Source organism: Lissotriton vulgaris, chromosome 5, assembly GCF_964263255.1.
Source record: "Lissotriton vulgaris chromosome 5, aLisVul1.2, whole genome shotgun sequence".
NCBI lineage: Eukaryota > Metazoa > Chordata > Amphibia > Caudata > Salamandridae > Lissotriton > Lissotriton vulgaris.
Genome location: NC_141693.1, coordinates 63,632,969 through 63,777,147, shown reverse-complemented (window position 1 = coordinate 63,777,147; position 144,179 = coordinate 63,632,969). Strand labels below are relative to the sequence as shown.

General features: G+C 47.9%; 1 protein-coding gene across 1 annotated transcript; it reads left to right on the top strand.

Annotated features, from left to right (window-relative positions):
• The first annotated feature begins 36,557 nt into the window (after positions 1 to 36,557).
• Positions 36,558 to 134,684, top strand: LOC147710174 (E3 ubiquitin-protein ligase TRIM39-like). The gene is made up of 6 exons (XM_086920864.1): positions 36,558 to 37,079; positions 69,495 to 69,590; positions 96,787 to 97,017; positions 102,412 to 102,434; positions 122,097 to 122,149; positions 132,866 to 134,684. The coding sequence occupies exons 1-6, from the start codon at positions 36,663 to 36,665 to the stop codon at positions 133,375 to 133,377; spliced, it is 1,332 nt and encodes a 443-aa protein (XP_086776990.1). The 5' UTR covers positions 36,558 to 36,662; the 3' UTR covers positions 133,378 to 134,684.
• The last annotated feature ends 9,495 nt before the right edge of the window (positions 134,685 to 144,179 follow it).

Sequence of the window (144,179 nt, the reverse complement as noted above, 5' to 3'; positions counted from 1 at the left end):
CCTTTAATGAATAAAAGCATTCCAAAAATTCAGCTAATTCAGAGACAATTATTGCTTGCTGATGTGAAGGAAGCACAATGGTCTGCAACACCAGAAGAGCAGAGAGCGTGGATTGATGCTGGATGTGAGCAAAATGATGAGGGATTGTGGGTATACTGGGATGAGAGGCCTTTTGCCCCAGGCAGTATGTTCCCTTCCTTTACAAGACTTGAGCATAGACCCACTGATTATTGCACAAGGGGGAGTGGGGTGAAGGTGCAGATACATTTTGCTTCCCATTGAATGACTTTGAGTTTTGCTGTTGTGTGTGGATGTGTTTCCAAAATACGTGGGGGAGTTCCCACAAGGAAGAGAACCAGCCACGATCATGGTACACTTCATGATAGCCATCACTCCCAGGTTTGGGGTCCACTAGGGTATTAATAGCGATAGAGGGGATGACTTTCTGGCTGCAGTTATGCAAAAGATGTGTGACTGTTTGGGAACAGAGTGGAAACTGTATGCCCCATACCACCCCCAAGGTTCAGGCCTGGGGGAGAGGATAAACTGCAAAAGAAACTCTGGAATCATGGTCATGGTGAGAAAAAGTAAAAGATGTTTCTCTTACTTCTAAGTGGACTGGACCACACACTGTGACCAGATGCCCTGAATGTATCAATGAAACTGAGGTAATTGGAATTTTTATGGTCAGGTATGTCCCCTAACGAGTACCCCAACGTCTCCATGTACGAGTTAAAAGTGCATGTAACTTCCCTCCGCAACCGAATCTGAAGACGCAAATACATTTGCGTCCAACGTTAACATGTCCTCTATCAGATCCACCATGAATGGATCGATAATTCAGTTCCTAAGTATGCCGTGCCACCGTCTTTACATGGTGCACTTTCACGTTTTCCTGGCCCTGCCGAGTTAGGCCCTGATTCCTGCCATTGAACCACTTTCTGTCTCTGTCTCCGAAAGCTGCAACGTGGAGATGAGATGCATCCCTGACCTCTGCCTTACTTCCTGCCAAGCGAAGCGGTGCCTGGCTCGGCCTGGCCTGCCTGCCAAACAGTATTTTGCCTTCAAGTTATCAGTGTAGCCGGCTCAGCCTCCTCGAAAACACATTCCTGTTTAGTGAAATAAGTAAACAGCTACCCGGCTGCAGAGCAAAGGGCTAAGCCTCCCTGTCTCCTTCGTGAAATTCATAGCTCCCGTTACCCTGGTAGGCCTATGGCCCCGCGCATTGCACTTAGACACGTATGCATCCAGTATAGAATAGCCTCTGCCTGAGAGACCTTTTACTTCAGATTACGCCTACCCCAAATACAAGATATCAGACATGTTATAGGAACAGGTCGGTCTGACATGCCAGACGTCTGTCTCTTCTACTAGTGCTAAAAGTCAGACCCTTAGCTATCTCCAGATACACGTCAATCACACGTCATACCAGCTGCGCGCGCACCCAAGTTATAGTTTTCAGATGACTCTGCAGAATCTTCTAAGTATCCACCCACTTATGACACTTTTCTGTGACGTTTCCAGTGCACGCCTCTGTACACGCCTTTTTGCTACGCACATTCACTTGTCACGCCTACTGTATGCATTGCTATTGCCTCGTTATACTATATATGTCATGTACTGTTAATAAATCGTTGACATCTTTTTGCCATCATTGCATATACCCCCGAACCCTTGTATTGATGGAATTGATTTCCATGGCTCGAGTCATTCTGAATTAAAGCCCTTAAAGACTCAGACACCCCGGACTCTGTCTCTCATTTTTATTGAGCTATTCTTTTACTTGTCATTATGCGGAAAATAAGTATACGGTAAATTATATTTACCACATAATTTGGCGCCCGAATAGGGACCCCTCCCCCACCCCACGCGCCGGAGATGCGTCGCAGGCCTTGCCCCCTGCCACAGCCGTGACGGACATCTATGCGCATCTGCAGGATTTCCTGTATCTCCCTCAGGCCTACGGAGGTGACGGAGACTGCGATCGACATCCAGACGAGGCGGTGAGGAGTGCGGAGGATCCCGACCAGAGCCCAGCCGAGAGAACAGTGTCCGAGGTGTCCAGAGGCCCACCTGTCCGAAGCGTCGAGGCGCATGCGTAGTGCGCAGCAGCAGTGACGTCGTAGCGGTCCAGTCCAGTCGAGTTTCCGAGGCCTTCCGTTCCGTGCTTCCCGGTGAGTACCGTTGCTGGGGACGCATCAAGACGGGTGCATTACTTTGTATCCGGTCAAGACGGGTTTGGGTACACAGATCCGGTCTGCACTGTTTTAGCAGTGTATCTGTGCTGTTTAGCAGTACATCGAGTAATTCTAGTATTCAACGGTTCAGTTTTGTTTTCGTTATAGAATTTGTGGGTAGTCAATATCTGTTCGAAATGTTTCAATGTGTTTAATGTCGTGGTATGAGTGATTGTTTGCATATTTTACTGTGTTCATTGTGTTTAAGTCCACTGTAGAGGTAGCAATGCCTTTGTTCTCGAAGTTACGACAGATAGGAACTAGGAAAGGGATACTTGAAGAAGCAGTACCCATCCCACCTAGGGACACTCCTGGACATTTTATGTACCACAAGCATGGCTTAGATGCCATACTGTACTTAGACTTATGGGTGGATTACACCAAAGACCTGGCAGAGAATCAGAGATGGCCCGTTACAGGGACATGGGATGCCGAGTGCATCATGAGAGTAGAAGAAGCGTTATGGAAAAAGAAAGCTAGACAATCACAGAAAGATGCCATTGAATTGTGGCGCAAAGAATCACATAGACGGACAGAGAAAGCACTCAGAAAAGCAGAAAAGAGTAGAGAAGATTCCGAAAAAGCTAAAGAAAAAGATCTACTAGAAGAGGGACAGCGAGTCAAAACCGAACAACAAGAAAGACAGAGTAATGCTCCTATAACAGGACTGTATCCAGTTCTGGCCGAGGGCCGAGGGCCCAAAGCAACTTCGGAAATACCGAACGATCTGCCCCCTCCATTGGTTCCGACCAAAGTACGTCCTAAACAGACCGCAGCAGATAGTTTCCTTTCTTCCTATTTAGATGGTGAAGCTCCCGCATACGCCAATATGCCCCGACAACTGCCACTGCTGGTCCCTGCTGATCAGTCCACGACCCCTCCACGTCATCCACTTCCCGCACCTGGTGTCACTTCCCCTGCTGGTCCCATAACTCTTGGTCCTAATAACCCTTTTGGTACAGATGCGACTCGGAGTCAGTCGTCCCCGATAAATATTCCACACCCGCACCCTTTGACATCAAGTCATGCTCATGGTTCCGCCTCAGGGGGTGCCTCAGGAGACGCTTCAGGAGGTCCCTATCATACTCCGCCACCCTTACGTCGAATGACAATGAGAGAAATAGCCATGTCGCGTACACCCAAAGCAAGCCCAGCCGAATACCTTAAAGAGATGGCAGATTGCAGATACGACCCGGTACCTGGCAAGACAAGACCCATGGCGTTAGCCTCACTACGACTACGTCGTGTTACAGATTATCTGATGTTATTACCAGACATGCCAGAACATCTAGACAACATATATCATTTTGTTAGAACAGGTGAAGGGCAGAAATGTGTTCGCGAAGCTATGGCACACGAGAAAGTTGAGACAAAGGGTTTGATAATGCGATTTCTGATTAATAGTCTGATAAGGGTCCTGGACCAACCAGGTTTCTCTCAGGAAGAGATGGAGGGTTTGTCGAGGTGGAGTCAGAATATTGCCGAAGGCAAACATGACAAAGAGAAATGCATAGCGGCCATGACTAGAAAGATCCGTAAAGAGATTGTAGCAATACATGCCAGACGAGAGACTGACAAGCCTCTCGAGTCAGACGATAAAGCCACCTCAGAGGAGGAAGAACCAGAAGATTCCGCAACGACCCAAGTACCCCCAGGCACGATAGCTTACGTAGGTAGGGCGAAACTCCCTAAACAGTATGCTCTTGATAGGCCCTTTGACAGACCCATTCGTCACCTTTCCCCGATTCCAGAGCAATGTTCCCTTGAACATGTTTTCCAAGTTACTGATAGAAGCCTGAAAGAAAGAGTAGGTTATCATGAACTCACTACCTTGCGTGATCAGGAACTAGCCCGGTCCGCAGTCCAATGGGCCGGGGATGACAGTATGTATAAAGATGACTTAGTGGTGCAAATGTTTTTAAGTCTTACTCCAGAAGAACAGCGACTAGCAGGTAGTTACATGACCCAACATCTTATTGTACAGTACGAAAGTCAGCAATATGATCCAGGTCCGTTGTATAATCTATTACAAGACTTACTCCTGCATAGATGGAGAGGCCTAGGTACTGATTTGATTAATGTAATCCTCGAACAACGCCATAAATACAGGACATTCTTGACCCCATGTTTTGTGCCTGTTCCACCCCCAGTAAACAATCCTTTTCACCTAGACAGACAAAACCCTTTACGAGAAGTACACCCCATCCGGAAACAAGACAATACATTTGAACGCGTGTATGTATATACGCCCATAACTAAAATGGAATTATTGGAAATGAAGAAAATAGTGCCTAGTCATGATAAAGATCCAGCTGGGTTTCACCGTGAAATAAAAGACATGTTACTCATGGGAGATTACACATATCCCGATATTATGAAAATTCTAAAAGTGTTATTGCCTGCCGGTACTTACGAGAAACTTAAAGAAAAAGAATGGGAGGTGGGAGATAAAAAGATCAATGGACTGAATTAGAAAACGAAGAAACTGGTCGAACCCCAGGTTTAGGGCTTGGAGCGAAGACTAAAGCGTTACCAGGATTATTAGTACAGGTCCTGCCAAGATTGTTGACAACTAAAAAGGAGGATTGGGATGCAATCTCAGCCTGTAAACAGAAACCTGGCGAAGACACTAGTGATTTTTATTCCAGATTCGAGAAATGTTTTATCATTAATAGTGGCCTGAAAACAAGTAGCGAGTCATATCCACATCTATTCGTAACCAAATTGGTTGAGAATTAATTGCCCCAGGTTAAGAACCGTGTATTGAAAGTCGAGAGAACATGGCAAGCAAATACGCCATCCCAAATGTTGCAAATGTTGCAATACCACCAGAACAGAATTAGGGAGGAACATGATCACGAACAGAGACGTATGAAAGACACGAAAATGAAAATGTTAGTTGCTCAGTCAGTTCCAGCTGGTGGTCAGAAAAAGGGCGCAACACAGTCAAATAATTCGGCGGCTCCCGTTAAAGGGACATGCAACTATTGTAAACAGCCAGGTCACTATGTAAACGAATGTACAGTTCTGAAACACAATATCGCCACAGGTAAAACTAAAGAGAGTCCACGTCCGCCCAGACAGGATCAGGTCCAACACCAGGCCCAACAACATGTTCCACAGAATGTACAACCTATGCATGTACCACAGCAGGCCGTAGCGGTACCACAGCCCCAACCCATTGCCGAGACTCAGCATGTTACACAGCAGATGTACCAGTATGCCCAATCTGATTACCCCGATTATCAGCAGTACACATGAAACAGCCTAGAGAGGGAGGTTGGCTTGCCTCTTATTGAAGTTCCTGTAGATCAAGAGGGTCCTTATGTACATAGTCAGGTATTAGGGAAGGATAGAAAGTTTTTGATTGACACAGGGGCAAGCAGAACTACCATCAGTCATGACGAGGTCCCAGGGGCACCCCTCTCAGGCTCACAGAATGTTTCCCTTGGATTTTCAGGAAAGCCTATTGTTAACGAAGTATCGAAACCTGTTCCCCTTGCAGTTGGTCCGTTATCTCGTACTACTGATTTGTTACTTACGAAATCATGTCCAGAAAACTTGCTTGGCATAAAAACTCTGAAAGCTCTAGGAGCTGTAATTTGTTGTTCTCCGGAAGGAGTAAGGCTGTTTCTTCGTGATTTCAAGGGCCATTATGTGTTGAGAGATTTTGATCCCAGGTTACAGAATGTTCCTGCACATTTATGGGCGAAAGGCCCCACTGATGTAGGTTGTATGCACATTACACCATACCGTGTTACACTCAAGCCAGGAGTTGTACTGCCCCGAATCCGACAATACAAGTTACCACCTGATGCTGTAGTGGCTTTACTGAAAATCATTGACAAGCTCATTGCACAAGGAGTGGTTGTAGAAACCGACTCCAATGTTTGTAATTCCCCTATTATTCCGATTCTTAAACGCACTGATCCAAATGCACCTCCAGTTTATCGACTGGTGATTGATTTACGTGAATTGAATAAATGCATTGTACCACAGTATCCTGTGGTCCCAGACATCTCTTCATTGTTGACAGCTATTGATTCAGAGGCGACGTTCTTTACTGTAATCGATCTTAAGAACGCCTTCTTTAGTGTCCCCATTGATCCGGAAAGCCAGTATCTTTTCGGATTCTGTTTAAATGGCCGAAGCTTCAAATTTGCACGCGCCCCTCAAGGATTCACAGAAAGCCCCAGCATCTACAGCCAAGCATTGAAACGACAACTTGACAATATTCACATGCCTCCTAATACTGCCCTGCTCCAGTACGTCGATGATCTGTTGATCACCGCCCGGAGTGAACCAGAATGTGAACAAGCATCACTGACAGTTTTGTTTTTCCTGGCGGACAAGGGACACAAGGTGTCTCCTTCGAAGCTGCAATTCTGCGCCCAGCAAGTGGTGTACCTTGGGCACTTGCTGTCCAAAGAGGGGAGACAGCTGACACCAGATCGTATACAGTAAATTGCACATCTTCCACAACCCAAGACACAGAAAGAAGTACGAGCCTTTATTGGACTCACTTCTTATTGCAGACAATGGATTCCCCAATACGCGTTTCTAGCTAAACCACTTGTACAGTTGACAACACAAGAGGCAGCATCTTCGGCTGTCCTCCCATGCACTCAGGAACATACACAAGCTTTTGACGAATTAAAGAAAGCCTTATGTCAAGCACCAGTTTTAGCAACACCATGTTACAGTAAACCTTTTACACTTTTTGTCACAGAACGCGATGGCACAGCGTTGTCGGTTCTCACCCAGCTTCAAGCTGACAAACACAGACCATGTGCTTATTTTTCGAGCACATTAGATCCAGTAGCCCAGGCCTTGCCTGCATGCTTAAAATCAGTTGCAGCAACAGCTCTAGCAATCAGACAAAGTGATTCCATTGTATTGGGACATCAATTGACAGTACAGGTTCCACACTCTGTGGAAGTTCTCCTAAACAGAACACAGACACAACACTTGACTATAGCACGACTGACAGGTTATGAACTGACATTATTCCAACCACACATAGAAATCAGACGTTGCAATACACTGAATCCTGCTACACTATTACCATCGAGCACAACAGATCCTACTCCACATGACTGCGTGGAGGTTATTGATACAATCACGAAACCCAGACAAGACTTGACAGATGTGGCTCTACCCGATCCAGACCTGACACTTTATGTGGATGGTTCATGTATGAGAACAAATACAGGAGAGCTAGTGGCCGCATATGCAGTGACCACTGAAACTGAAGTCTTAGAAACACATCGCATTGATACCCTGTCAGCCCAAGCAGCAGAGCTCATTGCTCTGACCCAAGCCTGCATACGAGCCAAGAACCTTAAAGTAAACATATACACAGATTCACGTTATGCATTTGGAGTCGTACACGACTTCGGTGTCCTCTGGCAAGAAAGAGGTTTTCTGACCTCTCACGGAGCCAAAATCCAGCACGGTCCCCTCATTCAAGCACTGTTGGAGGCAATACATTTGCCTACAGCCATAGCCATCATGAAGTGTAAAGCACATACAAAGGTGACAGACAAGATTTCTCAGGGTAACGACTTTGCAGATCGGACAGCGAAACATACAGCACAGACCCATACTCATACGACTGATATGACAAAGACTGACGTATCATCACTGACACACAGCATGACAGTCAGGGACCCCGCACTAGATGTCATTGACATACAGACACATGCTACTCCAGACGAACTCAAGAAATGGGCTGAACAAGGAGGGGTCCAGACTGAACAGAGTTGGATGACGAGGGGGAAGACCACATGGTTTCTCCCAGACTCTATGGTTCAAGTTATCATCAACACTGCACATAGTCCAGCACATTTAGGTGAAAAAGCCATGTTAGACAGTTTACAGAACCTCTGGTTTAACAAACATTTACGAGCAGCAGCAAAACAGAAAGTGCGTACCTGCATGATCTGTTGTCAGTTCAATCCAGGAAAAGGTGTTCCCGTGGGACAAGGTGGATTTTATCCTCCCGACCATCCTTTTGAAGTCCTCCAGATGGATTATATCCAGATGGACAGATGCAGAGGTTTTAAATATGTCCTTGTAGTTGTATGTGCCCTATCCCGATGGACAGAAGCATATCCCGTCCCAGATTACACTGCTCCGACCACTGCCAAGCAGTTGGTTCGTGAATTCTTCCTGCGGTACGGTTTGCCCCGTGTCGTGTACTCGGACAATGGTCAGCCATTCTCGTCCGAACTCATGAAGCAGGTCTCCCTTCTTTTGGGATATCAGTGGAAATTCCACTGTGTCCGACATCCCGAGGCAGCAGGTCTCGTGGAGCGTCATAATCAGACTCTGAAATCACGTCTTGCTAAAGTGTGTAAAGAGAAGGGCGTAGATTGGATAGTAGCTTTACCTGTTGCTCTTTTTTATATGTGAATGGTAGCCCATTCTAGGACAGGGCTATCCCCATATGAGGTGGTCTTCGGTAGACCTCCTAATATGTGGGGGACGCCTCTGCCGAGAAAAATTACTGATGTTGAAAGTACTATGCTGACAGATTACCTTGCTTCCTTGATGTCTGCACTACAATCATGTCGTTCACAGGTTGCAGCAGCCTTTCCAGACAACACCGAGGTGAAACCGCACAAGCTGGTCCCCGGTGATGTGGTTTTAGTCCGGAATTTCGACAGGTCAAGTCCTTTGGAGCCCCGCTGGAAGGAGCCGAAGATCGTTTTGTTAACAACCAGGACTGCCGTTAAACTGGAGGGGAGGAAAAACTGGCTCCACCCGAGTCACGTGAAACGCTTCTATGGACTTCCGCCAAAGACTGATTCCCAGCCCTGCCACATTCCAAAGACTGATACTAAACTCCCCCTGGTAGAGAAAACTCCTCAGCAGGAGTTCCGCATGAAGTTGAGGTCTAGTAAGTCAGACAGTTTAATTGTTTAAGTCCCCTCCTGGGTGAAGCGGTTAGGCAGTTTCTGACAATGTACAAGTTAGACCCAAATAGAGAGAGAGATAGACAGGAGATCCTGAAAAGAAATCATTATTGTAAAAATCTCCGTAGTAGGTGCATCTGCACCCTGATTATTATGTTTCTTCTGAGTCTTACGTTAATTTGCATCAGTTTGATGTTACATATGTATTTTCCGATTGCACATTCTTTTTCTAATGATACTGCAGAGCACACGTTTAGTGAACTACCTCCACACGAATTGTCTTATCGACTTGCGCTGTGCAACAATACATTCATTCGTATGTTACACCATTCACACCAGATCAACAATGCTACTAACTGTTGGATATGTGGCCGACTCCCTCCCTATCAGAACTACAAGGGAGCTCTGCCCCTCTTTCCTTACCCGTTTACACATAATGGTTCCTGTGGTGCATGGTTTAGTTTAATATCTTCTTTAGACACTGAATCAAGGGCTTCCCAGGGCAAATGGATATGGGGGAACCTGAACACAGTCATGAACCAAGCATGTTTCCCAGATGAAGAAGGTCTTCCACAAATGACAGGGACCGACCTAGAAAATGAAGTGTATGGATTAGGCAATTTTACACTCAACCTCATGATTCTAAATGTTCAGTCAGAAACTAGTCCAGACTTGCCATCTATATCAGTTTTACCAGCTAAAGGTGTATTATGCGTCAGAAAGAATGGTTCAGTACATCTAGGCCATAGTGATTGTACTACTGTGGTCGAATTTAGTGATGAAGGCAAGTCTACATTCAAAGCTTCCCGACATTCCTATTTCATTTGTGGTCATACAGCTTATGTACGTTTACCTCTAGACTGGGATGGTACTTGTTTCATTGCATTCCTATTGCCACCAGTTTTTCTAGCCCCATCTGACTATCACAGGAATTCCCGCCTCAATCTTGTTAGGCACAAGAGAGATCTTCCATTAGTTGATCTAACTGAAACCGCATGGGAACAATATACAGATTTCAATAAAGGATTCTTTCCTTATTTAGGCACTGTCTCCAATAGTAAACTGATACGCAAATTAACCAGAATTCTCGAAGCAGTAGTGAATGAGACTACTTCAGCTTTGGGCAACTTAACAGAGGAGCAGTCTGCTATGAGACTTGTTGTTCTTCAGAACCGCCTTGTCCTTGACGTCATCCTGGCCGATAGGGGCGGAGCTTGTAGAGTCATCGGATCCAGTTGTTGCGTGTTTATTCCTAATAACGCGCCATCAGTCTATAAAGCCATCACCAGACTTCACGAAATTGCCCATCAGATACACCAGAATCCAGGCTCCTGGACTTGGTCCGGTTGACTCTGGAGTGTAATAACAGCCTGGGGATGGAAGCTATTGTCATTCCTAGGGATTATATTGGCCATAGTATTCAGTTGTTGTTTATGTCTTCAATGTGGGCCAGCGATTTGCGGCTTGTGCGCCACAGCTTGTATTCCCCGCTCAAGTTCACGTTCCCATTCCCGATTAAAGAAAGAAGAACAGATGATGTTGCATGAACAGATAGATGGTCTCATGAAAATAGATATATCCTAATGGGTCCGTAGGGGACAAGGAGGGAATGAGGTAATTGGAATTTTTATGGTCAGGTATGTCCCCTAACGAGTACCCCAACGTCTCCATGTACGAGTTAAAAGTGCATGTAACTTCCCTCCGCAACCGAATCTGAAGACGCAAGTACATTTGCGTCCAACGTTAACATGTCCTCTATCAGATCCACCATGAATGGATCGATAATTCAGTTCCTAAGTATGCCATGCCACCGTCTTTACATGGTGCACTTTCACGTTTTCCTGGCCCTGCCGAGTTAGGCCCTGATTCCTGCCATTGAACCACTTTCTGTCTCTGTCTCCGAAAGCTGCAACGTGGAGATGAGATGCATCCCTGACCTCTGCCTTACTTCCTGCCAAGCGAAGCGGTGCCTGGCTCGGCCTGGTCTGCCTGCCAAACAGTATTTTGACTTCAAGTTATCAGTGTAGCCGGCTCAGCCTCCTCGAAAACACATTCCTGTTTAGTGAAATAAGTAAACAGCTCCCCGGCTGCAGAGCAAAGGGCTAAGCCTCCCTGTCTCCTTCGTGAAATTCATAGCTCCCGTTACCCTGGTAGGCCTATGGCCCCGTGCATTGCACTTAGACACGTATGCATCCAGTATAGAATAGCCTCTGCCTGAGAGACCTTTTACTTCAGATTACGCCTACCCCAAATACAAGATATCAGACATGTTATAGGAACAGGTCGGTCTGACATGCCAGACGTCTGTCTCTTCTACTAGTGCTAAAAGTCAGACCCTTAGCTATCTCCAGATACACGTCAATCACACGTCATACCAGCTGCGCGCGCACCCAAGTTATAGTTTTCAGCTGACTCTGCAGAATCTTCTAAGTATCCACCCACTTATGACACTTTCCTGTGACGTTTCCAGTGCACGCCTCTGTACACGCCTTTTTGCTACGCACATTCACTTGTCACGCCTACTGTATGCATTGCTATTGCCTCGTTATACTATATATGTCATGTACTGTTAATAAATCGTTGACATCTTTTTGCCATCATTGCATATACCCCCGAACCCTTGTATTGATGGAATTGATTTCCATGGCTCGAGTCATTCTGAATTAAAGCCCTTAAAGACTCAGACACCCCGGACTCTGTCTCTCATTTTTATTGAGCTATTCTTTTACTTGTCATTATGCGGAAAATAAGTATACGGTAAATTATATTTACCACAAAACAACATGCAGAGCTGCACCAACAACGCCTGAGACGAAGGTACCAGAAATTGATGATCATATGTCACCAGAGGAGCTGCACAACACACCAGACAAGGAGCGGACAGACCAGACAATTCCTAAGATCCATGCTCAGGGCCCATCATAAAGTGTCACAGGAATGGTGACACAAACTGACGCTCTTTTTTTTATATATTCTTTACATATGGTTTTTATTACATACATGTGATAGGACAACATCGTTACCAATTGAAATTTACATAGAAGCTTGTACATGCATTTGGATACATCATGTCAGCTGTGGACATTGTTCTAGTCTTCCATATTGCTCCAAATAGTTGATCTTGTTTTGGTCTATGATAAAGGATGTCGCTTCACCGTAAATATTACAGCAGTATTTGACATTGATGAGTGTAAGACTCAATTCTGCAGTGGGGAGTATAACAAAACTGGGGAGTGGAACAAAACTGGGGTTACACTGTGTATGAAGAAATGTACGGTTCTTGATGTAGACGAGCATTGTTGAAAGTTTTAGTTTATTGTTGCCATGAAACAGGCCTCAAGAGTGTGTGCATTGGTAAGGTTTTAGCCCTGATGCTCATATATGCCCTGTATCCGTGACCTGTGTGCCATGCGTGATGAGATGGCCATCCTGCTCGCACCCTGCATGAGATTCCTCCCAAGGGGTTTGCGTGGAGTTTGGTATTAACTGAGGGGACTCAGAGTGTGGTGCGGTATGCTTGAAGGTGTGTAACAGTGTTGTCCACTACATGGAGATGTGGCGTTTCCGAATGCCTCGGACTTCCTCACATCGTAACGCATCTTCCTTCGATGCTCCCCACTTTATAACTGCTCCCCTCCTGGCAGCCAGAGGAGGTCCCGCTCCAGTTCTCCAGTGCATAGCGACGCTCTGTTAGGGCTAGCAGGATAGCCAGAGCCGCAAATCGCTTTTCTACTTTGTGTAGTTTACGGTGATTGAATATGCCTAATGCACTTGCTTCCTATGTTACAGCATCTACGAGCCCTGTCACTGAGCACAGTGTGGTGTGTATTGTGTTCCGATAAGATTAGTGTCAGATAGCTCCAGAACATGTGGAGAAAGGTTGCGCTAGGTTCTTGGCATCTCGGGCATAAGTATAGTGTGTTCGGGTAATATAGCTGTAGATTTTCTGCCGTCAGATACGCCCGATGTAAAATAAAGTTTTGTATATTTATTTTTGAATCTGTAATTTCGGGATACTCTTTTGGGATGCTCTGAAACCTGTTCCCATTCCTTGTCATGGAGTGGCCTCTGAAGCTCAGTCTCCCATTTTTCCCAGAGGGGGGGTGAGTGTTATTGCATTACATTTTCAGATTGCCTTATATATCTAGGCTTTCCTGTTTTCAGTTTCTATTTTTGGTAAATTCTGGTGGGGGTTTTTCAGTGTTTCCAGTGATTTTAATACCATAAAAACAGTGGTTATCTGTGGTTACCAATTGTCGCACCATTAAAAATAACCGAAACAGTGTTTTTCCAGTGTTTATGGAATGTTTTGTTTTTATTATTCCTGGCTTTCTGCACTGATAGTGCATGGTATATAGACAATGTACGTACTCTGTATATGAGGTCAAAATGCAGTTTTACAAATCACACTTAATGTAGTACACCATACAATACTTCTTCAGTGAGTCTTTGGTCATGCTTACTCGCTCTTTCCTTTCCACGTAAACTTTTATGTGTGAAAAGGCCCTCTGAACATTGGCACTTGAGAAGGGCAATGCTTTAACAGCCAGTACACAAATGAAAGTAATAGCCAGCTCTTGTTTTTATTCTTTGCTCTTCTCCTTCCATTAAGTTCAGATCATGAACCCTTTTATCTCTTCGCAGCTGGGCCATTGCAGGGGCTCAGTATCTCTGTCTTAAAGATTGTTGCCTTCATTCTGTGCAGCTGGTCCAAACCTCTGGGGCCAGAATGGTGTTGGGTTTGGCCAGACAGGAATATGCGACTCCTGCCTTATCTTCACTCCACTAGCTCCCTGTTAAGCAATGAGTGATTCTCAAACCCCTTATTCTTGGTACATAAAACCTTCAATGTTTATTTTCATGCTCCCCTCAGATTGCGGGTAACCAGGTACCAGCACCCTCAAGCTCTCAAGTCATAAAATCCCTGTATCCTTCAATTCTCAAAGGTGAGGCTAGCCGTGCTAGGTGGCTGGGCCTTCTCGGTGATGGCAACTACCCACTGGCGTGAGACCAAGTTTCTGAACTTTCCTGAAGCACAAAAGGCCTTGCTTTACCTTTTTAAGAGAAGCACATTTTTTTACCTCTTAGGACAATGATGCCTTCCGGTAATACAGCGCTTGGCAAAAACCTAACGAAAAATACCTATTTTAGCATACTATAGAAAACTGTAAATTGAATTATTTCACTATAGGTTTCTGTTAATACATTTGACACCAATAGTATTACGAAAGCAAAGGTAAATCTCTGGGCCTCTGAGAAGTACGGGGAGACAATGAGCGGCCACGATGGGAGTAGGAGCCCTTTATCTACCGCCATGTTTCATGTTTCTAAAAGTAATACATCATCATAGAGGGCTGGGCTGACAGGGGTTGATGCATAACTTGCTCAAGGAAGATTCAGGCTTCACGTTCTCTTGGTATTTAATGGCTGATGGGAAAATATTCGAAGTGGAAGGAATAGTGCAGAAGCAAGACTGATACATTCCTTGGTCTCTCAATAGAGAAATCACTTCCACTGCATGAATAATAATTAATTGTTCCTTGCCTATCCAGCCCTTGCTCACGTTTGAATGATTACCCCAGGTAACAATGCAAAGTGCCCTGCATGCCCATTCAATTATTGGCCTCTTTCAGTAGCGTGTATTCTGAATGCCCATGCCATCTTTGACATCTTTGCTGTAATAATAGACATGTAGCAGTACCATTCAGAAACTGCATCACTGCCACAAACATATTTCACATTGAAGGTTTCCAGATCACTCCTCATTCCCTAAACATGGATCCATTCCTGGGATTTCCTTTTTTGTAAACCACGTTTATCAAGCGTATTATTCCGGTGCCGTCACAAAGTGAACCCAGTCTGCAGCTCTGATCCCAGTTTGGAGGTACTGATGGCTGTAATACCGTCTGCACACCATAGCAGGTCACTTTTCGCCCCTCAGTAATGTTGAGAGGTTCAGGGACATTACTGATACAGTTCACAGTCCTGTGGAGAGGCAGAACTGATAGGGGAATTTTGGTTTCTGCTTCTGTATTTACCAGGTAAAACGGTCTGGGTGACGGGAGATTCGGGAATCCTGAGGGTATCTCAGTGGGCTGATGCGGAAAATGGAAGTATGGGTTCACAGCAACAGGATAATTTGGTTGTGAACAACCGACATGCATTGGAATAGCTTGAAGAAAAAGATCCTTCAGAGACTGGGCGGGGGGGGGGTTTCACCTTCCGATTCTTTAGTAATACACTTAGGTGGTGAAGATTTGGCTCACCTAGGGCGCAGGGACCTGTTGCACATGATGATTCGCAAATTGTGCGAATTGAGCAGCATGCTGGGGGCCTGTGAGATATGTTGGTCTGAAATTACGCCAAGGCTGTTTTGACGGGGCACACGTTCAGGGGATGCCATGGAGACCTCGTGCAGGCGTGTGACCAGCGCAATGCGCAGATTCACGGGGCAAAGAGGATTTGGTTTTGTCAGGCACGGGTTGCTACATGCAAAATGCACAGGGTGCTTTGAAGAAGATGGCATACACCTATCCTAAGTGGGGTTGGACCTCTTCCTGCTGGATTTAGCGTCAGTGTTGGTAGCGGCAGGGGGTAAATAAAAGAACTATAGAAAGTGGGGGGGCTCTGGGGCTGCGGGGGCCACATCCAGAGCCATGGAGGAGTTACAGGGCGATCCAACGATGGAAGGTACAGAAGGATACCCTCTACAGGAGCACAGTAAGGGTGCGAGAGCCAATTATCCCCAGGGAAATCCTCGTGGGATCCTGGAGGAGCGACGGCGCCCCATTAGTCCTTCGGGCGGTTGTGGGCCTGAGCAACCGGGGGTTGCCTGCAATGCTCCGCCCCCCCATAGTGGGGAGGGGCGTGAGTAAGGGGTGGACTGGAGGTCCGCCGGGGGGAGGGGATAGCCCTTCCCCCAATATTGACAACACCCCTGCGGTTAACACCACAGGGGGTTTATGGCTCATCAGGTGGGCATATTGCAAGGGGCGGCCTGACCCTTGATCACCCGTAAGATAACCCAATATGTTGGCAAAATATTTATGCAAATAAAGCTGCAACAACTTTCTCCAACAAAACATTATGTGGTGTCGGTTATTGGGGAAATTGTTGTGAGCGGGCTGGAGTATGGGCAGATGTTGGCACTATTCCCAGTAACCCCTCACCCTCTGCCGCAGCTGACCGGTGATTAGGACGCGCTGCCGCATTTTTATCAGCAAGGGCAGCATGTTTCCTTCCGCCAAGGGGGCGATTGGAGCAAGGGCCGCCCGTGTGCACTTCTTAAATGAGGCCCTTAGTGCCTTTCAGATGATGCAAATAAAAGCCCCCGGTCAGAAATCGGACTTGAGTGTGGGGGACCCTGTAAATATGTGACCCTGCTGCTGCGCCGGTTTTCACCTAATTAACAAACGGCATTTGTCAGATAAATTCGCATCTGCTGCATTATAATTTGCAGTTTTTAACACATTTTCCATCTTTTTATTTTCATTTTACTTTTTTTAAACTCTTCAAAAGTGGTGCCCGGTAGTGGTAGATCCTTTGCACAGGTCACTTGGTTGTGCACTTTTCAGTCACTGCTTGCTGTTTTACAGAGTTAAGCAATTACTAAAACGGTAAAATCTTTGCTGATATCATACTAATATGTGTTAAAATACGAAAATAAAGAAAAAATGATTGCTACTGAAAGTCCGAACATCATCCACACTGTTTGATCAAATTGTGAGCCTTTGTGGCCAGTGGCCATGTTAAAACAAACCCTGCTGGTGCGCAGCAGTGGTGGCCTTAAAGACAACAGTGACCGCCGGGAAGACTTCTAATGAAGATTTAGGAATCTGATGTAAATGTGTTATTGGATGAAAGCACCTGCTGAAGTCCTGCGATGAGGAAGAAACATGTAGGTGGATTTTCCAGCATTATCCCTGGATGAAATATCAGTGAACTGGTCAAAAGGACAAGGTAGGAGATTGTGTTGCCTCCACATTTTAGATGCCCGCTTTGGACTCCTGTCTGCTGGGAGGTGGGGCTACTGCTACAGCGCCGACTGGGTGCCATAAAACACATCGCATCAACCCGGGAAGGCAGGGCCGGACTCGGAACCAAAACTGGCCCTGGCAAAGTGCTTGGCCGGCCCCTGGGGGGTTTTGGGTGCGGCTGAGCAGTTTGCCAGGTATGGTTTCGCCCGATTTCGTTACAGCAGCCGATAATGCAGCTATGTGGCAAAAACGGCCGTGTAAGAAAATCGGCCCCCCAGGGGCCCAACACCGGCCCCGGCCCCGGCCCTGGCTGCCCACCAGGGAAATGCCCTGTGCCCGCAGCAGCCAAGTGCTACCTGCATAGTTGCGGAAGGTTACCGCCTTCACCAGGAGTGAAGCAGCACAAGTGCAGGGCTGGCAGCATACAGTGTAGTGATCAGTAGTAGTGAACAGGACCTTTTACCCTGTGTGTCTGGAGTGAGGCCTACAGGCTCAATCACCTGTTTAAGTACTGCTGCTGTGTTCTTAACTCATCCTTTTCCTAAATCAGGTAGATATGGAGTTCTGCATGGTGCAGGAGTGTGACTGCATTTGTTGTATGTGTGCCTGGTATGGGTACTTTACAGGCATAGACAGTACTGTGTAGGACATGTGAGATTAGTGCATGTCTTGAGTGTATGCATGCCTGTGAGGAATACATGACATGACAAGAAAGATGTAATGCTGCGCAGTGTGCGCGCTGTGAAAGCTTGTACTGGTTGTATGGGTGCGTGCAGGAAGTGCAATACATGAAGTGCTGTGCAGCGTGCACATGTGGTAACTGTGTGTGCTGGCAGCAAACTGGACACAGACTGTATTTGAGGTCAATCTAATTGTTCAATACAAATCTTAATATTCAAGAAATCTTGAGTAGAGAAAGCAAAAAAAAAAAAGTTTTGTTTTTTAATTTTTGAGAATTTTTTTTCATAGGCCAGCACGTATTTCACAAAAAGTCACATAAGGAGCACAGAGGAATTTCACTTCACTCATGGTACGATGGCCGTATGCAATGGTAACGAGGGTCTGGTTCACAGACCCCACTGACCATTACATACGGCCGTCGTACCGCGAGTGAAGTGAAATTCCTCTGCGCTCCGTATATGAGTTTTCGATATACATGAATATTCTGTTCAATACTCGGGAGAATCTTCATTCTGATCATCACTGCACCTAAAATATCTTTTCCACAACCAGAGAATTATATATTGCATTTTGTAATGTTAATATTTTGGCCCTGAAGAAGTGACAGGTGTCGTGAAACACATGTTGGCCTATGAAATAAATTTCTCAGAAATTAAAAAACAAAAACTTTGTTTTCTTTTCTCAAGATTTCTTGATTATTAAGGTTAGTATTGAGCTATTAGTTTGACCTCAAATACGGTCTGTGCTCAGTTTATTTCTTATACTTGCCTGCAGGGAGTTATCCTGTAAATATTTTTGGGGGTCAGTGTTAAACCCTTAGAGAGCTTCTTTTCCACTCCCCCTCCTTGCGATAAGTATGTGTGCTGCTGGTGTGTGTATGTTTGTAAATAGCACACCCTTGTTAAATATAGAAAAGCTGCAGTATTGAACAGGTGCTCGCAGACTGAATGTGTGCACTGAATGCATGTGTATGTGTAGTGGTACAATGCATGTCGGTACTAATGCTGGGCAGCAAGTGTGCTGTGAATGTACACTATGTAAGTGTGCCTGAAGTGGTACATTATATGGAGGACCTTGGGTTCCGTTTTGGAAGCGCAGGCCTGTCTGGAGAAGACACGGGGAAAGGAATCCCACCCAGACAGATGTGTGTATTGCTACATACCTCTGAGGTGGGTGAGACACACACTGGAAGGGAAAGGAAGCGACTCCTTTACACTTCAAAAGATGCTCTTTGATTCGGTGAGAGATGAGACGGAAGGGGCCCGGACACATCCCAGGAAGAGAGTTGGGGCTGAAAAGGGAGTCATAAAGAGGAGGGCTGGGGTCTGGACTTAACCTTTCGATGCACATATCACCGTGAGTGACATCCAGGTGTGAACTCTGGTCACTCCCACGAGTGGTGTTGTGGGACAATCCACTTCAAAGTCTTGCCTGCTGTGAGAGACATTTGTCAAGAGGAAAGAAAAAAAGAGAGGTGTGCACTTTAAAAGAAGCAGAACCCCAACATAAAACTACAAAGACTCAGACTCTAAATCATATTTGGTGTCTGAAAAAGGACTATAAGAAGGGGAGGTTCGAGTCACCAAAAACTGGTCTTCTGCCAAGCAGCGGGCTGTGCGAGAGGGGAAGCTCTGCAAGTCGTCTGACCAGGACTAGGGGTCATGGCCTGCTGGTCTCCATGCTGGGTGAGGGGAGATCACCTCCCATGGAACACCATCGTCTGCCTGCTTGCCAAGACCAGTGTGCCGTGTCAGGATGAGGAGAGCGTTGGAGGGAGCGAGGTCCAGTGGGGGGCGTGCGCATGCATTCCCTGAGCGCGATGTGAAGCTTTGCACCCCTCGGGCCATGGCCCATGTGCAGTATCGCCTCTGCAACGTCAGTATGCCAAGAGAGGGTGCATTCTTCTGAGCCGTATCAGAAGCACTATGCACCAGGTCACACCTCCGTGGTCACAACGTTTGCCCATGGGTGTCACAGGTGAACTGATTTTGGGCCAGAAGTGCCAGACTTGTGACTGCTGAAATCGGTGACTCCTTACGCTAGGAGGGGCCGCCGTAGTGAGGACGATCTCATAAGAAGAGTCAAACTGCCAGAACTCTAAGGAAACAATTAAGAAGAGCAGTTAGGTTGACACGCCAACAAAGCCCATCCTCCACTACATGGAAGTAAGTATGTCAATTAAAGAAAAAATATAAAAAACAAATTTGGGAAGACAAAAAAACACAACATAATAACTTCTGAACAAAATTATTATATAATGCAAAGCAATCAAATACCAGAAATTACCTCTAGCCTCATTTTAGCTTATCATCCAAAATGCGGTAGATATGCACTTGCTACTAGAAGATAAAGCAATGTTAAGTCGACGAGTCCACTCTTGGATGGTATTGCATTCCTATACAAAACCTGTGCCAGCGGCATATCTGGATCTTCCCTTTTCCCCTTACTTAAAAAACAAGTTTTTAGAGTTACATATGGGAAAGTTGCCTCCAACGCAGACCAGCCCAGCTGGAAGTATCAGGGCTCAAAAGCATGCATTCTCTGTGGGTCACCAACACCGGATTTTATACATCTAATATGCATTTGCCCAGCCTTACTTTCTCATCGCCGTCATCTATTGAGGAGACAGTTCAATGATGGAGGCATCCGCCCCGTAGAACCGCCATATTAAAATGCCTTGACTCAAATGATCCGCAACTCATTTGCCACTTAATAAATTTTTTTATCTGTTATAAGAAAGTAATGACACAATGAAATTGGTCACATAGTTGTTCAGAGGTCACTGTGTGCCTTTTAACAACAATAATAAGGTAAATAGAAATTACCAATTAGTTTTAATGTATTGAACAAAAAAGGTGGTGTATCACCCGTTCATTGTTTTTATTTTTTAATTTGTTTTTATTGCAGAATTATAAACAAGACCTCAGAATAGGTCAACCAGCACACTCATGACACCTCAAAGCATAAGAATGACAATAAAATCGCACACAGCCATTCAGCCCATATCCCGGAGGCCGGGCGGCGCACCAGTTCGTTCCTGCAAAGAAATGTCACAGCGGTCACCTCACAGAGGTGTCTGGTTAACAACACAATTCGGTATCTGCTTTTTTCCCCCATCAAAAAAAAAACTCCCTCCCCCTAGTCACCATCAAATGTAGCCAGTCTCCCTATGGGGGCAATGCCAGTACCCCCAATGTCCGCTTCAACATGTCCTTATCAGTACCCTGCTGCGGCTGCCTTCCCCAGGGTCTAACAATAACCCCACCATAGGAGCCCACAGTATACCGCCCGGAGATCCCTCTTCTTCGGTAATCAACTATGTGTCCTAACCGCAGGCATCCTTCAAGATATGACGATAGTACTTAATAACACCCCACCAACCTCCCCTCCCCCCCCCATCTGCTGCTGATGTGGGCATAATCATGTGGTCTTATGGAATAATATGCCACTTGTTGGGTGTTGCATTCATTTCTTCAAGCCTCATGGAACCCCCGCCTCCACCTGTATCTACTCTTCATCCTCTACCATGTAGTCACGTAACGCTTGCACTATTAGTTCCCAAGCCCTCGCCATCTCCATACTCTTATCATTATTGGTTCTGGTAGCCTGTCGCATTCTAATCACGCTTTCGCTCCTGGACCACTTCAACAACTCATTCATCCATCTCCTCACCGATGGGCCCTTCTTGGATTTCCAGTGCCAGGTAATCTCTCTCTGAGCTAGGATGAGCCCTAGGCCGATGAATTTGCTCGTTATTTTTGTCTTTGTCGTGTGAGGGAACCAAAGCAGTAGGCATGCCGCCATGTCAAATTCCACCTCCCTGTCGGTAACCGTGTTCAAAAGTTCTACTACTTCAGGCCAATATGTCCCTAACTTTTGGCATCCCCACAACAAGTGGTCCAGCTCAACCTCTGGCGCTAAGCACCTTGGGCACACTGCATCCTGCACCTTAAAGTATCGCTTGATCTTCCCCGGGGTCAGATAGGCCCTGTGTAATATGAAGAAGTGCACCTGTTGGAAGCGGGCATTTCTGGTTCCCTTCCACGTCCGTTTCACAATATGACTCCAGACTGTGTCTGGTATGGGCCTACCTATGCTGACCTCCCATTTCGTCTTCAGCGCTAGCAGTGGCTCCAGTCCCTCGTGTAACATTCTAAAGTGGAGGCAGGTCACCGCCTTAATGGTGCCCGCAGGCATCACCACATACTGGCAGGCCATGGTCGTGTCCGGTTCCACCAGCCCTCCCTTCCAGTGCTTCTGCATCGCCGCCACCACTGCTGCATGCAAGAGATAGCTCCCATCCGGGAGACCAAACTGCTCCTGCAATGCCCAAAAGGGGACCAGCTTCCCGTCCATATATAAATCTCCCACCATCTGTAGGCCCAATTCGTCCCATTCCGCCAGCGGGGACCAATCGCCCCCATGGGGCAGGGCCGTCAGCATTCCCAAAGGGATCTCCGGTGCATATGGTTGGGCTGTCTTCGCTCTCCTCAGACTTCTGTGCCAGCACGACCGAAGGGTTTTTTCCTCCATGGTGAGATCCCTCAAATCTAATTTCTGTTGCATGATTATGTATGACAAGATGTGTCTCTGGATACCGGTCCCCCATTCCCGGTCCGGGCCCCTAAATTCTCTGGCAATGTTTTGCGTTAATATCTTCAGTTGAGCCGCTAGGTAATATAATTCAAAATCGGGAACCGCCATCCCGCCCTCTAGTTTGGGTCTGAGCAAAGTATTCAGTGCCACCCTACGTCGTCCGTGTCCCCAAAGAAAGCTAATAATCATCATCTTCAAGTCTTTGAAGATCCGCTGAGTGATCCATATCAGTAGGGTATGGAAGTAATAGAGCAACCTTGGTAGAGCCACCATCTTCAACAGTGCCACTCGGCCCAACACCGATAGAGGGAGGGAGGCCCAAAAGGACATACACCCCTTCAGCGCACTCATGCATCGCCCTATATTTCCCTCCAGCAGATTCTCGGCCCCATGATAAACACGGACACCCAGTTAGGTGAAGCATGTGGACTTCCACACTACCTCCACCGGAAGCGGGGGATACGGTGTGTCTGCCCGTACAGGGAAAACATAGGTATTGTTCCAGTTTACCTTAAGGCCAGACAGCCGGCAGAAGCTGGATAACATCTCTACAGCTCCTTCCAGAGCCCGCTCGGTATCTGCCAGGTACAGCAACAGATCATCTGCATACAGTGATATGTAATGCGATTCCTCACCATGTGTAACCCCATTGTACAATGCAAATTGGAGCACTCCACTTATAATAGCTATAAATTAGCTCAGTTCATATGAAAACATCCAAGAGAATTTTTCATGAGGATTATCTTCTTTTTATTCTTTGTGTCCACATCCAATCCCAACCAACGCGTTTCGCCGAGGTTAATTAGCACCTATCGGCTTCGTCAGGGCTGGAAATAATACAAAACAATGCGCTCTTACCATTATGTACATATTCCACAAATTTAAAGATGGATAGAGCCCCACACGGCCCATGCGTAAACCTGTGTCCATATTTACTAAAGTGAGTACATGCATCATAAATCATTTACAGCTTACTTCAACTATAAATTACAATTGATGTCAACATGTTTCAGTGAAGATGCAAAGGTCTCCTACACCTCATTGGTGAATTTTGAATAGAAAACATTTCCATGCAAATTGTAAGTGAAAAAACCTCATGTGAAATTGCTCCAAATGTCCATTATAACCCTAAATCCAACATCTTTGTTGTCAGCGTTTTACCTTGTCTTCTATATAGGTGTTGCCTATAAGGAGAAACAAATCCTTACTTTTAAGCTATGGCATGAGGGAGGATTTAGAAAGCCTCAGTCATTTCTTCCACATCACTATTTTTATAAAATTTCCATACCTCAAGTCTTTAGGGAGTGTGCTTGTTTAATATTGTTTGATGTGACTTCCTTTCTCGAAGTGAATATTTTCCTTGCACTTATGGTTTCTAAAAAATAATGTACAGCTATATGTAAAGCCTTGTATTATCAACTCCAATGACCTTTTCTAAGCCTTGTTGTTTGACGCACTGTTCTCTCGAGAAAAGTGTCTCCCCAGAGCACTCAATGCAAAATGTTCAATAAAGATTCAAAAGCCTGTAAATAGGTTCAAGAAATCTTCTTTAATTGTTCATTTTAGTTTCATTTCATGATTCATCTCGAATTTTTGAGTACACCAGATCACTAAAGGAGTGCGTATCCCAACTACCGGAATTGGATTGGCAATTTATCAAACTTTTCTAAGCCTTCACATTAGTCTCCAATTATCGCTGTTAAACTTCTCACCTGCACTTATATCCACAGCATCACAAAAGAATCCCACTTGTTTTTCTAAGTACCAGTATTCACCTTTCCTGAAAGTAAAGGATTATAATTATATCTAAACCCATACATCCATGTTTCTCTATTACTAAACGACTACTAGTCTTGAAATATATTACGAGTTGTAATACCTTCAGTTTCGTTATGTTGCCGGTTTTTCACCTTTATTCAATCCGCCGCCCTCGTTATTCAGCACCTCCTCCCTAATAATTCAAAAACGTTTCATTACTAAACATGAAGCCTACTCGCTTTGGTAAACTCGTATGTAATCCTTGTCGGGCGCTTACCTTCTTCTCTATCTTGGCGTCCCGTGTACAGGCGGCACCAACAGCCTGCCTCGCGCCCATTAAGTGGCGTTCCTTGCCATTAAAAACGGACTACCTCTGCAGAACTTCGAGCGCCATCTTTGAGTAGGAAACGTTCACTTCACGTTTACACTCGTGATGTTAAGGAAGGTACTAACCCTTCTATATTAATGATCATATTTTTTACAATGATACAATTATAAACTTTAGCGTTTTCCTTCTAAATCTCAGAAAATACTGTATAACAGTGCCTTTATACAACTTTGTATAATATTCGTGTATTATTAAATGGTATCAGTACCATATTCATCTGGGTTACTAAATTCAGATTTAACTGTATATGTGTATTGATTTCCAGACTCATTATCTATCATTGCAGATTTTAAAGTCATTTCCTTTAAAAATTTCCAACTAACAATTCCTAATAACCACTATAAACATTACTGATATTTATAAAACTCCCAAGTGGGTGATGTGCAATTTCATTTTGTCTCAGCATTAATTATATATGTCCATAGAGACACTCCGTAAAATATCTTCAATACTATCTGATAATTATGGTACTATTCTCAGCTTTCATCAAATATAATAATTATTGATGAAGTACCACTTTTCAGACCAGTATTATTTTATTACTCCAGGCCCTTATAGATACTAGTCACCGAGAAGAAATTCCAACTCTCGATCAAAATTTAGGCCGTCCTCCACAGCCCGCAGTTTCATAATCCATCTTGCCTCCTGCCGCCTTAATTTCAGTTCTCTGTTTCCCCCTCTTTGGTCAATGCACACATGATCTATCCCATAAAATTTAAAGCTCTTACTTTGATCCTGCTTTCTACATGTATGTACATGTTCTGCTATTGGGTATCGCAAATCATTATTTTTTACTGCTCTCAGGTGTTCACTCACCCTATCCTTCAGCATGCGAATTGTGCTTCCCACATAAATCTTTAGACATTTACACTCAATGATATAAATCACATATTTTGTGCTACAGGTTATGTTAGTTCTTATTTCATATTTTTTGCTGGTAGAAGCTTGAAATGCCCTTGTCTTGTCCTTAGCATATCTGCACATCCCACAGTGTCCACATTTAAAGAAACCCTTTGAATGCTCATCAAGCCAAGTTACCATTTGATCTGTTTTCGGATAACTAGGACTTAATAATGTTCCTAGTGTCTTTCCTCTCCTGTAGGTTACCTCAGGTCTTCCTCCTACAAAATCGCAGAGCATCCTGTCCATTCTTAGTACATTCCAATGTTTGATCATACTCTGAATTAGTAACTTGCTTAATGGGGTGTAATTAGTGATTAACCTTACTGGTTGTTCGACCTTATTCACTCTCAATTTCGGTTTCAATGTCGTGTTTCTTTCAACATTCATCACTCTCTTTTTAGCTTCCAAAACATTTCTCTTATCATAACCTCTTTTCACAAATCTTTTCTCCATATCATTTATACATTGATTAAAGTTCTGATTTTCACTACAGTTTCGCCTTGCTCTTAGCATTTCACCAAATGGAATCCCTTTTACTTGGTGAGGCGGGTGAGCACTTTTCGCATGTAAAATTGCATTACACGATGTCGGCTTGCGATACAATCTGCTCTCTATACATTCATTTTTTATATACAATTCTACATCCAGAAATACAATACTAGTTGTACTGTCATTGGTGGTGAATCTAATGTTCATATCATTGTTGTTAAGATATTCATAAAAATCAATCAGAGACTGCTTTGATCCAGTCCACACCATTATGCAGTCGTCTATGAACCTACCCCAAAATAGGATAGATTCAGTCCATTCACTTGCTCCTGGGCCCCAAATAACTTTTTCCTCCAGCCATCCCATAAAAATATTTGCATAAGCTGGAGAAAATTTGGAGCCCATGGCCACCCCGTGTTTCTGCTTATACCACTCATTTTTAAACAAAAAGTAGTTGTTATCCAATATCAACTCTGTCATTGCTGAAATCATCTGTGTATGATGCCAATGAGTGGCTGGTTTTTTTGAGAAAAAATGGTCTAAAGCCTTAAGTCCTAGTTCATTTCTGATCCTCGTATATAACGAGATTACATCTAAGGTTACCAACGTCATCCCTGGTTCCCACTTGATGTCTCCCAGGATATTCAAAATATGCTGTGTGTCCTTGATAAAAGAGGGCAAGTTCACCATGATCGGTTGGAGGAAGACGTCTACATATTGTGACAGCCGCTCTGTTGGTCCTCCTATGCCCGATACTATTGGCCTCCCTGGTGGAAATGGCAAGCCTTTATGAATTTTGGGTAAAGTATACAAACACGGGTATCTAGGACGATTCACCCGTAAAAAGAAGTATTCGTCTTCATCTAGTAAACCCCTTTCATGCCACTGTTTGAGATGAACATTTATCTTATTACTGAGGGAAAATATAGGGTTATGGATTACCTTCTCATAGCATGTTTTGTCACTTAACTGTGAATAAATTTCACACTCGTAATCCACCTTATTCATAACCACTATATTTCCACCTTTATCAGCTTTTCTGATGATCAATTCTGTATTATTCATTAGAGTAGTCAGGGCATCTCTTTCTAATTTGATAAATTGTCATTCAATTGGCCTCCTGGGAAACACCTGTTTGTTTGTTTATCCAAATCTAAGGTCACCAACTTATGAAATACTTCTTTGTTATTACCACTCGCCAAATTTGGTGACCATTTGGATTTGTTCTTAAGGCCACTTGATATTGATAGGTCCGGCCTAATCTCCAAATCTTCTAGAACTTTAGCCATTGTTATAGGGTCTTCCTCTAATTCTGTGATTGATAGAAGAGACACTGTGTCTTGGATATTACTAATCGTACAAGATTCAGACACAACGCCAGATATTTGTGCAGTCACATTTTTATTTGTCTTTGGGTTCAAAGCAAAATGCTTTCTCAATTTAAGTCTCCTGATGTATTTGAATAAATCAATTTTTACATTACAAATATCACCTTTTTCAGCCGGGCTAAAACTCAAGCCCTTTGTAAGCAAGTCCGTCATATTTTTAGTCAAAGGAGTCTTGGATAGATTCACCACCTCTACCTCTTTACTAGTTTCTATTATTGTGCTTTCTTGTCCCAAGATCTCAATTTCATTCCTGCCCGCCCTCCTGCGTCTGCCTGCTTTCCCTCCTCTTCTTGTTTTTGGGGACCTGGTCGTCTCATCTGTTCTCGATTTCCTCTCTTCATCCTGTTTACTTCTAGAGAGAACGATGAGTTCCCTAAAGGGTGAGCTTGAGTGTGCCTAATCATTGGATTACGCAGGGAGGAATAGGGTGTTTTTCTCCCCTGAACTTTGTGAGCACCCTCATTGCATAAGAAGTAGAGTGGCAAAATACAGGTGTGTATTATTTCTTGAGCGCTTGTTAAACTCCTATAGCACCCAAGGTTTGACCCATTGTACAATGCACCCGTCCTCGCCTGCGCTGCTAATGGTTCCATGGCTAAAGCAAACAACAGGGGAGACAGAGAGCAACCCTGCCTCGTTCCTCTGCGCACCGGGTAATCGGGGGATATAACTGACCCTAATTGCACTCTTGCTGTAGCAGAGGAGTAGAGAACTCTCGTCCATCGCCAAAACCCGTCCCCTAGGCCGAACTTCGCCAATACCTCATCTAAATACTTCCACTCAAGACTATCGAAAGCTTTTTCGATGTCAACCGATAATACTGCTGGTTTTTGATCTGGTTCCACGGCACTGTCTAATATGTGGACCAATCGGCGAACGTTCATGGATGTGTTCCTAGTAGGAATAAACCCCGCCTGGTCCCTGTGTATCAGCATTGTCATGTGCGGTAATAATCTAGTGGCTAAAATACGGCTCAAGATCTTATAATCCACCGTTAGCATGGATAATGGCCTATACGATGTCACATCTGTAGCTTCCCTACCAGGTTTCAGTAGCGGCACCACTAGTGCTTCCCTCATTGATTTGGGTAGATGCCCCAGTGTCAAGGCTTCCGAGTATACCGCCAGTAGCCTGGGTGCTAGTATTTCAATATACTTCAGGTAAAATTCAATCGGTAGGCCATCTACACCCGGCGTTTTATTCCTAGCCATCTGCTTAATGGCCACCCGGATCTCTGACAGTGTTATGGGGCCGCCTAGGTCCTTTGCGGCCTCGTCATCTAGCACTGGGAGCTGAACATACTCCAGGTATTCGCCTATCATAGAGACCTCTACTCCCAGTTGACTCTCGTACAGACTAGTGTAATATGACTGGAAGCGCGCCAGGACCGCTGTTTGCGAGTAGACTACTGCCCCCGTCTCCCTTCTAATGCTCATAATCGGACAACCTCTAGGTTCTGGATTGGCAAGCTTAGCAAGTAGCGTTCCCACCTTATCCCCCTCTGCATGAACCTTGAGCTTGTAGTCATAGCATCTCAACCGCTCTGTTTCTGTCGCTACCACTTCCTTCGCTTCCAATAACTGCTCCTGTAAATCTGGGCGCTCAGGTCGGCGCTGCTCTACATCCCTCAACACACATTCCGCCTTCTCCAGATCCGCCAAAACCGACGTCCTTGCATTCGAAAACCTGCCCATACATACACCTCTCCCTACCACTTTCATCGCATCCCAATCTATTGATCTCGTGGCAGCTGAACCCTCATTCTCACCAAAGTAGTTCTCGATGCCCTGTAGGACCGTGTCACTAAACACCAGGTCCTCTAATGTATCAGGTCGCAGCCTCCATGTTGGGACTGCAGATCTCGCTTGTTGCCACTACTAGTAAGGGATTATGATCAGAAATGGTCCAGGCTAGGTACTCCGTATGTGTTACCATGGCAGCCAGGGGGTCACTACAGAGGACGGAGTCTATTCTAACATGTAGTTCATGTAAAGCTGAGAAAAAGGAGGAGTCCCTAACATCAGGATGTTGCCCCCTCCATACATCTATGAGGCCCTACCTCTCCTGCCAGTCCTTCCTGTGCGTTGCTAGCCTGCGCACTGGGGAGTCGGCCAATGGTGGATGCGACCTATCGAGCGCCACATCAATGATCGAGTTGAAGTCACCACCCAGGATGATAGGGCCCGCTAGGAAGTATGCCAACGAACCTGTTAGACTATCGAAAAAATGGGCCTGGTCAACATTAGGGGCGTATATACTACACAAGACCACATCTCGGCCATACAGCCTACCCTCCACCACCACATATCGACCTTCAGGGTCTACTAGTTGGTTTGTTGCCTGGAATGGGATCCCCGCTCTCACCCATACCAGTACCCCCCTGGCAAACACTGAATACGTGGTTCCAAACACTTGACCACGCCACCTCCTCTGCAGTGCAGCGCACTTTTGCTTGGTCAAATGAGTTTCTTGCAACAGTGCAATTTGGACGCCTCGCCGCACCAAATGGGCGTGCACCTTGTGTCGTCTCGACATTGTTCGAAGTCCACGGACATTCCATGTGAGGCATTTCAAACTAGGTAATGTCCCCATAGCAGCCATCTCCCGACCATTTCAACATCAACAATGCGGTACCCACATCTTTGCAGTGAAACCCCCCTACCAAAACACCCCAGCAAACTACCCCAACCCCACTTCCCAGGACATGACCCAAAAACACAACATCAGCCCCCATCCAAACCTGTAACACAGCACACATTACACTAATCTGTGGTCGCCATCACAGAAAGCCTTAAGGACAACGAGAGGGTGAGTCAGAGCCGACCCAGGGCAGGCAGGGCCCCACGCCCAACATCCCATGCCAACCAGCCAATCACCAGGGCGGGCTACCCCAGGAGGAGTATCGGGTGTGAACTTCACATTAAATGTCACACATTAAATAGTCCATCTGCTGTCTGTGGGGTGACCGCTGGCCCCGTCAAGCTGTCAGCTTCCGAGACGTCTCCTCCAGATTTTCCCCCGTCTGCCTCAGAGTCCAAGCTCACCGATGCCTTCTCATGTTGTGAGCCCGTGATGACCGCCGTTGCAGCCAACGCTCCCTTTCTGTCCGCCGCCATCTGGTCGTCCCGCATTGCCCTCTTGAGTTTATTTCGTTTGCGGATGCGTTGTGATTTTCGCACCTGGACCGGTTTTTGTCTCTCCCTATCGCTCTTACTCTTGCGGTCCGTACCAGCACGGTATAACTCGAGCCACGACCACACTTCATCCGGGGACTGGAAGAATTGGGTCTTTCCATCTAGGATCACTCTTAGCTTGGCTGGGAAAAGCAAGGAGTATTGTATCCCCTCTTCTCTCAGTTCTTTTTTCACGGACAGATATGATGCCCTGCTCTTTTGGACCTCCTGAGTGTAGTCCGGAAAGACCGTGACCGAGCTATTGTCCACCTGAAAGGGGCCCGCTGAACGCGCCCTCTGTATTAGTAGGTCTCGATCCTTATAGTGTAATAGTCTTACCACCATAGGTCTTGGCGGACGGCCCTGCATGGGCGGGCGGGCCGGGACCCTGTGCACCCGCTCCAGGGAGAAGAAGGGAGAGAGACCTTCCGGAGCCACGGCCGTTTTAAACCAGTTCTCCATATAGGCCACTGCATCATCCCCCTCCACTTTTTCTGGCAGGCCCACCACCCGTACGTTGTTCCTTCTATTGCGGCTTTCGGAATCCTCTGCACGTTTCTCCAGCGTTGCCAAACGACCCAGGATATCGGTCAGCTTGTGTTCCGCAGTCACTACCGCTGGTTTGAGCTCCTGAAGCAGCAGCTCGTTGTTCTTTACTCGATCAGAGAGTTTAACATGGTCCGCCTTCAGGAGGCCCAGTCCTGTCACGACCTGCGCTATATCCTGGTGTAGGGACTCCTTGGTCGCAGCTATCGCCTCCAGTATACTGTCCAGTCGCATATTCAGCCTCTGTTCCTGTGCCGATGTGTCCTGGGCAGTATGGGTTCCATTATCCGTGACCGGTGAGTCCGCCTGGCCGTGTCCCTGCTCCAAGTTCCGGCCACTGCCATTGGTGGCCATCTTGATCGCCACGTGCGTCGTCGTGAAATCTCCTCCAGAGGAGTTGCCAATTCCAATGTCCATCTGCCGAGTGAAGTCGGCCCTCCGTGCCCTGTCGCCGCTCAGTGGCCCCAACGGTCTCCCCCAGCAGCAGCCTCTGCCTCCAGGGGCCAGTTCGTGTTCAGCACGAAGGCCTCACCTCCGTACTCAAAATGGCCGGTCGCCTATCCTCCTCCCTCGCAGTACGCCAGCAGGCCCTCCACGGCTCAGGGGGTCCTATCGCGCATTCTGTCTCCGTCCCCAGCTTGGAATCACCACTTCACCCCCGCAGAGTCAAGGGAAGGCCCAGTCCAGGCACCCGGGGGAACCAACGGCGTGCACTCAGAGAATCAGGTGGCCGTCGGCCAGAGCTGGATGCGCTGTCCGCCTATGGGTGCTGCTCCGTGGTGGCCTTATGTCCTTATCTCCAGCGTCGCTCAGTCCCCGCACCACCTTCACTCATAGGGCCACTCTGTGTGGGGGTATCACTGACTGTTGCCAGCCTCCTGTATCATCCGCCTGGTCACCAAGCATGCCCGAATCCCATCCCCACACAGCTCTGCAAGGACCGCTTCTGCCGATCCGCCGCTCCGGAAGTTGCGTGCCATCAGGGCCGTGCTCGGGGTAGCGCGCGATCCCAATAACGGGGTTTGGGGCCGCTTTTGTGCACAGCCGCTCCTTCCCTCGTAGTCCGCCCCTCACCGGGAAACCGTTGCCCGACCCTGCCAAACTCCTAGCTGCCGCGGAGGCAGGGAAGCAGTCTAGGAGCGGGACCTTCCACATTCGGCTGCTATGTCGGGGAGTGGGGGATGGGCGCTGCGTCCGCCGGTCTCCACGGTGGCGGAGAGCGCTGTGCTCCGCTGCCTCTGCCGTGGAGCTTTGCGCTGCCGGGCCCCCGCTCCGCTCACCTCTTCAGGCCGCAGTCCTCACCCCACTCCAGCCGCCGACCGTCTCGTCCCGCAGGTCAGCCTCTGTCTTCCTAGGCCGCCGCCATCTTCTTTTCCGTGGCTCGGCACCCGCAGACCCTGGAATCGGGTTGTAGCACTTTGTTTGGTCCGCTGCTGGCCCGTAGCTGTGTTCCTCCGTTCCTTCGGCACTTCGTGCCGAGTTTACACGCCTCGACCGGCGCTTATGGCAGGATTCCCAGGATAAATTGCGGGATCAGTCACGGAGCTGCAGGCTCACGCCGCCATCCCAATCGGCGTCCAAGCCACGCCCCGTGTATCACCCGTTCATATCAATTTTAACCTTTCAAATAGAATGTTTAAAGAAAAGGAGGAAATTATAAGTTTTAACATGTCTATATGTCCGTTTGCTTTAACGGTACAATGCATATTTGTTTTGGAACATTTTTCTGGTTTTAATTAACTCAACAATAAAGAAAATTCACTTTCACTTTCATAAGGAGAGTATGCGCCCAGATAGTGAGTAACGCAGTGCTGTTGGTATCATTCTGGCCAAGGGTTCGAGTCATTGTCTCGACCTAATCAATACTGCTGTGACCAGTGGGTCTAGCCGACACACTGATCTAACCTGATGGATTCCCCGAGGATCATCAAGCCACTGCTGAGGACTTCATACCCTCATTGAAGCCCCGGTTAGGAGCCAGAGGACCACACCAGCCCCCTCTCCCCTGCTAGGAGGAAGTGCAGTGCCTGCCAAGCGGGAGCAGATCGGATCACTGGAAAGAATTGGCAGCGCTGCGTGACAGAGAGAGACTGCGTTGCTAGGTGCTGCTACGTACACCGCGAGCAGCGCGTTTGCGTCATACATGATGCGGACTCTTGAGCTCCCCAGGAGAGGGCACTCGCTGCACCATTGAGCATTGCCATAAGGCCAGAGCGGGTAAGACTGGAACTGGGCCCTTGTGGCCCCGGGGGACTTGCTGCTAACGGTCCTGCAGCACCATGGACACTTTTGACTAATTCCTCAAGAATCAAAGGTAAAACTGTTGAGTGCAACCTAATAGCTTGCATTACCTGGATGCAGGCATGAGTAAATGGGGAATAACCCCAAACAGTTTACAAGAATGCGGGTGGGACAGGGATCTGCCTGACAACTACTCGAGCCCGGACCTCAAGTGGGCTTTAGTCATTGCTTCCGATTGTCATATACCTTTGTATGTGTAGCGTTAGAAATAAAATACTTCATTTTTCTATAAAAGTGAGTATTGGACTGGAGATTGATTTATTGCTCATACTGTTTGCACCTTGAATTATGAGTTGTGTTCACTGACCTGTATCTACATCCCCCCCAGGGAGCCGAGAGGACTCAACCACAGCTACCCCTGGGAGTCAAGTGCAGAAGAGGTCCCTGGCCCAGTTGCTCAGGACCCATAGTAGGTCCGGCCCCGGGACACCAGAAGTAGAAGGCCTCAACCTCCACGGTTGAGCACAGTGCCCCCTACAGGCCCAATGGCCCTCTGAAAGGGGTTCTGGCAGAAGGCAAGAAAAAAGGAAAGAAAGAAGGAGAGAAGGAAAGAAAGAGAGAATGAAAGAGAGAATGAAAGAAAGAGAAGGAAGGTGAGAAGAAAGAAAGAAAGAAAGATAGAATTACTAGAAAGAGAAAGAGAAAGAGAAGGAAAGATAAAGAAAGAGAGAAGGAGAGATAAAGAAAGAGAGATGGAAGAAGGCAAAGATAAAAGGCAAGAGAAAGAAAGAACGAAGGAAAGAGAAAGAAAGAAAGAAAGAAAGAACGAAGGAAAGAGAATGAAAGAAAGAGACGGAAAGAAGGAAGGTGAGAAGAAAGAAAGAAAGATAGAATTACAAGAAAGATCAAGAGAAAGAGAAGGAAAGATAAAGAAAGAAAGAAGGAGAGATAAAACAAAGAGAGATGGAAGCAATGAAAGAAGAGATGAAAGAAGGCAAAGATAAAAGGCAAGAGAAAGAAAGAACGAAGGAAAGAGAAAGAAAGAAAGAATGAGAGTAAAAAAGACTGAAAAATGGAAAGAAAAAGGTGAAAGAAAGAAAAAGTAAAAGAAACATAACATAACATAACGTGTATTTGTAAAGCGCACTTTCACCCGGACGTATCTTGGAGCTGAATAACAGATGATTATTGTTACCCAACTCAATGGTACTCATTTTATCGACCTCAGATGGATGAAAGAGAGAGAAAGAGGGAGACGGAAAGAAAGAAATGACTAGAAGAAAAGATAAAAAGATAGAAGGAAAGAGAGAAAGACACAGAATGAAAGAAGACAGGAATAGAAGGAGAAAAAAAGAAAGAAGAAAAATAAATGAAGTAAAAAGAGGCTAAATGAATACAGAATCGTTTCAAATTGACACCATCTTGTACGCAGTGAAATAGCAGAAGCCAAAAAATCAAAAAACTCCAACAGAGGTTTACAACAGAGATGGGATCTGATAAAGATGGGATGTGCGCTAGAAGCGTCCTGCTATCACACCCAGCTCTAACCACAAAGGCAACTACAAACTAATGATAAACAAAAACTAAAACACTGGCACCGAAGGGAGCCAGCTTGTGTGGACGCGCTCCGTGAGAGTGAGCAGAATGCAGCCTCTCAAAGTGAGGTTAACCAGTGGCTTTAGTGGGCGGAGCCTCTGCCCCACACTACATGCTGCAATGGGTGGAGGCAAAATATGAGTGACACAACAACAGACCAATGGATGGAAAGGGGTGGCTGAAAGCCCCTATATGTAATATATTATGCATATTTTAGTAACATCAAAAGGTTTTGGCTAACACAAGACCTAAAAATACAAAAGAAACCTCACATCATGATATTTTTAATGAATGACTGAAATGTATGGATAAAAACCTGCATGCATATTTTTACATAAATAAATTATTCATGTAGGTGTCAGTAAATGTACACACGGGGATTGGCTCTTCTTGGTGCAGCCTGTTTGGACAAAGTTTAAAGCGGCATAAGAACAGCGGGATCTGTATGTACTCTCGGCGATATAACGTCCACGTCTGTGGTTACTGCATAGTATAGTAAATAATGACAGATTCTCAGGGTAGCCCTGTTACATGGTAGACTGTGAATTGTTCTAATCACACACAGGAGGGGTGCAAGCTGCAGACATGCTGTGGAGACATTTCATTCTCATGCCTTACACTGACCCTGAAGGACTTTCCATCCTTACACTATTCACAGGACCCTGGGGAAGGCCCTCTCTCTTCTTTCAGCATCTGCCTGAAACGTCATAACCGGCAGTAAACCACGAACAGCTGAGGAGAGACCAGGAGTAAAGAAATGAGAAAACAATGCACTTACAGCACCAGGACGTCTGCTAAATAAACACATACAAACAATTAAAGGTGCACGCCTAATATCTGCAAAGTGTATATATTTCATATGTTTACATTTGATTTAGAAATAGTTAATAGTGACCACTAACTATGCAAGATGAGGAGAGTAAAAGTGTCTTTTCTGTTTTATTCACTTTTTCAGTAGGTCTACCACGAGAAAGCAAACTCAGCTTTTTATTGTAGTCACTATTAGGTTTAGACCTCTGACCTTCAATGAACAGCTCCTGTTTGAGTACAAAAGTGACTAATATGAGCAGTGTAAATAGTGAATAGAAGGGAAATTCTATGGTGTTCAAAGTAAACGAATATGTGTAGTTATAACCAGTAAAATATTTACAAATAATTTTCCGAATGAAATATAGAATTGTTTTTGTACAAATGTTTTTTGATCAAATCCAATGGAATTAAGGGATTTTGCACAAGTTGAATTGTGCCCATAATTAAGGATATGCCACATGTACCGCATACAACTGTGCCTACCTCAAACAGATAAACAAGCATTTGCAATGCAATGGGTCTTGCATTGGTGAAAGTTAGAGATATTGGCGGTGGAAATGAGAACGCAGAATTGACAAGTTAAAAATAACTTGGAGGATTTTATACAAATCCATATTTAGGTGGCCGCTCCTGGCACTTTCAGAACCTGAGAAGAAAACCAAATTACTGGTATTTTTGCTGAGAAAGGTGGTGGGAACCCTCGAGTCAGAGCAGAGGCGTCAGTTCTCTGCTCTGTGCCTGTAACATGATCCCGGAAGTCCCGGCGCAGCCAGAGAGGGGCAGACGCACAGACACAGCCACTGCACACAGAGAGGGACAGACGCACAGACACACCCACTGCACACAGAGAAGGACAGACGCACAGACACTCCCACTGCACACAGAGAGGGGCAGACGCACAGACACACCCACTGCACAAAGAGAGAAACTGAAACTTACCTTCACTTCCTGCATTTCTGCATCATGGCGGCAGCAGCCCAGCTCGGGAGCCTCCAGGAAGAGGCCACTTGTTCCATCTGTTTGGAATATTTTACTGATCCGGTGATGATTTTTGATTGTGGACACAACTTCTGCCGCTCCTGCATCACCCAGAGTTGGGAGGGAAGAGATGGAAACTTCCCCTGTCCACAGTGCAGGGAAATATCTTCTAGGAAAAACCTCCGACCCAACAGACTAGTGGGGAACATGATGGAAATGTTAAAACAGCTTCATCTGCCCCCTGTGAAGCCCCCGGAGGAGAATCTGTGCGAGAAACATGACGAGAAACTGAGGCTGTATTGTGCAGAGGATCAGAGGATGATATGCTGGGTCTGCCGGGAGTCCAAGGAGCATAAAACTCACTCAGCAAGTCCTATAGAGGAGGCTGCAGAGGAGTACAAGGTACGTCTGTGGGCATTCAGGGATCACAAAGTCGTTTGTTGAGCCTCCAAGGGGCAGCCGGAGAGCACATGCTGTGTGTTCCAGAAGGCGCCATGCCACTGGGACAACACTTTTACATTTCTGGATTTTGCTTTTTACATATTTTGACCTGGTGTGTTCAAGCAATAGGGTCCAGTAAAGTGAATCTAAACTACAAATCCCAGAATGCACTGATATGTTAAATCAAAATCCTAGAAATGAAAAAGTTGTGTCCCGGTTGCATGGAGTCATCTGGTCTCCCTCCGTGTTTATGCCATAGAGGAGGCTGCAGAAGAGAACAGGGTATGTCTGTGAACGTTTATGGATCTTAATACACCCGCGGGGCCCAAAGAGAGGCCTGTGCAAGGAGTGTATGTGGGTGTTCACGATTCACAAGTGAAGGCAGTATGTACATTCTGCAGAGGAGCACAAGGCAGTCTGTGGACGATCACGATTCACAATTGAATAAACTTGTTAAGTCTTTAAGAGGATACAATGCATATTTTGGGAGTGTTAAGTGTTCTTCGAGAAGGCTGCTGAAAAATACAAGGTATGTTTGTTGGTGTTTAGGGACTGTAAGTGAATCCACTCCACGAGGGCTTTATAAGAACCTGCAAAAGAGCACAAAGTGTGTCTGTCAGAGCGCTGGGATCATGGGCTGTATACTGTGAGCCACAGAGGCGGCTGCAGAGGATCAGAAGGGGTGTGTGTGGGTGTTTTAGGATCTTGCATTATACTCATTCCGTGTAACACTGCAGTGTGAGTTGTCGGTGTCAGAAGACTTGACACAACAATGCAGGGTGTAGCAAACGAGCTCACAGGAGCAGAGACACAGCAGAAGAGCTGCAGCAATGCATGGTGACGCACACAGGGTCTCAAGGGCATTGGTGCAGATGACTCCCGAACATTGCAGGGTTCACCAGACACAAAGAGAGGTGCAGGGTCCAGGCGCTAGACTTGCATAGTCATTGAACACAGAGTGAAGATCTCCTGTAGCTTTGGCTGCTTGAAGCTCGCTGGCTTTGGGGACCCCTCACAGGATGAATGACCGTCGGGCTGGGCTGCGATCACAGGCTCCCGGTCTGGGGAAGCTCGGAGTGTCCGACCTCCTCACCTCAATGTGCAGAGCAGTGGAGTGGGCTGGGGGTGATGAGGACAAACCCCTCCCTTCAGCGGCAAGAGAGGTCCTTCCTCAGTCCAGGGGTCTAGCACCTCCTGTAGAAGGGAGACAGCCATCATTCCCGTCTCTGGTCTTCAGCGTTCTCTTCAGTAGAGGTCCTTCCTCGGTCCTGGGGGTCCAGCGCCTCCTGTGGAAGGGAGACGGCCATCATTCCCGTCTCTGGTCTTCAGTTTTCTCTTCAGTAGAGGTCCTTCCTCGGTCCTGGGGGGCCAGCGCCTCCTGTAGAAGGGAGGCAGCCATCATTCCCACCTCTGGTCTTCAGCGTTCTCTTCAGTAGAGGTCCTTCATCGGTCCTGGGTTCCAGCGCTCCCTATAGAATGGAGACCGCCATCATTCCCGTCTCTGGTCTTCAGTTTTCTCTTCAGTAGAGGTCCTTCCTCGGTCCTGGGGGTCCACCGCCTCCTGTAGAAGGGAGGCAGCCATCATTCCCGTCTCTGGTCTTCAGCGTTCTCTTCAGTAGAAGTCCTTCCTCGGTCCTGGGTTTCTAGCGCCTCCTGTAGAAGGGAGACGGCCATCATTCCTGTCTCTGGTCTTGAGCGTTCTCTTCAGTAGAGGTCCTTCCTCGGTCCTGGGGGTCTAGCACCTCCTGTAGAAGGGAGACCGCCATCATTCCTGTCTCTGGTCTTCAGCGTTCTCTTCAGTAGAGGTCCTTCCTCGGTCCTGGGGGTCTAGCACCTCCTGTAGAAGGGAGACCGCCATCATTCCCGTCTCTGGTCTTCAGCGTTCTCTTCAGTGGAGGTCCTTCCTCCGTCCTGGGGGTCCAGCGCCTCCTGTAGAAGGGAGACGGCCATCATTCCTGTCTCTGGTCTTCCACGTTCCCTTCAGATGAGGTCCTTCCTCAGTCCTGGGGGTCTAGCACCTCCTGTAGAAGGGAGACGGCCATCATTCCCGTCTCTGGTCTTCAGCGTTCTCTTCAGTAGAGGTCCTTCCTCTGTCCTGGGGGTCTAGCACCTCCTGTAGAAGGGAGACCGCCATCATTCCCGCCTCTGGTCTTCAGCGTTCTCTTCAGTAGAGGTCCTTCCTCGGTCCTGGGGTCCACCGCCTCCTGTAGAAGGTGGGCGGCCATCATTCCCGTCTCTGGTCTTCCGCGTTCTCTTCAGTAGAGGACCTTCCTCGGTCCTGGGGTTGAGCGCTGTTAGACGGACCGGGAGGGTCGGCCGAGGATAAGGGGAGAGGTCTCCGGGGAGAGCCGTCTCCAGCGATCGTACAGACAAGTAACTTCCCCCCCCACAGACGGACACCACACAAGGGTAAAGTTCAACGAGACTTTATAGGCAATTCTTTATGTACGATGGAATGGTACAAGGAGGTCTGGACTCAGGGGTCCCCTCGATTCTGGTCTCTGGTTTGGGAAAAGGGTAGCGGGACAGTCTTGTTACCAAAAAGGTGGAAATAGCTCTCAATCCTCGAGCTCGGCGTTCTAGATGATCGGGCCGCGGCGGAGCCAGCAGGTCCCGAGATGGACGAAGGAAACGACGGTCCGCGGCGGAGCCAGCAGGTCCCGATGAGATGATGGTTGCAAACGGTCCGCGGCCACGCCAGCAGGTCCCGACGACGATGAAGGATCGGAAGGTTACGAAGGTTGCGGCAGCGCCAGCAGGCAAGACGAAGGTGCACAAGGCAGAGCTACGGCAGCGCCAGTAGTCCGTCAAGGATGAGTTCTTCTTTGCGTCTCTCGACTCCAAGATACAACTGCCTTCCTGCTCTGGAGCTGCCCCAGTTATAGGGCTGATGTTCTTTGATGTCCGGACCCTCGCACCTGGAGGTCGGGAGGTCCGGGATGAGGGTGTCCCGACACCCAGCAGGGGGGTGGAGCCAGCGCCCGGGGAGGCGATGGCCGGGCGGCACTTGGCGGGGGAGAGCCATCGACACCTCTTTCTCCCATTGACTTGCCAAGTAGCCCGCTCACCTCCTGGGTGGATGGTGGTGCCGGGTTGTCTGAGGCCTGGCTAGGCCCAGGGTTGAGGTCGATCGGGGGCCAGGCGGCCTCGTGGTGGAGTGTCCAAGATGGCGTCCCGGATGGGCGTGCGGGCCAGTAGTGGATCGGGCCCACGAGGTCGATATGTTCGAAGGCAGGGGTCCCTGAGGGGACGGAGGACGTGCAATGGTGGTGTGTGGTACTTGCGTGACCGGGCTCGGGCCTGGTCGGGCCGGGGGAGAGCGGCCCTTCATGTGGCCTGTCCAACATGCGTCCCCCCCAGCTGAAGGCGGGGAGAGTTACCCATCCTCTTGGGGACTCTCCTCGTCGAGGCGGAAAAACCGGGACAGGCCATCCGCGTTGGCGTGATCTGGCCCAGGCCGGTGTTCAACAGTGAAGTCCATCCCTTGTAGGGAGATGGACCAACGTAGTAACTTCGGGTTTTCCCCCCGCATCTGCATCAGCCACTGCAGGGGTCGGTGGTCGGTCTGCACCCGAAAGTGTGTGCCAAAGAGGTAGGGCCGGAGCTTCTTGAGGGCCCATACCACAGCGAAGGCCTCCCTCTCTATGGTGCTCCATCGTTGTTCTCGTGGTAGGAGTCGTCTGCTGATGAAGGCCACTGGCTGATCCAGGCCTTCGGTGTTCACTTGAGACAGGACTGCCCCAATGCCATGGTCGGAGGCATCCGTCTGGACGACGAACTCCTTGCTGTAGTCGGGGGCCTGGAGCACAGGGGCGGAACACATGGCGGCTTTCAATTGTTCGAATGCTGTTTGACAATCTGCGGTCCAGTTGACTTTCTTGGGTTGATTTTTGGACGTGAGTTCTGTGAGGGGCCCCACTATAGTACCATAGTCTTTCACAAACCTTCGGTAATAGCCCGTGAGGCCCAGGAAGGCTCGTACCTCGGTCTGGGTGATGGGGGGCTGCCAGGACTGGATGGCGGCAATTTTGAGCTGCAGAGGGGCCACCAGGCCGCTTCCCACCTGGTGTCCGAGGTAGGTTGCAGACCCTTGACCAATTTGACATTTGCTGGCCTTGATCGTGAGGCCAGCTCGCTGAAGGGCTTGTAGCACTGCTCGGAGGTGGTGGAGGTGCTCGGGCCAATGGTGGCTGTATACAGCGATGTCGTCTAGGTAGGCGGCGCTGAACCCTTCGAGCCCCGCCAGGACCTGATTGACGAGCCGCTGAAATGTTGCGGGAGCATTCTTCATGCCGAAGGGCATGACCTTGAAATGGTAATGGCCATCGGGGGTGGAAAAGGCAGAACGTTCTTGGGCCCGGGGTGTGAGGCCAATTTGCCAGTAGCCCGCCGTCAGGTCGAAAATACTGAGGTAGCGGGCAGCTCCCATGCGGTCAATTAGTTCATCTGCCCGGGGGATGGGATGTGCGTCTGTTCGGGTGACCGCATTCAAGCCCCGGTAGTCAACGCAGAACCGGAGTTCCGGTGTGGTGCCTGGGGCGGCCGCTTTGGGGACCAGTACTACAGGGCTGGCCCAGGGGCTGTCTGAGGGCTCGATGACCCCGAGCGTGAGCATTTTTGCTACCTCTTCCTGGACGCAGGCCCGTACCCGATCTGGCACGCGGTAGGCCCGGTGGCGGATAGGGGGGCTGTCCCCCGTGTCCACATCGTGCACACACCAGGAAGTGACACCTGGGGTGAGGGAGAACAGGCTGGCGAACTGTGATAGGAGGACTCGACACTCCTGGCGTTGCTCTCGGGTGAGGGCCTCTGAGAGTCGGACCCCATCCACGGAGCCGTCTTTCTCCCGAGTCCGTAGGAGGTCAGGGAGGGGCTCGGAGTCTTCTTCAGCCCCATTGTCTGTGGCCATCAGGAGGCTGAGTTCTGAACGCACAAAGTGGGGCTTCAGTCTGTTAGCGTGGAGGACCCGGAGGGGGTTCCGGGAAGATTCCAGGTCGATGAGATAGGTGGCAGGACCCTTGCGCTCGACTACTTTGAAGGGCCCCGTCCACTTGTCTTGCAGGGCGCAGGGTTCGGTGGGGGACATCACCCATACCTGTTGCCCAGGTTCAAATTCGATGGAGGAGGCATTCCGGTCATACCACTTTTTCATGTCCTCTTGACTGGCCTCTAGGTTGGCTTTTGCCAGCTCTCTGAACCGCCGGGTCTGGTTGCGGAGGGTTAGGAGGTACCGGAAGACATCTGGTGGGTTCTTGAGAGGGGGCATCTCCCAGCCTTCCTTGACTAGGCTGAGCGGCCCCCGTACTGGGTGTCCATACAGCAGTTCAAACGGGCTGAAGCCCAGGGACTTCTGGGGGACCTCTCGATATGCGAAGAGGAGGCACGGCAGCAGCACATCCCACTGGCGACGGAGGGGTTCTTCCAACCCCCCGATCATCCCTTTGAGCGTGCGGTTGAACCGCTCAACGAGTCCGTTTCCTTGAGGGTGATAGGGGGTCGTGAATCGGTAGGTAACCCCGCACTGTTGCCAGAGGGACTTCATATATTTAGAAATAAAGTTTGTGCCTCTGTCGCTGACGACTTCTCGGGGGAAGCCCACACGGGAGAAGATCCCCATTAGAGCCCGGCCGACTACCGGGGCTGTCACAGTTCGCAGGGGAACAGCCTCGGGGTAGCGGGTGGGGTGGTCCACTAGCACCAGGATGAATCGATGGCCTTGTTTTGTACGCGGGTCCAGGGGCCCCACGATGTCGATCCCGACCCTCTCGAACGGGGTGGTGACCACGGGAAAAGGTTGCAGGGGGGCTTTTAGTTTGCGGCCGCTCTTTCCACTGGCTTGGCACGTGGGGCAAGATCGGCAATGCTGGTGTACATCGTTCCTCATTTTGGGCCAGAAGAAGTGGGTCACCAGACGACTGTAGGTTTTATCTTGACCCAGGTGTCCCGCCAGGGGGACGTCGTGGGCCAGGTTTAGCAGAAAGTCTCTAAAACGGAGGGGCACCACTAGTACTCGGCTGGCCCCCAGCTCCGCGATCCTTTGCTCACTGTACAGCAGATCATTGTCCCAGTAGATCCAGTGTGTTCCGGAGGTATCCCCTGCGCTTTGGGCGAGCGCTTGCTGGCGGAGTCCCTCGAGGGAGGGACAGGTCTTCTGTTCTTGGCGAAATTGTTCTTGCGTGGGCCCCCCCTCTTGAGGCCACTGGTCGAGGTTAGCGAGGTTTGGAGGTTGAGCTGGTTCTGGGGGGACGTCACGGTCGGTGGTTTCGGCCGGGGCAACCGGAGGCGGTGGCGCCGGCCATTCGGGTTCCTCTGGGCGGGGGTTGGAATGGGCGGCCATGGACCGGGTGGTGACACACGCCCAGTCCGGGACGCCTAACATCCCCAGGTGTTCTCTTCGTTCTACGGCTGCCCACAGAGAGCTTTCAAGGTCATTCCCCAGGAGGCAGTCTACGGGGGCATCGTCTCGGACCGTTACCTTCAACATGCCGGTGACCCCTCCCCATTCGAAGGGGACGCAGGCCATCCGGCACAGACTTTCCGAGTTATCGGCGGAACGTACAGGGCAGAGAATGTTTGGTAGATACTGTTCTGGGGTCACCAGGTGACAGCGGACGGCTGTTACACTGGCCCCGGTGTCACGAAGGGCTTCGGCCCGGCGTCCATTGATGCTCACCCATTGGCTGTACTTCTGGGTGTTAGCGGGTAGGGGGACCCGCGGGACCATGTCTTTCCCCCCTAAGCAGGCTAGAGCCATGGCGGCTGGCTCCCATTCTTGATGTTCCTGTTCATATTCCTCTTGTTCCTCTGAGATCTGTTCCTCCCCCAGAGCAGCAGCGGCTACTTGGCGGGGCCTTGGGCTCTGGTACTGGGGGCAGTTTGGGTCGTTTGCATAGTGGCCGACTCGTTGGCATCGATGGCACGTAACATTGGCTCGGTATCCCGGTCGCGCCGGGGTGCTGCCCCGGTTGGCCGGGGGGGTGGTGCTGGTAGCGGGGGTGACCGGGGCGTTGTCTCTTCCTCGCCCTTGGCCCCCTCCTCCTCCTCGGGGACGGTGCTGACCATTGTTGTTCCGGTTCTGTTCGTAGGACCCATTCCGGCCCACTCTGGTGATTTCCCACCGGTCAGCTTCGGCTGCGAGCTGCCGGGGATCCGTTAACTTGCTGTCGAGGAGGTGCTGGCGGAGTTCAATGAAGCAATTGTTCGACAGGTGCTCCCATACCATAAGATTGAACAGTTGTTCGTAGGTTGTGACCTTGCTTCCTTTGATCCAGCCCTCGAAGGCTCGGCTAAAGTAGTTTACATAGTCCACCCAAGTTGTACCCGGGATGCGGGTGCAGTCTCGGAACCTCTGACGGTACATCTCGGGTGTGAGGCCATAGCGAGTGAGGAGTGCAGCTTTCATATGGTCATAGGAGGTCATCTGGTGGTCCGGGAGCTGTAGCAGGGCGTCGCGGCCCTCATTGAGGAATCTCCCCCATAGACCGGCTCCCCAATCGCTTCTATCGATCCGGTGTGCGGTCATAGCGATTTCATAGGCCTTAAACCATTGCTGGATGTCGTCCTCTCGGAAGTATTCTCGAACGACATCCTTGGGGATGTGTACCTTTTTCTCTGTTGCCCCTGGGGTGTGGGGTTGCTCGGACACCCCTACTTCTTTATTCTGCTTGCGTAGGTCGATCTCAGCTAGTTTTCGCTCGTGTTCATATGCCAGTCTCTTTTCCTCGAGCTCCCTTTGTCTCTGTTTCTCCTCTCTTTCTTCTCGGAGACGCAGGTGCTCTAAGTTGATTTTTTGTTCGGCCAACTTAAGTTCAATGTCCATTTTGAGCCGGGCCATTTCCAGCTCGTGTAGTCGGGTTTTTTCTCGTTCCTGGATCTCGTCTTGCGAGAGACCCGTTCTTCGCTCTTCAGGGGCCGTGGTGGTTTTTGCTGCGATGCTTTGATCAGGGGTTCCGGCAGCCCCGGTTTCTGCCCAAGATTCTAGGGCATGCTTAAAATCGTCTTTGGCACTTAGTCCGGTGGTAGCGATACCTAGTTCGATGCAGAATTGTTTTAGTTCACGATGGCTGTACTCGCCCAATTTCTCCATCTGGAATTTCTCGGTTGCTCCGCTTTCATTAGTCGTCATCGTGATTTCGTCGTGGGGTGAGCTACTCTCTGTACGATTATGCGGTGATTCGGATCGCGCCGCTGGCCACCAATGTTAGACGGACCGGGAGGGTCGGCCGAGGATAAGGGGAGAGGTCTCCGGGGAGAGCCGTCTCCAGCGATCGTACAGACAAGTAACTTCCCCCCCCACAGACGGACACCACACAAGGGTAAAGTTCAACGAGACTTTATAGGCAATTCTTTATGTACGATGGAATGGTACAAGGAGGTCTGGACTCAGGGGTCCCCTCGATTCTGGTCTCTGGTTTGGGAAAAGGGTAGCGGGACAGTCTTGTTACCAAAAAGGTGGAAATAGCTCTCAATCCTCGAGCTCGGCGTTCTAGATGATCGGGCCGCGGCGGAGCCAGCAGGTCCCGAGATGGACGAAGGAAACGACGGTCCGCGGCGGAGCCAGCAGGTCCCGATGAGATGATGGTTGCAAACGGTCCGCGGCCACGCCAGCAGGTCCCGACGACGATGAAGGATCGGAAGGTTACGAAGGTTGCGGCAGCGCCAGCAGGCAAGACGAAGGTGCACAAGGCAGAGCTACGGCAGCGCCAGTAGTCCGTCAAGGATGAGTTCTTCTTTGCGTCTCTCGACTCCAAGATACAACTGCCTTCCTGCTCTGGAGCTGCCCCAGTTATAGGGCTGATGTTCTTTGATGTCCGGACCCTCGCACCTGGAGGTCGGGAGGTCCGGGATGAGGGTGTCCCGACACCCAGCAGGGGGGTGGAGCCAGCGCCCGGGGAGGCGATGGCCGGGCGGCACTTGGCGGGGGAGAGCCATCGACACCTCTTTCTCCCATTGACTTGCCAAGTAGCCCGCTCACCTCCTGGGTGGATGGTGGTGCCGGGTTGTCTGAGGCCTGGCTAGGCCCAGGGTTGAGGTCGATCGGGGGCCAGGCGGCCTTGTGGTGGAGTGTCCAAGATGGCGTCCCGGATGGGCGTGCGGGCCAGCAGTGGATCGGGCCCACGAGGTCGATATGTTCGAAGGCAGGGGTCCCTGAGGGGACGGAGGACGTGCAATGGTGGTGTGTGGTACTTGCGTGACCGGGCTCGGGCCTGGTCGGGCCGGGGGAGAGCGGCCCTTCATGTGGCCTGTCCAACAAGCGCCTCCTGTAGAAGGGAGACGGCCGTCATTCCGGTGTCAGGTCTTCAGCTTTCTCTTCAGTAGAGGTCCTCCCTCGGTCCTGGGGTTCACCGCCTCCTGTAGAAGGGAGGCGGCCATCATTCCCGTCTCTGGTCTTCAGTGTTCTCTTCAGTAGAGTTTCTTCCTCGGTCCTGGGGGTCCAGCGCCTCCTGTAGAAGGGAGACGGCCATCATTTCCGTCTCTGATCTTCAGCGTTCTCTTCAGTAGTGTTTCTTCTTCGGTCCTGGGGGTCCAGCACCTCCTGTAGAAGGGAGATGGCCAGCATTCCCGACTCTGATCTTCAGCGTTCTCTTCAGTAGAGGTCCTTCCTCGGTCCTGGAGGTCCAGCGCCTCCTGTAGAAGGGAGGCGGCCATCATTCCCATCTCTGGTCTTCAGCGTTCTCTTCAGTAGAAGTCCTTCCTCGGTCCTGGGGTTCTAGCGCCTCCTGTAGAAGGGAGACGGCCATCATTCCCACCTCTGGTCTTCAGCGTTCTCTTCAGTAGAGGTCCTTCCTCGGTCCTGGGGTTCTAGCGCCTCCTGTAGAAGGGGGACAGCCATCATTCCCATCTCCGGTCTTCAGCGTTCTCTTCAGTAGAGGTCCTTCCTCGGTACTGGGGGTCCCGGTGTCTAGCGCCTCCTGTAGAAGGGAGACGGCCATCATTCCCGTCTCTGGTCTTCAGCGTTCCCTTCAGTAGAGGTCCTTCCTCGGTCCTGGAGTTCTAGCGCCTCCTGTAGAAGGGAGACGGCCATCATTCCCGTCTCCGGTCTTCAGCGTTCTCTTCAGTGCTGTGCGGAGCTCCATAAAGTTAGAAGGGGACAGTTTATATCCTGTCCTCGGATAGTTCGCCCCAATCCAACTGTCCAGCCAGATTCATAGTTTGCCCCAGAACTTTGGAGGGAACCAGTGAACTTGAGAGTGAACCACACACAATCCCTCCTTCCATCAGGATAGACATTCAAGACAAACGTTGCAATTGGCCTCAAAAACATCCTAATGGAGGACGGGGGCAGTGGGGGCTGTGAGGAGCAGGGGATGGCGGGGAGGCTACAGAGAGAAGGGGGCTGTAGGCACAGACTACAACCAAGACTCTGATTCCCCCTACAACAGAAAGCGTTTGACACACACTCAATCAATCAAGGGTCTCAAGGCGCTGGGGGGTGGGGGGGAGGGGTGCTACTGCTTGAACAGCCAGGTCTTGAGTTGTTTCCTGAAGGAGAGATGGTCCAGGGTCAGCTGTAGGTGAGTGGGGAGGGAGTTCCATGTCTTGGCTGCCAGGTAGGAGAAGGATCTTCCTCCGACGGTGGAATTCCGAAAACGTGGGACGGAGGCGAAGGCGAGGCTGGCGGATCGGAGCTGGCGGGTGGGTGTGTAGAATGTGAGGCGGCTGTTGAGGTACTTCGGGCCCGTGTCGTGGAGAGCCTTGTGTGCGTGGGTGAGGAGTCTGAACGTGATCCTCTTGTTGACGGGGAGCCAGTGCAGTTCTTTCAGGTGGGCAGAGATGTGGTTGCAGGAGGGATGTCCAGGATGAGTCGTGCTGAGGCGTTCTGAATGCGCTGGAGTCTTTTCTGGAGTTTGGCTGTGGTTCCAGCATAGAGGGTGTTCCCGTAGTCCAAACGGCTGGTGACGAGGGCCTGGGTGACCGTCTTCCTGGTTTCGGTGGGGATCCATCGGAAGATCTTCTGGAGCATGCGCAGGGTGTTGAAGCAAGATGATGAGACAGCGTTCACTTGCTTGGTCATCGTGAGGGAGGAGTCCAGGATGAAACCTAGGTTGCGGGCGTGGTCTGTTGGTTTGGGTGCGATGCCCAGGGCAGGGGGCCACCAGGAGTCATCCCAGGCAGAGGGAGATGGTCCGAGGATGAGGACTTCCGTCTTGTCGGAGTTCAGTTTCAGACGGCTGATCTTCATCCATTCTGCGACGTCGTTCATTCCTTCCTGGAGGTTGGCTTTGGCGGTGGCGGGGTCGTTGGTGAGGGAGAGGATCAGCTGGCTGTTGTCAGCGTAGGAGAGAATGTTTAGGTTGTGTTGGCGAGCGATGTCTGCGAGAGGGCTCATGTAGACGTTGAAGAGGGTGGGGCTGAGGGAGGATCCTTGCGAGACGCCACAGTTGACTTCGGTGGGCGCCGATCGGAACAGGGGGAGGCGGACTCTCTGGGTTCTTCCGGCGAGGAACGAGATGATTCACTGTGGCCCCCATCACCGCACATGGGAACCTCGCCTCACATGTCCACAGGCACTGCATCCTATGGACCTGGGCCTGAAGGCACCTGAGCCTGACAGCACTGTGAGGCCCTGCTCATGGTAATACAGCGCTATACACATCTGTGTCACAACATGTATGCTGCACTCAGATGGAGCCCAGAGAAGACATACTACACAGAAGGTAGTGTCAGTCACTCTCCGATCTGAGTTTGAGGCGACATCCACCCCACTTCTATACTCGTCTGCCACAAGCCGTTAGTAGCGTCATGGGCTGGTCATGTGAGAGGGATCCACTCGGGTAAAAGCAGGACCTATCTGGGTGGATCTCAATCTGGCACTCTGATGGAGAGCAGCGCTCCAGATGTAAAGCCCTCGTCAGGGGACCTCCGGTGCTGGTCTCTTGCACAAGAAGATATCCCGGGCCAGGATAGTAAAACGGAAGCAGTTTGTCACATGGACGCGGTGCCAAAACCTTTCACCCTACTGTTCACGCTCTCAATCTGCCATCCTGCCATGCTCCATGCTTGGGTTTGGTCCTGCTCTCCTGGCTGCCTGTTCCTTGTTGCAGACTCCGCATCAGAATGCTGCCTGCTCTCTCGCTAATCCTGCCTGTTTCCAGCTGTGGCCCTGTATGAGGTCGGTGCCTGTTCTCTGTTGCAGACCCGGTTAAGGGCTGGAATATGCTCTTTCGGTCTAGCGGGTTTGTTTTCTCAGACCCTTTTATGAGTCTGTTGCCTCTTTTCTGTTGCAGACCCTGTAAGGCTGGTGTCGATTCCTGCTTCAGACCTTGTAAAGGGCTGGAACTGGCTCTGTTGCAGACTCTGTCTGCAGGCAACTGGCTGGGGTTGGGGCCTGCATTCTTCCTGTGTCTGTTCTCTGTCACTGACCCTGTATGAGGCTAGTACCCGCTCCCTTACTGTGACTGTTCTCTGTCACAGACCGTGTCAAAATTTGGTGCCCGCACTCTCGTTTTGGTTGTGTGCTCTCTGTTGCAGACCCTGTCTGGGGCTGGGGCCTGCACTCTTCCTTTGTCTGTTCTCTGTCAAAGACTCTGCCAGCGGTTGTGGCCTGCACTCGTCCTGTGTCTGTTTTCTATCACAGCCCCTGCCTGGGGGTTGTGGCCTGCATTCTGCCTGTGTCTGTTTTCTGTCACAGACCCTGCCTGGGGTTGGGGTCTGCACTATTCCTGTGTCTGTTTTCTGTCACAGACCCTGCCTGGGTTTGTGACCTGCACTCTTCCTGTGCCTGTGTCTGTTTTCTGTCACAGACGGGGTTGGGACCTGCATTCTTCCTTTGTCTGTATTCTGTCACAGACCCTGCCTGGGGTTGTGACTTGCACTCTTCCTGTGTCTGTTTTCTGTCACAGACCCTGCCTGGGGTTGGGGTCTGCATTCTTCCTGTGTCTGTATTCTGTCACAGACCCTGCCTGGGGTTGTGGCCTGCACTCTTCCTGTGTCTGTTTTCTGTCACATACCGTGCCTAGGGTTGGGGCCTGCACTCTTCCTGTGTCTGTTTTATGTCACAGATCCTGCCTGGGGTTGTGGCCTGCACTCTTCCTGTGTCTGTTTTCTGTCACATACCGTGCCTAGGGTTGGGGCCTGCACTCTTCCTGTGTCTGTATTCTGTCATAGACCCTGCCTGGGGTTGTGGCCTGCACTCTTCCTGTGTCTGTTTTCTGTCACATACCGTGCCTAGGGTTTGGGCCTGCACTCTTCCTGTGTCTGTTTTTGTGACAGACCCCGCCTGGGGATGGGGCCTGCACTCTTCCTGTGTTTGTTTTCTATCACAGACCCTGCCTGGGGTTGGGGCCTGCACTCTTCCTGTGTCTGTTTTCTGTCACAGACCCTGCCTGGAGTTGTGACTTTCACTCTTCCTGTGTCTGTTTTCTGTCACAGACTTTGATCATTTCTTTGGTTGTCTGTTCTTTCACAGACCCTACGTGTGGCCGGCACCTGTATTGGACGAGGTCCAGATATGGTTAATCAGATGCGGGGATCTGGATGTAACATATTTAAGAACAATTTGGATATGTGTGGCCAGAATTTCCAATCTGGACATCTGTTACTGGTACTGACAGTCTAAATCTATATGGGCAGTACTTACAGCCTGGATATAGAGCGCAAACCGAGGTGCTGGCCCCTGGGAAGATGCAATTGTTGGCGGAAGGCCTAGGGTGGGCTGTCGGATCAGGGATAGTGCTCCTTAAAGAGATGGGTCTTCAGCATTTTCCTAAATTGGGGAGAGTTGGAGCTGATGCCACGTCGAAAGTGATGCTGTGCCGGATCCTGGGAGCATAAACGGAGAAGGCTTGCCTTGTGGGTTTTTCTTGTCTTGAGTCTGGTGATATCCGCGCTTCTGGTCAGATGTCGTTCCTTGAACGTGTATAGTTTGTTTGCCAGGTAAGCTGGGGTCTTGTTGTTGAGTGCTTTATTTGAAGCGCCTGGTCATGAAGATGACCTGGGCTGGAAGCAACAGCTAGTATAGGGCTTTTTATTTTTATTTTACACCCATGTGAGAATTTACATACAGCAATATTTAGTAAGCAAGAGCAGCAGAGCTGTACATAGTAAATAAAGTGATATCTGACAATAAATACACATCTTATATTTTAAGACAGACTTGACCAGTGAGTTTCTTTAAACATTCCATTGAAATAAAAATAAAAATAAAACATTAGGTTTCATGCAGCAATATTAAGCTGGACGAAGCTGCAGAATTGTACATAATAGATAAAGTGCTGAATGTCAATAAATTACACAGAATATCCTGATCCAAATTCAACTAGTAACTTCCATCTGAATACATCATTAAATAAATAATTTAGATTTCATATATAGTGCGGTAAAGTGCTATGTGGCTATAAATACATATTTAATAACCTTTAACAGGTTGAACCAATGGAAGACATGTCATCCCCTATAAAGAGCTGGGCCTGTAAAATGTCATCTAGGTAGAGTAATATATAACCTTAGTCCATCCGCAGCTAATGCTACTGGTTCTAGCTCAACTCAGAGCCCTCCGACCCCGTTTGTGAGTGGGGACCATATCTCTCGACCAGTCTTTCCTTCTTATGGCCTTTAAGTTTGTATAAGCTGACCTCTATATTATAAAAAGACATGAACCTATTCAGTCACAATACAAACGTTGGGGGGTCAGGTTTCAGCCAATCCGCGGCGATACATAATCGTGCTACTGCAGTGGCAACGAAAATCAGGTACATTTCTTCCTGACCTCTGATATTAGATCATGCGTGATCTACCAGTCCTAAAAGCATCGTTACCAAAGTGAAGCTAATATAATTTTTGGTAATAGGATTTTAAAAAGCCTCTATTCCTTTAATAAAAGGTAGTAGCTGAGGACATGAGTAAAACATATGCACAATCTCTGCTTGATCAGCTCCGCATTGTTTGCATTTTCCATCAAATTCAGGTCCCCAGTTAGAGTGTAGTACAAATTAAAAGCAGTCTTTAAAAACTGGCTCTTTAAATTTGCTGTTAATAGATTTTTTTTTGCACATTTCTAAAGACTCCTTAAGACATATTGTTGGGCTATCTAGCCTTGTACTCCACGTAGAAACTTGAGCATCTAAATCATCTCTTTGTATCTCAACCAATAGATCATATATGGCCCCTATACTGTAGCTAAGTCTGGCTGCCTTAATGATAGGAATCTTCTCTATTGCATTTAATTCATTTTTCGTTTTTAATAGAAAATCCCTAATCTGTAGGAATTAAAAAAAAAACCTCTTGAGGTAGTCAAACATCTCCTGCAGATGATCATAGCAGATTGTCATTAAATAGATCTCCTATTGAATCAATACCCTTCTGTTTCCACCTTTCCATCACAGAGTCTTGAAAAATAGTAGGCAGTAGGGTGGCTTCAGAGACCAGAGTGTAAAAGTTTATTTTAGGGATCACCAGTTGTCGCTTAAGCTGAGGCCAAATTTTGTAGGGGGCTCTTAATAGCTTAAATCTAGTTTTATTGTAATTGCGTGGCTCCAATGTTTTCATAAAGCATCCTTTTGCTTCAATTCCAAGCTCCATCTATACTACTATAATAAAGGAAGAACTTTCAGCCTTTGAGGCGGGTAAACTCGGGAACCACAGCGCCAATCCACACGCCCGATACACTGTTTGAATTGTCAGGGTGTGTAGATGGTTATAGGCTATAAACGTTATTTAAAAAATTTACAGTAAAAAAAAAAGTAGTCCCTCCGAAGTAGCGCCGGCCGCGACGTGCGAGCTCACGTCAGGAGCGCGGGAAGGAGCGGCGTACAGGAGCGCGACGAGGAGCGGCGGACATGGCGCGGGGGAGAAGCGATGACGTGAGGAGCAGCGGACAGGTTAGCGGCGGTGCGAGCAGCGGACAGGCGGGAGGAGCGGCGGCTGAGGTAAGGGGACCCATGTCGGGGCAGGCGGGGGTCGGGGCAGGCGGGGGTCGGGCCAGGCGGGGGCCCGGGCTGCTGGACAATGTTGGGGCGGGCGGGGGTCGGGGAAGCCTGTTGCTCCCGGACAAGGTCGGGAGGGGCTGCTAGTCTTATATATAATTGGATATTCTATGACACCACTCCCCCTTGTTTCTCCAGTTAATAAAATCCCCTTCTATTGAATCAACATGCCCAGTCATAAGAGGTAAAATTGGGAAATTACCACCCACCTCGTAATCTTGGCATGGTCATATATTTAAGAGCCCTCCTAGGCTTTTATACCCCCACAGGAAACTCGCACACATAGAGTCTAGTTTCCGAAACCAGAGTTTACAAAGCTCCACTGGCATTGTCCTGAAAAGTACAATATTTTAGGTCAAGATTGATACGGCCTGGTCATTTTTACTTTCTTAGCCGTCCCCTCTAATCCCATGCCTGTTCCATCTGGTTGTGATGTTTGATTTTCATCCAGGCTGCCCCCGTCACTTAACATACTGTCCAATGATTTCTCCCTCGTGTGTTGTCTGGTTGGGTCTATTTCCTCTTCTTCAGAGAGACTAGAGTGATCTGACAGCGAAAGAATCTATCACCAGAGTCTGCATCAGCCTGTTTCGCCGTTGTCGAGCGCTGCTCTATCCTCTGTTCTTTGTTAGCTGATCCTTCATTTTCATTTGGCTGTTGCATAGCCTTTATGTCACGGTCACCATGTTATCCTCAAGATCGGGTTGAAGCTTAAAGAGGTCCACCTCTCGACAGCCCCAAGTCTGGATAGAATAAATCCTCGCGGACTAGTGGGATGGTCAAGCAAGGGAAGGAAAGGGTAGGCACAACGGGGGAGGGAGACCAGTAAAGGAAACAATGATGGTCTTAAACCGGGCGAGATGTGAGAGTGAACACAAGGTATCAGCACTTTCCTATCCTTCGTATGAAATGTGCTTGTCCCCACCAGACTATGTCAGTTCAGTCCTGGACACCCCCAACTGATCTCCCCTACAATTTAAAGGATAACACAAAAGCCAATATTAACTGCATGTAAGAATCAGAATTGCGTTCCTGGATAGTCCATTAGTAATTCCAAAAGGTCATTAAAAGTTCTCATCCATTACCCAGGATTAAGGGAAGACAATCTCCAGAATAGGGATTCTCTCAGCGCATAATAGTGTTTTTGGAGAACAGTGTTAAACTTCAGCCAATAAAAGCAATACTAGAAAGCAAAATGTAGCACTCCCGCGCTCCCCCTTTTGTCACAAAGAGAGAGTGGCAATAGTTCAGAACACTTGTCTCAGGCAAATGGCAACACATTTCCTCCCGCATGAGACCGTAAGAAGTAACGCGTCTCGCCAACGGGAGGAACAAGGAAACGTGCTCCGGGAGCTTCCATAGCACAATAACAAATGAAACAAAAAGGAATAAAGCCGGTACGAGTTCACACCCTTACCCGACCGTACTTTCTGGTACTTCGGGAATCACAGTATAATTGGCGTCTTCGTAACGGCGCCATCTCCTGATATCCTGACTTCTAACAGCGTGCTATGTCAGCACATGCGTTGACAGCGCAGGCGGATGACAGGATGTCCCGTTGCATCTCCGCGTCCACTGGCAGTGCGCTCACCCTCTGTGCGCCCTGACTGTACATCATCCCTTCGGAGAGCACTGACAGGCGCAGGGCTCATCCGGGAATCTCCCATGAAGAGCCACCAGCCGGGGAGCATGTACAGAGGAAGGCAGTTCCCAGGAGTCCTCCTCAGAACCATATCCTTTCCAAGACACCAAGTACCATAGTTTGTTCTGGTTGACCTTAGAATTCACCACACCCTTGACCCAAAGAGAGATGTCTCTGCGGAGAGAGGGCCACCAGAATCGTCGTAGGGTGTTTTCAATGGTCTTCAGACCACCACAATGTCCAGCACACAGGAGAATATGGCACCAGTGAAAGGCTCGCTGTCTACCTTCCTTGGTGGGTAATAGGACTTGCTTTCCTTTCATGGGAATGCCTTGATGCATTCTCCATTCGGGATGATGTCTGAACCAGTCTCTCCAAGTGGCAGTCTGTACTCTTCTCTTTACCTTGTGTAGGAATTCGTTAGTATGGGTTACACAAATTACTTGGTTAGGTGTAATGATTGCTTGTACGGGGTTCGTTGTACCTTCCAATTGAGTAGTTTGTCTGCTCAGAGCATCTGCTTTCTTGTTGTCTCTGCTGGGCCTAAAGGTGATGACACAGTGATATTCTGAAAAGTACATCATCCACCTTAGCTGACAAGGAGTAAGCTGTCTGGTGGATTTCATGAACTGCAGATTGTGGTGATCTGTGTAAACAGTTACTTGGTTTTTCGCTCCTTTTATCCAGTGCCTCCATTCCAAAAAGACATCCTTGATGGCCAATAGCTCCTTTTCGGTGATAGTGTAATTTCTCTCCGCACTGTTCAGCTTACGGGACATGAAAGTGACAGGATGTAAATGCCCGGTGGATGGATGTCTTTATGATGGCTCCTACTGCTACATCGGAGGCGTCAGCATCTACAATGAATGGTAGTTCTGGATCAGCGTGGCCAAGATAGGAGCGGAGGAAAAGGCTGCCTCAAGTGCTTCAAAGGTGGTTTGACCTTCTTCATCCCACTCGAAGGAAACATTCTTCCTTAACAATTGTGTGACTGGGGCCACCAGGGCAGAAAAATTATGGATAAAACTCCTATAAAAATTGGCTAAGCCCAAAAAGCTTTGTCTGTCACATACGTCCTTTGGGCTGGGCCGCTCAGTAATGACTGTCAGCTTCCTCTCAGTCATGATTTGGATTGTACGAGTGAGCATGACCCCCAAGAACTCCACAGTGGTGGCATGAAATCCGCATTTACTGATCTTGTAGAAAAGGTGATTCCTTTGCAAGGTCTGTAATCCAATCCTCCTGTTTTCCTTATGCTCTTCAATGTCTGTGGAAAAGACAAGAATGTCATCTATATACCACGAATCGGTCCAGATACTCCAGGAGAATATTGTTCAGGAAAAACTAGAAGGCAGCTGGGGAATTACAAAGGCCAAAAGGCATAACTAGATACTCACAAAGCCCGTAACAAGTCTTGAAGGCGGTCTTCCCCTCGCCCCCCTCTCGCATCCGAACCAGATGGTAGGCTCCTCAGAGGTCGAGCTTCCTGTATATCTCAGCCCACATCACTTGGTCCAGCCAAACCGATACAAGGGGGAGAGGGTACTGGTTCTTCACTGTGACAGCGTTCAGCGTTCTGAAGTCCATGCATGTTCGGAGCTCCCAATTGGCCTTAGGTATAAAAAAAAAGAGGGGAAGCTGCAGGTGACCTGGAGTGATGAATAAATCCCAAAGAAAGGTATTTCTTTATGTACTGCCTGAGATGTAGGTTCTCGGGTTCAGTCCATGTGTACATCCTGCTGCAAGGAACCACTGCACTCGGTATAAGATCAATCTGGTACATCCTGTGTGGAGGTAATTCTTCAGCCATGCTGTCACAAAACACATTAGCATACTTCTGATAGCAGCCGGGCAGTTCCACTTCTTTCTCTGCGGCTGTGGCGATGTGGTGACGCAACGATAAAGCCTTGGATGGAACAGTAGGGGGATATATGCAGTGAGTGGTGCAGAACCTGGAATCCATCCTTAAAAAAAAAAATAATAATCTTTTATTGGTTTTATCCACAAGAAGAACGAAAGAGACATGATGCTCCACAATCATCGGGTTGCAACCTGGGACGTCACTATTGTATATGGCAGGCATGAACAACAGCAGAATGGAAACCAGAACCCCCTCCCTCCTCCTCCTCCTCCTCAAAAGAAAAAACAAAAGGATGACCTGATAGAAAAGAAGGGTCTATGGAGCAATCCCCGTAGGCTAGTAAGTAGTGGGCGTAACAGAGACAGATGTTGGTGGCGGATCAGTCAGTCTTAACAATCTGAGATATTTGGGACAGGTGAGCTCCATAAATTCGGATGTCAAGAGCACAAGAAGGGGTGCCCACAAATCGTGAAAGGAAGCTCCAGGGTTGGTTAACGAGAGAGAGATATTTTTCATCGCTAGAAGGGACTGTTGTGGAACCCCAATGTGTTAGAACATTCTGGACTGCCGCGCCTAGGGTGAGCTCTATTTGTTTGCCTCTCCTAGAAGTAAGCGGGAAAATTATGGCATTGGGAAGGCCAAGGAGGTTATACACTGGGAATCTCGGGACCTGGGTATCGAAGTGGGGGTCGACCTCATCTAGGATATGTTGCCAGTGTGTTCCCGGAATAGGGCAGTCCCAAAGTAAGTGTGTGAGAGTGCCTGGGGAAACGCAGGCTCGCCAGCATAGCGGACTACGTGAAGGGTTACCGCTATGGAGCCTTACTGGGGTTAAATACCAATAGGTGGCCAGCTTAGTGGCTGTTTCAATAAATGAAACATTGCGGGCCATGCGTCGGTCTCGGTAGAAAATATCCTTCCATTCTTTCGGCGAGAGGCCTCTACCCAGCTCGCTTTCCCAACGCAGTTGACCGGGGGATTCCCCGGTGTCTGGGATGGTTCGAGTGAATTTATACAGGTCGGACGTTAATCGTGCATCGATGTGTCTTGTAATTAACCATTTCTCAAATGGTGTGAGCAGTCTCCCCGCACCCCCCCATGTAGCACCCAGTGTCGAATCTGTAGATATCGGAAGCTCTCCGTTTCGGGAACACCTTGGTCAGTGCGGAACTCGACGAAACGTCGCGGTCCGGAAAGATCAAAGAACTGTCCTATGGAGCGGGTAGCTTCTATCGTCCAGTGGTGAAATTCCCCATAGTCGAGGCCAGGTGAAAAATCTGGGTTCTGTACGATGGGCATAATGGGAGATAGGAAAGATGTGAGTCCCCTGGCGATCGCAGTTCTATCCCAGGCTAACATTATGGGTCTTGTTACTTCTGAGAGGTACAAATTGCGAGGCCGCCCATTGCGGGAGAGGAATGGAACCCCCCCATAGCGGTTGGGCTGCCAGGGACCTATCCATAAATAGCCAGTGTTTCTCAGATACAGGGCGTGACCACTCCACCAGGGCCCTCAGCTGAGCCGCCCGCCAGTACGCCAAAAGATCGGAAACACCCAGCCCTCCATCTATCGGGTCTATATGTAAGATCACGATGCATCCGAGCCCTCTGATCCCGCCAGATAAAGTGCTCTATATCTCCCTGCAAGGCACGTAGCACACCAGAGGGGGGCATTAGCGGAAGAGTGTGAAATAGGTAAAGAATCTGGGGAAGCAGCACCATCTTCACTGCCGCAATCTGGCCTAGCTACAAGAGGGAATGTGGTCTCCATTTGCGGAGGTAATCTCAAACTTGTTTCAATAGTATTGTGTAATTCAACTGCCTAGATGGTGGAAGCCACCCACCCGAAGACCCCGGTAGGTAATTGTGTCATGAACCCATTGAATCTGAAAAGTACGCTGGAGATATTCTAACGTCTCGGCTCTAGCGATAAGTTCAGGGCTTGCGACTTATGCATATTAATCTGGAAGCCTGAGGTAATCGCAAACTGACCCAATTCATCTAAAAATGCCGGCAGGGACTCCCGAGGATGTTCCAGGGTTGCCACCACATCATCGGCTTATAGGCAGAGCTTGTGCTACGACTACCCGAAGGGCGCTCCGTTAATGGCCGGATCATCACGGACTCTTTGAGATAGAGGCTCCATATAGAGGGTGAAAAGGAGTGGTGACGGTGGGCACCCCTGCCTGGTTCCCCTATGAATAGGGAAGGCCGCTGATGCCACACTGTTCCCCCATACCGTAGCTGTAGGGTTGACATAACTCTGAAAGATCCAATCGATAAAGCGGTCTGTGACGCCAAAGTGGACGAGTGTCGCACGGAGGTACGGCTAGTGGACCCTATCAAACGCTTTTTCAGCATCGACCGAGATGCTCATGCGTTCCGCCGGAAAAAGCTCAGAGCGGTCCATCAGGTGGAAGAGTCGTTTGGTATTATTGGAACACTGTCGCCTGGGACCAAAGCCTGATTGGTCCAGATCAATCAGACCGGGGAGGTGACGAGAGAGTCTGGCCGCAAAAATACCGGTAAAGATTTTTAGGTCCACATTGAGTAGAGATATGGGGCGGTAGGAGCTGTATAGATGGGTATCCTTCCCTGGTTTAGGAATCAGGGTTATTAAGGCCTCTAACATAGAAGACGGGAAGGAAGAGGTGGGGGACGACCCGACAGAGTTAAAAACACGCACCAAGTGCCGGGCCAATGTCCCACAAAACTTTTTATAAAAACCCGAAGTGAACCCATCAGGGCCGGGTGATTTGTTGAGCTTCAAGCAAGCAATTGCCGATATGACCTCCTCCAATTGGATGGGGGCCTCTAGTTCGGCCGCCTGAGATGGCAGCAGTTTGGCTGTAGCCATGTCATGGAGGTATCGGGTCGGTTCAATTACGGTTAGAGCTTGGGCCGAGTACAGCGTTCCGTAGAAGTGTCTGAAGGCCTCCACAATTTCAGCGTCCTCACTACTTTCTCTCCCCCCGCCCCCCGGGATTTAGTACCGCTGCCCCTATGTGAGCTTGTCTTTGCCCTCCAAGGCGGTTTGTGTGAAGTCGCCCACAATGGTCCCCACCCACACAAAACGTATGCTTGAGGTGTAGAGCCGTATATTCAGCTCGGTCAACATCCAACCCCACTAGCTGTGCCCAGGCCGCCTTTAGGAGTTTCCAGACTCTAGGAGCACCAGTCCGCTGGTGGATACGCTCCAACTCCGTGACCTCGCTCATCAAGCGGTCTTGTTTTTCCCGCCTATCTCTATTGTCGGCGGCCGCTATGCTGATGAAGACCCCTCGAATCACGGTGTTCATCGCCTTCCATAGGGTCGTCAAAGATCTGTCTGGGTTTTCATTAGAGGATAAATAGTCGGCCATGCTTGCTTCAATCTGTTGCACCATGGAAGGGCGTTGAAGCATAGTTTCACAAAGACGCCAAAAACGGTGAGTAGGGCGCTGCTGGGACATGGTCAGCGAGAGCCGCAGTGCGGAGTGGTCAGACAGGGGACATGGAAGAATCTCTACCTCTCGGACCTGCTGCGTTAGGAGGTCAGAGGTAAAGAGATAGTCCATTCTGTTGTATGTTTTATGGGGGTGGGAGTAGAAAGTATAGGCCCTAGTGTTGGGGTGTCGAAGTCTCCATATGTCGGTCAGTCCAGCTTCCACCAGTAATCGCTTCCCTGCGTTGGACAAAGTCCCCGTTTGACCCCACCTATGCCCAGAACGATCCAAGTCACCATCCATCACTATAAGTCCCTTCCTAGCAGGACTGTTTTGTCTGGTAGGCCCGGGAGTTCCTGAATTACTGTCTTAATGAAACCCTCTTGCCCACTGTTGGGGACGTTACCGAGGCTACAGAGAACGTGTGTATATCTAAGGTGAGGGTGTAAGCCAAGAACCTCCCTTTAATTTCCGCCCACTTTTTACCAACCTGCCCCTGGAACCTGGAAGACACCAATATAGCAACCCCAGCGGTTTTGGAAGTGGCTGACGAGAACATCTGGTGAGGAAATGCCTTTGATCTCAGTCGATGGGTATCAGCAGGGGGCAGGTGCGTCTCCTGGAGTAGGCATATATGGGCATTTGAATGCTCCAAATAGGACAGAAGGGCTTGGCGTTTGGTGGGGTTGTTTAGCCCCTTCACATTGAGGGACATAACTTGGAGGTCAGGAGTCATAAGAATGTGGACGCGGATTTGCTATAGCCAACAACACTGTCCCTGCAACTTCACCAGCATACGGCCCGCCAACCCACCCACAGAAGAACCCAACTTCCTCAGATGCATCCTGCTCAACACCCGCTCTGCCCGCAAACACGCCGTCGAACTCTGGGACCTACTTAACACCAACACCCCGGACGTCGCCTTCCTGACTGAGACCTGGCTGACCCCCTCCTCGGCACCTGACATCGCCATAGCCATCCTGGAGGGCTACAAGATCACCCGCAAGGACCGCACCAACGGGACAGGAGAAGGAATCGCCATTGCCCACAGGAACACTCTGAGTCTCGACCAACACCAACGACACCCTCAGCACCGCCGAACACCTGCACTTCCAGATCCACACCGACCACCAACACCACCCTCAAAGGAACCCTCATCTACAGACCCCCCAGACCCCAACCGCAGTTCAGCGACTCCATCACCAACCTGGTCAGCACACACGCCCTCGCCTCTACGGACTACATCCTTCTCGGGACCTGAACTTCCACCTCGAGAACAACTACGACACCAACTCCTCCACCCTGATCGACAACCGCGGCAACCTTGGACTCGGACAACTCGTCTCAGCACCAACACACTCCACTGGCCACACGCTTGACCCCATCTTCTCTGTGAGCACCCGCGTCTTCTTCGACCGCACCGCCAAACTCCACTGGACCGACCACCGCTGCATCCACTTCAAATTCCGGAAACCCTCCATACACCACCGCACCCAGCAGATTCCTCGCCGCAGCTGGGGCAAGATCACTGAGGAACAGTTAACTGCCTCCCTCACCCAGAGCCCTCCCGCAGACCCGAACGACCCCGACACCGCAGCCCACAGCCTCAGACAATGGATCAACGACTGCCCCAACACCCTTGCCCCGCTCTGGAAGCCCACCAACACCCACACCAGCAAGAGAGCCAGCTGGTTCACCAAAGACCTCCAGGCCTCCAAGCGAGCCTGCCGTAAACTAGAAAAAAACTGGACCCGCAAAAAAACACCTGAAAGCTACACAGCCCACAGGAACGCCACCCGCTAACACCACCAACTCATCAGATCCGCCAAAAGGACCGCCTTCAGAGACCACCTAGACAGCAATGTACAGAACAGCAAAGAGCTCTTCAGCATCGTGAAGGAACTCTCCAACCCCAGCTCTAACAGCAACGACATCCCACCATCACAAGACCTGTGCAAATCGCTGGCCACAGTCTTCCATCGCAAGATCGCAGACATCCACAACAGCTTTGACACCTTCATCACCTTGGCAACATCCAACATCCACGACCACCACCCGCAACAATCGCCTGTTCGCCTGGACCAACATCAACGACCAAGATCATGAACACCGTCCACTCCGGATCCCCGGAAGACCCCTGCCCACACCACATCTTAATAACGGTGATGGATCAAGCCCTGATCTTTGGACTGGGTAAGAGTGGTCTGCTTCATTCAGACACTCTGTCTATCACCACCCCCTTTTCTGAATCGTTTTTGACCACTATAGGTGTGGCAGGGTATACTCAGACATGAGTCCCTTGCTCACTGCACCATCAGGATTCAAGCAAGCCGGGCTGACGACGGCTGAAATGCCAGAAACCCGTCCCCGGAAGCTTGTCTCCTTTCTGGTGAAGAATTGGCTTGGTAGTTTGGTCTGCCCTGTTCCCATGATACACTGGGCCAGGGACAGACTAATTTGCATATAGCCAGGTTCTGAGCTGGGATGGTGCAGTGAGCTAAATAACGGTGATGGATCAAGCCCTGATCTTTGGACTGGGTAAGAGTGGTCTGCTTCATTCAGACACTCTGTCCATCACCACCCCCTTTTCTGAATCGTTTTTGGCCACTATAGGTGTGGCAGGGTATACTCAGACATGAGTCCCTTGCTCACTGCACCATCAGGATTCAAGCAAGCCGGGCCGACGACGGCTGAAATGCCAGAAACCGGTCCCCGGAAGCTTGTCTCCTTTCTGGTGAAGAATTGGCTTGGTAGTTTGGTCTGCCCTGTTCCCATGATACACTGGGCCAGGGACAGACTAATTTGCATATAGCCAGGTTCTGAGCTGGGATGGTGCAGTGAGCTAAAGAACGGTGATGGATCAAGCCCTGATCTTTGGACTGGGTAAGAGTGGTCTGCTTCATTCAGACACTCTGTCCATCACCACCCCCTTTTCTGAATCGTTTTTGGCCACTATAGGTGTGGCAGGGTATACTCAGACATGAGTCCCTTGCTCACTGCACCATCAGGATTCAAGCAAGCCGGGCCGACGACGGCTGAAATGCCAGAAACCGGTCCCCGGAAGCTTGTCTCCTTTCTGGTGAAGAATTGGCTTGGTAGTTTGGTCTGCCCTGTTCCCATGATACACTGGGCCAGGGACAGACTAATTTGCATATAGCCAGGTTCTGAGCTGGGATGGTGCAGTGAGCTAAATAACGGTGATGGATCAAGCCCTGATCTTTGGACTGGGTAAGAGTGGTTTGCTTCATTCAGACACTCTGTCCATCACCACCCCCTTTTCTGAATCACACCACATCTTCAACAAAGCCAGCAGCACCATCGCACCCCACCTCCGCAAAACCATCAACATCTCCTTCGAGACAGCGACCTTCCCAGGGAGCTGGAAGCACGCAGAGATCAACACCCTACTAAAGAAATCCAAGGCGGCCCCCAAGGACCTCAAGAATTTCCAACCCATCTCCCTGCTCCTGTTCCCTGCGAAGGTCATCGAAAAGGCTGTCAACAAACAACTAACCAGCTAACTCGAAGAGAACAACATCCTGGACCCATCCCAGTCCGGGTTCCGCAGCAACCACAGCACCTAAACTGCCCTCATCGCCGCCACCGACAACATCAGGATCATGCTCGACAATGGCGAAACTGCTGCCCTAATCCTCCTGGACCTGTCAGCCGTTTTCGACACAGTCTGCCACCGCACACTAAGAGCACGCCTCCACGATGCCGGAATCCAAGGAAAGGCCCTGGACTGGACCACCTCCTTCCTCTCCCGCAGAACCCAGACCGTCCGCCTCCCCCCCTTCCGCTCCAAAACCACCGAGATCATCTGCGGCGTACCCCAAGGTTCATCTCTCAGCCCAACAGTGTTCAACGTCCACAATGCACCACTTGCCCACGTCGCCCGACAGCACGACCTAAACATCATCTCCTATGCCGACGACAGCCAGCTGATCCTCTTGCTCACCAAGGACCCCCACACTGCCAAAACCAACCTACACGAAGGAATGAAGGCTGTCACCGACTGGATAAGGGACAGCCGACTGAAGCTGAACTCAGACAAGACAGCGCTCCACCCCCTCGGCCTGGGACAACTCCTGGTGGCCAACGGCACTAGGAACACCCCCCCTCACCTACCAACCACGCAAGAAATTTAGGGGTCATCCTCGACCCCACACTCTCCATGACAAGCCGTCTCCTTTTCCTGCTTCAACACCCTCCACATGCTTCGCAGGAACTTCAAGTGGATCCCCACCGAAACTAAAAGGACGGTCACCCAAGCCCTTGTCAGCAGTAGACTGGACTACGGCAACGCACTCTACGCAGGAACCCTGGTCAAACTTCTGAAACTACTCCAACCCATCCAGAACGCCACTGCACGTCTTATCCTCGACATCCCTCGCCACAGCCACATCACACCCCACCTGAAAGACTTGCACTGGCTCCCCATCAACAAGAGGATAACCTTCAAGCTCCTCACCCACGCACACAAAGCACTCCACAACACCGGACCAGCGTACCTCAACAGACGACTCAGCCTCCACGCCCCCCGCGCCAGCTCTGCTCTGCAGACCACGCCCTCGCCATCGTCCCCTGCATCCGAAGAGTGACCACCTGCAGCAGATCATTCTCCCACCTCGCTGCCAAGACATGTAACACCCTCCCCATTCGCCTCCGACAAACCAAAGACCTTCTAACCTTCAGAAGACTCCTCAAGACCTGGCTCTTCGAACAGTAGCAGCTCCTCCCCCCCCCCCTTACCCCCCCCCCCCAGCGCCTTGAGACCCTCACAGGTATGTAGTGCGCTTTACAAATGCTATGATTGCTTGATTGATTATAGGAATGGAAAATGAGGTGCAATAGTATAATACCACCTTTGATATACATCGGAGGAGGAGGAGACCACCTAAATGAAAAACCACAAACGTAAAGGAAGAAACATTCCAATGAATAGTTCACAAATGTCCCAGGCATTTAGCCTGTGGTGAGACGTGGGATAGATAGCAGGAGCCCCCGCCGCCCCCACCCGTCCGGACCCGGCCATAAATCTGCCAGAAATCTGCACCTCAAAATTTTATAGGTCAATCTGCGTTGTTGGAGTCCTCTGACAGGGTCTGAAGGACTGCGGAGAGTTCTTTGGCAATCACGTCTGGATCCAGACGAGAGCCAGACGGCGAGCCGCTGACTCTCTGCCATCGGCCGTTGTCCCCCCGTCGGGCGGACGCTGTGGGTTTCAGCGGCCCTGCATGGTCAGACTCCGGCAGTTGCAGAAGAGATGTTGCTTCATCCAGAGAACATATTTGGCGGAGTCTGCCCTCCCATTTGAAAATGAGCCTAAATGGATGCCCCCAAGAGTAAGCGATGTCTTTGGATCGGAGAAATGCGGTGATGGGGGGTAGTCACGTCGTTTCTGTAGAGTGGAAGCCGCTAAGTCTTGGAAGAGAAGAGGCCTACAGGAGCGAAATTCAATGGGACGGTTGGACCGTGCCTCATGGAGAATGCGCTCCTTAAGCTTGAAGTCGTGGACACACGTCAGGATATCGGGAGGAGGGGTCATCAGAGATCTCTTGAGACCCACTCGATGTGTCCGGTCCAGTCGGATCTCCTGGCCCGGGGGACCTTCCAGGATGTGACGGAACAAGTCCATGACGAAGGCCTCAATGTCTTGCCCTTCTGTCCCCTGAGGTACCGCCCAGATCCGAATATTATTTCAACGAGAGAGGTTCTCCAGGTCCTCCACATGAGATTGAAGATCCAGAAGTTGATTGCGCAGCCTGAGTACCTCCTGTTGGAGCTGGGACACCTCTTCATCTCTGGCCGCTGTCTGATTCTCCAAGTCGGCCATTCGTGCCCCCACAGAATCAATGTCTTTGAGATCCGTGTAACAGGCTTCCAGGCCCTGTCTGCAAAAGTGTCTGCCCGACCCTTGAGCCGCGCTAAAGAAAGCTGTGCAAAATGTCCGTTCCTGATGGAAGCATCGTGTGAGGTGTGTCACGCAACTGGGGACACCTCTCGGTCAGTGCTCACTGGCAATGTCTAGTGGAAATCGAAGGCTCTCCCCCGTGATGGTGCCCAGGGATAGTGAAGGAATACTCAATGTCAGGGCCACCAATCCCTAGACGTGCTCCCCAGCTGCGGCCCACCTCCTAGAACTGTGAAAATGAGAGGACCTCAAACCTACAGGGGTAAGAGGGCTCGAATCGCACGCCACCGTCACCTCTAGGGCCCCACACCCCACGTGACACTTGCTGGTGTAGGGGCCCCCCCTTATCCTTATCTCTAAGGTGTTGCAGTGCTAGGCAGCCTGTCAGCGTGCGGCATATACAGTGTCGAGACTGGTCCCTTGGTGTCTAGCTCTTCACCGTCATCAACACTCTCCTCCCAGGGAGCACGGGGGGAAGGCCTTGTCTGTCTTCGTGCAATGGTCTAGTAGGAGGGAAGTATCGTGCCCTCCTGATCGAATCCGTCCGCTCTAGCGTAGTAGTGGTGACTTTTAGTGGTGAAGTATGTAGAGCCCGACGGCGCCGAGAGGAAGGGCCCAATACTCTTAAGTGCGCCTGGCAATCTATTGCACAGCAGTATGGTTCACCTCAGCAGGAGCAGTGGGTATATGCCGCACTCCACATTCCTCTCTGGGGGCGTTTGGGAGCAAGGCACCATCCGGCAGGGCACAATAACCGGAGGCACCGCCACCAGTCCAAAGCTTGGCACAATGCACCTCTTGTGGAAGTTCGCCGGTCCCAGTGCATCTGTGAGGGGCCCGATAGTGATGGGCTCTGGGGTGCTAGGGAGCGCACGGAGGGGCATGGCCTACAGTTCTGGCGCACTCAGCCGTCAAATCGCGCTAAGTGGCGTCTCACCTTAGAGGGGATGACACAACTCCTCCCGCGGGTTTATATCCACGCCGCCATCTTGTCTCGGTGAAGGAGGTACGCTACTTGTGCTCCAGGCCCCGGGTACCGGCGCCTGCTCTCTTCAATCCTCCCACTTGCGGCCAGTGTACAGCGGGGGACACCCGCAGACTGCAGCGAGAACGTCCTCAAGCCACAGTGCCGGACTCTACCGCTTCCGATCACCTCCGCAGCAGGATGGCCGCCGGGCCCTTCCAGAGCGGCACGTCCTAGGCTCTGGAGACGGGAATCAAGCAGGCGCGCTGCACGAAAGGCACAGCGGAGATGCGAACTCGTCTCTGGTCCGGTCAGTTTGCAAATCTGCCAGAAGAGTCGTGCTTGTTGAAGCTGTGCAGGTGAGGCCCGGGTAACGGACAGGAGTGGTGGGTAGGCACGTCCTACTCTGCTGCCATCTTGAACACGCCCCCATCCATCTTTAATGTCAAGGTAGACCAATCAACGGTTGGATCATGCTTCTGGAGCCAAGGTAACCCCAAAATCACCCTATATTTGGGAGCTTGGATGATGTCAAATGTAATTAACTCACAGTGGTCGTCCTTATACCATACCTCGTGCTCCCTCATATTAAACCGAATGGGACCAGATTCTAAGAGTTTGCCATCCACCGCAAACACACCCTCAGGGGTTCTCTTCTCAATCAGTTCTACTCCCAGTCTGAGGGCTTCCTTTTCGTCCACGAAGCAGCCTGTGGCACATGAATCCACCATGACTTGGATATGTTTTTTTTCTTGACCCACAACAAACTCCATGTTGATGAAGAAGTGCTCTGAACTATCACTGGAATTGTTCTTCACTGAAGGGATTTCACTAATTCTCAAGGATTCCCCTTTCATACTTCTCAAGCAAATCGGTTTCCGACGACTTGTCCGCTGCCACTGCGCCCATTTGTCCAAACTTGGGACAACTGTTTCTAGACTTAACAGGGCACTCGCGGAGGTAATGCCCTTTCTTCCCGCAGTATAAACATAGTCCCTGTTTCCGCTGGTATTCCCGTTCATTGGGTGTGAGAGAAGCCCAGATTGCCCCTATCTCCATAGGTTCAGAAGGAGTCAATCCATGCTCGGAGGTCTTTGGCTGGTCAAAGCGCTGAGGTACTCGTTCCCTTCTTCTGGGGTCACCTTTACGTTTCTTTGAGCGATGATCCTGGCGCAATGTTAGTTTTATCAACCCGGGGCAGGTTTTTCGTTGAGGATCCACTTGCGTTAGAACATCTTTCAGGTCATCCCGAAGCCCTTGATAGACTATGCCACCAATCGTCGGAAGGAGTTGAGGCATACCAACAGATCCTTGCTACCTTGCTTCAATTCAAGCAACTCCTTACCTGCAGATAAAGTTTCTGCCCTGCTGTCAAATGTCTTTTCGAACTCCTCCTTGAAAGTGTCCCAATCATGGAGGAGGGGGTCGTCTCATCTGACTATAGGGACTGCCCACTGTGCAGCGTCCCCTGTTAAGTATGAGAACACGAAGGCTACTTGTGATTGGTTTGTTGAGAACATCCTGGGTTTGCAATTGAAATGAAGCATTACTTGGGTCAGGAACGCCTGTACCTTATGCATATCCCAATAATATCTTTCGGGAGGGGCCAACAGGATCTGCGTGAATGAGAGGTCTGTGTCGAGGGGGGGGGGGCGTAAAGACCGATAGGTTTACGTTGGAGACCCAGGTTTAAGTCTGTGGCTGTTCTGAGCTGGTGGCATAAAGGAAGAATTCAATCTTCATGGGGTTTAACTTTAATACATTAGTTCACAACCAATGAGATCAGGGCAGAGTATGAGGATGTCATTGGGTGAGGATATTTTAGGTAGAGTTGGGAATAATCTCTATATTGATGGATCTTGATGCTGCTGTCTGTAAGGATGGATCCGAGAGATCCCATTGAGAGGTTAAAGATGATGAGAGAAAGGATGGAGCCCTGAAGTACTCTGCTGTAGACGGGGCATTTCTGTGATCTTGTGGAACTTATTTGTAAGAACTGGTGACAGTTAGTGAGGTTGGATGTGAACCATTTCAAAACAGTGTCTTTGAAATCCATCATGTTTTTTGTGCGTTGATCAGGGCCAGCTGGTCGCCTGTGTCGAAGGCTGCAGAGAGGTCCAGGAGGTCAGGGGCCGTTCTTGTCGTTGAGGAGGAGGAGGGTGTTGTTGACTAGTTGTAGTGTGGCTGTGTCAGGGCTCCATACACAGTTATTGCACTTATAAGACGTGTTTGCTTAGATATTTTCACTTGGTTGTGTGTTGTTCTGGAATGTTTGCTAATGTCTCTGGGACAACGTTTCTTCTTTAGTGTCAAGTCTATCTGTTTCCATGCTTTAGGCATAAAGTGTGCACAATGTCAAGTCGCAGTAAGTGCCAGTGAGGAAGCTTGTTTCCATGGACCAGGGATTCTGATCCTTCTAGGCAAGAACGGGTCCAAAAATGGAACACCATTGTCTGTTTCATTGTCTGTGATACTTGGGGCTGGTGCTCACAATCCTGATATGTGTGGCTGGTACTAGCAATACTAATGTATGACTGGTACGTACAGTCTGGGCACGTGTGGCAGGCACTGTAGTGACTCTTTTTTTGTAATTAAGACCACACGCTACAGATCTACACTTATTTCTTGCTCTCTCATCCCTACAGGTGAAACTTCAAGAGTGGCTGCTTGTCCTGAAGAAACAGGAGGGATTTTTTCAGGAGTCCAAACTCAAGGAAGAGGAACAATATAAAACCTTGAGGGTGAGTGGCTGCAGTGAGTGCTGTGTCTCTGTATATGTCTGTGCCCATGTCTTTGTGTGGCCTCTTAAAGTTCAAGACACAAAGACACTGATGAGTCACAATACAGGCTGGGTCATGGTCCCACCTGATAAATATACTGACTGGAATTACTGCACCTGGATATTGGGGCTGAAATCGGTCAAGGGCGCGTCCTAAAAAACATAAAATCAAGTATTACTCTTCTGACCTTAAGGTAGAACTTGCATTCTCACATGTGCATGGTGCGTGTTAAAGAGTATGTGTGCAGTGGTGTGGCATCATCTGGCTGTGAGTACGTACCAGCGAGTGTGTGTGCATATGTGTGTGTGTGTGTATGTTCACTCTTAGGTGTACGTTTTCTAAGTATGTCTTCATGTATGGATAGTCTTTGGGAGTACATGCATGTCTGCTCGTCCCTATATCTGTCGGTTTTTTCGGCATGGACTACTGCTTGTGTGTGTCTGCATATTCATATATACATTTTGAGCCACAGAGTATACAAATACATGTCCTTATCTTTATGCATGCATGTTTGAGGGTTGTGTATGCTTTAGTCTGGATTTATTGGCTGTAAGTTTGTACCTACATAAGTGGATGCCTGCCTGTGGGCTTGTATATCACAAGGTCTAGTGGCATTTGTGAGTGTGCAAATACATGTGTGCATCTGTGAGTTTGTGACGTGTATGCATAAGTCTGGAGTCATACTTCCGTGAGATTTTATATGCATTTTTGTGTGTGTGTATATATATATATATATGGATGTGTGTCTCTATGAGTCTGTGCATGCATGGACTGAAGAAATCCATCTGTGAGTTTGTACAAGGTTTGTGTGTGAGTCTGCAAATCAATGTGTGTGTCTGTATGAGTGTGGACCTCTGTGGATGTGTGTATGTATGGATTTGAAGTTATCTATCCATCCACCAAACTGAGCAAGCATAGTTTAAGGCCCTTCCTAAACAAGGGTTTTAGCAATGTAATAATGCTACGGTATTGTATATACATCGTCGAACACAATAAATAATATACCTCCCACTAGACCTCTATTTCTTTACCTTGTAGTATGAATCTTAATGGGTTATAACTACATTTTGTGAAACATCATGGATACATCATCATCTTATTCAAAAATTGTATTTATTCATTTTAGTTGGTATTTGTATTCATTTACATTGATAGTATCAAAACAGGGGAAAATGTAATCTAAAAAGACATACATATTCATAAAAATCTTTTTGTCACAAGTTTTACTTTTTTATACATTTTCTACATAGACCAACAATTTCATATCTTTATATACACACTAGCAGCCCGTCCCGACGTTGTCCGGGGTAGAAAATGTATGTGTGTAATGTTTGTAATGTTAAAGGATAATTTATTTTAAGATTTCACAGTATACAACATTTTTGGTTTCATTAGAATGTGGCCGTAGAATAAATTGATTTAGTACATTGCCGGACCTAGAGAGTGCTACTTTTAATGATCTCTTGGCGTGAGTGTGCGTTTTTGAGTGCTGTTTTCAGTTGCAGCGCATTGTTATTATTTTAATTTCCTTGGTTGTGTGTTGGTTTTGATTGTAAGTAATTTGCTGTCATCAACTTAATTTGTTTTGAGTGGTGGTTTGAGTGCCTGTGTTTTTTTTCTATAGTGAACTTTTTTGTTTTGTGTCCTGGTGAGTGTTTATGATTATTTTGAATGAATTTGCGTTTGATAGGGGTGTTTCCAGTGCCTGTGCGTTGTCTTTCTATTTATGTTCTTCGTTGTGCTTGTTGTCCGTCTATATAGTTGTTTGTTTGGGTGTGCGTGATCGTTTATTTAGTGGTTTGAGTGCCTGCGTGTTTTTTAGTCCTTTCCTTGTGTGTGCTTGATGCTTTCACATATTAGTGTGGCGTGAATGTGCGTTATCTTTACTTCCTTCGTTGTCTTTGCGTGCAGATTTGGAATGTTTTACCGGTGCAAATGTGCGTGCGTGAAGATTCTGAATATTTGTCCTGCCTAAATGTGTGTTTGCGAGTGCTTGTTTGAGTGTTAGCGATGTCTCCTTTTTTTCTCCGTAGTCTGCCTGGCTTTGTGTAGCCGTGTGACGGAGCCGTTTAGAGTATTTCGGTAAGTGCCCAAAGCAAGTTAAAGTGTAACGTCAATGCGGCTCGTCAATGTCCCCGGAAGCCGCCTGTTTTTTTTTTGTTTACTTCCTTCCCTCTGACAACGTTGACGCGTCCAATCATGACAAAGGTATGTTGGCGCGTGCTTGCTGTCTGTAGCCGCGCCCCTTTGTATGCAAATTAATATTGTGGATTTGCACGGCCACAATACAGCCACATTGACGTGGCCATTTACTACACCATAACGCGTCGCTGCGGGCATTTACTATAGAATACGGCCATATTTTGAAAGCTGCACATGAAACTGCAGCGCTTTTGTTTGTAGTACGGGCCCATTTACACGGCCAACATCCACAACGCCTCGCTGCGGTCAAGCGAGGCCACGCCCCACAACCACGCCCACGATACGCCCACATTGACGTGACCATTTACTACACCATAACGCGTCGCTGCGGGCATTTACTATAGCATGCGGCCATATTTTGTTTGTAGTACGCGCCCATTTACACGGCCATATATGATTGACGGCCACGATACGCCGACATCCATAAAGAACACCTCGCTGCAGTCAAGCGACGCCACGCCTCACAACCACTCCCATGACACGCCCACTGGAGTAAAGGTGGCTAACTTTGAGGTTGATGAGACGCCACACACCACGCCCCGTGTCCCACGATCACGCCCACGACACGCCCACTGGAATTTAACACACCCACGACAACACCCACAAGGGACTACTTTACACCCTATGTTCTTTGACCTTTGTAATGTATATGGTGGCCAGATGTATAGCCTATGTCCATCTGCTTAAAATACACTTTCCAATGGTGTATTGGGTGTTGTGATTGGTGCTGTAGTTCTTGAGTTTACCCGCCTCAAACGTTTCCAGTTCTCTCTTTGTAATAGTAGTATATATTCAATCTAGTGCTCTTCACTGGACCCCTATAATAATATCATACACTAATCACGTAAACAGAATCACATTCACACTCCATCACACCTGCACTCAATTACACCAATCAAACTATCAAACAACCCCAAAAGCACATACACATCCTGGTCAGAAGGGGATATAGATAGTGTGAATCTCCATGACATTGTTGTGGGTTGGGTGCATACAGTAAGGTCGACGTGCGTTTCGGTAGAATATGTCTGATGTTAACCACCTTCTGCAGGACCCTCTTTAAATCATATATCTTTCACCTAGTGGTAGGAGTACAGATAATAATGATGCAAGAAAAATTCTCAAATGGTTGCCACCTTCAAATTGACAAACTATTGGTAAGTCTGCTGGGTCAGATATAGATGACTCCTATTATAAATGTAAAAGTCTGCCCCTAGGGAATGATAGGATAGATGCAACTAACACATTCTCCTCTTTGGGTGTCCTACCTGATCATTCTGGTTCATGGAACCCGGCGGTTAAGAGCAGAACTCTTCTCGTCAAAAGGCAAATCGGGTCATTGATGAATATTTCTAAAAAATTGGGTAAAATGCCCCTGGGGATACTTCTTAAAATTTACCACACTAAATGCTTGAGTATAGCTATGTACGGGGCAGGAGTCTGGGGATACCAGGATCTAGCCATAATACAAAAAGAGGAAAATACTTTTTTAAGGTTGATATTAGCAGTACCGCATAGCTCTCCCATTTATAATTGCCACGATGAGCTGGGGATTCCTTATATCTCTGATTTGATCAAGATGCAGCCTCTGCTACTATGGCATAGAGTTTGGACGTCTAATAGTACAGAGTTAAACAGAGATATTATTGGAGACGCCATGAGTCTATTCCACTTGGCTGAATTATATCAGAAGATTTTTAATAGACGTGGGTAAACCTGATTTCTATAGTAACCCCTAAACATGGAGTACGATTTCTAGGAAGGATTTTAAAGATTTTTGTCAGTCTCACTTCGAGTCCCTAAGAGCGGTTTCAGAAATGAAGAAAAGTACTGTTATCCCACACCTGTTAATTCTTGTATGCCCCACTATTCAACCATATCTGGACTGGTGTATAGGAGGATATGACGGGTATGTTCTTACAAGACTCAGATTTGATAGTTTCCATCGATTAGTCAGCTTCCCTACATTAAACGATTGGACCAGAGACCTTTGTCGGTGTCCTCGCGATGAGATGTCTTTCCAGTCGACAATACATGTGATTTTATTTTGTAAATTTTATAGACTAGAAAGATGTAGATGGATTTTGCCATTGTTGAAGAGAGGGGGCTGGAGGCAATGCGGTCCCGCCTTTTTATATTTACAAGTGCTGGAAAATGTTTATTGTGTGGGTGTTACGACCGGATTCCTGAAGTCCATATTGAAAAAAAGAAAAGTATAATATGGGAAACCCACCCGAGGCTGAATAACGTATAGAACTCTTGTCATAAAAGTCAAAGAATTAACTGAAGAGGAGACTGTAAGATTCAAGTGGTATGTAAAGATGTAATTACTGTGTGTATTTTTTTAAACTACCTTCTGTAAGTTTTTAACATGCTTCTTTTATGATTTTTAATATAAAAAAAAACAAATAAAGTTTCTTTGATTTGATTTGACTCCTATTGAGTTAGGGTTTGTGTAAAGATGTTATCTTTAGTTAATGTCCCGCATGCCAGCCCGCACAGGACATCTCTTTGGATTCCATGTTCTGGCGTAGAATGTATACCTTTGACATGTCGGCAGTTGCTGCCGGGAGACCTATGCACCAGGACGAATAAAGAAGAGCTCCTCATCTTACCGCTTTGTGTCTTCTTTTCATTGGCGACGAGAACCCGCCTGGTGCTGCTGGTTGTCCCAAGTGTTGCTGGACGTCTGGAAGCTTCTTTCTCGATGAGGCAACTGCGATATTGGTTGATTGCGTTTCCTGACTGCCTGCTTTACACGCGAGTCCTCCTGTCTTCGTGTTTGCTTTTCTGTATCTGCTCCTCGTGAGTGCCTCTCTGAGGATTATTTCATTTTGATCGATTTTTGCTGTTTGGTGGTTTCTGCACGTCTTTCTGTCCGATCTTGCACGCCCCAGCTCACACCGCTTCCCAGCTCTACGCTGCATCAGCGTGTTTCAACGCCACGTCAGTGTGCGTTCCAGCTTGCGTTTCAACTCTCATTCTGACGATTACCATGGTGCCATTCTAAACTCCTTCTGAAGCGCATTACTTCATTGTTTTCTGCTGCATTCATCATGTGTGTGTTGTTCTAATTTTACACGCATTATGTGGTCTTTGTGACGATTTTCAGAACTGAAACCTATATTTTCTTGTATTACAGCAGACTCGTGATTTAAACCTTGCATTTTTGTTTAATCTTCACTTTGTTGGCTGGGGCAGCAACTCACCCACGCAAATGGAGAAAGTGGCCACTCCACCTCCCTTTTTACAGTCTCCTGGTCCGCCTCCTATGATTTGGAAACAGTGGAAAGCAACTTTTGAAGCCTACATTGATGCTATTGATGGTGATACCTTCACCTCTTAAAAAAAGAGAGCGTTGCTTGTTTATAATTTAGGAGCTGAAGGCAGATCTATTCTAGAGACTCTACCCCTAGAGGAAGCAAGAGTATCCAATGGTTCTCGTGAAGAGGGTGACTCATTGGTGATTGACGAATATGCTTCTCTCATAAAAACGTTGGATAAAAGGTTCAATCCAAAGCGCAATATTGTTCTGGAACGTCACAAATGTTTGCAACGTGCACAGATGCCTGGAGAGTCGATCGACGATTTTGTTGCTACCTTAAGGATCTTGGCTGTGAATTGCAACTATAGGGAGTTTAGGGATGAAATTATTCTAGACCAATTAATTGAACGCACATGTGACAAGAAAGTGCGTGAGAAACTTTTGTCCTCAGATGACCCTGATTTGGAGACTGCGTTGACTCTTGCCAAATCTGTTGAGCATTCCCAGTTTTGCATGAAGGAACTAAGTACACCTACCACTCCTACACCTGCGTCATCTGAGGTTAATTTAGTAACGTCCAAGGTTCCTCCAAAAACGAATAAAGCTACTGTTCCGGTATCTTCCAGAACTACCAACACTACCTTACCTGGAGCGTTTGTTAACAAACCCAGGAATGATGCTCAAGCCTTGTCATGTCATCGCTGTGGTAGCAGGTCGCATCTGGGAAATTTCAGGATTTGCTTTGCTATTAATCAGTCTTGTTTTAAATGTGGAAGGAAAGGTCATCTTGCACGCATGTGTAAAATTGCTTTTTCCCAAAGGGCACCGTCACAAAGTGTGAAGAATATAGAGTGTGAGAATACCGATGGTGATGATGATGATGATGATAATTGCTATGAATTATTAATGTTATCGGCTTCCCCCATGGAAGCGGAATGTATTGTAGAGATTGCATCTCTTAATGAATCTCAGAGGAGGAAATCCCCTACTTGTGTTATAAACTTGAACGACAAATCGGTCAAATTCCTTGCGGATTCTGGTTCCCCATTCACCTTGATCAATGTTAGGGATTTTGAAGGTTTGGGCGAGATCTTTTTGGCGTCATAATCAATTAAGATGTTTGCATATGGTGGGAAAAGGGTTGAAGTCTTGGGAAAGTTTAAAAACAAACTAGAATGTAAGGGCGAGTGCACGTCATGTGTAATTTACGTTGTCAAAGATGGTGCTAATTTGTTGGGATGGCATGAACAAGGTGAGCTAAATATCATCCTTGACCCCAATCATCCCGACATGGTTTTGTCTAGGAATGAAGCCAAACAATATTACGCTTCACTTGCACAACCTGAGTCAATGCATGTTGTGACCACATTGAGTTAAAATGAGTGGGTTCGTGCTTATCCGGAGGTGTTTAGCGATAATCTTGGTAAGCTTAAGGGTTTCCAACATCGCATAGTTTTAAAAGAAGGAGCAAAACCTATTACACACAAAGTTCGCAAAGTACCTTTGAGTATGCGTTGTGAGTTAAAAAGTGAATTAGAAAGTTTGTGTTCCTTGGGTGTCATCGAACCAATTGAAGGGTCAGAGTGGTTAAGCCCCATTGTTTTGGCACGGAAAGGCTGATAAATCTCTTAGGATGTGTATTGATTTACGCGATTTAAGTTCATGTATTTGGATAGATCGCCAACCACTTCCTAACATTAATGAGATGTTGTCTACCTTGGAAGATGCCAAATATTTTACCACTCTGGACATATTCTCTGCTTACCATCAGATTGAATTAAGCAAGGATTCCAGACATATCACTTCATTCGTGACTCCCGAAGGGGCGTTCCGTTATCTCAGGATGCCATTCGGTTTGGCGTCGGCTTCTGCAGTGTTCCAACGCCTTATGGGTAATCTCTTCAAGGACTCTGCAGGGGTAGTCTTCTTTCAGGATGATATTCTCATACATGGTAAGACCATGCAAGAACACAACGATAGAGTGAGGAAAGTTTTAGATATTGTAAAGTTGTATGGGTTGATTTTAAGGAAGGACAAATGCATGTTTTTCAGAGATGGTGTGGATTATCTAGGTCACCATATTTCAGCCAAAGGTGTAGAACCTAAAATGAAACTTTTAGATGCTATCTATAATGCACCTGAACCGCAAAATAAAGATCAACTACGTTCGTTTCTAGGACTAGTTGAATACTATGCGAAATTTGTCCCAAATTTTGCTGACCAGACCGTTTGTTTACGCAATCTCTTAAAGAAAAATGCTAGGTATGACTGGTCTGAACAGTGCGCAAATGATTTTAACCTGTTGAAAACTGTGATTGTGCAGGCACGCCCTCTCAAATTGTTTGATTTGAATGATCATGCATTGTGGTTACAGATGCCAGTAATGTTGGACTGGGAGCTGTCCTTATGCAAAGAGAGCTGACAATAGAGAAGAAGTAATTGCTTTTGCCTCCAGAACCCTGAGAGGTGCTGAGGGTACTTATTCCACAATCGAGAAAGAGGCGTTGGCTTTATGGTGGGGTGTACAACATTTTAGAAACTTTTTGTGGGGCAATCATGTAACTCTAAAAACTGACCATAAGCCATTAGTGGACCTTTTCACAACCAAGGGTGGTGGTAGGGCTACACCCCGCATTGCCAAATGGCAGTACAGACTTGCTGAATTTAATTATCACTTTGAATATGTACCTGTTACAAAAAACAATCTAGCTGACTGTTTATCAAGGTTACCTCTTGCTCACACCGATCACGAGGAGGAACCTGATCAATTTGAGATGGTGTGTGCTGTCAGTTCTGTATCTGACACTGATGCTGCCTTATCAGAAACTGATTGGAAGCGTGCTATTTCTGAGGATGTGAATTTGTGTAAAGTAATAGATTTTCTGACTCCGGGATGGCCAAATGACAAATCGTTATCTCCTGAGTTAGTTCCGTTTAGAAGAATTTGTGATGAACTGTCATTGGTTGATGGAATTTTACGCAGAGGTAGTCTTCTAGTTGTGCCAACTTCACTTTGCAAATCTGTTCTTGACTTGGATCATGTGGGGCATTTAGGTATTCGAGCCAAGAAATGCAGAGTATGTGAAGATTTTTGGTGGCCTGGTGTTGATCGGGCCATCGAGCACTGTGTTCGGGATTGTGGGGCATGTGTTCTTAGTGACAAAACTCAAGTTACTTATCCCTCTGCTATTAATCCCATTTCTGTAAAGGAAATACCTTGGAACAAGTTGGCATTTGATGTGGCTGGTCCGTTTAATGATTTGGGCAATACCCCTAAATATGCATTAGTCTTGATTGACTACATGTCGAAATGGCCTGAAGTTAAGTTTGTGGAAGGTATCAATTCTTCTACTATTATCAATTTTTTTACTGAAGTTTTCCTGCGGGAGGGTTTCCCAGAAGAGTTGGTATCTGACAATGGTACTCAATTAGTTTCTGGTGAGATGGAGAGTTATTTTAAAAGGCATGGGATTAAACATGTGCTCACCTGCTTATATCATCCATGTAGCAATGGTTTGGTTGAACGCCTGAATCGTGTTATTAAAGATCAATTACAACTGGCTGCTATAAATGGCCTTCATTGGAGACATGTGATTTCAGACACGTTGTGGGCTATGAGGGTCACTCCTCATGACAGCACGGGCATTTCACCTTTCACCTTGCTCAGAGGAAGAGTAGCTGGTTCCAAACTCAATAAAGATTGGATGTTGAGAAAAGACATTGATGTTACCAAGATTGGGAGGGTAGCAGATATTAGGAGTGCTGCTCAGGCAAAATATGCACAGAAAAGCATTAGAACATCTCCAGTATGTCAGGGTGATTGGGTTATAATTAAAAAAAACCTGTGCTTATAAGGCAAATGGCAAGCTAAATTCTCCCCTCCTGTACAGGTCAAGGAGGTGAAAGATCAGGTTGTAGTGCTTGACAATGGTAACATTTGGAATAAGTCTTATATTTCAATTGTACCCAAATCTAAGGTTGAGTTTGTGAGGAACAAATTTGGTTTGGATTCCTTTGATTCCTCTAGTATCAGGAATTTAATTACTTCTACAGCTTCCACTGGTTGCAGCTCTGACTTTCAGCGGAGGTCGTCAAGAATTAAATCTGTGCCTACTAAGTATCGTGATTTTATTGTATCTTGAATTGTCATCTAATTTGTACATTCAGCTTTGGGTTTTTTTTTTGTTATTATTTTAATTATTGGTGGGGGGAAGGGAATGTTTAGGGAATTTTGTATTTTCTTTAGGGAATGTTGAATCTCTTTGTTTGCAATGTAGGAAGGGGGATGTGTAAAGATGTTATCTTTAGTTAATGTCCCGCGTGCCAGCCCGCACGGGACATCTCTTTGGATTCCATGTTCTGGCGGCGAATGTATACCTTTGACATGTCGGCAGTTGCTGCCGGGAGACCTATGCACCAGGACAAATAAAGAAGAGCTCCTCATCTGACCTCTTTGTGTCTTCTTTTCAGTTCTGTTAAACCTGCGTAGACAGGAAGAATCCTCTCTGCTTATTCTTCAAAGATATTTTCTTTGTAAATAAACGACAGTGCTTCTAAGTTGGCATTATTACCTGTTGTCTGTAGTGGTGCCACCACACTGGGGAACCATGTAGAATAGGCAATCTTATAATTTATTACATCCCTGAATCTTGTCCTTGTAATAAGTACTCCGGCTTCCATAATTGAGTTTATTTCTAAATAGTATTCGACGTTTACCACAAATGATCCAGCCAGGCTCGGCAACGGCAACAAGCAGCCACATCATCAAACCACAGATCTTCCAACAGAGTTAATCTATACTAATATAATAAAGAGAGAGCCCAAACCTTTGAGGCGGGTAATCTCAGGAACCACAGCACCAATCACAACACCCAATACAGCGTTGGAAAGGGCAGTTGCAGCAGAAGGACATAGGCTATGCAGACGGATTACGGAAAAAAAGCGAGCGTTGTGCCCAATATTTCATTGTTTTTCCTTCCCAGGTTCTGTACATTCCAGCTCCGGGTGTCCACCCTGCTCCCTTTAAATACCCCTGCACCCCATAATCCTCACCCACCCTTACCCCTTAAAATACCCCAACACCCTTAAACACTAACCCATCTTAACACTATAAATATACCCTGTACCCCAAAACCTAAACCTATCCCTAAACCCTAAAAATACCCCTGTACCCCTAAACCCAAACCTAGCCCTGAACCCTATAAATACCCCTGTACCTCAAAACCCAAACCTACCCCTGAACCCTAAAAATACCCCTGTACCCCAAAACCCAAACCTAGCCCTGAACCCTAAAAATACCCCTATACCCCAAAACCCAAACCTAGCCCTGAACCCCAAAACCCATACCTATCCCTAAACCCTAAAACTACCCCTGTACCCCATAACCTAAAACTATATCTGAACCCTTAAAATACCCAAACACCCCAAAACCTATACCTCAGTACCCCAAAACATATACCCCTATACCCATACTTACCTTATCCAAACATTTAAAAAAAATATGCTTTTACCATTCATGCATTTACAACGAATTTCGTTGTAAATATATGCGTGGTAAAGCATATAAAATGTAATCCCATGCGTTATAATGGCATTGCGGAGTTATGGTACTTTCGTAATGAAAGTATGCGGAAAGAAAGTTGCGGAATAATGGGTGTTTACCTTCCCCAGGTAAGTACTTTGGTGGCACGGCGGCCCACATCTCCAGCAACATACTCATATTTTTTCACCACCGATTTGAAAAATGCACAGGTCTCTCTCATTGATGGCCAGCACCGACATACACTTTTAGACACACCTCCCGCCACAAGTTCTAGAATTGCGAACTTTAGAGCTGGGGAGCTACGTTCGAATCTCGGCATCAGCTCAACATCCTGTGATTCCAGTCAAATCGCTTTGTCTACCCGTGCCTACCACAAATGAATGTGTTCTTCTGTAATGTAAATTGTGCTCATGCCATGTGGTCAAGTTCGCGCTATAGCCTTATAGCCCGCCGTAGAGGGCTATACCGGCTATTAAAAGCCCTCTCCAGCGTTAAAGGCCCGAGCCGAAGGCGAGGGACTATAACAAGGGAGAGGGACTTTAATAGCGGTATAGCCCAGCTACGAAGGGCTATAAGGCTATTAGAACATTCTGCCACTAGAGGGTAGAATGTTCTAACAAAAAAGAACAAAGCCTTTTGGGAGCCTGACGGGATTGGAATCCCCTCAGGCTCCCTGAAGCCTTTGTTCACATCCAGAGCTGTGAACATAGAAAGATTAGAATGTTGGAGCTCCAGGCTTATACCAGCCATTATAAGCCCAGAGCACTCCATTGTTTGAATGGAGCTCCCAACATTCCAATGTTCTAATATAGCCTTATAGCCCGCCTTAGAGGGCTATACCAGCTATTAAAGGCCCTCTCCAGCGTTAAAGGCCCGAGCCGAAGGCGAGGGCCTTTAACAAGGGAGAGGGACTTTAATAGCGGTATAGCCCATCTACGAAGGGCTATAAGGCTATTAGAACATTCTGTCACTAGAGGACAGAATGTTCTAACAAAAAAAACAAAGCCTTTTGGGAGCGTGAGGGGATTGGAATCCCCTCAGGTTCCCTGAAGCCTGAATTGGAGCGTTTCACAGGCCTGTCACAGATAAGAAATGCTATCAAAACGAAATCCTACAAAACAATATACTACTGGCCGGCAGCAATTCATACCCGGACAACGTCGGGACGGGCTGCTAGTCTAAGTGATAAAGCGAGCATGGAAACTCCAACATTGTGTAGATGAGTTTTAGCCCACAAATAGTTCATCTAAACCCAATGCCCTCTAATCCTAATACGTTTCAGGACATGTACATTCCCTTCTTCAGGAAATATGCATTTCTAATTCTAGAAATTACTTGGGCACAGCCCAGCACCAGCCACTGACCTTGGGCATTCTCTGTCTGCTTAATCCTCACTGCAAGGATTTCAATCAACAGTCTCACTAATCGTCAATAGGTTGATGTGTCATTTTTTATGCCTTCATTAGACCTCTCACAGGGATAGGTCATAGCTGACTGGAATGTCCCAGGATAACTAGTGCCCATTTTTTAAAAATCTCATTTATTGATTTTTCAGATACTTGACAATAGTGAGTGTACATAGTATCTTTCATACAGGTTTATATAGAACATTGATGGGGTACAAGGATATAATAACCGCATTATACATACTATAGAATTGTGGTTCGATGTCAATGTCCCAACAGGAACTCAAAATCATAATAATTGTGCAAATATATCACCATGAGCATTGTTAACATTAACAAAAACAACAATCTGTAATTTACCATTCATATTTGATGCTTATCTATCTTGTGCGTAGGTCTGATCATGATCAGGTGTGTATGCGTACTTAGCGACATGAGGTTTAGGTTAAGTCTGCAGTGTGTACGCCACAGTGTGCGACCTCATGAGTTGGGCCTGGAGATTCCTATTACCACCCATGTGCAGCACATCCGCCGTACCTACATGCACTGGACATGCACACGGAAGCTTAGTGCAAGGGTCTGGGGCTCACACCAAAGCAGTTCAGTAGACTGTACTCTCACCGGACACAGGAAAGAGGTCTGGTCATAACTAATGAGCCAATAAATGTAATACGCGGCCACCACCACTTTAGGTTGTTAACTCAGGACATGGGAAGTAGTGTCATCTCTGTTATGAGGGCATGCTTGGCCTTTGCAGGTCACCAAACAGGTACTGTTCTGGGCTTCAGGGAGCAATAACATTACAGTTTCGCAGAACTCAGGAACACATTCCTTATTAGCACTGGTGATACAAGGACACAACCCTCCACCAAGGAGAGAGCTAAGAAGTGCGACCTTCTGCCAGGACCAGTGACACAATACAAGAGCACAACACTACCAGGACTGGTGTCACATCACAGGAGCCAAACCTTCTACCTGTATACTTGTGACACATACCGTAGCACAAACCCCTACCAGTAGTGGAGACATACCCAACTCCACAAAATGTCTGACACCAGTCATTTTTGGTGACGCAAGAGAAACACACCTCTCTCCACTGCTGGAACCCTCCTATTCACTGGGACGAGAAGTGCCTCACCTGATAACACACAGACAGACTCCTGCTCTAAGCGACAGTGTGACATACCTCACCTGATAACACACAAGCTCCTGCTCTAAGCCACAGTGTGACATACCTCACCTGATAACACACAAGCTCCTGCTCTAAGGTACAGTGTGACGTACCTCACCTGATAATTCACAGGCTCCGGCTCTAAGCCACAGTGTGACATACCTCACCTGATAACCCACAGGTTCCTGCTCTAAGCCACAGTGTGACATACCTCACCTGATAACACACAGGCTCCTGCTCTAAGCCACAGTGTGACATACCTCACCTGATAACACACAGGCTCCTGCTCTAAGGTACAGTGTGACATACCTCACCTGATAATTCACAGGCTCCGGCTCTAAGCCACAGTGTGACATACCTCATCTGATAATTCACAGGCTCCAGCTCTAAGCCACAGTGTGACATACTTCACCTGATAACACACAGGCTCCTGCTCTAAGCCACAGTGTGACATACCTCACTTGATAACACACAGGCTCCTGCTCTAAGCACAGTGTGATATACCTCACCTGATAACACACAGGCTCCTGCTCTAAGCACAGTGTGACATACCTCACCTGATAACACACAGGCTCCTGCTCTAAGCCACAGTGTGAAATACCTCACCTGATAACACACCAGCTCCTGCTCTAAGCCACAGTGTGACATACCTCACCTGATAACACACAGGCTCCTGCTCTAAGCCACAGTGTGAAATACCTCACCTGATAACACACCAGCTCCTGCTCTAAGCCACAGTGTGACATACCTCACCTGATAACACACAGACTCCTGCTCTAAGCACAGTGTGATATACCTCATCTGATAACACACAGGCTCCTGCTCTAAGCCACAGTGTGACATACCTCTCCTCATAACACACAGGCTCCTGCTCTAAGCCACAGTGTGACATACCTCACCTGATAACACACAGGCTCCAGCTCTAAGCTACAGTGTGGCATACCTCCCCTGATAATTCACAGGCTCCGGCTCTAAGCCACAGTGTGACATACCTCACCTGATAACACACAGGCTCCTGCTCTAAGCCACAGTGTGACATACCTCACCTGATAACACACAGGCTCCTGCTCTAAGCCACAGTGTGAAATACCTCACCTGATAACACACCAGCTCCTGCTCTAAGCCACAGTGTGACATACCTCACCTGATAACACACAGGCTCCTGCTCTAAGCCACAGTGTGACATACCTCACCTGATAACACACAGGCTCCTGCTCTAAGCTACAGTGTGACATACCTCACCTGATAACACACAGGCTCCTGTCCTAAGCCACAGTGTGACATACCTCACCTGATAACACAGGCTCCTGCTCCAAGCCACAGTGTGACATACCTCACCTGATAACACACAGGCTCCTGCTCTAAGCCACAGTATGACATACCTCACCTGATAACACACAGGCACCAGCTCTAAGCTACAGTGTGGCATACCTCCCCTGATAACACACAGGCTCCAGCTCTAAGCTACAGTGTGGCATACCTCACCTGATAACACACAGGCACCAGCTCTAAGCTACAGTGTGGCATACCTCCCCTGATAACACACAGGCTCCTGCTCTAAGCCACAGTGTGACATACCTCACCTGATAACACACAGGCTCCAGCTCTAAGCTACAGTGTGGCATACCTCCCCTGATAATTCACAGGCTCCGGCTCTAAGCCACAGTGTGACATACCTCACCTGATAACACACAGGCTCCTGCTCTAAGCCACAGTGTTACATACCTCACCTGATAACACACAGGCTCCTGCTCTAAGCCACAGTGTGAAATACCTCACCTGATAACACACCAGCTCCTGCTCTAAGCCACAGTGTGACATACCTCACCTGATAACACACAGGCTCCTGCTCTAAGCTACAGTGTGACATACCTCACCTGATAACACACAGGCTCCTGCTCTAAGCCACAGTGTGACATACCTCACCTGATAACACACAGGCTCCTGCTCTAAGCCACAGTGTGACATACCTCACCTGATAACACACAGGCTCCTGCTCTAAGCTACAGTGTGTCATACCGCACCTGATAACACACAGGCTCCTGCTCTAGGCCACAGTGTGACATACCTCACCTGATAACACACAGGCTCCTGCTCTAAGCCACAGTGTGAAATACCTCACCTGATAACACACCAGCTCCTGCTCTAAGCCACAGTGTGACATACCTCACCTGATAACACACAGGCTCCTGCTCTAAGCTACAGTGTGACATACCTCACCTGATAACACACAGGCTCCTGCTCTAAGCTACAGTGTGTCATACCGCACCTGATAACACACAGGCTCCTGCTCTAGGCCACAGTGTGACATACCTCACCTGATAACACACAGGCTCCTGCTCTAAGCCACAGTGTGACATACCTCACCTGATAACACACAGGCTCCTGCTCCAAGCCACAGTGTGACATACCTCACCTGATAACACACAGGCTCCGGCTCTAAGCCACAGTGTGACATACCTCACCTGATAACACACAGGCTCCTGCTCTAAGCCACAGTATGACGTACCTCACCTGATAACACACAGGCTCCTGCTCTAAGCCACAGTGTGACATACCTCACCTGATAACACACAGGCTCCTGCTCCAAGCCACAGTGTGACATACCTCACCTGATAACACACAGGCTCCGGCTCTAAGCCACAGTGTGACATACCTCACCTGATAACACACAGGCTCCTGCTCTAAGCCACAGTATGACGTACCTCACCTGATAACACACAGGCTCCTGCTCTAAGCTACAGTGTGACATACCTCACCTGATAACACACAGGCTCCGGCTCTAAGCCACAGTGTGACGTACCTCACCTGATAACACACAGTCTTCTGCTCTAAGCTGCTGTGTGACATACCTCACCTGATAACACACAGGCTCCCGCTCGAAGCCACAGTGTGACATACCTCACCTGATAACCCACAGGCTCCTGTCCTAAGCCACAGTGTGACATACCTCACCTGATAACACACAGGCTCCTGCTGTGAACCACAGTGTGACATACCTCACCTGATAACACACATGCTCCTGCTCTAAGCCACAGTGTGACATACCTCACCTGATAACACACAGGCTCCTGCTTTAAGCCACAGTGTGACTTACCTCACCTGATAACACACAGGCTCCTGCTCTGAGCCACAGTGTGACATACCTCACCTCATAACACACAGGCTCCTGCTTTAAGCCACAGTGTGACTTACCTCACCTGATAACACACAGGCTCCTGCTCTGAGCCACAGTGTGACATACCTCACCTGATAACACACAGGCTCCTGCTCTGAGCCACAGTGTGACTTACCTCACCTGACAACACACAGGCTCCTGCTCTAAGCTACGGTGTGACATACCTCACCTGATAAAAAAAGAAACAATTGATGGACAGAATGCTGGACAATGCAAACATTCACCCCCAGTAGAAGGGTCTGGGTTTAATCCATCATTCTTTCACTCACCACACCACCCCAGTTTGGATTCAGCCATATGCAAATCAGTCTTGACCCTGTCCCTTACGGGAACAGTCCAGCCCGAACTGCTAAGCCAGGTCATCCCTGGACCGGAAACAAACATCCTGGGACCAATTTCAGGGCATCACCCTTCATCTGCCAGGCAAGCTTGAATCCAGTGGTGTAGTGAGCACGGGACCCATGTCTGGACATACCCTTCCCACTTAGGGCGACCTACGCAAAAGAAACAGTTGATGGACGGAATGCTGGATAATGCAAATCAAATCAAATCAAAATAACTTTATTCGGTTTTTTAAGATGAAAAACCATAAAAGTTCATAGAAATACATTTTTATACATTGATTCAATTAAAAGAAACTGTTAAAAAGTCATAAGTTTAAAATACAATTTATAAAATCACAGTATTTTTTAAAAAAATGAGTAAACTTTTACTGCCATTCCTTACGGTCTCTTCGTTATTTAGTTATCAGAGATTAGACCGATGGCGTATGCAAAATTTCATGAAACGTACAATTGCTTTTGCTATCAGTTCATTTTCAAGATATTGTAACGCCAGGTAAGCTGAGCGACATTGGCGTAGGCCCCAATATTTTAGTATGGGCAGCAGCCATTGTCTGCGGGGTGCCTCAAAAAATTTACAAAATAGGACTGTATGTATAGTTGACTGTTGTGATTGGGAGTCGCAAGGGCACGGCAACAATTTTGATGACCAATCATTCTGTGTGGGGAAACAGACCAATAAATGGAACATATTGAAACTAAAGCGTGTCAGAAGTAATTTTTAAAATTGGGTCATATTGTACATCAAATACGGTTCGATAGATGGTACTGTTTGAACCAATAAACTTTGTTGTACAGAGGATTTATGTATTTCTTTTAGCAAACGTATTTGACGCAGATGTGAAAGACATATTTTCCTCAGTTCTAATTTGGAGATGCTGTTAAGAGACGATGGATCTGTAAAATAATGGCTGTATCCCATGTCTTTTAAAAAAGCTTTTACATAGGTTGTCCATTTCATCCTCCCGTAGTGCTCAAGCGTCTGTATGTCTTGGATAATGAGTCTGGTTAGATGGCATTGTTCAGTGACCCAGATCCTGCGCCATAGCATTATAGGTTGCGTTCTTATAATGTCCTCCAGATGGTCTATGCCCAGCTCTTCATGACAGGCGTATGTAGAGGAGTTTTTTGGCAGCCCTAGTAGGGATCTTAAAAAGACGTTTTCTGTTTTTTGTAAGTCAGTCACATATTCCTGCCCCATAAATAGCAGTACTGACACACTTTGCCTTGTAGATTTTTAACATTTCTAGAGGTGGTTTATGTCCCAGTTTTTGAGCAAATGATCTCAAGGCCGTGTTGCTTTTAGAAAAGATAGTTTCCTAGCAGTAATTGCGGGTTTCCACTTAAATCTGTCATCAATAACGATTCCCAAGTATTGGTAAGTGGGTGTTCTTTCCAAAGCTTCTCCTTTCACAAATAGTCTTTTAGGTTTCAGGCTCTTTTTCCCCGCATGCATGGTAAAAGTTTTCTTAACATTTAAAAACATGTTCAGACTTAACATGAATTCACAATATCTATCCAGCTCTCGCTGCAGTTCCACTGAGGTTCTGGCCAAAATGACCGCATCGTCGGCATATAGCAACGCGGGTATATGCCGACGACCAACCGAGGGGAGGTCTTAACTACCCTCAAGCATTGCTATCTCAAGGCCATTTGTGTAGAGGGTAAATAAAAAGGGGGCCAGAACGCATCCCTGTCTAACCCCCTTTTCTACTCCAAAGCTATCGGTCAGTTGGCCCTTTGTCCCGAAACGTACTCTGCCTGTTGTTCCAGTATAGAGTTCTCGTAGGAAGTCTACGATAGGAGGGTCTACTCCCATTTTCAGCATGATCATCCACAGCCTTGAGTGTATGACACAATCAAAGGCTGCGGATAGATCTACATACACCATGTGAAAGACACTCCCTTTGGCCTCTAAATACTTTCCTGCCAATAAGGACAGGTTTAATGCTTGATCTACGGTACCGAGACCCTCGCGGAATCCGTACTGTATATCTGATATAACGTTATTAGTAACTGCCCACTCCTGGAGTCTCTCGAGAATGATCCGACCAGCGACCTTCCCAAGAGAGTCCAGGAGAGAGATAGGCCTGTAACAAGTTGGTGAGTTTCGGTCTCCCTTTTTAAAGATCGGGACAAGTACAGAGGTCTTCCATGATTTTATCAGGCCTACTTCTAGTGATGCATTTAATACATTTGTCAAGATCGGGGACCAAAGTTCTTCCTCGTATTTAAAAATATCAACGGGAACCCCGTCCGGCACGGGGCCTTGCCTATTTTTGAGGATCTTAATGCTTTCTGTACCTCATCATGCGTAAACTGCAGGTTTAACGGATAGATAACTTGTTTCAATGAGTCCGTTGTTTCCATATTATATGATGATCCTAAACCAAAAACATTTGAATAATGATTTACCCATTCAGTGTTAGTAATTGCAACATCGATAGAGGGTATATCCTCCTTACCTGTAAGGTATGGTGACCTTACTATTTGCCAGAACTCAACACTATCTTTGAGTTCTGAGCTTTTCTTTAGACGCTCCCATAGATCGGTTTTTATCTCTTGTTTTCTATTTTTCATTGCTAAGGCATAATCTCTTCTTAGAGCAGTAATTTCCTCTCTGTCTCTATGTTTCCTGGACAATGCAAACATTCACCCCCAATCAGAAGTATCTGGGTTTAATCTGTCATTCTTTCGCTCACCACACCATCCCAGTTTGGATTCAGCGATATGCAAATCAGTCTTGACCCTGTTTGTTATGGGAACAGTCCAGCCCGAACTGCTAAGGCAGGTCCTGGCTGATGAGGGCTGAAAGCCCAAAACCGGTCCTAGGATGCTTGTTTCCAGTCCAGGGAGGACCTGGACTGGCAGTTCGGGCTGGACTGTTCCCATTGGGCGCAGGGTCAAGACTGATTTGCATTTGGCTGGGTCCAAACTGAAATGGCATGGTGAGCAAAAAAAACTATAGATTTAGGCCCAGATCTCTGTACTGGGGTGAATGTATGACATTGTTCTGCATTTTGTCCATCAATTGTTCATTTCGTACCTCACCTGATAACACACAGGCTCCTGCTCTAAGCCACAGTCTGACATACCTCACCTGATAACACACAGGCTCCTGCTCTAAGCCACAGTGTGACATACCTCACCTGATAACACGCAGGCTCTTGCTCTAAGCCACAGTGTGACATACCTCACATGATAACTCACAGCCTCTTATCTTAGGATAGGAAAGGATGTTTATCCAATCTCCTCACTCATCTTTTACAGAAATCGCTGAATTACCTTCAGAAACATTGATTTATCTGGTAATTCTGCATTTTGTGACAGAATGCACATACTTTGTTTATGATTTTGAACGTGACATTCCGACACCAGTGATTCCCCATCACTTTGAATGAGGCCACTAACTCTAAGAAACTAAATCTAGGAAAAACATTGCGAGCCTTACAGCAGCACAGGCGCTGCCATCCCTCTGACCTGGGACACCGCATCTTGATCCATCGCAGCCCGCCCAACCCCTTCAACCACCTTGGAGGTCCGGCCGCTGTGTGGAGTGTGGGCGTGGCACAAGGACCACAAATCCCAGCAGCGCTAGCGGCGCATACCGCTACCTTTGCGCGCCAGGAGGCGCATAAAATCAACGTCACCCCCGTCTCGCGGGACGCCGGGCGAAGCCCGGGCAAAGGGCGGGCCCTCTGAGGCCCTCAGAGGACGAGGAGGTCGGGTTGGGTACACCTCCTTAACATCTCTTCCCAACGTTTGAACAGGTAAACCTTCAGTAAACCTTTAATACAATTTGTATGTGTCTACAAAGCGCCCCTGTGACTTAGTATACTATACCCCAGAAGATCTATACCTTTTTCGACATAGGGCTCTGCTACATTACTCTTACTGGGAGACCCCTGATTTATATATTTCTACTCAGTGCACGCTTTCAGCCTGCTACGATCACACTGCAATGTCTATCCAGGGGAAGTAGAAGTAAAACTGCTGCAGCAAATAGTACATCTATTATTGGCCCCATTGACAACTTTATTACCAGAACTCATGACGCCATTGATTTAAGCATCTCCCTTCTTGAAAGAAGAGTCTCACAAGACATAGAAGCTGCCAAGCGTAGGGTTTCACACGAACTATTAACAACTAAACGCTCCTCCCTTGGCGAAATCTTGCTGGCAAAAACTCCTGCTAAACACAATGAGCCACAACCAGGCTGTCTGCAAGAAATACGGCCTGATCTGCATACTATTCCTAATGAAATTAATTTATCAGCAACAGATCCACTGATTGACTGTGATTCCGATACGAGTAACGATTTAGAAAAGACACCAGATTTACATATAAACCTTACCCCGGAAAACACAGAAGAAAATAGTCCTATATTAGTAAGACCCACTGAAGAGGGCGCAATTCGTAAACAGACTCAACAACCAATAATAACTATCCCTCCTGCTACAAAATCACATAAAAAACCTAAAGCTTCATCTAGAAAAACCACAACCAAACATTCCACAGTCAGTGGAACAACAAAACAACCCGAGGCTTCAACTGAAGACATGCAGGAAAAAGTCCGAGAGAATACAAATAACCTTGACGCATCAGTAAAACAAATAAAAGATGACCAACTAATAGAAAGAATTGGTAATCTCCTGGCGATCTTCATCTCACCAATCGAATCTAGATTGACTCGAATTGAAAAGAGACTTGAGGAACTTATCACTGTTAACAAAAAGACTTCCTCTAGAGATATCGCACCTACCAATACAGCGGGAAAAACAAGTACCAGTAAAACCACCACTATGAAACAGACAGAAAAAGTCATATCATCTGTAGATAGAACAACAAAACCACAACCAAATCCAGCTCCTTTTGTAAACAGAGATAAGCCTATAAACAATCCTACTACAGGAAATGGCCCAACTTTGAATACAACTACAAGCACTCAGGCTGTAACCACTACACCAGGAAAGACGACTGTATCATCCCAGGAAAAATAAAAGAGACACAACCATTCGATTTCTACTTCCACAAATTCTCAAAGACCCCGGCCAACACATGATCCACCATACAATTCAAGGCAGATCCCTTCAAGAATCAATCTCCCTCCTGAATGTGGTGCTTATGTATTGATTTTGGTAAATGTTCCTAGACTCAGACATGATCAAGAAGAAACTTTTTCATCTTTGAAAAATAAGATTTTACACTGGCTGATAGCAAACTGTAACTATCCGATAGAATGCACAGGAGAAATAAACAATGTGCAGAGAGTAGGATGGATAGGCCCTTTAAAGAAATAATTCGAAGGCGACTGTGTATCTATAAGCTTTAAGAATCCACAATGGGCCGAGAAAACTCTGCCTAGAGCCCCTCCCCCCTCGGTTTGGGAATTTAATACCACCCTACTCCCCCTGGGGTACTTCTATAGATATCTGATCACTAATGTACCAACAATGGATTCCAATCTAGCCACTCCATTTCTCGAGCAACATCTAATGCTCGAAAATAACTCCCCCTTTTTACAGCAGTATCCCAAATTCACATATCCGAACGCTCACATGCAAAGACATCAACCACAGGTGTATTCTCATTTCACACCTCATCCTTACCTGTCCACAATGTCACATAAAGAGTATAGGGATCCTCGCTGGCAACAAGTTGCTGCCGCACCTGACAATCTTTATAGTATTCCAACACAAAATAGGTTTGCTGCACTATCCAGCCTTGATTTTAATGATTGACAAGAAAACATCCATTTCGAAGGACCAGTGTCTTATACATTAAATCCAGAAGGCCAGATGTTAGATAGTGCCTCCTATTCACAGGAAATAGATATTCAAAACCTTACAGTAGAGAATACTCTAAATACCAAAAAACAAATAGGATCAAATGATGAAACTAATTTAGTACAAAAAACAATCAGTCTTGAACTCCCGGGAAACTCAATAATTAAGATAACTTCTCCCAGATATAACAGAAGTACTTCTCCAATACATACAACTTTCTGGAACATAGCAGGTTTACTGGCTAAAATAACAAATCCTAATTTTATAAACCAAGTGACCGCGAGCAGTCTTATCTGTCTCCAGGAAACTTGGGCCATTGAGCCACTACATATAATGGGATATAAGACTTTTCTTTCCTCAGCAAAAAAATCTTCATCTGGAAGAAACAGCGGTGGCTTAATTATCTACATAGCCAATACTTTACACCACGAAGAAATTGTCCCTGTTAAACTAAAAGAGAATTACCAAATAGTTATTCTAAAGACAACTAAACAGACGTTATACATTATTGTAAATTTTTATAATAATAAGAAACTAGACGATCTGACCAATCTTCTTCAAGAGATTTCTCTAACTCTACAAGACTTAAAAGAGAAATTCATTAACAAAACATGTACCATACTTTGGGGTGGCGACTTCAATATCCACTTATGTGAGAATAATAACACAGATAAATGTGGGATTGTGGAAGAGGATGGTAATATGATAACTCACTTTACTCACTCACAAGAAGGCGAAAAAATGAATGAGGCTGTAACTGAACTAGAACTGGGATTTGCAAACGAATTAAAAACTTCCCAAGTACCCTTTACACCAACCTTTAATGGTAGGGGACTAAAGAGTCTGATAGACTAAGTCTTGATTTCAGCACATAAAGGCCCAAACATAGAATCATTTGAAGTAGTCAAAAACCCTTTAAGTGATCACTTCCCGATTGTAATCGCCCTAAGAGAACAAAAAAAACAAAAGGATCTTGACACATTTTCGTTATTACATCAACAAAACCTAGAGTTGGGTTCTCTTAACGGCTATACCCTAAAATGGGGAAATATTGATAAAAAAACGGTCACTTCAGGAGTAGTTACAGCATGTAAAAATGAGATATCCCTCTGTCTAGACTATGAGACAAAAAGTTCTAATAGAATAGCTAGTTTCAATACCATTACAGAAAAGATAAAAAAGGCACTAACCAGATCCTGCAAACAGAAAGACAGTGCAAAGAAAGGCTGGTTTAATTCAGCATGCACCAAAGCACACACAAAACTGAAAAAAGCATTGGCCAGGAAATATAGAGACAGGGAGGAAATTACTGCTTTAAGAAGAGATTATGCCTTAGCAATGAAAAATAGAAAACAAGAGATAAAAACTGATCTATGGGAGCGTCTAAAGAAAAGCTCAGAACTCAAAGATAGTGTTGAGTTCTGGCAAATAGTAAGGTCACCATACCTTACAGGTAAGGAGGATATACCCTCTATCGATGTTGCAATTACTAACACTGAATGGGTAAATCATTATTCAAATGTTTTTGGTTTAGGATCATCATATAATATGGAAACAACGGACTCATTGAAACAAGTTATCTATCCGTTAAACCTGCAGTTTACGCATGATGAGGTACAGAAAGCATTAAGATCCTCAAAAATAGGCAAGGCCCCGGGGCCGGACGGGGTTCCCGTTGATATTTTTAAATACGAGGAAGAACTTTGGTCCCCGATCTTGACAAATGTATTAAATGCATCACTAGAAGTAGGCCTGATAAAATCATGGAAGACCTCAGTACTTGTCACCGATCTTTAAAAAGGGAGACCGAAACTCACCAACTTGTTACAGGCCTATCTCTCTCCTGGACTCCCTTGGGAAGGTCGCTGGTCGGATCATTCTCGAGAGACTCCAGGAGTGGGCAGTTACTAATAACGTTATATCAGATATACAGTACGGATTCCGTGAGGGTCTCGGTACTGTAGATCAAGCTTTAAACCTGTCCTTACTGGCAGGAAAGTATTTAGAGGCCAAAGGGAGTGTCTTTCACATGGTGTATGTATATCTATCCGCAGCCTTTGATTGTGTTATACACTCAAGGCTGTGGATGATCATGCTGAAAATGGGAGTAGACCCTCCTATCGTAGACTTCCTACGAGAACTCTATACTGGAACAACAGGCAGAGTACGTTTCGGGACAAAGGGCCAACTGACCGATAGCTTTGGAGTGGAAAAGGGGGTCAGACAGGGATGTGTTCTGGCCCCCTTTTTATTTACACTCTACACAAATGGCCTTGAGATAGCAATGCTTGAGGGTAGTAAAGACCTCCCCTCGGTCGGTCGTCGGCATATACCCGCATTGCTATATGCCGACGACGCGGTCATTTTGGCCAGAACCTCAGTGGAACTGCAGCGAGAGCTGGATAGATATTGTGAATTCATGTTAAGTCTGAACTTGTTTTTAAATGTTAAGAAAACTTTTACCATGCATGCGGGGAAAAAGAGCCTGAAACCTAAAAGACTATTTGTGAAAGGAGAAGCTTTGGAAAGAACATCCACTTACCAATACTTGGGAATTATTATTGACGACAGATTTAAGTGGAAACCCGCAATTACTGCTAGGAAACTATCTTTTCTAAAAGCAACGACAGCCTTGAGATCATTTGCTCAAAAACTGGGACATAAACCACCTCTAGAAATGTTAAAAATCTACAAGGCAAAGTGTGTCAGTACTGCTATTTACGGGGCAGGAATATGGGGGTACGCAAATGTGACTGACTTACAAAAAACAGAAAACGCCTTTTTAAGATCCCTACTAGGGCTGCCGAAAAACTCCTCTACATACGCCTGTCATGAAGAGCTGGGCATAGACCATCTGGAGGACATTATAAGAACGCAACCTATAATGCTATGGCGCAGGATTTGGGTCACTGAACAATGCCACCTAACCAGACTCATTATCCAAGACATACAGACGCTTGAGCACTACGGGAGGATGAAATGGACAACCTATGTAAAAGCTTTTTTAAAAGACATGGGATACAGCCATTATTTTACAGATCCATCGTCTCTTAACAGCATCTCCAAATTAGAACTGAGGAAAATATGTCTATCACATCTGCGTCAAATACGTCTGCTAAAAGAAATACATAAACCCTCTGTACAACAAAGTTTATTGGTTCAAACAGTACCATCTATCGAACCTTATTTGATGTATAATATGACCCAATTTGAAAAATTACTTCTGACACGCTTTAGGTTCAATATGTTCCATTTAATGGTCTGTTTCCCTACACAGAATGATTGGTCATCCAAATTGTTGCCGTGCCCTTGCGACTCCCAATCACAACAGTCAACTATACATACAGTCCTATTTTGTAAATGTTTTGAGGCACCCCGCAGACAATGGCTGTTGCCCATACTAAAATACTGGGGCCTACGCCAATGTCGCCCAGCTTACCTGGCGTTACAATATGTTGGAAATGAACTGATAGCAAAAGCAATTGTACGCTTCATGAAATTTTGCATACGCCATCGGTCTAATCTCTGATAACTAAATAATGAAGAGACTGTAAGGAATGGCAGTAAAAGTTTACTCAGTTTTTTAAATATTGTGATTTTATAAAATGTATTTTAAACTTATGATTTTTTAACAGTTCTTTTTAAATTGCATTAATGTATAAAAAAAATGTATTTCTATGAACTTTTATGGTTTTTCATCTTAAAAAACCGAATAAAGTTATTTTTGATTTGATTTGATTTGAATGAGGCCATTGTAGGACACCCCCTCAGTGTCTCCTTCTGGGCAAACACATCCATTGCGCTGGCAGGACAGGGGCAGGGGCAGCCTGCACTCCCTAAATCTTGTGTCTTCCATCCCAAGGGCGGAAACTTCCTGGCCCCCTTCTTTTACATCATCATGTGACTTCAGCCTGTGTCTCCCCTCTGCCCGTCTCTCGGTCTTTGACTGTCTCTGCCTGCGGTGGGTTTCCTTCCTTGCACCCTTTTCATGGATCGAGCTTCTCTACAGCTTCACAAATTCTGACCTCTCTACAGTTCGTGAGGTGTCTGAGGGAAGGGGGAGGGCAGGAGTGTGAGAAGGATGGAAGACGGTAGAAGAGAAGGTAGTAAGAGATTGCAGTTCAGAAATTAGGAAAAGCACATTAGTGGTCTGATTTTTTTTTTAAGGATTTATCAACCTTTCCACCCTCCTCCTGGACTCCGACTCTAAGGACGGCTTGTAGAAAGCTTTTTAATATCTAACCAGCTTTTCTTTGCTTCTGACAGAACAAGCTAAGAACTGAGAAGAATAAAATTGAATCTGAGTTTGAAAAGCTACGGCAGCTTCTGAAAGAAAATGAGCAAACACTTCACAGAAGACTGGAGGAGATGGAGAAGAAAATGAATACGATAGAAAATGCAAATATCACCAAACTGTCCAATCAAATCACCTCTCTCAAGGTCCTGATATCGGAGATAGAAAAGAAGTCTGAGGCGCCGGCGTGGGAACTCCTGAAGGTGAGATACTGTTTGGGAAATAAAACAGAAGGAAGTGAAATAATTGTATTTTGTGTGCATTGTTAAATGTATGAGCGGAGCACGTATGATCTCCTGGCTGGGTCACTGCACAGTGACCCCACGCACTCGGAGAGCCGCACACGATATACAGACATGGATAATTTACATTGTCCCACTTGATGCTGTGAGCCCAACTCCATATACAAATTGTGAAATGTACAGAGACAGTTTACGGTGTGATATACAAGTTAATATCCCATCTATATACAAAATATTTATGTATTTTATCTATTAGGGAGAATGCAACACACCAAGCAATTCCTGTGAGTGTAAATAATATATGAAGACCAAGGAGCAAAATGTGTTAAAAGTTAGATAGAAATGGAAAGCTTAATGAGTGACAACACCTGAGAGAATTGGAAAGAAACCAAATTCCTTCTTTTCTAAGAAGTTTGAAAACCTTTCTGTTCTAATGTGTTTACTTGTCTCCTGATGCAGGTGGCCACTTATGTTCACGGGCACCAAACCTCTTGTCAGCTATTTAACCAGGAATTTGAAATCGGTAATGGAAAGCTCACTCGGTTATTGTCATCCCAGATGAAGATAGAGATTGCCACAGAGAACTCTTTAGTTTGAATAATAGTAACAATTTTATATTAAGGGTAACCCCTGATTATATTACAGTGTGCAAAATGAATGTCGGCAAATTGCTGCCCTGCAGCAATAGAAATTTGATTTACAACTGGATTACTTTAAAACTGTAAACTGCAACCAAATTCCTCAACAATATGGTTTAGGATGGGATTAGAGGTGTAAACATCCTTATTGTGGTCATACGGATGTTTAACAGTGATGCTCTGCTCAAATAAGTTGATTAGTTTAAAGCCAAGAAGCTTCCTGAGAAGTAGCTCCATTTAAAGGGCACTAGATGATGGTGACAGAGAACATCCAAAACATCCCTTGGAGGGCGACAAGGAGCATCCCTCGAAAGGTGACAGAGAGCCTCCCTCGCAGGGTGACAGAGAGCCTCCCTCGCAGGGTGACAGAGAGCCTCCCTCGGAGGGTGACAGAGAGCCTCCCTCGGAGGCTGACGGAGATCCTCCCTCGGAGGGTGACGGCGAGCAACGCTCGGCGGGTGACGGGAGCATCCCTCGGCGGGTGACGGCGAGCAAGCCGGGCTGAAGACGGCTGGAATGCCAGAAACCGGTCCTCGGATGCTTGTTTCCGGTCCTTTTGTACCGCTTTTGGCCGCCATAAGTGTGGCAGGGTATGCTCAGACGTGAGTCCCTTGCTCACTTTGCCACTGGATTCAAGCAAGCTGGGCTGAAGACGGCTGGAATGCCAGAAACCGGACCTCGGAAACTTGTTTCCAGTCCAGGGAAGACATGGCTTGGCAGTTTGGGCTGGACTGTTCCCATGAGGCCCAGGGTCAGACTGATTTGCATATAGCCATGTCTGAACTGGGGTGGCAGAGTGGGCTAAAGAACGGTGATGGATTAAACCCAGATCTTTTGACTGGGTGTGAGTGTTTGATTGATTCAGATGCTCCGTCCATCACCACCCCCTTTTGTACCGCTTTTGGCCGCCATAAGTGTGGCAGGGTATGCTCAGACGTGAGTCCCTTGCTCATTTTGCCACTGGATTCAAGCAAGCCGGGCTGAAGACGGCTGGAATGCCAGAAACCGGTCCTCGGAAGCTTGTTTCCAGTCCAGGGAAGACATGGCTTGGCAGTTCGGGCTGGACTGTTCCAATGAGGCACAGGGTCAGACTGATTTGCATATAGCCATGTCTGAACTAGGGTGGCCGAGTGGGCTAAAGAGCGGTGATGGATTAAACCCAGATCTTTTGACTGGGTGTGAGTGTTTGATTGATTCAGATGCTCTGTCCATCACCACCCCCTTTTGTACGGCGAGCAACCCTCGGCGGATGACGGAGAGCCTCCCTCAGAGGGTGACGGAGAGCCTCCCTCGGAGGGTGACGGTGAACCTCCGAGCCTCGCTCGGAGGGTGACGGAGAGCAACCCTCTGCGGGTGACAGAGAGCATCCCCCGGAGGGTGACAGAGAGCAACCCTCTGAGGGTCTCAGAGAGCATCCCTCTGAGGGTCTCAGAGAGCATCCCTCCGAGGGTGACAGAGAGCATCCCTCTGAGGGTCTCAGAGAGCATCCCTCCGAGGGTAACAGAGCACATTCCCCCAATGGTGACAGGGAGCATGCCTCAGAGGGTGACAGAGAGCCTCCCTCTGAGGGTGACGGAGAGCCTCCCTCTGAGGGTGACGGTGAGCCTCCCTCTGAGGGTGACGGTGAGCCTCCCTCTGAGGGTGACGGTGAGCCTCCCTCTGAGGGTGACGGTGAGCCTCCCTCTGAGGGTGACGGAGAGCCTCCCTCTCAGGGTCTCAGGGAGCAACCCTCTGACGGTCTCAGCGAGCATCCCTTGTGGTACTGCAGATTTGGACCCCTCTGTTTTACAGATATTGAGGTCCAACACTCGCGTCATAAAACATTGTCGTACCATGACGAATTTGGTATCTACGAACCGGTAATGATCAGGACATTATCCCTATGTATTTGCGTCACGATTGAGTGATGCTAACACCCCTAAATCTTGGTTTCCGTCCCGAACCCTCGAACTCCATTTTGTAAACGGCATCCATCTTAGGGCTTGCCCTCATATAAGTCAATCGATTAAAGCCGATCTAAAGGACACGTCCTCTGTAGCTGACTTCCCCATGACCTGGCCGAAGCTGCCTCCACTGCCTCCAGCCAAGCCTGCTCGGGCAGCTCCTCGCCCAGTGGCCGAGCAAGATATCATCAAGGCACAACATGTCATAAACCATTCACCACATACAGACTATGTTTTCCATACACACACACACCTGTCCATGATTCTTGTTTATGACCCGTTTTATGATGGGAGGGTGCTCGACCTTATTTGCATTTCATCGATATCTGATGGGAGTTCTGGATTTGGCGGGGTAATCCATCACCAACCGGACATCTGAAATATGTGCTGACCAGCATGACTTCGCTCTTTGTATTGTTACGAAAATATGTGTATAGCCATATCATAAACTCAAGAATTCTTGCCTACAGCTATTATTTATGTATATAAGGAGAAGGCTGGTTCTGTAAAAACGAACAGTCTCCTGAGAACTTACGGCCCGTGTTGTCGTACTTCTAGGACGCATGTTACTTGGTTGCAGCCAATAAAACTCAATTATTGACTTCACCTAGAAGACTCTGTGTTTCTGTAAGTCCAGAACAGGGAGAACTCAGAGGTCTTTGGGTGTGATCCCCTGGCACCACCGGGTCTCTAAAAACCCGGCACCTCACCCTCTGAGGGTCTCAGAGAGCATCCCTCTGAGGGTGACAGAGAGCATCCCTCTGAGGGTGACAGAGAGCATCCCTCTTAGTGTGACAGTGAGCATCCCTCTTAGTGTGACAGTGAGCATCTCTCTCAGGGTGGCTGAGAGCATCCCTCCAAGAGTGACAGAGAGCATCCCTCCGAGGGTGACAGAGAGCATCCCTCTGAGGGTGACAGAGAGCATCCCTCTGAGGGTGACAGAGAGCATCCCTCTGAGGGTGACAGGGAGCACCCCTCCGAGGGGGACAGAGAGCATCCCTCCAAGTGTGACAGAGAGCATCTCTCTCAGGGTGGCTGAGAGCATCCCTCCCAGGGTGACAGAGAGCGTCCCTCTGAGGGAGACAGAGAGCAGCCCTCTTAGTGTGACAGAGAGCATCCCTCTGAGGGCAACAGGGAGTATCCCTCTAAGGGTAATATAGAGCATCCCTCTGAGGGTGACCGAGAGCCTCCTTGGAGGGAGACAGAGAGCCTCCATTCACCAGCTGTGATCCTGGCGTCACCCTCTAAACAGTACGTTTAACTCCTTATACTGAGATGAACTTGTAATATAGCCACACCGCAAGCAAGTGATAGACAACTTGTCATAAAGAGTCCAATAGTCTAAATCCTTAACTCTTGTCTGGTTCTTCTTTAAATTTTTATAGAGGGTCTTTCATCTCCGCCCCTTCAATCCAACAGCTCACCCAATGCTGGGATGAATTAATCCAGTAATTGGCGGGCGCTTCACACAAGCAGATCCTTTAAAAGTCCATAACTGCCAAGAGGCGGTCACATTTCTTTGTCCTTCCTGGGCAGCTGTGATCTCATTTCCTAGATGGCTGCCACTCACACAGACTCCTCTAGTACTCCTTCTGCCTGTACCTCCTCCCCCAGGGCACTCTTCAGGTACCCCTTCTTCTTGTACCTCCTCCTGCAGTGTACCTCCTCCTGGAGGGCACTCTTCTGGTACCACTTCCTTGTACCTCATCCTGCAGGGCACTCTTCTAGTACCCCATCTTCTTGTACCTCCTCCTGCAGGGGATTCTTCTAGTACCCCTTCCTTGTACCTCCTCCTGCAGGGCACTCTTCTAGTACTCGTTCTTCTTGTACCTCCTCTTGCAGGGCACTCTTCTAGTACCCCTTCCTTGTACCTCCTCCTGCAGGGGATTCTTCTAGTACCCCTTCCTTGTACCTCCTCCTGCAGGGCACTCTTCTAGTACTCGTTCTTCTTGTACCTCCTCTTGCAGGGCCCTCTTCTAGTACCCCTTTCTTGTACCTCTTCCTGCAGGGCACTCTTCTAGTACCCCTTCTTCTTGTACCTCTTCCTGCAGGGCACTGTTCTACCCCTTTAGCTCTTAACTACTCCTTCATGGCACTCTTTCAGTAATGCTTCTATTCGTACCTTACTCTGATGAAGAACACTCTTCTAGTATCCCTGCTGTTAATACTTCTTCCTGCAACGGCTGTTACCTATAATACTATTAGTATAATAAAACATGGCGCACCAGGATCTACAACCAGGGCTTCTGGCAGATTATTCACTGTTAATGTAATAAAAAAGTGGCAGAAAACGAAGGTGGAGCACAACTCTCATAAGGGCGAGCTGCCTCTGTCTTCTTGGCACTGAATTTACTACCTCTGAAGCCAGGGGTCGCACAAGCAGTGACGGTCACAAGGGGCAATCCAGGAGTCCCAGTTGCAACCCCTTGCAAGTCCTAAATGAGGCCCCTGCATGTGACCCTGTTGAGAACATGATACAATGTGTCATGTGAGTCCATTCAGAAGATCAGAATGTGCTGTGTTTTGTGACTCCATTCAGAATGACTCTGTGCTGTGTCATTACCATTCAGAATATCAGTTTCTGCTATGTGATTTGTCGACATTCAGAATGTCACACTCTGTGCTGGGTCATGCGATGCCACAGAATGTGCTTTGTCATTCGACCGCAGCCAACGTTTTCTAATCGTAGATGTAGTGTTTCACTCCTACAAATACTATCATAACTTTAACATCTTCTCTGGAAACTGATTTCACTTTGTTTCTCTGTTTTGCAGGATGTCAGAAGCACCCTAAGCAGGTAAGGCTGGTTTATTATTCTCCTCTGTGTGTAAGGCGCAGGTCTCGCTGCCGCAGTGTGTAAATGCCACTACTAAGTTCACACAAAGTGCTAGGAAACTTTCAGATCCTCATAAAATTACTTTGTATCCTCAACAAAACTCTTAAGTACTCGGAAAATACCTTTGATTCCTCTGAAAACTCCCTTGTATCATCAGGAAATGCTCTTAAATCTTCCTACATCCCTGTAAGTCATCAGAAAACTCCTTTGAATCTTGAAATAATTGCTACAGAAATGAGCTGCTGTCCTCACGAAACCTATTTGTATCTATAAAACCTACCTGAAGTCCTCAGAAGAGTTCCCTGTACACACAGAAAACTAATGCACATTCTGGAAACTTCCCCTTTGGTTTCTTCAATTAGGAGTTGTGGAAAAACGAATTCAAAGTTTCCGAACTACGATGCCAACCTTCAAAACATCCCTTCTCTGCTTCCAAACAGTGTTGAAATGTAATTAAAGCCATGTTCATGCCTCTTTCTTTAGTAAATTCCCTCCAAACTCTCCATCTTCGGGCATGTTTGCGTAATGTTTCCTTGCTGCTGTGTTACTCAACGTCCCCTTTGCGTAGTGTCCACGCTTATTCACATTCTTAAGTGGTCTGCGTACACCCTTGGAATATCATGGTACGCCCGTTAGCGTGTATGGTTAGTGTATGGTTCGCTACATCTATTCGCCCACGTCCCAACCAAGAGAATCCTCAGGGTCACTGCCCTCTATCTGTTGCAGCTCATTTAAGAGGTTGTCCCAACATGCTGCTATGGGTTCTCAACGCAGTTCTAACGTTTCTTCATGCTTGATGTAGATGCTTTCGGACTTGGCCCATGCGAACAATGAGTGACGCCATGCCCGTACATATGATGGGTCCAACACTTTCCACCGTCTAGTTAGGTGCCTTTTAGCTACTATTATCCCCAAGTCTAGGAACCGAGACACTACTTTGGTGGCAGGCGTCCTCCTGAATTGATACAGGAGGTGCTGATGCGGGGTTCAGCCAGGTCTCTGTGATGAAGACGGTGTCTGGGGTGGTGCTGGTTTTCCAGATTTCTGTGGCGTCTTTTCCAAGAGAGCGTGTGTTGTTCAGCATGCAGTTGATGTCTCTGAAGGGTTTGGCCACGGCCCTGCTGTTGAGTGAGAGTGACTTGTTGTGGCTGTTGAACGTGGTGTCAGTTATTTCTCTTCTGGTACAGGTAAATCGGCAGTTCCGTCAGGGGAAAGGGCCATCTGTGGTCCTGGGTGAGGCCTGGGCGCAGCAGTTGTTCTGCCATCCGGAATCCAGGGCTCTAAGTTCGTCTGATGTGAAGCACAGGCAGTCTGTTGTGGGTGGAGACCTAGTGCAGAGCGAGGTCCATGCACGGCATACCCACTCTGTGCGTCTGCCACGTGGGTGCGCTGTGGTGCCAATGGTGCCCATAGGGGGAGACAGCAAGCACGAAGGGGAGCGACGCGTGAGGTGAGGTGTAGGGGGCGACAGTGCTTCAGATAGCAGAAGGGAGGTTTCCAACAGAGCCGGTGGGCAAGGGATAGGTCGGGCAGGCAGGGAGAAAGGGAAGGGGAAGAAGCTAGTCTGGACTTTCAAGTGCAGTTGGCCCAGGCTGCCAGGGTGCAGCTGGACAGTAACTACTGGGAGTCTGGTGCAGGTTGGGCTGAGGAGAGAGCACCTGGCACGGTGTCAGGGGACAAAGCCACAGAGCACTGTAACTGAAACTGTGGGCGTGAGAGGGGTGACCCAGCCTCCTCCTGTTTCTGACGGGTATGGACGGGCCCACCCTTTGCCTGGGCTTTGCTCGGCCACTGCCCGCGATACTGCAGGAAGAACACATCTGCAGCAGCCAGGAGTGGTGACCTGTGTTGCAGTGATATCAAGAGCTGAGGCAGTTGGGGTTTGCATGTAATAAAAAAAAAGACTTCCAAAATGTAAATTACCCTTTTTTCCAAAAAGATGGGGATGCTTTAGTCCACAAGGGAAAACCAAAAAGGATGACGGACGGAGTGTTGAACATTGCAAGCACTCACCCCCAGTCAACTGATCTGGGTTTAATCCATCATCATTCTTTAGCTCACTCCGCCACCCCAGTTCGACATGGCCATATGCAAATCAGTCTGACCCTGTGCCTCATGGGAACAGTCCAGCCTGAACTGCCAAGCCATGTCTTCCCTGGACCGGAAACAAGCATCCTGGGACCGGTTTCTGGCTAATCAGCCGTCATCAGCCAGGCTAGCTTGAAGCCAGTGGGGAGGCAGGGAAGCTATGAAGATGGCTGAAATATATAGATCCAATGGGATGAAAAACTAAAATTCTATTTAAAAGTGTTGTGGGTTTAGTTGTGCTCTTTGGTACCAGTTATGGGAGAGGCCGGGGGTGCAGTTCGTTGGGTAGTCACAGTTCCTGTACTTGTTTCATGTTGTGGTGGGGCGATGGGCACTATGCAGAGTTTGGTGGCAGGCAGTTTTGAGTTTGCTCTGCAGGGAGGCGGGGTGGAGGGTTTCAACATTTGGGGCTGAAGGGAGGGAAGGGAATGGGTTGTGTGGAATTTAATGTTATTTCTCTTGATGTGCTCCACACATATTGTAACGTAGAGACTACACTTTATGTATATACGGACAGGCCCGGCCCTGCATGGCTACCGACAACACTAGGCCCCTGGAATGACGATGCCAGCAATCTCTGATATCTGCATCCTATCCTGGAATGTGAAAGGATTGGGAGACCGACTCAAGCGGGGTAGTGCTACAATATGTTAAACGGCATTCACCTGATGGTGGTCCTCCTATTGTTCTCTTTGGCATGCCTGATTTAGGAGGTGCTTGGCCGCACACAGCCACACGTCTCCTGGCTGTTTGGGCTTCCGGGTGATAACAGTTGTGGAAACCCAGGGAGTGGCCCATAATCTCACCCGATGATGTCAGCCTCTTCCAGCCTTCATAGCTCCTCTTCCACTTTTGCCTGGAGATGAATCGCCACTCAGTGATGTCAATAGATTGATCGATCTGCAGATGCACAGTGTTTCCTTTCAAACACCCAAGGACATGAAACAGGCTGTTGCCTTCCAGGAGAATATTGCCCAGCTCAGCAGTGGAGGCAAAGTGGATCAGCTGAAGACTTGTGTCTGCCTGGCAGCATTCCTGCACTCTTTGGTAATGTGCACCTCTGCCCTGACTGCTTGTTTCTCATGAGCGAGTTCCACTTTGAAGACTCCTGTTAATGGTAGTGGGTTTGGATGTCTTTATCTTCTTTGTTTGATTATGGATTGAGCTCTTATCAGTTAACATGCACACACTGGCCAGGTCTTTTAACCAGGCATAAAACTCATCCATTGATCCATCAAATTTGTATCTCCTTTGACAGAGTATGAAATCTTCATAATTAGGGTGCTACAATATGTTAAACCTCATTCACCTGATGGTGGTCCTCCTACAGGAGATGCATCTGATGGTAACACTTGCAAAGCCCTCGACGGCAGGGGTCACACGTTGGTGATATATGCAGGTTTGACAACAAGCTCTAGAGCAGTAGGCATTCTATTAAAAAATAATTGCAGTTGACAGTGAAGCAATCCCCTACAACCCCCTATATAGATGCACACCCTCTCTGGGATATGGGAGGGGGAACCAATAAATATCCTATCAGTATATAACCATCTGGCCTTACACAGCAGCACTCTTCTGGACTTGGGTGAACTCCTATTAGGGGGTGACTTTAATATGACCATGCGTGATTCACTTGACTGTCGACCCCCACGCCACGTGACCACTTCCCACACACATTTGATGGACTTCTTTACAGCAATGGGGTTGGTAGATGTATGGCAAACATACAATCCCATCACTCAGAATTTTACATTTCCCTCGGAGGCTCATTGGGCGTCTCTCCCGTATTTCGCTCCTACTCACTTTGGCCCACCACGTCTCGTGATTCCGAGAGATGCACCATTTGGCTACGGGGATATCTGACCGCTCCCCCATTTGGGCTATATATATGGCATTGCTAAATGGAGCAAACACAAGGAGATGATAGATGGAGCACTGAAACATTTCAGACACTCACCCCCAGTCACAGATCTGGGTTGAATCCATCATAATTTTTTAGCTTGCTTCGCAACCTCAGTTCAGACCCAGCTATATGCAATTCAGTCTTGAGCAAGGGACCCACGTCTGGGAAAAGGCGATTCGATGGGTTACCGGGATCTCTCAGGGCACCAGGGTGTTTCTTACAGATCCCCAAGATATTGCGAATGCCTTCTCAGATTACTACAAGCACCTATACTCCCCAGTCGGGGCTACAAATATGTGACATTCCCACGACTTTCTCTGGTATTTACGACTTCCTACACTCCCTACTGAAAACAGAGCCTTCATGGAAAGTGATCCTACAGAGGACACAATTGCCCAAGTGATTCGCAATATCGCATCAGGCAAAGCAATGTGTCAGAACGTGCTCCCGATATAGTTATACAAGACTACTATGACTCTTATTGCACCGCAATTACTTTAAATGTACTTGGAGAGTTGGGAAAAGGGGGTGCTCTCCAGAGACCAAAGGCTCGCTTCCATTGTGGTCCTTCATAAGGAGGGTAGGCCAGCTGAGGACTGCTCCTCCTGCAGACCCATTTCCCTCCTCAACGCTGAGATCAAAATTTTGGTGAAACTATTAGCCCTTAGATGAATACAAATTATTACCAAATTGGTGCATCCACACCAGTCCTGTTTCACGCCAGGTAGAAACACGACCTTCAATCTGCGATGTCTCCACGGAATGTTGGGGCTCGCCCTTTCTACACAAGAAGACGCGACTATTTTGTCCCTTAATGCTCGTATGGCATTCGACACTGTGGAATGGCTATACCTTTTTGCTGTGCTGGAACGGATGAGCTTCGACCCCAAGTTCTTGTCCTGGGTACGATTATTATACACCAATTCCCTGGCCTGGGTAGTCATTAATGTGAAAACCTCTAGATAATTCCCCTTGAGGTGTGAGACCACAACAGGGTTGCCCTCTTTCGCCTCTCTTGTTTGCCCTAGTTCTAGAACCACTGACGACCTGTGAATTCTCTGACCCTTTGATACGTGGCCTACACTGGATGGAGGAGTGGGAATACATCATTTCTCTGTACGCTGACAATATATTATTGTATATAGCAGCTCCCGCGTCTCCCTGAGTCGTATACTGGAAATATTCACAACCTTCGGGAGATACTTGGGATACACCATTAAGTGGTCTAAATGGACGCTATTTGTTCTCTGTGGGTACTCTTCGTGACAAGATAGGGGATGTGTACCAAGGGTAGTTTCTGATGTCTTCCGATATTTGGTATCTATGTCACCACCGATCCCGACTCATTCTATGACAATAATCTCCAGGGTCCCCTACAGAATCTCAGGAGAGACGTTTGCCACTGGAGGGCCCTGCCCCTGTCCCTTCTTGGACGAGCTGCTTTGCCCAAGATGATGGCACTGCAGCGGTTTCTTTACTTGTGCAAAATGCACCATTCTCAGTCCCCGATACCTACTTCCGGACTATAGAGACTGAATTAAGGACCTTGTTGTGGGAAGGGGTGCCCCTCATATAGCCCTCAGAAAACTGACACATGACTCGTATGACGGTGGTATTACGTTGCCCGACATCCACAGACATTACCAGGCAACACAGCTCACCACTGTTAACCAATGGGTACATCGGCCTCCAGCCAATACGGCTTTTCATATGGACTGTTATGTGTTACGGCCACTTGAATACACACGATCACTGTACACCTCCCCATGTTATATGATCCTCACAGGACCCACAGCTCTTCCGGTCCAACTGTGGCACACAACTCTTAAAACACTGGACTGGGAGGGTAGGATCACCCAGACAACACCACTATGGGACTCAGGAATACTGGGCACATTAGGCCGAAGACCCGGCTTTGATAAATGGGACCTGATAGGTTTCTCCAGGGAGGGAGATCTATGGAGGGGTGGAACTGTTTTGCCGTTTCCTGATTTACAGCAGGAATATTACCTCGTCGACCCAGAAACCTTCTGATACCTTCATGTCCACCACACTTTATGGCAGCCACGTATATATACCCATCAGTATGCTAATTCCCTATTTGGTTGTAACACAATACGAGTAGGTTTGAGTGAGAATAGTTCTTTTTTTTTTTCACATGATTTGAGTCCATTTCACTAATTATAAGTTTTTCATAGAAAACGTTGTGAAAGAAAGAGAACAGCTGACGCTCACAACCCTTTCTCTACTTGTCCTTTTGAGTCTGAAAAGGTCCAGGGCTTTGAGCAAAATTCCTCCATTACATAGGGATTCATTTCCAGATTCAGGATCTCTGGACCTAAACTTTAATGTCAGCGGTCCCTAATGGGGAGGTCCGACCTGAAGCATCCCTGTTAGAAAACAGAATATTAGATGACTACATGGTATGCAAAGCAATCTCCTTAACGTATAAAAAACTTATTAACAGTGCATCCGACACATTGCTTCACCTCCGGCAACGTTGGGTACTGACATAGGAGACATAGAGGATGAGGACTGGCTGGTAGCCCTAGCCTCTCCCAAAGAGATGACGATCAGATCACGATTTCGTCTGGTGCAACTCAAGATACCACACAGGGTGCATGTCTTTTGCAATACATTGGTCAAAATGGGAAGGAGCCCTGAATCAGCTTGCGTGCGGCGGGTGTGGGGGAGAAGGCACCTCTTACCATATACTCTGGCACTGTCCAGCAATGCAGACTTATTGGTCCATCCAGAAGCAGGGCAGTCCTTCCAGCAGCAGGACAGTCCTTCCAGCAGCAGGGCAGTCCTTCCAGCAGCAGGGCAGTCCTTCCAGCAGCAGGGCAGTCCTTCCAGCAGCAGGGCAGTCCTTCCAGCAGCAGGCCAATCCTTCCAGCAGCAGGGCAGTCCTTTCAGCAGCAGGGCAGTCCTTCCAGCAGCAGGGCAGTCCTTCCAGCAGCAGGACAGTCCTTCCAGCAGCAGGGCAGTCCTTCCAGCAGCAGGGCAGTCCTTTCAGCAGCAGGGCAGTCCTTCCAGCAGCAGGGCAGTCCTTCCAGCAGCAGGCCAGTCCTTCCAGCAGCAGGGCAGTCCTTCCAGCAGGAGGGCAGTCCTTCCAGCAGGAGGGCATTCCTTCCAGCAGCGGGGCAGTCCTTTCAGCAGCAGGGCAGTCCTTCCAGCAGCAGGGCAGTCCTTCCAGCAGCAGGGCAGTCCTTCCAGCAGCAGGGCAATCCTTGCAGCAGCAGGGCAGTCCTTCCAGCAGCAGGGCAGTCCTTCCAGCAGCAGGGCAGTCCTCCCAGCAGCAGGGCAGTCCTTCCAGCAGCAGGGCAGTCCCTCCAGCAGCAGGGCAATCCTTTCAGCAGCAGGGCAGTCCTTCCAGCAGCAGGGCAGTCCTTCCAGCAGCAGGGCAATCCTTTCAGCAGCAGGGCAGTCCTTCCAGCAGCAGGGCAGTCCTTCCAGCAGCAGGGCAGTCCTTCCAGCAGCAGGGCAGTCCTTCCAGCAGCAAGGCAGTCCCTCCAGCAGCAGGGCAATCCTTGCAGCAGCAGGGCAGTCCTTCTTCTGAATCTTCCACACGGCCAGGAGTGTTCTGATGGAATGTTCTGAAGGTCCTCATTTCATACTAGTGTCAGCTTTTTGTGGGGAAATTCCCCAACCAACTCCTAAACTGGTTCTGGTCCGTTCTTCCCCATCCCCTGGTCTTGTCTCTAAACTGTCCAGAGTGACAAAGGCAAGACCAGGCCTGATGTCAGTTTCCTTGTGTGAATCTTTAGAAGTGTAATCAGGGTGGGGTCCAGCTTCTCCCCAGCCATCCTATCAGGAAGGCCCTTCCCCCTTACATCGTTTGCTCAGTGCCTGGAAGGGTGTAAACCAACGCCAATATGTTTTTAAGGGAGAATCAGTCGTAGCTGGGCGGCTTTGACTGCAGAATTCATTGCAGCCCACATTTGAGCCATTAAAGGTCATCTGATGGATGCATTGTAGGTGTAAATAACCCCAGACTGGGATTGAATAAAGGGATTTGGATGCACATCCTCGTGCACGTGGGGCTTCCAGAGCACAATGGGTTCTTATTTAACACATCTCGTTCTCACAACTGTATACACAAAGAAGGAGTCAAGACGGTAATATTATAGATCAATAATAAAATGAATGCCCCTGCCGACCCTATGGATCCCCCATAGGATAAATCACAGATAGATCCTATGGATGCCACAGACAAGTTCAGCCAAAGATGAAGGAAGAATCCTAAGAACAAACAGTGCCTCGAGGTCACAGCGTATAGTGACATGAACTCTCCTCTCTCCAGAGGTAGTATGCTGCTCTAATCCCATTAAAAGTTCTAGAACAGGGAAGACGGGGTTGACAGCGGCCGGGATTGTGTGTTTATTGATCCAAGGTTCTAGAGCAGCGATGAAGGGGTTTCAAGTTGTAGGTATTGCGTGCTAACCCCACCAAGGTTCTAGAGCAGTGATGATGGTGGTTACACTTGCAGGGATTATGTGCCTGTCTCCCTCTGTAGTGAGGGTATGTGGGCAGAGAACTGTGGGCAGAGATCTCTGGGCAGAGATCTCCCAAAGTACTGCAGCTTTTGAGCATTCATTATTGCTGATAACAAAATTTCCATTACCCTCTGTGTGCAGCGTAACAACCTGAGGATGAAAGGGTGAGTTTGCCTTGCCGGATTTCACAGATATGTCTTACAGGTCAGACAGATGCCAGCAGTGAGCACTTACCTCACTGAGCCATCTTGTAAACTTGAGGATATATTTTTAGAGGGGTTTGTGCTCTAAAGTTCTAGATCAGCAATGATGGAGTTTGCAGTAACAGAGGGTGTGTGCTAATCCTTCCAAGGTAGTAGAGGAATGGCTTATATATTCTTGTCCTCATATCACCATCCAGCTAAGTAAGCTGTGAGCCAAGACGCCTCCACCCAGAGTGTCCAGCGATCGTGCATGCTGAATATTTCTTATAGTTTTGCCCTTTTGTAGGAAGGAGAACTGCCCATTTCTCTTACGATTTACTTCGCAATTTCTCTTCTAAGGCCAACTTGCAGTCCAGTCTTGCTCCCCAGGATACAGCTTCCGACCCTCCCTTGCGATTTCTCCAAAAGCGTTTTGGGGAAGGGAAGTGGTTTAGTGTTAAACAAGACGATCACCTTAGGAAGAAGCAGCATCTTAATGATTTTCACCCTCCCATAGATACCGAGGGGCAGATTTTCCCACCTTTGATGGAGAGCATCTATATCACGGTGTTGCTTGAACACGAAAGATCTTTGTCAGACAAGAGGCCTTTGGCAAAATAGGAACCGTTAGTTTGATTAAACATAGCGGCCGGGGGGGGAGGAGCTTCGCGGGCGACCAAGATGGCCGCGTAAGCTCGGAGCTCCGTGGACCGTCCGATCCACCGCAATTATCCTGCCTAGAATCCTGGTCCACGTTTGTGGCACTGTAAAGCTGGCGGCCTGCTGAGGCGGGGGCTGCAATCGGATCCCGAATCGGTGGCTCCTGCGCGAAGTTACGTCGAGCTGAACTCCGCTCCGTAACGGTGCCATTGTCTATCCGGACTTCGTCACTTCGCCACTTCGCTCGATCGTGTCGCAAGGGCCTTGATTGCCACCTCCCTGGTGAAGACGCGGTGCTCTACCCCTGCCCTGGTCGACCTGATTGTCTTTCTGACTTGATCGACTCCTGGCTGTGGACCCTGACCTGTGACCACCGGTCCTTTGTTCTTGAGGACCCAACATGGCGGGCAGGGGCGATCCGGAGAGGGCATCAAATAGAGGAAGTCGGGGCAAACCGCAGACGCAGAACAACCGCATGGAGCGGTATGTCAATCTCAAATCGCCACCTGCGTCGGGTGCTGTCTCCAAGGGAACCCCAGTGACTGTCCCGCCGGACGGCTCAGATCCTACCCTGGTCGACATTATGGGCGCCATTACCAGCCTCCGTACTGACGGACAACACCAACATGAGGTTCTGTCCCACAAGGTGGATTCCATGGCCATTGATATTGCTCTAATCAGAACTGACCTGGGGAAGACAAATGACCGTGTGAGAGCACTGGACATTATGACCACTAGTCTGACCTCGGATGTCTCTGAACTACAAACGGAGGTCCGGAACTTGAGAGCGACCGCCGATCAGTTCTCTAAACGGCTGGAGGACTTTGAGGGGCGAGCCAGGCGGCAGAACGTCCGCATAGTGGGGGTTCCGGAAGGATCCGAGGATGGCGCAGCGGACCTCTTTGTGGAGGAACTGGTTAAGACACATCTGGCGCCCTCAGGGCTGAGCAACTTCTTTTCGGTGGAACGTGCCCACCGTGTGCCCGGTGGTCCACCTAAAACAGGGGCGACGCCACGACCCATTGTGGCGCGCCTTCTTAACTTCAGAGATCGGGATGCGATCCTCCAGGCGTCCAGATCGCACGGGCCACTACAATATCAGAACGCGGAGGTTCATTTTTACCCGGACTTCACCAGGCTGGTGCAACGCCAAAGACTGAGCTACGCGGGGGTCAAGAGACGCCTCAGAGATATGGGTCTCAAATACTCTATGCAATTCCCTGCGAAGCTCCGCGTGGAATTCAAGGGCCGTGCCTACTTCTTTGATTACCCGGACAACGTGAGCGAGTGGCTGGACACTGTCACACCAGAACGGGAGGAGTGCGAGGAAGATGTTGGAGGAGCCTCGGGCGGAGCGGAGCGGCAGGAATGAACTGGGAGCCGGGGCTACCCCTGCCTCGAAGGACCGTCGGACTACTGTTTTGGTGTGATTATTCTCTCCTTTCTTTTGAAGGTGGGTGGCGGGACGATTCCACGGGGATTCCTTCCTCCTCTGGGTCTTCGGTAGAGTAGTTAATGGGGCGACAGGCACACTGCAAGTTGGGGGGGCTTTCTAGTCTAACGCAGGGGTGCAGGGTGGGGGGTTGGTTGGGTATATTTTTGGTTTGTGTTTTGTTTCTCTTTTTCTCCTTTTTGTGGCACACGGACAATGGCGATCCTGGACTTTTCCTGATGCAAGTGTCTTTGGGTGATGGGTGGGGTGGGTGGTGGAGGGATGAGGGGTAGGGTGTTGAAAATTCTCAGTTGGAATGTTAACGGGTTGGGTGATCGTATCAAGAGAGGGGTGGTTATTCAACTGGTTAAGCGGCACATGCCGGATGTTGTACTTCTTCAAGAAACGCACTTGGTGGGCAATGCCTGTAAAGCCCTGAATCGCAAAGGTTATAAAATGGTGGCTCATTCGGGGTTCTCTTCCGGCTCCAGGGGGGCGGGGATTCTTGTGCGCGCATCCCTTCCCTTAGAGATAGGGACCACCATGATAGACGATAGGGGGAGGTACGCAGCCGTATCCGGGAGATGGGAAGGGCGTTCCCTCACGCTGTTGTCCGTGTACGTCCCTCCAAGGCTTCAATCTAGTACTTTCCAGGACCTTGGTGTTGCCATTTTGTCTATGCCGGCTGGTCGTCTGATTGTGGGGGTGATTTCAATGCGGTTTGCTCTGGCCTCCTCGATCGCCAACCGCCTCGCGACCTGAGTGGACCACAGATGTGGTTGCCGTCCTTCCTTGACTCTACTGGGCTGGTGGACACGTGGCGGCTTTTGCACCCCACGCTTCGTCAATTCTCTTTTTTGTCGGGTGCGCACGGAAGTCTCTCGCGCCTGGACTATGTTCTCACGCTGGCCTCGGATGCCCTAGCTGTGTCGGAGGCCCGCTTCCTTGCCCGAGGCATTTCCGATCATTCCCCGTTATGGGTCTCTTTCGACTTTGGCGTGACTCTGTCGGACCGCCCGGCAGCGATCAATCCCTGGTACTTTCGAGATTTTAAGACCCGCACCCTTTTGGCCAAATCTATTGACCTATATTTTTCCGAAAATGTCGGCTCGGTGGAGTCGGCCGTTACACTGTGGGAAGCTTTTAAGACGGTGCTCCGTGGTGAGGCCCAGGCACTCATCGCGGCCACCCGCCGGGATAGAGACTCGGCCATGTTGGCCATTGAGCAGGAGGTGCTACACCTCGAGGCCCAGCTGCGCTCCGATTCGGACCCCCTGGCCCTCCATACTCTTTCGCTGAAACAAGCAGAGTACCATGACTTGGCCACTAATGCCGCCCTCGTTCTCGCCAAAGAACAGCAAGGCCGCATCTATGATGTGGGCGATAAGGCCGGGAAACTGTTGGCTTGGCTCGACAGAAGGGAGATGGCCAGCCGAGTGGTGCCGGAACTCCTCGGAAACGACGGTGCGCTCCTCACGGACCCCAGCGCCATTGTTGACTCTTTCGCGGACTACTTCCGTGGTATCTATGAGTCTGTCTCGGAGTTCTCGGAGGCGGATAACACGACTTTCCTCGCTGACATAGACCTGCCCAGTCTCTCCGAGGAAGAGAGGGAGGACCTGGATAGGGACATTACGGCGGACGAGATCGACCTTGCGATTCGCTCCCTTAACTCGGGCAAGGCCTCTGGGCCCAATGGTATTCCAGTGGAATTATACAAAATCCGATCGGATGCGGTTTCCCCGCATCTCCGCAAGATGTTCCTTGAATCCTTTGAGAGAGGCTCCCTTCCCCTGGACCAGCGCCTTGCTACCATCGTGGTTATCCACAAGGAGGGCAAACCACGGGACGTCTGTCGCTCCTACCGTCCCATCTCCCTCCTTAACGTGGAACCTAAGATCCTTGCCAAACTCCTGGCTAATCGGTTGGTTGGAGTGATTAGTGACCTTGTCCACCCCGATCAATCGGGATTCATCCCACACCGCAACACTGCCCTGAACCTGCGTCGCCTCCACGGGGTTATGGCCCGGGCCCACACTCTTAAAGACCCGGCGGTGTTGGCGTCCCTGGATGCCACCATGGCCTTTGATTCACTGGAATGGCCTTATTTATGGGCGGTTCTGGCTAAACTTGGGTTCGGTCCGATCTTCATTGGCTGGGTGAAACTCCTCTATGCGGACCCGATGGCCAATGTGACGGTCAATGGTCGCCTGTCGGCACCCTTCCCCCTTCGCCGTGGCACCAGACAGGGTTGCCCCTTGTCCCCCATGTTGTTTGCCCTGGCTCTCGAACCCCTAGCGGCGAGGTTACGGTCCCATCCCGATTTGAGAGGTATCGAATGGGCCCCCGGATTTGAGGACAGGGTCTCCCTCTACGCTGATGACATACTGCTGTACATGTCTTCGCCGGGTAGTTCCCTTATTGTGGCCTGTGATGTCATCAGACTATTTGGGCGATACTCCGGCCTGGTTATTAACTGGGCCAAGTCTTCCCTCTATGTCCTTAAAGGGGATACCCCGCGCCTCCCGGGGGGCTGCGGTATCCAGATCGCTTCGCGAGGCTTCAAATATCTGGGTATATACATATCCGGTAATGCCAAGCTCAGGTATGATAACAATCTGCTCCCTCCACTTCAGCGGCTGCGGCGTGACGTCGATAGCTGGCGCCACCTGCCGCTTTCCCTCCTGGGCCGCGCTGCTCTTTTTAAGATGATGGCTCTTCCCAGGTTCCTCTATGCACTACAGAATTCGCAAGACCCTGTCCCTGCCCGCTATTTTCGCGACGTTGACGGCCTTCTCCGTAATCTCCTCTGGGAGGGTCGCCCTCGCGTGGCCCTCCACAAACTCACGCTCCCCTGGTATGATGGGGGCATAGCTCTCCCCGACGTGCGCCGGTACTATTGGTCGTCCCAGCTCGCTGCCCTGAACCATGGATTCTACGGCCCAGTGGAGAACCCTGGATACGCCATGGACAGATGGCTGATGGGAGGCGGTAATTACTACCGTGCCCTATACTCCAAGTCCCTTGACCGCAAACTGACGGGCCCCACTCTAACGGCGGTTCGTATCTGGAAGGCAGTTACCAAGGCGCAGGGATGGCGGGGCAGACTCACGAGGTTCACTCCCCTCTTTGATTCCGACATCCTGGGTAGACTGTGGCACACCAAAGGCTTTGACAAGTGGGACCTCATTGGCATCAGCAGGGTTGAGGATATGATTGCAAGGGGCGTGATTAAGACCTTCCCCCAGTTACAGGCTGAATATCAGCTGGGCGCGACGGAGTTCTTCCGCTATGCACAGTTGAGACATGCGCTGCTTTCGGCCTCCCCGCCGGATGGCGCCATTCCTGAAAGTTCCCCGCTGGAGGATAGGATCCTGGATGGGCATGTGCCAGACAGTGCGATTTCCCTCTCGTACAAGAAACTGATAAATGCACGCACAGACCTCCTCCTTGGCCTGAGAGAGCAGTGGGTAGCGGATGGCCTTGAGCTGGACGACGAGGATTGGCAGAGTGCGGTTTCCTCTCCTAAGGAGGTTGCCATCTCTTCCCGTCTCCGCCTTGTGCAGTTTAAGATCCTCCACCGGGTGTACGTGACTGGGCCCCGATTGGTGCGTATGGGTTTCTCCTCTGATGGGCTCTGCCGCAGGGGGTGTGGGGCTCCTGCCACCTTCCTACATATCCTCTGGGATTGCCCGGTGATCGCCTCCTATTGGAGGAGGATCCACCGCGTGATGGCGGAGGTTACTGGCGTGGCCTCCCATGCGGAGGCCCGTCGGTGCCTCCTAAATGTTTGGGAACCGTCCGACCATAATGTTGCACAGACTAGGTGGGTCACCCTTGGGAACGTGGTGGCGAAGAGGGACATAGCTCAGCGGTGGGGTGCGACTGCGGCCCCTCTACTGGTGCAGTGGAAGGCCAACATGGACTGGTGTATGGTTCGAGAGAAGACGGTCTATGTAGCCAGGGGGAGGCCGCAGAACTGGACGAAAATCTGGGGAGCATGGAATGAATATAGAGGGGATATTTGCCAACCACCTGAACCAATTGACCTACAGGAGGCTGCGTTCCCCTGACCTGTGACGCCAACTGAATTTCGAAGTGCTTCTTCCTCCTGATGCCCTCCCCCACCTCCCTCCGTCCTATTCTGAACTTTTCCTTTCTTGATTGTATTCCTGCCCTATTCCCTACCCATCCCCGACACACAGCGACATGCTCTACGTACTGCCACTTTCGCGCCCACGGGCGCCAGTTGTTGTTTTTCTATAATAAAAATTAACCTTTGATGATTATGTTCCTACTGTTGAACGCTAATGCCCTCCTTTGCTTTTGCTGCCTTGCCTCCGGGATGTTAGGCTAAATAGCTGTGTTTTCTGATTCCGAATAAAGGTTTTCAAAAATTTAAAAAAAAAAAAAAAAACATAGCGGCCGGGATAAGAGTTACAGGCACCGGGTCAAATTTCAATCCATCTGTAGCAGTCTTATATAAAGTTCATTATTGGCAGGAAAATTATTCTGGCGATCCTTGTATGGTGAGGAATATAAATTGCTGTCTCTTGAGTCATAAGTTATTTTTAATGGATAATCCAGGTGGGCCTCGACCTTGCATGGACACAATGCGGCCAGTGGGTAACGTGTCCAGATGTCTGGCATGGGGAGCGCCCGATTGCTGTGTTCTGATTGGCTATAAGCCCATTACAAAATAATGGGGTAACCCAATAATTGCCAGAAATTCTGGGTACAATGAGGTAATGAACAAGTGGCCGGTGACTGCTTTAGAGAAGAGTCATTTATAGCTTATCATGTGTGTGTTGCTTACGCCAAACACTGGTAAGACATACCAACAATGAACACAACAACATACCCTGCTATCTAAGATAGCATTTTTCAAAACGTACAGTCAATGTAAAACACAAAAGCGCCAAAGAATTGCTCAAATCCAGTATATTTAATTTCATATACTTGAAACAGAACAAAACGTAATTTATACAAAAGAAAGGTACAAAGATTGCTCAAGGGGCGGGAGAAGAATGGGTGTGCTAGTGATGGGTCGGGAAAAGTGAATAGTCACTAATATTCAGAGTTTATACATTTTTCATGCTTAGGCAATGGACTGGTAAAGAGACCAGTACAGAAATGCCTGTCCCAAACAGATTATTGATAACATTTTTTACAGGTTTTTTTCAAATGCATAAATGCAACATCAAGCGAAGGGGATGGGATGAGATACAGGCCGTTGATGGGTGGGGCGCGTAGACGTTTCGACTCGGCTTGTGCATAGAGGGTGACTTATACCTCTGCTGTGAGTCTTCTTCAGGACGAAAGGGGGGCAGGGGACAACCTAGGGGTGAAAGATCAACTGTCGGTTAATTGGCGCCTATTACCCAATCCGGGAGAGAGCTGAGTGACGGTATAATCCTGACCGAATCCTGGTGCCACACAGGCATCTCACTCAGGTAAACCACTGGAGGTTGAGTAGTTAATGGCTCTGTCAGGCTTTCTGTGGAAAACCAATACTAAACTTAGTATGCATACAATTCTGCAATGTGACGCAGGGTATGAGGTGACTCTGATTCTGCACCCACCCATTAGTAGGGAGCTGAAATCCACTCATGGGAGCCCACCTTGTGAACTCCTCACGGTATTTAAAACCGTCAATTAATTAGAACATGGTCATCAGACATTTTAATTAATCTGTCAAGACCTGCAAGTTAAGGAGATGGAACGAAGTTAAATAAGGGTTAAAAGCTGCCAAAGTAAAGCTTGTCGTTTTGGCAGTGGTTTCAGAAACTTACCTTAAATGAAAAGCTGGGCGTCGCACGCCTCGTAGAATCCCTTCTGCCAAGTTCAGAAGCAGGAATTGAATTGAATTGAATTGGAAGGCTCTTATATAGCGCATGGCTACTCGGAAGCATCCCAGCGCTTGAAGATAGATAGAAGGTGATGCAGAGATTAGAAGATGGAGAAGACTGGTTTATGGCCTAGGAAACAATGCTGTTTTTAGTTGTTTTCGGAACACCAGCAAGCTGGGTTCTAAACGAAGTGATAGGAACGAACTGGCAGAAGGCTTCCGTTTATATGCAGAAAGCAGTGTGAGCCGAGGAAACATGCACGTCGCACGTTCAGCCTTCGCGCGTCATTCAAGGAGTTCAGAGCTCGTAAGCCACGGAGCCCGGAGGTTAAGTTCAAAGGCCCAGGTTGGATGCCAGAGAGTGCAATACTGTAATATCCTTAAAGCCATGCCGGCAATTTTAAAAGGCGCAATTATATACAGTGATAACTCTCAAATGAGAAGGTACAGACAAGAAACTGGGTTCCAATCTCAATTGGAGAATAACATGTGCATCCAAGCATGCCTAATCGGAGATATGTGTAGGAGTTACATAACACGTATGTGCACTAACTCCCTACAGTGCAGTGAGAGCGATAGGGTGCCATTATATGCAGTGTACTAATACATAATGGGAGTACGCAGTGTGGGAGAACACTAATGTGGTATTCGCAATCGTGGTAATTATTCCTGTGAGGATACCGATTTGCGTAGGGAGTTGTACATATAACATAGGAGAAGCTTAAGGGGTTTATATGCAAGAGAAGAAAACATAGTAGTTCAACAAACCATGGGGATACATATTTATGCATGTATAAAGGTCACATGTGAAGGTACGGATCGACAACAATTAGGTGTATATACATGATGCCATGGATGGGAGGTGCATACATATATTACAATTCATATTCACAAGCGGTGTATATACATGGAATGCATACATATTACTAATCATATTTACAAGCGGTGTATATACATAGAGTGATAAGGAATCTAATGTACTCTGCCTATTTACAAACTATAAAGTCGGTGCTGGGTAGCAATATAGCCTTCCTATATACATCCTACTAGCTATATGTGCAGTGTCAGAATGTGCAGGTCTAAGGATCAAGGTTCTGGATGGGGGTGTTTAGCCGATACTCAAAGTAGCCGCCTGTCTGGCTATCTCCTCGGATTCGTTCAACCCCCTAAGTGCTGTGTCAAATGCGTGAATCCATTTACACTCACAATAGTTCAGGGTGTTGGAGAAATTCCCACCCCTTGGGTTCCTTTGGACTTTTTCGATCACCCACCCTTTTAGGCTTTCTGCCGAGTGCCCAAAGGTGATAAAGTGTTCTACTAGTGGGGCACCTTGTACCCCACACCGTATTCAACTACAGTGTTGTAAGACACGGGTTTTGACTTTCTGCGTTGTTTGCCCGATATATAAAAAGTTACAGGGGCATTAGATGGCATATATGACCCCTGAGGACTTACGATTGGTGTGATCCCTCATTGTGTATGTGTAGTCACTCAAAAAGGCCCTTGATGGGGGTGATGTTCCATAGTGGTAACTGGACACTGTTGGGTTTAGGTGGAAGTAAAGATTTCACTAAAAAGTCCCTGATACTTTCCCTTTTCTAAAGGCATGCATGGTGGGGTTTGGTATACCCAGATCGTCCGCAACCAGGTGGCAATGTTTGTTCACAGTTTTCCGATGTCATTACTCTTGGTGTAATAGGTCGTGACACAAGTTAATCGATCCTGTGTCTGGGAATTATTGCTTTAAGGTTCCAGAAGATACTCCCTGTGGCTAAACCAGGCCCTCTTACGTGCCTTCTTGAGGAGCCTGACGGGATAGCCACGATCAGTCAACCAATACTAATTTTAGTAGGATTAGGTCAGTACTATACCGTCACTCAGTTCTCTCCCGGATTGGGTAATAGGCGCCAATTAACGCACAGTTGATCTTTCGCCCCTAGTTTGCCCCCTCTTTCGTCCTGAAGAAGTCTCGCAGTGGAGGTATAAGTCACCCTCTTTGCACAAGCCGAGTCGAAGCGTCGACGCACCCGACCCATCGATGACCTGATTCTCATCCCATCCCCTTCGCTTGATGTTGCATTTATGCATTTACAAAAAACTGTAAACATTTTTATAAATAATTTGTTTGAGACAGGCCTTTCTGTACTGGTCTCTTTACTAGTCCATTGCCTAGCATTAGAAATGTATAAATCCTGAATATTAGTGACTATTCACCTTTTCCCGACCCATCACGAGCACACCCATTCTACTCCCATCCCTTGAGCAACATTTGTACCTTCCTTTTGTCTAAATTAACTTTTGATCTGTTTCAAGTATATAAAATTAAATATACTGGACTTAAACAATTCTTTGACGCTTTCGTGTTTTACATTGACTGTACGTTTTGAAAAATGCTATCTTAGATAGCAGGGTATGTTGTTGTGTTCATTGTTGGTATGTCTTACCAGTGTTTGACTTAATTAAGCAACACACACATGATAAATTATAAATTACTCTTCTCTAAAGCAGTCACGGACCACTTGTTCATTACCTGATTGGCTATATGTTCCTAACTAATGTGGCATCTGAATTTGTAGTGTTTTAGGAGCACACGTAACCCCTCCAGCCATGCGCGCATTATTGGGGCCAATCTCCGGCTGTGTGTACTTTATATACACAAGACTCCGCCAGAAGCAGATGTAACCTGTTAGTCAGCCCCCCTCTCACTGAGCTGACCACCGCTCATAGACGACCCAATCTGAGGCACTCCGTGGACTCACATGAAGCACACTGGTCTCGCTGAGCTATCTGCCTTAGAACACCCACATCCTGTCATAAGATATTGAAGGTACTTTTGGATATCGTTAGAGCTTTGACTGTTGTGTATGAACAGTAACTCACACTGAGCACTAGTCCGCAGGCGCTGCTCTTAATACTGAATCTTATTTCAAATACAGGTCTTATGTGATGTTCGTCCTTTGTTCCTGTAGCTGTCATTGCTCTTTAATACAAATATGATGTGTCTGTTATTACAGGTGTAATAATGTGAAGATTCAGAGCCCAGAGATGGTGGTGAAGAGTTATAAAGGTAAATATCATTGTGACGATTATCTCTGTATGTTATGGTTCATGAAAATGATGTGGTATGGTATGGTTTTGTGTGGTATGGTATGGAATGTTATGTTATGTTCGTTAGGTATGGGATAGGAAGGGATGAGATTGTGTATGGTATGGTATTGTATGGTTTGGAACGTTATGATTGGATGGGATGGTGTGGTGTGCTATGGGTTGGTATCATGGTGTAATATGGTATGATGGGATGGTGTGGTGTGCTATGGAACGGTATGGCATGGAATGTTATGGTGGTATGGTATGGGGTAGGAAGGGATTAGATGCGATTGGATGGTGTGGATTGGAGTTTTATGGAATAGCATGTTATGGCGGTATGGTATGGAACGTTATGATGGGATGGTGTGATGTGATATGGGGTGGGATCATAGTATAATATGGGATGGCATGGAATTACACATCAGAATTTGGCATGTACTGCATAACTCATTCTGTGTTCCAGAGTTCTAGCTCCAACAGTGACCTAACACATGCTTCTACACTGACCTAGCACATGCACCTACACTTTCCCAGCGCATGCACCCACACTGACCTAGCACATGTACCCACACTGACCTAGCACATGCATCTACACTGACCTAGCACATGCATCTACACTGACCTAGCACATGCATCTACACTGACCTAGCACATGCACCCACACTGACCTAGCACATGCACCTACACTGACCTAGCACATGCACCTACACTGACCTAGCACATGCACCCACACTGACCTAGCACATGCACCTACACTGACCCAGCGCATGCACCCACACTGACCTAGCACATGGTTCTACACTGACCTAGCTCATGCACCTACACTGACCAAGCACCTGCACCCACACTGACCTAGCACATGCATCTACACTGACCTAGCACATGCACCCACACTGACCTAGCACATGCACCTACACTGACCTAGCACATGCACCCACACTGACCTAGCACATGCATCTACACTGACCTAGCACATGCACCGACACTGACCTAGCACATGCACCCACACTGACCTAGCTCATGTACCTACACTGTCGTAGTTCGTGCACTTACCCTGAGCTACCCCATGCACCTACACTGACCTAGTGCATACTTCTACTCTGATCTAACGTATGCACCTATAGTGACGTAGTGTATGAACCTACACTGACGTAGCACATGCACCCATGCTGCCTAGCGCATGCACCTACACTAACCTAGCGCATATATCTACAGTGATGTAGTGCATCCATCTACAATGCAGGTTAGTATATGACTGGTACTGTACACCTTGGAGTAGATCTGTCATTCTGTAACATCAAATGTAGTGTACTGACTAGTACTGTATACCTTTGAGTAGCTCTCTCGATCTGTATCATCTAATATAGATTACTAACTAGTACAGTATGTCTTGGATCAATTCTGTTTTCTGTACAATCTAATGCACTGTACTGGCTATTACATTATAGCTTGGAGTAGCTCTGTAGCTCTGTACCATCTAATGCAGTGTACTGACTAGTACTGTATACCTTCTAATAACTCTCTCACTCTGTACCACGTAAAGAAGTACTGACTAGTACTGTATACCTCTAGTAGCTGTCCTTCCCTGCAGCATCCATTGCGGTGTACTGATTACTACTGTATACCTTTGAAGGATTTGAAGTAGCTTTGTCACTCTGTGACTTCTAATATAGTGTACTGACTAGTAGAGATCACCTTCTAGCACCTTTGAGATGCACCCCAGTTGCAGAACATTTGCCCCAAGATTTTTCTACCTGAAGGACAGCTGTCGAAGCCTGGTTTATTTTTGAAAAGCAGCTTCACCTCTTGTAAGCCTTTTCTTTCCTCCTAGTTCTTGCTTCTGCTCTAACTTTGCTGCTTTAAGACTCTTATTTTCCAGCAGTGGGGAAACTTCCAGTAGTAAGGTTGGATCTAATTGTAACAAGGGTTTGATTATCATGTCACTATTTATTCGACTGGGGTCCGTTTTGTTCACTGTGAGTATCTGCCGTCTGAATTCGGTCCAGCTCCTCTCCCAGCGTGTTAACTGATTCTGTTCTGTTAGCAGTTATTTTTTAGGTCTTGCCTAGGCAGCGCGCATGCGCTACTCTAGGAGGGCCTTTAGCCATCGGTCTTCACTTTTCAAGCGCTGCCCTCGTGCCTGTGGCGTCATCCACCTTGCAGGATCGAGCAGCGGCGTGCCACAAGCACAAGTGCAGTGCTTGAAAAGTGAAGACCTCGCGAGCACGCATGCACGCACCACTCCCGGGCTTGTTCTGTTAGTTGCTCTCTCTATAAGCAGAGAGAAGTGTGTATATAGATTTGCCACAAGGCAGCGTGAACAAGCGGAGAGCGGCTTGGAAACATGAGGCGGCATACCTGATCACCTCCAGCCTCTGACGGCGTGTTGCTGGGCAACCGAGTACACCGCCTGCACTCCCAGGTGAAACATTTGCACCCTTGTTTGTGTTGTGTGTGAGCATCCGAAGAGTAGCGGTGCTGTCCCACAGCACCTTGACCAATTATACAATGGCGTTGTACTACTTTGGCTGAGTTCGGGACTATTTTGGAATTTATTTACGAGTCTCTTTTCACAACCACTACTGTGCGCCCGCCCACTTTTTGTGCATGCCGCTCTGCACCTTTCCTCCCATCTGGAGAAGTGTGGCTCAGGGGTTAGAGGCGGCAGACCTGGAGCTTGAGTTCGGTCCGGGACCAGGGTTCAATTCCCCGCCTCGGCGGGTCTTGGGCTCAAAATTCCGCGGACTCGTTAATTCTCGCTCCGGTGCCTTCTCAGCTCACGGGTTCACACTCTGCGACTCTGGGCAATAGCTTGCTTAATCTCCACAACGGCCCCTCGCGGTGGGATGCCTGGCTTTCACCTTGTGGATACCCTGCCAGGGCTATCTCACAGGGGAATACCAGGACGGGTTCCCTAAGCAAGCGCCGAGATGCCCCAGGGTAAGTCGTGCGCTATATAAGACTTCATACTTTACTTTACTTTACTTTACTTTTGTGCTACGTGTCCCTTCGTCTAATTACCGCCATCTTTTTGCTCCGCCATGAGACTGCCCGTAGCTCCTCTTATGTTGTTCATCCTTTCTGCCATTAGCGTACCTTGCCCTTTCCTGTGGCCAGAGTGGATCTGCTAAGCAGCCCCTCCCGTTGCTGGCTCCATTATTGCTGCCCCTGTGTGGGCTTGGTCAGGGAGGCATTTTCAAGTTGAATACAATATACACGTTCCTCATACCCCGCAGACGTACCGACCAAGAGACGAGATGTCCATTAACTTGATTAGGATTCTTTAATTGTGACTCATTGGCAGATGCAGCGATAGTGCTGTGGACTTCAGGCAATGTTTATATATGTGATTTTCTTTTTGCTTATGTCACGGCGCAAGGAATTAAACCGTTATTACATCCATGTACCAGACCGAGGTCAAGACAAAGAGTCACTGTAGGTGATGCACAGCTGCTTGTTTATTGTCTCAGTTTCTGGGACACTTTAGCATCAAAGTCGGGAGCTTCTCGACAAGATGGTTGTTCTGAATGGACAGATGACGTGGTACTCCCTTAAGTGCAGAAGTCACTTTGCAGCAATTTCCACAGCTTTATTAGTTGCCAAGATAGACTGATTCATTTGACCACACACAAGTGACCCCTGAGTGCCTGCGAGTGTTGGTTTATGGATCATAATGAAAGACTTATTCACAAGGGGTAAAGGTTCGAATCCCTGCAGTCCATTCTGTTGATCAATAGCTTTGATTGCAACGATTTGACTACCAGGCATTGGCACCTTTTGCAAGTTATGCAAGCTCTTACTGACCTGTTGCTGTTCACAGATTCGGCTATGGGCAGAATCATAGACATCAATACACCAAAATGGCAGGTGTACCGGAAGTGACATCACACATCCTTTGACCTTAATGACATCACGTATGGGGACGCATATAACTACTACTGACTCCAAGGCATGATGAATAGTGACACGGCTCATGGTCCTCCATGCTAATTCAGCATCATGTCAAGGGAAACAGTGATGTGGCACTCGCCAGCTGTGATAATTAAGAACACGAAAATGGTGAAAGGACAAAAAAAACACAGAGTACTCTTTCAAGGAACTTGGTTTCTTTGTTCATGCAGTACATAATGCAGGAAATCGACATGCAGCCCATCTCTATGTGTGGGTGTGCAACTCTGATCATGCCAATGTCCACAATTCTTCATTCTTCAGGAAGTGGCTTAGTCAAACGAAGGTGTACTCCAGCCTTCCTGCTCCATGGAAGTATAGGTGATTTCACACAAGATGCATACACTTGGCGTTTCATTGGTTTCTGGAGGGAGGGAGAATGAGAGATCGGAGAGCAGTAGAGGAAACAGGTAGGAAAAGGACGGATATCCGTTCTGACTACTAGTAAACCCTGCTGATAACTGTAGGGTCTAAATAAATACAGGACTCCTCCCAACGTGGGTGTGCTCCTCCCATTATTTAAGATCTACTCACACATACATGTGGTACTAGTTAGGCTAGCCATGTAAACCACATAGATTTACACAAGAAAAGCTGGTAATCGTCTCTACATGGTTTGATCAGCTGCTACTAGTCGTTGTCTTGGCCGATTCATGGGGCTGTGTTCCTACCACACATCAAAGTCAAGTCCTCTATCAGTGAGCCACCTTCCGAATAATGTACAGCACCCATCAGGAGACTTGTTACCCGGATCTCTTGCACAAGAAAATGCGTGGAGTTGGTCACTTGAAAGAGAGATCTACTGAGCGGTGACCCTGGGCCCAGAGCACTGCTCAAGGCCTCGCACAAGGTCACAGATGATCTTAATGGTGATATTACATCACTATTGACATTTTTGATGATATCACTAAAATCATGTTTGCTGACAGTGGGAATATTGCTGTTTAATTGAGTGACCATTGCAGGGACATCTACATGTTGTGGTAGTGCAACCTTCTCGCTCATTTGAATGTCTGATTATGTGTATTGGTGGAGTTTCAAAGACATCAAGCATTATCTTTAATCAGTCAAGATACTGGTTATGAGTGACTTTTATTGACGAGTACAAAACAGACTTTTTTGCTCAGGCTTTATCGTTTACTGCAGCAATACATTGTTTTGATTGTTTTCCATGCTGCCTTAAACACTGATCTTGAATAAGGGAATAAACAGGGCATTTTCTAGTCAGCCTAAGACTTGCTACCGATCGTGTTTTCACACAACTGCCCCATGTTTAACAACACTGAAGGGAACATTTTCTGTCGAGGTACAGTTTTTACTGTTCATCACTGTATTTGTGTTTGAAAGAAAAGATATTAAAATAAAAGTAAATATCCCATCATTCAACACAAAATACCATTCCACATAATTACACTCATAACACACAATCTCACTCCACATAGTTCCACTGCACTCAATACCACATAATTACTATCCGCATAATTCCACCGCACATCATGCCACATAATTCCACTACACAAATCCACTCGACACAATTCCGCAACTAAAAATTACAAACCAACCCACATAATTCCACTACACAACACATGCATACCCGCACATAACATGTGTTTTACACAGATGAAGCACATTGCCATTTACAATGCCAATAGCTCTAACTCAAACAAATGTGAGACCTATTGCATTTCCAATGCTTGTATTTGAATTTCCCTGTAAGATGAATGAATGAATATGCAGCTACATAACAAGAGCAGCTTTGTTTTTATTCGATCATTAATGATCAAAATATTTGTGCAAAAATGATCCCCTTTGTGGTCGATGCTAAACAAATTCAGTTTGGGATGGATCCCTAAAGACATTTACTAATTCAGTGACAGCACGGCTTGTAATGCGGGTTTACCCATCGTGAATTTAAAGGCCCAAACAACAATCTTTTTTATTTTGATATCTCTATCAGTATTTCATATAAATAATATAACGGCAGTGACACGATGTCACACAAGGCCCTTTTCTGTTTCTCGATTGCGCATGGTATATTCTCCTAATGGGAGCTTCTTTGTTATTCACATGCAAGGGACTTTAACACCATCGATGCTAGTGTTATTTTCCTCCTGTGCTGGCACTTGAGATATCCCATTGTTCATGACGAGCTCAGCTCGTCATGAGTGTATGGAGGTGTACATCATGACGAGCTGAGCTCGTCATGAGCGTCCAAGGAGTTAAGCTTGAGTATATCCTCGCTGCCATTTGCTTTCAAGGTGCCCCAGCACTGACAAAAGTGCACATAACCCGGAAACATCCCACAAGGTTCGTCTTCATAGTAGACATGCGTTGCAGCATTTTTTGTTATTTCTTTTTTAATACAGGTGATCAATTATACATAATATAATCCTAATTATATATAAGGTAACAGAAATGGCAATAGCTCTTGCTAAACAGTTATAAGGTCCCAAAGGCGAGACCTATTGGCTATTCCAATGCTTGTTTTTAAAATTGGGTAGACTTGACCAGACTGACTAGCATGCGATCCACTCTTTCCCAAAATGTGACTTTTTGTAATGTGCTTTCCTAAGCCTCTTACGCTGTCTTTTAGTCGGCTGTGTGATGTCTTCAAGTGGGTTGCACCTTAATAAAGTATGGGTAATATGGGTTACTGGTTCTCCCAGATCTATACTAGTTTTGTGAGGTGGACAGAGCAGAGGGACACCACAGCTTTCAGTTCTCCTGTGGCACCTGCTAGTTAACGACCTTTCGGCTCCACCTCGCTGCTGTTCCAAAATTACTTCACTCGGCTCCACTGTAACCTTTCCTAATTGTGTTGTGTTTTTGGCAAGGAACTTTATTATTTGAAGCACAATTGTCAGAATTGGTTGGTGTGGTAATGTCCACTGTTCTTGGAGTGGTCTTCAACTGCAGCTTAATGTCGTCCAAAACAGATCCTATCAATCTTGGAAGCGATGCCAGTTTATCTAAAACTGGACTGCAGACACAAGCAGGAACATATTGGGTGTCAGCGTGTGCCCTCTGGAATGTAGAGAGCCATTGTATTCAATAAGTCCACCTAGATGTCTGACTTACTAGACTGGTATGTTAAGGCTTCTATGACAGTTTGAAAGGAACCAAGCAAAATATCCCACGTATTGTTGTCGTTTCCTCCCCAACAAGGGAAGTGGCGGTCCAGTACTTCAGCTTGTCGGGAGATGTCTGGAGACCGTGATAAGGGGGGGCAGCCAGAGGTATTCCTTCTCCCTGTATCAACACAGGCTTTGCCTGTGGCTCCACCTGTGAGTGGAAAGGTCTCATCCAATTGAGTCTTCCTCCAGAACTCGAATGGAATTCGACAGCCCTATTAGAGAAATACCATTAGTAATTTACTGTTTTGTTCCCTGGACAGGATCCTTGCTGTCCAAGCCTGAAAGTTGAGGTTTAAAGCTGTTATCGTTGGAATTAAATGGTTGGTGCACCTCAACTATCACTTGCCTAACCTTGCCCTTTGTCAGGACAGTGTTTGGCTCTATTACACATCCAGCCGCCAGTGGCCCATGGGAATTAAGAACCAGTCCCTCAGGAACTTTACCCAACTCAGACTGCAAAATCCCTGAGTCATTCTGACTTCAATGAGCTCAACACCTAAGTTTACCTTCTCTCCATGGCTCGGAAGCTCCTTTTCTCCCAGTCCTCCCAGTGGAAGGCAGGTTTTTTAGTTAGGTAACAGATTTTAAAGATAGCTTCAGAGTTTTGGGTGTTATTTCGGAAAAAACAGGTTAAAATGCACGTAGCAGGCTTGTAATCCACTTGCCTTGTTGTGATATGTAAGTAAAGCAGTCACTGGATTCTTTAAAAAAACAAATTTCGTCTCCATTTCCCTCTGTACTATTTTGCTGGTAGTTTGAACCTCTGCTATAATTGAAGGAAATCCCCTTCTTGTTCAATCAATCAATCAATCAAATAAACTTTATTCGGTTTCACAAAAGTAAACCATAAACGGTACCCCCTTCTTCTTCTGTTGTAGCCTCTGCTTGCGTGGGTTTCATTTTATTTAATATCAACCGATTGGAACACTTTTGTCTACGCCGAGCAGTTATTGGCCTGTTCTTCCTGAGCTCATAGTGGGCCTATCAATCTCGCTATACTGAGTATCTAAATTGGCGCAGTAAATATAATAGCCGTCATGTGGTGAGTACCTTTGCGTGTTTTCCACTTTATGCGCTGTCAGGGACTTAAAGATTACACTGCGCACCCCACATAACCACAAGATGGTTACTTCAACACGCAAAGTCAGACACAAGTCTTTGCCCCAGCAAGGCTATTAGTGGGAGGTTTTTTTTTCACTGGGCCACTGGCGTGTTGGACGGTCACCTACAGGTGCAGACATCCGAAGGAGCATGCAGCACCGGCCTTGTGCGGAGATTACTGCAGCACTGGCCATACCTGCAACCAGTGGCGTAACGAAAGTTGAGGGTGCCTCCCTGCAAGTTACATGGAGGGGACACATTCCGCATTTAATCCGGAGCTCTCAGGCCTGAGTACTGTGCTGAGGGGCCCCCTGCAGCCCAGGTTCCCCCTGCACCATGGGGGCTACGTGGGCCTTTGTTATGCCACTGCCTGCAACCACCTGCCTCCTGGGTTCTTAAGTATAATCCCCAGCTCTAGTTGCTTCCAGTGTCACTTCCTTCTTCTTGCCCCCGTGTCCTCGCCGGTTCACCAGCCACACTTCTTGAATTATCCTGAATATCCCAGCCGCAAAGGGGCCGAAGCTGAACGGAGCGAGCCTGAGCTTGGTAAATGTCCCACGCAGGGCCACACTACCGCTACTGCTGCCCACGCCAGTGTCTTGCTGCTGGAGCCCTTCTGCTGAGACCTCTCTGCAAGGGACCGCTAGGACCGCACAGGCAACTTCCTCTTCGGAGCGGAGCCGTGGGGTGCCAGCGCAGGCTGGTACAAGCTCTGAGCTCCAGCAATGCACCCAGACCAGAGTAACGGCCGGAGGCTCAAAGGAGCTGAGCCTCTCCGATCCGCTCCTGGGATTGCGGTGCGTCCTCGTATCACTCGTGTCACTCATTACCATCTAATACAGTGCACTGACTAGTACTGTATACCTTCTAGTAGCTCTCTTACTCTATCATCCGATGCAGTGTACTGACTAGTACCGTTTACCGAAGTAGCTCTGTTGCTCTATACCATATATTATATATTACTGACTAGTACAGTACGCCTTGGAATAGCTCTGTCACAACTAATCCAGTGTGCTGACTAGTACTGTCTACCTTGGAGTAGCTCTGTTGCTCTATATCATATATTATATATTACTGACTAGTACAGTACGCCTTGGAATTGCTCTGTCACAACTAATGCAGCGTGCTAACTAGTACTGTCTACCTTGGAGTAGCTCTGTCACTCTGTACCAACTAATCTGGTGTACTGGCTGGTACAATTTACCTTTCAGTAGCTCTGTCACTCAATACCATCTAATGGAGTGCGCTGACTAGTACAGTACACCTTGGAGTAGATCTGTCACTTTGTACCCTCAAATGTACTGTACTGACTAGTACTGTATACCTTCTAGTAGCTCTCCCACTCTATACCATATATTATATACTACCATCGAAGGCAGTGTAATGTGTAGTACTGTAGACCTTGGAGTGTGTATTTCATTCTTGGCCATCTAATGCAGTGTACTGACTAGTACAGTGTACCTTCCAATAGCTCTATCAGTCAGTACCATCCAGAGCAGTACACTTTTAGTACCTCTGTTACTAAGTGCGATCTAATGCAGTGTACTGACTAGTACTCTATACCTCCTAGAGGCTCTCTCACTCGGCGCCATCTAATACAGTGTTATGACTAGTCCTGTATTCCTTCTAGTAGCTCTCTTCCTCTGTACCGTGTAATATAGAGTACTAACTAGTACAGTACTCTTCTTGTCTATGTTACTGTGTGGTAGTGTGGTGTAGTATGTGCTGAGAGGTGCAGTGTAGGGTGTAGTTGAATGCATTGTCTATGTAGTGCAGTTTGCTGTTCGGTGTAGTGTGTGCTCTAGATGAATGTGTGCTTTAGTGTAGTGAGCAGTCTAGCGCCCCGCGCTTTAGTGTAGTGAGCAGTCTAGCGCCCCGCGCTTTAGTGTAGTGAGCAGTCTAGCGCCCCGCGCTGTAGTGTAGTGAGCAGTCTAGCGCCCCGCGCTTTAGTGTAGTGAGCAGTCTAGCGCCCCGTGCTTTAGTGTAGTGAGCAGTCTAGCGCTGCACGCTTTAGTGTAGTGAGCAGTCTAGTGCCCCGCGCTTTAGTGTAGTGAGCAGTGTCGTGCTGCACGCTTTAGTGTAGTGAGCAGTCTAGTGCTGCATGCTTTAGTGTAGTGACCAGTCTAGCGCTGCACGCTTTAGTGTAGTGAGCAGTCTAGTGCCCCGCGCTTTAGTGTAGTGATCCATCTAGTGCCTTGCGCTTTAGTTTAGTGAGCAGTGTAGGGCCGTTAGCTTTAGTGCAGTGAGCAGTCTAGTGCTGCATGCTTTTTATAGTAGTGAGCAGTCTAGTGCTGCGTGCTTTAGTGTGGCGAGCAGTCCAGTGCCACGCGCTTTAGTGTAGTGAGCAGTCTAGTGCCCCGCACTTTAGTGTAGTGAGCGGTCTAGTGCTGCGCTCTCTAGCGCTGTGTGCTCCTTCCGGATGTGGTGTAAATTAATCATATGTAAAACAGAAGCAGTAATTACAGCCTTTATTTGTGTCATTAAATCTCTAATTGTGAATCTCTTCTCTGCAGTGATGGTGACTCTGGATCCTGACACGGCTCATCCTGACCTCCTCCTGTCTGAGGGGGGGAGACGAGTGACATGGACGGGCACAGCACAGCGCCTGCCGGACACCCCCAAGAGATTCACTTACTGCCCCTGTGTGCTAGGGAGCGAGGGGTTCACCTCCGGCAGACATTACTGGGAGGTGCAGCTGCTGCAGGAGGGGGGAGTGTGGAATGTGGGGGTCGCAGCAGAGTCTGTGAACAGGAAGGGAGGCTTCACATGGTCACCTGAGGGGGGAGTCTGGGCTGTGCAGCAGTGGGGGGGTCGGTACACGGCTCTCAGCTCCCCTCAGACCCCTCTGTCCCCACGTGAGAAGCCCCAGAAGCTGGGGGTGTATCTGGACTACGAGGGGGGGCATCTGTCCCTGTACAATGCCGACTCCATGGAGCTTCTCTACTCCTTCCCGCAGGCCCCCTTCACACAGAGGCTCTTCCCGATCTTTGGTCTCTGTGACAGAGCGGAGCTGAGGCTGGTGTGAGAGTGACACCCCCCCCCCCCAACTGTCATCTCCAGTTCAAAGAATCTTCAAACACCAACATTCCAAAGAATCTTCTTCACAACGACCCTCCCACATGTTGCCATGACACCCAGAAGCCTCACGTGAAACTGACTGCTACATATCTCTTTTCCTTGTACAATTTTTAAAACAAGGCAGGAAATGTTTGCCGTGTGAATTATGCAGCAGACATCATGTAACATATGATAAAGTCTCTTTAAACTTCAAAAATGTGTATTTCTTTCACACGTGGAGCTTTGACATTAATATACACATTATAGCGCTGCGCTGAGAAGGACTTATTGAAAGTGATTGTTTTTAACCATGACCTTAGAAACCAGTCCTGCCCCGCCCAACAGCAGCGCTAATATTAGTGACCTCAGACGCAAGACAGTTGTCACGTGAACCCTGTATGTAACTCAGATTCAGGGCGGCTTTAGGACAGTGCGACCGGTGCAGCCGCACCTGCGCTAATCTGGGAGCAGTGATGTGTGCAGAAATAACTTTGGGTTTTAAAAGCACCTGCTGCTTCCTTGTGTGTCCAGCAGGTTTCAGGCAACAATAAAAATGTCAAGATGACACAGGTGAATAATGTTCCTGCTGGAGAGAGATCGAAGTTTTGTCTTGTCACAGTTTCAACTCATCCTTAAGTAGCACAGAGGGTTAATATGCAGGCTGCAAAGAACGTGTACATGCAGAACACAGAACGGTAATCCTCATTGGTTTGTGTAACATTTCCTATAGACTGATTTACACATAGAAGATTCATTGCCTCTGTTAATGTGTGTTTGTTGTAAAGTGCTCTGACACCCTAGAGTTGGCATGAGTAGCGCTATAAAACAAAAGACTTGCGTATGAGAGAGGGACGCTACAGAGATGGGTGCCACTGTTGGAAGGTGGGGGTGAGGGAATATTTGGAAATGGTGTCATGGGCGAAGGGGCACAAAGAAATATTGTCGCACCTGACGCCTCTAATTCTAAAGCCGGGTCTGCCCAGATTCTTTTAGATCCATTAATTCAAATGCAATAGGTTTTTGTAGCGGTGGTATTCTAAACTCACAGTTTTGAAGGTGCTTTCATACGAGATAAGGAAGAAAATGGACCATCGGTGAAATCAAATATTTTTCAGGATCACTAAATTTGGTTACGCGGTGAAGCCGCAATTAAACCAGGTGTTCTAGTTTCCTTTGGGACAAATTACCTACTAAATGGGTATCTATTTGTTGCTCCTTTTTACCTTAAATGTTAATGCTTTTGTGATCCATCACCTGTGAATAAAGCTGATATTTCTTTGCATGGGTTTAAAACTTCTTTCTGATGACAGTGTTTTTGTAACGTGAGCATGACGAGGCCAGTGAAGATATATCACAATACAGAACTATTTTAAAATATTGCAGTTCCTAAACTGCAAAGATTCCATCACATTTACAGGCCATCATGTATAAGTTGTTTTCTTGTGAAACATCTGCCCTGCTGCACGAGCCACTATTATAATTTATGAAATGTGTATTGTGCAAAGATATGCAGATTCTGTGAACAATGTGCAATAATGTTATATTCCAGCAGCACAAATACAACACAATAGCCTCCTGCAGGCCTTTCATGACTCCACAAACATTTCCAGGTCCTGCAAACATATTAGGTAGAATTAACTTGTCTGCAACATTTTTTCCAGACGTTATTGTGTATTTACAGGCCATCCTGTATTAAAAGCAGAATCTATTTTTATCATGAAACTTTAAGAAGAGCAGCTACATGTGTGACCCTCGGAAGCAAATCTGTCTTTCAAGCCGACGCCAGTGCATGCTGGGACTGAGATAACGAGGATCTTAATAGAAAACATCAAACTACAAGTCTCAAAATGCAAAGCGGTGTTGATACAAACTGTCAGAGGTTGGAGGGGTCACGTAGAGTGAGATTTTGACACCAGGTCAAGCAAAGCAAAATGATTTTGCTATGAGTTTTAAATGCTGCATGATTATTGTGCAATACTCGTCACCTCTTCCTCCTTTTAGGGGTTTCTGCTTCTTAATATCCTCGTCTTTGCTTCATGGAGATTGGATGTAATTCTTGTCTCTTGAGTAAGACGTGGGCTGAGTATGTTCTCTTTCAGCGTTAGTGTCATGACGTCCTTTTATAAGGTAGCTCAGTAGGTTGAGGCACATCTGCGAGACCCATGATCTAGGCATCACAGGTTACACTCCTGGCAGGGGCTTCTCCGACTTTCTAATGATTGTACTGTATTGTATCATTTATATAAATCTTCTTGCTGTTTCCAGTGGCTGCAGCTGACGTCACTGAGAAATGGACCTCCAAGCCTTAGACATTCATTTAAGATCATTATGAATACTGGGGGTGTAGTTTTGGTTTACTTCAATACAAATATTAACAACTAGCAGCCCGTCCCGACCTTGTCCGGGAGCAATCAGGCTTCCCCAACCCCCACCCACCCCAACATTGTGCAGCAGCCCGCCCCCCCGCCCGCCCCGACATTGTCAAGCAGGCCGGGCCCCCACCCGCCCTGTCCCCCGCCTGCCCCGACCCCCGCCTGCCCCGACCCCCGCCTGCCCGGAGCCTTACCTTAGTCGCCGCTCCTCCCCCGCGCTCCTCATTTCACCGAACATTGTGCAGCAGCCCGGCCCACTGCCCGTCCCGACATTGTCAAGCAGCCCGGGCCCCCGCCCGCCCCGACCCCCGTCTGCCCGGAGCCTTACCTCAACCGCTGCTCCTCCCCGCTCTCCTCATTTCACCGCTCCTCGCCGCTTACCGCTCCTCCCGCCTGTCCACCGGTCCTCACCGCCATTCCGCCGTTTGTCACCGCTCCTCCCCCGCGCCATGTCCGCAGCTCCTCCTCGGGTTCCTAGACGCCGCTCCTCCCCGCGCTCCTGACGTCAGCACGCAGGTCGCGGCCGGCACTACTTCGAAGGGACAACTTTTTTTTTTTAATAACGCATATTTTTATACTTTATATATCCTATGTCGATCTGCACACCCTGACGATTACAATGATGTATCGGGTGTGTGGATTGGCGCTGTGGTTCCCGAGTTTACCCGCCTCAAAAGGTGCAAAGTTCTTCCTTTATATTAGTAGTATAGATATAGATGTAGATAGATATAGATTAAAATGCATTTCATTTTTTAATAATTACATGTATGGTTGCATAGTTTTGAATTCAAAATAGGTGATTAAAATATTTTAAAGTTAAATCTTAAAAATACACTATTTTTAAATCTATTTAAAATATGAATTGTATTTATTTATTTTTAACTGTTTTAAATAATTTAATTTGCAGTATTAATTGGTTTTAAGTCCCTCAATCCCTTATTTTCTATGGGAGGGTGTTGTAATATCACTGGTTGAACATATGCACTGCTGAACTTACTACTTTGAACACTAAAACGTAGTAAGCTTACTCATAAGTGTCCGTTACTTTTGTGAATTTGGCCCGGTGCCTAGAGCGTTCGCTGCTTTATAGCTCATTCCTCAGAAAACATTCAGCTCTCCCTGCATGGTGATGGTGATATTACCCCTAACTGAGGGCCAGTACCTTATCAGCGCTGGAGGCAGGCCTCGGAGCGCTATCAGCACCCCCTGCAGGTGTCAGAGAGTTTAGCGATGCCTCACAATAGACCATCAGTGTGACAGCACTTAGTTCCGGCCCGGAGCGCTATCCATCTACAGTGCAAGTAGCACTTCGGAGCACTTTCCTCCCACCGCACCTCGGAACGCTATCCTCCCATCGCACCTCGGAGCGCTATCCTCCCATCTCACCTCGGAGCGCTATCTGTCCAGGGTGCAGGCAGCCGCGGCCTCGAAGTGCTATTCGTCCAGGGTGCAGGCAGCAGTCCACCTCCCTCCTGCTCAGGCGACAAGGCTCTCGTTGTGGCTCTTGCGGCGCTGAAAGGCCTTTTGTGCTCCCCGCACCCCTCCATTAGGGCCCATCAGGGGATGAGACAGGGCCGGGCGGCCCGCTCTGGAGGCCGCACAACAGAGGCTCTGTTACTGCGGCCTGGCACCGGCCCCGCCCGCCCCTCACCTGGGCCCCTCTCGTCGCCCCTCGGCCGCTTTGTACTGCCATTACCCGTGCCCTGCATTTGGCCTCGTCATTGCACCTGACCCCGGCCCGCCAGGGATGCGTGACTGAGCGGGTCTGGACCCGTCCCCGGCTGTGGGCGGAGTCCTGCCCCTCGCCCTCAGAGTGCCCTCTAAACTGCAGTCTGTAGTCACAGCAGTGTGCAGAACCATGCCTGGAACACCTGGAACTACAACAGTACTCAGGCCGTGCAGCCCGGGCCCCCGCGCGCCAGGGCCCCCGCGCGCCAGGGCCTCCGCGCGCCAGGGCCCCCGCCCGCCCGACCCCCGCCTGCCCGCCCGACCCCCGCCTGCCCAGAGCCTTACAGTACTCAGGTCGTGCAGCCCGGGCCCCTGCCCGCCCTCCCCGACCCCCGCCTTCCCGCCCCGACCGCCGCCTGCCGGGAGCCTTACCTCAGCCGCCGCTCCTCATTTCACAGCTTACCACTCCTTCCGCCTGTCCGCCGGTCCTCACCACTCCTCCCCCGCGCCATGTCCACCGCTCTTCCTCACATTCATGGACACCGCTCCTCCCCGCGCTCCTGAAGTCAGCAGGTCGCTGCCGGCGCTACTTCGAAGGGACTACTTTATTTTTTTAGGTTCATTTTTTAAATAACGCATATTTTTATACTTTATATAGCCTATGTCCATCTGCACACCATGACGATTACAATGATGTATCGGGTGTGTGGATTGGCGCTGTGGTTCCCGAGTTTACCCGCCTCAAAGGTGCAAAGTTCTTCCTTTATAATAGTAGTATAGATATCAGATTAAAAAGAATTTTACTGGTGATAAATTAATATTACCAGCAAAACATTTACAAAAACATACTAAACAGATCAATTTCCAATGCTTGCAATTGTCGAACTTTTTTCATGAGCTCTGTGTCAATCTTGGGTTACTGGACTCCAACTATAACAAAGAGAGCCTGTACCACTGGTGTCCTGGGGCTTCACCTTACTGTGAGGTCCAAGACTGAGCACCAAGTGAACCCCTCACCCCTGAACTCTCAGAGGAGTGAAGTCGAGCTGTCAGAGGCTTACTCAAGGAGAAGGTGCGGGTTAGAAACCAAGAACTCTCTAAAGCAGAAAACAGTTAAATGATTGTCCAGCCAGTGCTTTTACTTGAAAAATTAAAAGTACTTTAATCACAAACACACAGCTGAGGACCATACACAAAAAATAGAGGGGACAGAAAGATGCACCTAGTGATACTCTGGAGGTTGGGGGTGGTCCATAGGGACGCTCATGTAGACAGTCCTGTCCCCCAGTGGATGAAGATAGAACAACATTTGTACATCGTGCGTAGAAGGGCCTTGTACATGATGTTTGAGGCATCGTGTTAATGTTGTTTGAAGCTAGATGTGTAAACAAAGCAGTTTCAGAGAAACGAATCCAACATTGTCGTGCACGCAGATATGTGCAGAAGATCACGGTAGAAATGTTTGTGAAAAATAGGACAATGTAAGAAACAAGCAGCTTCGCTACATAGGACTCATCCAGGCATATAACAGTATTGTACTGGTGCATTGAATGTGTTGTAGGACAGTTGTGACTGAGGACAGTTATGCAGTAGGACAGTTATACAATATGACAGAAGGTTGAATAGGACTTGGTCCTCAGGCTCTCACCGCTCTCTCTGGCTCTGTAGTTATTCCCCCTCTCCTACTGGAATGGGCTGTGCCAGCTATGGACTGTAATGGTGCCAATGTCTGTGGTGGTCCCTTCCTGCAGGGTCTCAGTTCACACTGTACCTTAATTCTCGTTCACTAGAGGGTGCTCTCACTTTGCTCGTCAGGGGTCGCCTCTCCAATAGTGCACGTGCTCACACACAGCTCCTGGGGCAGCCAGGCTGACTCTGCCTTGGCCCTACCTTGAGCACTTATACCCGTTGGTGCCCTGGGGCATGTCTCCAGTCCAGGTGAGGGGTGAGAGAGAGAGAGAGAGTGGCAGAAGTGATGGGTAGAGAGGGAGCGCGCGAGTGGTGACATTGGAGGGGAATAGGAGAGTAGAGAGAAAGTGGTAGAAGTGAAAGGAGAGGGAGAAAGAGAGAGAGAAAGGAGTGAGATACACTGATGTGGAGAGAAAGAAAGGGGGAGATAGGAAAGAAGTGGCGAGAGAAAGCGAGAGATCAAGGAGTGTAAGAGAGACAGGAGGAGGAGGTAGAGAGTGGAGAAAGAATGTGATAGAGAAAGAGGGTGAGTGGTGGGAAACAGAGAGAGACTGCCAGCAGTCAGTCTACAAGATGAGTGTCTGCTCAGATGAAGGAGCTGCACGTCTGAGGGTTGTCCGGCTCCCACCGCCTGTGATGGACTGAAGTGACCCGGGCCCTTGGGATCTGCATTAAGAGGACACCGTGCTTCTGATCTGCCTAGCTAGACCCTATGGAAGAACAGGTGCGTAATCTAGCGCCAAGGTTCATGGCAGCCCAGTTAAAATGCACCAGATGAGAGTAGCTGTCCCCTCCACAACCCCCATCCCCATACCCCACACCCCCCAAGGACACAGCAGCAACGCTGAGGCTGGTGTAGGAACTCTACCCCACCCCCAGCCCCACCCTACTGCAGTAATGAAAATTTAACAAGGGGCACAAGCAGAGATGCTGCCAACAGGGCCAGTCTCTTGAAGCAGAGTGAGAGGATGGTGATAGTTTTATCCAGGAGGGTTGCACTTTGGGTGCCCCGCCCCCCCACCCGGACCTTAACGATCTGTGTGTCATCTCATTGCACGAAAGGCTGACAGTGAGTCAAAAAACCATCAGTGACTATCAGGGGACATTCCTGTCCTAGCATCTTATCATTTTAAAATGATTAGGCACACACATCCCTCAACTTCCTTCACAACTGACCCGTAACACTCTTGCCCTTATGAACTAGGGATCTGCACATAACTCTGCCAATCCCCTCAATTCCACCTTGCAGAGACCTCTGTAAAACCAGCCCTGGCCGCTCTACCAGTGTATTGCAATCCTGACGTGAAGTACCGCGCCTAAACAGGTGATCAGTCCATCACAAAAATTTCCGATGGGGTGTTGTACGTCTTTACCACGACCAATGCCAGCGGCACTTACATCAAGTAGTATGCCGATTCAATACCAGCCCTTGCTGGCTTGACCCGTCTGTGGGTGGTGGGAAGCTATGGAAGAGGACAGCCGGGGTCCCAAAAGTGGCATGTTACGCATTTAATAGTGGAATGTGCTTCCGACAGTTTTGCCGCTGTTGGTATGAATGTTGTGGCTGTGTGTGGAGACTTCGGCTTACACAATGTTTAGGACTGTTGACTGTGGTGGAACAGTAGGAGTGGTCCGGGCCGGGGGCAGCAGTCTGAGCCTTAAATGATCCAGAGAGGGAAGTGGCCGTCAGACTCACGGAGGGTTTCAGTGGTGGTTTTACATTGAGATATCAAGGTCAGCGACAACAGTGCTGGTCAGCTTCAGTCAGTGATGAAGGAGAAACCAAGGAAAGAAGTGGAGGAAGAAAGGATTGCAGGCCCATTGCTGAGTGGTCATTTGCAGATTTGATGCTGCCTCTTTTGGGGGTCGTTCCAAAGAAAACCCCTAGGGGAATATTGTTTAATTCACCATTTATCGTGGCCGGAGGGGGCGTAAGTGAATGCCTGCAAAACACAGGAAGATGCAACAGAGGAGTGTGATGCATCAGTTGATACTATTAGTTTTGAGCAAAACAGGTAAATGTTACCTTAAGTCGGCATTTTACATAATGGCAGTTCCTATAGTGGAGATTTCTTTGCTGGAGATGTCATTTGAAGGGACAATATTTGTAGACTTAGTTTTGTCCAGGGGTTGGGCAAATTCTTGTCCTCTTTTTGAATTTTTCAGCACCTTGTTATAATGTGGTTTGTCAAGAAGAACTGGTCATCGGCTAATTTTCATTGATGATTTCTTGTTTGTTGAGAAGGAGGTTCATTTAATTACAGAGAAGTGTTGGGCATTTTCAGGACTTGGCAGAGGTTTTTGGGGTGCCCTTAGCCCCAGAAAGACAGAGGGCCCGAGTACTGTATTGATTTTTTTCAGAATTGTCACAAAGAAGATGCAGGCGAGATTGCCAGGAGACAAAGTGCAAGAGATTGTTTTATTGGTAGAAGAGGCGTGCAAAGAGCAGACGTGTTGGCGCTCCATAAGGTTAAATGTTTGTTGGTGCCTCTCAGTTTTGCATGCAGAGTGGTCAGGCTGGCAGAATGTTTTGTACAAGGTTGGTCTTTGTCATGTCAGGGGTGGATTTACAGCACCATAGAGGGTGAATGACAGTTGCTCCTCAGTCATATCTGCATGTATGCTAGCATGTTATTGAGAATTTAAACAGAGTAAGCATGTTTTTGCAGAGGATAAGACAAATTGGCATGTGCAGATTTTGTCTGATCAAGAGGCCCTAGGTTGTGGCTTGTTCTGGGGTGGATGGTGGGGCAGAACAATGACTTTTTCACTGGTGCGTTGTGTGAAACTGATGAACAGAAGAGTAACGTTCAACGTGGATGACATATCAGGGGTTGAGTTGTTTAACAGAAGGCAAGGACTTGAGCGTTTCGCGGCTCTTGTGGAAGGGTTGTAGGGTTGTCTGTATTTAAATATTGCTTTTAGAGCAAATCATATTCCTGGAACGAGCAATGACATTGCTGATACTTCATCTTGTTCGCGGTGGAAGAGGTTTCGAAGTTTCGCCCTAGAAACGGAAGGGATGACAACCAAGTTGCAACAGGACATCTGGTCACTGGGGCAATGAGCATGCTGGAACTTGCAGAACATTCTGTATCAGTAACTTCTAGATGATCCCACTGAAAGGCTTGGTGGGAGTTTAAATATGGTTGAGGTAGGAAAAAAGGGGGTGATAAAGTCTGGAACTGAGTAACGAGGACATCATGCATTTTTGATTTTCTTTGATTGACAGGAGCTTATCAGCTGTTACCACTGCTGGGAACCAGGGAGGTTTGTCATCCATGTGAAGTTATTTTAGGGATATGACCCGGGGGCTTAGTAACTGGTGATGTCGTAATTTGACGGTGATCGGGTTAGCGTTAAGCTTTGCTACACGAATTTCCCCTTAACTTAACTATGGTGTTCGGAAGCCATTTTGAAAACACTGGCGTCCATTTTATATGAACACGTTGCCTCGTGGTCAGCATGCCCTTTTGTCCTTTCTCTGTACCACTGACCACTTAAACTTGCCCAGCAACAGGCTATTTTTAGTATTGGTCAAGCTCGCACATGCGCAGTTAAACCCTCTGTACTAGTGGACAGTCATCGCTTAGGAATGTTCTCCAAAACTGACCAGTGGTGTTGTAACCCCTCCCATGAGTTGGCTGTGCTCCAAAAATGACCGTATATGTACCTAAATTGAGTAAATGTGTTCCGCCTACTCTTTTTATTACTATAAAACTGTATAAAAGAGGTCTCACATCGATTTTCGGTGTGATACTTCTTGCATTACCGAAGGGTGCTGTAGGAATGTACCACCACCCCATGGGGTCCTAATAAACTTGTCTTTTGCATTTTCCAGTTTCCGTGAAAATGTCTTTTTTATGGTGTAGCGGGTTTTGCGGTTTTGCAGAGTATGTAGGCCTGGAGAACCCAATACCACAAATTGGCGACCACGAAGGGACTCATCGGCGACTCGGATGCCCGAAGGAGAGGTCGTGACGAACGATTGGAAACTCGCCATGGACGCGTACCCTGCCACTGAGTGACCCGAGTCTTGGCACCTACGGTGTTTTCTTCCTTTCCTTCTGATCTGACCTTCCAGGTGGCGCCGGTCCTCGACTGAGATCCTGCTCGTTCGAGTTGTCGTACAGTGCCGGTTTGGCTGATTCGATTAAAGAACTTGGCAGTTGGAACCTGGATATTTGAGAATTTGGTAAGCTTGTGATTGGTAAGATTGTCTACGGACGCTTACTGTGGCTCTTTGAATATGTTTTGAGTTAGCTAACATTTGGTTCTATGTTTTGAATTATATGTGCAGTGCACTCCACATAGGCTGGCATGTGGAGATATTTCTCTAACTTTGTATTTGTTTGAACGGCACACCTTGTGTGAAGGATAGTAAGTGCCATTTTTGTAATATCACGTTTCCGTGATATTTTGACATGCCCGTTTTAAGCACACTCCGAGGAATGTGCTGTCTTGGAAAAGGTACCAATTATCGATTAAATGAATCTTAGCCGGCTCCCCCAGAGGGGACACCTAATCGCGAAATGTACATTAAATTTGGCATTCCCCCTATTCTATACAGTACACTGTGGCACAGATATACTAAATCTGATCCCGAATTGCAATGGCCACTACATGGGTCGTTTGATTTACGTAAGGTTCAGTATGTAGAGCAATGTCTGTTTCAGCGCAGGTCTAGACAAGATATGTTTGATTGTGTACTTATGTGGGAGAAAGCGGTGCGTGAACGAATGAAGCGTGAATTAGCCTTGGCGGACAAAGAGCAGCGGAAGGCTGCTCGGGATAAGGCTTTACAGCTGGAGGAGAAAGAGTTGCAGGAAAAGAAAGAGAGGGAGGCACGGGAACGTAATTTGCAAACGAATGGTCAATTTCCTATTCGACGTCCTCTTTATCCTGTCCTTACTAATGAAACTGATGATTTTTCATTAGTAGATCGTTGCCCGCCTCCGTATGTTCCACCTACGGCCCCAGCTGAGGATTCGGACGGAGATGATCGAGGGGATAGTCGTAATAGGTTAACTGCGGGTGAAGC

Bases quoted from the DNA above. Each gene is read 5' to 3' on its own strand.
- LOC147710174 (XM_086920864.1), top strand. From the start codon at position 36,663: ATGGCGGCAGCAGCCCAGCTCGGGAGCCTCCAGGAAGAGGCCACTTGT. The intron at 37,080-69,494 runs GTACGTCTGTGG...TCATCCCTACAG, and splicing joins AGGCTGCAGAGGAGTACAAG to GTGAAACTTCAAGAGTGGCT. The intron at 122,150-132,865 runs GTAAATATCATT...TCTTCTCTGCAG, and splicing joins GGTGGTGAAGAGTTATAAAG to TGATGGTGACTCTGGATCCT.